The sequence below is a fragment of the Microcaecilia unicolor genome, chromosome 9 (assembly GCF_901765095.1).
Source record: "Microcaecilia unicolor chromosome 9, aMicUni1.1, whole genome shotgun sequence".
In the NCBI taxonomy this organism is placed as follows: Eukaryota; Metazoa; Chordata; class Amphibia; order Gymnophiona; family Siphonopidae; genus Microcaecilia; species Microcaecilia unicolor.
The window spans coordinates 223,252,854-223,368,333 of NC_044039.1; the positions used below are offsets into that span (position 1 = coordinate 223,252,854).

The 115,480-nt window shown below is 45.0% G+C and overlaps 1 protein-coding gene and 1 long non-coding RNA gene across 2 annotated transcripts; one reads left to right on the plus strand and one right to left on the minus strand.

Annotated features, from left to right (window-relative positions):
* Window positions 1-48,231: 48,231 nt before the first annotated feature.
* LOC115477511 (steroid hormone receptor ERR2-like) lies at window positions 48,232-97,006 on the minus strand. Its single transcript, XM_030214434.1, is given in 7 exon segments — window positions 48,232-48,476; window positions 49,473-49,742; window positions 61,439-61,600; window positions 63,737-63,762; window positions 68,007-68,091; window positions 78,127-78,243; window positions 96,889-97,006. Coding segments are annotated over 7 exon segments (1,023 nt in total).
* Window positions 91,903-105,067, plus strand: LOC115477512. Its single transcript, XR_003943342.1, has 3 exons — window positions 91,903-91,984; window positions 104,347-104,350; window positions 105,055-105,067. It is a non-coding gene; the product is annotated as an uncharacterized LOC115477512 (long non-coding RNA).
* Window positions 105,068-115,480: the final 10,413 nt, after the last annotated feature.

The window sequence follows — 115,480 nt, forward strand, 5'->3', positions numbered from 1 at the left end:
TCTGTAGGGATGGAAGCAGTTCCTGCAGGGTTTCCGTGGGGACAGAAGCAGTTCCTGCAGGGTTCCCGTGGGGACAGAAGCAGTTCTATGGGGTTCCTGTGGGAACGGAAGCAGTTCCTGCAGGGTTCCCGTGGGGACAGAAGCAGTTCTATGGGGTACCTGTGGGAACGGAAGCAGTTCTGCGGGGTTCCCATGGGGATGGAAGCAGTTCCTGCAGGGTTTCCGTGGGGACAGAAGCAGTTCCTGCAGGGTTCCCGTGGGGACAGAAGCAGTTCTATGGGGTTCCTGTGGGAACGGAAGCAGTTCTGCGGGGTTCCCATGGGGATGGAAGCAGCTCTGTGGGGTTTCTGTAAGGATGGAAGCAGTTCCTGCAGGGTTTCCGTGGGGACAGAAGCAGTTCCTGCAGGGTTCCCATGGGTACAGAAGCAGTTCTATGGGGTTCCTGTGGGAACGGAAGCAGTTCTGCGGGGTTCCCATGGGGATGGAAGCAGCTCTGTGGGGTTTCTGTAGGGATGGAAGCAGTTCCTGTAGGGTTTCCGTGGGGATGGAAGCAGTTCTGTGGGGTTCCCTTGGGAATGGAAGCAGTTCCTGCAAGGTTCCCATGGAAGCGTATGCTGCACCTACCAAGTATCAAGTTCTTTGAGTTCCGCCTTCTCCTCCTCCTCGATTTAACAGCGCAGATGCGGAAAGTCTTCCATTAATCCTCTGTGCTCTCAGGTTGATGTGCAGGCCTCAACTTTGACAAGGAATGAGCATCAGAGGCCACCTGACCTACTGGCGTGTGCATGTGGCGACCTCTCAGCACACAGGGCCAGTGAATCAGAGACGAGTCTTACATGTGTGCACCAGGGTATGAATTATAATTAGGTTCATGGCTGTTAGGGTTAGGGATTGGGGTTAGATTGAGGATTAGTATCATATCTAGGTTTGGAATTCAGGATAACTTTATGCTTGGGATTGGTCGGTTTTAGGGTTGGGGTTTCCTTCCTTATCACAGTGCCACAAACTGTTAGTCAGGAGTGAGCAGCATACATTGGATTAGAATTACATTGCGTTGCTTCGCATTACGTTTCGTCTGTGTGTGGGATTGTGACTCTCTTTTCTTTCCTGCATCCTTTTGGCGTTCCTTAGTCTTTTAACCTTATAGTAATATAGTAAATGACGGCAGATAAAGACCTGAACAGTCCATGCAGTCTGCCCAACAAGATAAACTCATTTTACACGGTATGTGATACTTTATATGTATACCTGAGTTTGATTTGTCCTTGCCTTTCTTAAGGCACGGACCGAGAAGTCTGCCCAGTACTGTTCTTGTTCTAAGTTCTGAACCTAACATCGAAGACCCTTAAAATTTACACTCCAGCCCATCCCTATCTATTCAGTCATGATCAGGGCATAGACCGTAGAAGTCTGCCTAGCTCCCGTTTTGTTTCCCAATTATTGGCGTCGCCACCCAATCTCCGCTAAGATTCCACGGAACCATTTCTTCTAAGCAGGATTCCTTTGTGTTTATCCCATGCATGTTTGAATTCCATTACTGTTTTCATCTCCACCACCTCCCGCGGGAGGGCATTCCACATATCCACCACCCTCTCCGTGAAAAAATACTTCCTGACATTAGTCCTGAGTCTGCCCCCCTTCAACCTCAATTCATGTCCTCTAGTTCTACCGCCTTCCCGTCTCCGGAAAAGGTTTCTTTTGCAGATTAATACCTTTCAAATATTTGAACGTCTGTATCATATCACCTCTGTTTCTCCTTTCCTCCAAGGTATATGTGTTCAGGTCAGCAAGTCTCTCCTCGTACGGTTTGCAATGCAAATCCCATACCATTTTTGTAGCTTTTCTTTGCACCACTTCCAGTCTTTTTACATCTTTAACAAGATACGGCCTCCAAAACTGAACACAATACTCCAAGTATTGTGTACCTTTTTTGCTGTAAGCCGTTTTGAACTTTTTTGATAAGTCAAGGCGGCACATACAGATCTAATAAACATTAAGATCTGCCAACCTCCTCCATAAATAGAAAGCATTAAGCCAATCAACACCTCTCTTTCTGCGCATGGTGGGCTCAGATTTGGAAAATGCAAGAGGCAATGTCTTGAGAGAGGGACAGAACTGTCTGCCGTACCCCCACCGGCTAAGCTCCAAAACCTAGAAGATTTTAAACATTGATGTCGGAGTGGCCAAAGCAAATGGTGACAGTCAATTTCTCATACACAGAAAAGCAAAGTAGTTGTCCCGCCATAGTGAAGAAACTGTGCAAACACCATTCTCATATCACTATTCGTGCCTTCTGCTTTTAACAGGGCAAGTTCAGGTCCCCTAAGCAGCAGGTAACCTCCATCCTCAAATCCTGCACTGGGCTTCCTTCTTCATGGATGAATCATTTGGTGGGGGGGGGGGGGGGGGGGGGGAGGGAGAGTCCTTCAATTTCCAGGCACCTGGGTGATCCCTTCCTTTGCCCTCCTCCCCTCTCACTTCGGGTAGGTCACTACGTCCACATGGTGTTGTGTGGTTAGAATTAGGATTTAAGATTTCGCGCTTCCTTTCTTAATAAGCAGGTCAGTGGTTTAACCCTTCCTCTGTAACTGGAGGATTTCTGATCCCGACCTGGTCAGGAAGTGCAGGAGATTGTACTCCTGTATCAAGGAAGCCAGGATCCTCCCCCCGCCCCCTCTCACCCAAGTCAATTTACTTCTCCCTTCTGTCCATACAAGATTGATAATGAGACAAATACCTTTTACCGCTGTAATTTTCATATTTAATGAGCGTGACTCCAAAACTGTTACATTAATTAGTCATATTCCCACAAAGCCTTTGTGGTCTACGGGGTAATTAATATTGCTCTTCAATTAAGACAGGGTGCGTTTCAGGGGCTGTTCCTGGCTCTGGCCTGTCCTGGGGTTCTGATCTAGCAGACTCGGGGGCCTGTGTGGAGGGGGGATAGGGGGGACCTAAGCTGGGTTATTTTCAGAGGGCTGGGCTGAGGGACCTGGGTTTTTTTTTCTCTTTCTTTCTCCGTCCTTGTAACATATGTCACACCTTTTTTTTTTTTTTTTTTTACTTTGCAACTATAACCAGCTGCTGGCTATGATTTATGGGTCACCCAGTGCTGGGCTCATGGACTGGAAAATTTCCAGTTTACACAAGAACTCTCTAAAAACTGAGCTCAGCTAATTTATTTCTTTCATTACCCACCTTCCAATTGTAAGCAAGAATTTCGCTATGCCGCTCTGTTCCTTTCGTCTGCCTTTGCAACACGCTGCCTTTAGTGTCCAGCACCACTAACTGGGCCAGTTTGGGGAGGACGGTGTCTGAGGGAGGGGCTCAGGAATCACACGCACAGAAGGATGGAGATGGGGGAGATGTGAGTGGACCCTGACACCCTGGAGAAAGAGGCCGCTCTTTCCCATACTCCACTGAATATTCAGGTCCAGCCTAAAGGACCCACTGAATAGGAAGGGCAGCCATGATATGGGGGCAGTGGGGAGGTGCAATAAGGATGGGCTTTGGGTTTCTGTCAGGTACATGTGACAAGGAATGACCACTGGTGGGAAACAGGATACTGGGCTAGATGGACCATTGGTCTGACCCAGTATAGCTACTCTTATGTTCTTAAGTAGTAAATTTAAAACAAACCATAAAAAGTATTTCTTCACTCATAGAGTAATTAAACTCTGGAATTGGTTGCCAGAGAATGTGGTAACAGCAGTTAGCTTAGCAGGGTTTAAAAAAAGGTTTGTTAACTTCCTAAAACAAAAAGTCTTTACGCCATTATTAAGATGAACTTGGGAAAATCCAAAAATCTATTTTACTGTTTTGGGTTTTTGCCAGGTACTTGTGACCTGGATTGGCCACTGTCGGAAGCAGGATACTGGGCTTGATGGACCATTGGTCTGACCCAGTATGGCTGCTCTTTTATGTTCTTATGATGAGCTGGTAATAGGACACCCTTTTCATAAAGCTCATACTATTACTAATCATTTCTGTAGTGCTACTAGACCCATACAGCGCTGTACACGTTATCGCTTGGATTTTATATAGGACACCTAGCATTCCGCGCTGAAATCGGAATGTATTCCATAACTACACGCATAACTTAATTGGCTTAACAAGCTAATCATCATTGATAAGAGCACCTAACAAGCAATAATGAGCACTAATTGGCAATAATTAGAATTTACGCGCATGACTCAGGTTCAAAAGGGGTGTGAATATGGGCAGGGAAATGGGTGTTCCAAAATTTATAGACTTGGTAGTAGTTTGTCGTGTGCTTCCTACAGTTTAGCCTGTCTTCATCCAGGCGAGATTTACCCCATCTCCTTTCCAGTTTCCGTCCTTCGTGTTTAAGGATCCGAAGTTCTGGAGAAAACCGAGGTGAGCATTTGTGGGTGGGGCATAAGACGTTTTTCAGTGCGTCCGTTTTCTCTAAGGTCTTGGCGAAGTGTGTATTCCAAATGTCAACCTGTTCTGACGCTGTAGTTGTCTTTTCATCCACGTGTGGATAGTCCAAGGCCTCTAGGAAATTCTTAGCGGTCAGCTTTTTTTTTTGTCTTCGATCTCCTTCCAAACTCTGGGAGGTGCCATTTGTTTCAGGTGGTCACGTAGGAAAAACTGAATTAGAAAATGGTCTGACCATGTTGGAGAATTGACTCGTATTGTGTGTAGCTGTGTTTGTCGTAAAATACGTGACCACCCGAACAGCATCTCTAATCTGTCTCCAGTAGACCCCGAGAAATCCTACAAGTAGCCCCCGTTCAGTACTCACTGTTTTGTGAACACGACTATTAATAGACACATATTCCAGCACACAATCCTGTACAAGGCTTTATCTCACGTGAAACAGGCATTACACCTAGGAAAATATTTTAACATTACTGCCATAGCGAATTCCCCTAATAAAGAAGCCTGTGCACTAGAGGTGTCTGCAGGTTACATCTGAGTGAAAGGCGCTCACAGGGAGTTGTTAACTAGTGATTTGGGGATTCAGAAGACAGACAGAAGGACACATGGTAGGATACAGAATCTGCCTTCTCTGTGAGGTAGATCATAGAGTGAAAATGAAGGCTGTCTTGTCTTCTTCCTGGAGTCTAGGTTGTAGAGTTCCCCAGGGTTCTCGTTAGTGATTCCCGGGGGTGGCATTGCCGCACAGAAATCGCTAGCACAGATTAGTAAAAGAGGCCCTTTATTTGATAAAGGTGGAGGAAAATCTTGCAAGTTGTGGTTCTCACTCACTGATACATGCAGACGATATAACTATGTTTATTCCTTTTGATGGTGAGTTAGAGGATGTTCTAGCAAATGTAAAATCTGGTCTAAATATTTTGGAATCATGGCCATCCACTTTTAAATTGAAGCTAGACAAAGACAGGACTAAGTTCCTAGTTTTCACAAGTTTATATAATGAACTCAGTATTAAAAATGGTATGAACTTTCCTCTGGAATCCACACTAAAAATCCTGGGTGTTATATTTGATAAAAAATCTTACATTTAAGCCATAGATAAAGGCAGTTACGTCTAAAGAAACTCATTTAGCTACCAAATCTTAGATTCTTATAAACATAGCATCATTTCAAGAGGCTTCTTTGATTTGATTCTCATAGTCTTAGTCAGATAATGGTCTGGAAAAAATTGCTGTCCCTGGTTTATTCAGCTACCTTTCTGAGTCCTTGAAAGATGTCTGTCTTCTATACTGGGGATTTGAGCTTATATACTTTATATAAGCAGAAGAAAGGAGGTGTTGATGCCCCTGTACAAGTCGTTGGTGAGGCCCCACCTGGAGTATTGTGTTCAGTTCTGGAGGCTGTATCTTGCTAAGGATGTAAAAAGAATTGAAGCGGTGCAAAGAAAAGCTACAAAAATGGTATGGGATTTGCGTTACAAGACGTATGAGGAGAGACTTGATGAACTAAACATGTATACTCTGGAGGAAAGGAGAAACAGGGGTGATATGATACAGACGTTCAAATATTTGAAAGGTATTAATCTGCAAACGAACCTTTTACGTAGATGGGAAGGTGGTAGAACTAGAGGACATGAAATGAGATTGAAGGGGGGCAGACTCAGGAAAGATGTCAGGAAGTATTTTTTCACAGAGAGGGTGGTGGATGCTTGGAATGCCCTCCCCTGCAGGGCCCTTTTCCCCACAGCTTGCTAAAAGGACCCCTTGTTGTATTTATGTTTGGTTATTTACTATTATTTTATTTATTTATTTAGATTTTGCTGCCACCTTTTTCAGTAGTAGCTCAAGGTGAGTTAAATTCAGGTACTCTGGATATTTCTCTGTCCCAGGAGGGCTCACAATCTAAGTTTGTACCTGAGGCATTGGAGGGTTAAGTGATTTGCCCAAGATCACAAGGAGCAGCAGTGGGATTTGAACCGGCCACCTCTGGATGTCAAGACTGGTGCTCTAACCACTAGGCCACTCCTCCACCCCAAAGAATCTTGTTACTCTTTGGGGTTCTACATGGAATGTTGCTACACTTTGAAATTCTGCATGGAATTGTGTTATTCTGTAGAATTCTAGAATCTTTATTTATTTATTTAGATTTTGCTCAAACCTTTTTCAGTGGTAGCTCAAGGTGAGTTACACTCAGGTACTCTGGATATTTCTCTGTCCCAGGAGGGCTCACAATCTAAGTTTGTACCTGAGGCAATGGAGGGTTAAGTGATTTGCCCAAGATCACAAGGAGCAGCAGTGGGATTTGAACCAGCCACCTCTGGATTACAAAACCAGTGTTCTGACCACTAAGCCACTCCTCCACTAGCAACATTGTATCTAGAATCTCAAACAGTAGCAACATTCCAGAATCTCAAAAAGTGGCAACATTCCATGTAGAATCTTCAACAGTAGCAACATTCCATATATTTATTTAGATTTTGCTGCCACCTTTTTCAGTAGTAGCTCAAGGTGAGTTAAATTCAGGTACTCTGGATATTTCTCTGTCCCAGGAGGGCTCATAATCTAAGTTTGTACCTGAGGCGATGGAGGGTTAAGTGACTTGCCCAAGATCACAAGAAGCAGTGGTGGGATATGAACCGGCCACCTCTGGATTGCAAGACCGGTGCTGTAACCACTAGGCCACTCCTCCCTCATATTGTTATGCTGTTAACAAAATGGTAAGTTTTATGTTAAACTTACTGCCTTGGTTTGTGTTGATGTGGAAGAGACTGTTTACTTAGAAATCCATCATAAAGTTCATGCTAAGGCATGAACTAGGAGTACAGCAAGCAGTACTCACACCTATATGCCTAGTGCCCCTCCCCCTCCAAATGTCAAGTTTGGCTATGCCTCTGGTTCACCTCTATTACTGGAGGTCTCAGGGGCTGGGCGGAGGGATACAGAGCCTGTCACTTGTAGTACTGGGACGGACACAGGGACTGGGACTCTGTCTGTCTCCTCTGTTGTGGGAAGTTATGAGACAGGGTCGGAGATGCTATAAATGATCTCTTTACGCAGTGACATCCATTGGATCCTGTTGGAGAGTCTTCGACATAGGCATGGATCAGAGTCTGCGCAGTGTAGAGTCCATTCAGCCAGAGGTAATAATGAATATTTCATATAAATGAGAGGAAGACTGGAGGAGCCTGGAAGCGGTAGAGCAGCTCTTTCAGGGGTCTATTTCTCTTCTCCTGGTGATACTGCCGGACTTGTGCTGGAAGCAGTGAAGTACATAATTGGCAAAGTGAAAAATTATTGGGAAGCTGGGCTGCTCCCTGTCTGGTGACATCCACTTCTCCCCCCCCCCCCCCCTCCTCCTCCTCCTCCTTCTCACTGCCATCTGTCACCATCTAATTTGACAAAGTTTTTATCAGCCACTGATGCAGAGGAAATTAAAAGTAAATAGAGCATTGGGATGGCAGCTGGGGGTAAAGTGCGGCACATTACACAGCAGGCAACAGCCAGGGGAAGAAGGTGGGTGCAGATTGTAAAGAGCGCCAGTGGGGCAGCCCCCTTGTGTCCTGGTGGTGGTGATGGGGGTACCAGACCTTCAGCCTGGGGGGGGGGGGGGGGGTAGGGCGGGAGCTGGAGGTCCACTCAACCTCCAGCCCCTTACGTTGGTCTGTTTGACAGGTCCGGCCTTTTTTTCTCACAGCCCCGGCACAATCCTCCCGCAGAACTGCCCCAATGATTGAAGCTAATTGCGTGCATAAATTTGCATGGTATTAGCTTTGATCATCGGGGCTTAATTTCCCTGCACTATTGGGAACAGCACGGTGAAATTGTCAGGGGCCCACGAGAGAGGCCTGTGAACATGTCAGGGATCTTCAGGCATCCTGGAGACTGTGGACAAATGAAGCTCAGTCAGACACCGTGAAGAAAGGCTTCAGGCTCCTGCTTTCACCCGGGTCACAGGATAAAGATGAGAATGAAAGATTCTGCGCTAAAGGACAAGTAGAAAGTTTAGTGCAGGAGCAATTTCTGATTTGCAAGATTTGTCTGCAGTTTGCGTGCCAACCGCAGCATCCTTCAGCAAGATGTGGGCTCTGTGTGTTTGAGTCCTTTTCCATTTTTATTGGATTTTATATGTTGTAAACCACTGTGACTTTGTATTACAAAACAGTGGTATATCAAATGTTGTAAACTCTTTTTACTGTGGTGTTTTCAAGATTAATACAGGAAAACCAAAAGTAACCATCGTGCTGAAGGATAGCGCAGCATATTGCATGAGACGAGAGCTGCCACCCTCTTCTGCTGATAGGGTCAGGCCTGACCCAGAAGTTCAATAGGGGAGACAAGAGCTAACACTAGGAAGCCTGGCCTGCAGTGCTCCTGCTGTTCACTGCAGCAAAGTGACCCTCCCCCCCCCCCAAGTCACCCTCCTGTAGATCACCAAGTAGTCCCTAGGATAGTAAACTCTGAATAATATATAAAAATGTATTAGTTAATCCAGAGTGGAGGAGTAGCCTAGTGGTTAGTGCAGTGGACTTTGATCCTGGGGAACTGAGTTCGATTCCCACTGCAGCTCCTTGTGACTCTGGGAAAGTCACTTAACCCTCCATTGCCCCAGGTACAAAATAAGTACCTGAATATATGTAAACCGCTTTGAATGTAGTTGCAAAAACCTCAGAAAGGTGGTATGTCAACTCCCAGTTCCCTTTCCCTATTGGAGATTCTACATGGAGTTTTGCTACTATTTGAGATTCTACATGGAATGCTAATGTTGCTATTCCACTATGTTGCTATTCCACTAGCAACATTCCATGTAGAAGCCTGCCCTTGCAGATCAGCAACACAGCCACGCAGGCTTCCGTTTCTGTGAGTCTGACGTCCTGCACGTATCAGGGGCATAGCCATGGACGGACCCAGGCCCAGCCACCTTTGCTCGAGGCCCGCCCTAACTAGCCCCAACCCAATATCCCTCGCTGCATTCTGCAACATTCTTCTTTTTTTTTGGCCCGTCTCTGGGAGCGCTGCGATTCAGGTCCGCTCCTCTCTTCCGCATCCATCTGGCCCTACGTAAACAGGAAGTGCATCAGAGAGGGCCTGATGGACACGGCAAAGGGGAGCGGAGCTGCCAGTGTGAATTGCAGTGCTGACGGCGATGGGCCAAAAAAGAATGCTGCAGGGACCGAGGCAGCAGTGGGGAGGAGCAGAATTTGAGGCAGGCAACGCTCCCAGATGGCCGGACCCAGAGCTGCGGGAGAAAAGGCAGCGAGGGTGTTGGATTGGGGCGGGATGAATTGGAGGAAGGCAGAAGTGCTGGACTTGGGGGGGGGGGGGATAGTGCTGCCGGACTTGTGGGAGGAAGGGGATTGTAGGGAAGGGAGAGAGCTGCTGGATGTGGGAGGAAGAGGAGGAGGGGATCTGGAAGGAAGCTTCTGGCCAGGGGAGGGAAAGGAAGAAGGGGCTGGAGAGAAGGGAGAGAGCTGTTGGACAAGGGAGGAAGAGGAAGAAAGGACTGGGGAAGAGAGATCTGGTGGACTTCAGAAGAAGAGGGGGCTGGAGGGAAGGAAGACAGCTGCTGGACTGGGAGAAAGAGGAGGAGGAGATTGGAAGGAAGGGACAGAGCTGCTGGATGAAGAGGAGGAGGGGTTCTGGATGGAAGGGAGAGAGAGCTGCTGGACGTGGGAGGAAGAGGGGGCAGAGAACTGGAGGGAAGGGAGAGAACTGCTGGTACAGCACAAGGAGGGAGGGAAGGGAAATAGAGATACTAGACCAAGGAGATGAAGGAAAAGGGAACAAATACTAAACCTACAGTGTGAGGGAGGAGGGGAGGGCGGGGTGGGTGGGCAGGCAAGGAATCAAGCAGCCAAACCAGATGCTAGAAAGGGGAGGGAGAGGGAGAGAAGCTGGATGGGGTATGGTCAGCGAGGGTAAAGGTTCCAGAGGAGATCCGGGAAATTATAGACCGGTGAGTCTGACGTTGGTGCCGGGCAAAATGGTAGAGACTATTATCAAGAACAAAATTACAGAGCACATTCAAAAGCATAGATTAATGAGACAAAGTCAACATGGACTTAGTGAAGGGAAGTCTTGCCTCACCAATCTGCTGCATTTCTTTGCAGGGGTAAACAAACATGTGGACAAAGGTGAGCTGGTTGATATTGTATATCTAGATTTTCAGAAGGCATTTGATAAGGTCCCTCATGAAAGACTACAGAGGAAATTAGAGGGACATGGGATTGGAGGTAGTGTCTTACTGTGGATTAAAAACTGGTTGAAAGATAGGAAACAGAGAGTAGGATTAAAAGGTCAATATTCGCAATGGAGAAGGGTAGTTAGCGGGATCCCACAGGGATCGGTGCTGGGACCTCTGCTTTTTAACATATTCATAAATGACCTAGAGATGGGGGTAACTAGTTAGGTAATCAAATTTGCCGATGACACAAAGTTATTCAAAGTAGTCAAATCGTGGGAAGATTGTGAAAAACTACAAGACTGGAAGACTGGGCATCTAAATGGCAGATGACATTTAATGTGAACAAGTGCAAAGTGATGCATGTGGGAAAGAGGAACCCAAACTATAACTACATCATGCAAGGTTCAGCGTTGGGAGTCACGGACCGAGAAAGGGATCTAGGTGTCATCGTTGATGATACGTTGAAACCTTCTGCTCAATGTGCTGCTGCGGCTAAGAAAGCAAATAGAATGTTAGGTATTATTAGGAAGAGAATGGAAAACAAAAATGATGATGTTATAATGCCTTTGTATCGCTCCATGGTACGACCGCACCTCGAATATTGTGTTCAATTCTGATCGTCGCATCTCAAAAAAGATATAGTGGAATTAGAAAAGGTGCAGAGAAGGGCGACAAAGATGATACAGGGATGGGACGACTTCCCTATGAGGAAAGGCTAAAGAGGCTGGGGCTCTTTAGCTTGGAGAAAAGGCGGCTGAGGGGACATATGGTAGAGGTCTATAAGATAATGAGTGGAATGGAACGGGTCAATGTGGAGCTTCTGTTTACACTTTCCAAAAATACTAGGACAAGGAGGCATGTGATGAAGCTGCAGTGTAGTAAATTTAAAACAAATAGGAGGAAATATTTCTTCACTCAACGCCTAGTTAGACTCTGGAATTCATTGCCGGAAAAAGTGGTTAAGGCGGTTGACTTAGTGGACTTTAAAAAAGGGTTGGACGGCTACCTGGAGGAAAAGGCCATAGAATGTTATTGAATGGAAGTGAGAATAATCCACTATTTCTGGGATGGGCGATACAAATTGTTCTTTTGGCCGCTGCCGGAGACAGGGTGCTGGGCTCGATGGACCCTTGGTCTGTCCCGGCATGGTGATGCTTATGTACTGATGTAGATACTAGTAAACAAAGGCCCGTTTCTGAGTGCAATGAAACGGGCCCTAGCAAGGGTTTCATGGCTGCATGGCTCATCGCGGATTTACCTGGTTCATGGCGTGCACTGCTGCTGTTTCCGTTGTAGCTCTGTGTGGGTGGCGGTTTTCGTGCCCCGTCCTCGACGTTATGACGTTTTGACGCGAGGGCGGAGCAGAGCTACAGTGTGGAAATCCGGAGTTTGTGGCCTGAGTAGATCGTTGGAGGTGAGAATCTGCTCCGCCCTCAACGTCATAACGTTTGACGCGAGGGCGGGGCCCAGAGACTGTGATTTTCGTGGCTTCAGAGCTTCGAACATACGAACCTTGGCTTCAGTGACGTCAGCAGACAATAGAACGTTGAGGTTGAGTTTTATATATATAGATATTGGCACTGGGGACGAAGAGAGCGGAGAAGCTGGACAGAGAAATATAGGGACACAGAGAAAGGGAGATACTAAACATGGAGGAAGATAGAGGTACAGAGATGGAAGATGGATAGTGGACATGGAGAGAGAGTAGAAATATCAAATGGACATGAGACCTTGGTGAGTGAGTTAAGAGAAGACAGAAGGATGTAGAAACCAGAGCCTGGGACCAACATGACTTGGAAAAATAAAATGAGCAGACAACAAAAGGTAGAAAAAAAGAATTTTATTTTTCTATTTTGTGACTAGAATATGTCAGATTTGAAATGTACATCCTGTCAGAGCTGGTGTTAGAATATGGCTGGGGCCCAAGGCTGATATTTAGGAGGGGACCCCAAAGCTTATTAACAGGCTGCACCTTCTTCAGTTTCCAGCTGGCCTGGGGTTCTCTCTGGCTAGGGGGCCAAACGCAGTTGCCCTAGTTGTACCTCCCCTAACGCTGTCTGTTGCATGTGCTATCATATTTTGCACAGTATAGGAAAAAATGCATCTCTTTGTATTTCTCTGTGCTGTGCTAGATGCAAGGTCTGTCCTCTTGGGATTTTGATTTAATTTGTTTATGGTTTGTGGTCACTTATTCTGTATTTATGTTCTGTGTGTGTGACCAAAGTATTCTGTTAGCATCAATTTTCTATGTAGTACTGTATAGTACTTTGGCTTGTTCAGTTTTATTGATGTATTGATATTTTAGGGCCCCACTGTAATATTTAGGGCACATTTGGGGGAAGCATATGTGTTTTGGTGGATCGTGGCTCAGTGGAGGTTCAAGAGTGCACCCTCTTATATTTCCCCTAGCTCTCAATGTGGCCTGCAGCCACTGAGGCCAGCACTGCTACTCCCATTGAAGTTATTGGGAGTGGGGTAGGTGTGCGGTAGGAGTAAGGGCGTGGGCAGGGCATATGAGGTGGCAGGTGTTTCTCTATTGCCCATCCACCCAACCTGTTGACCCACCCCAAAATTGCCTTCTGGCTACGCCACTGGTCTGTGTGGCCAGTCTACTAAGAATGGTCCTCCTTTATCCCAATGGCTTGATTCTGTGCATTTTTCACTTGGACATTTTTGGGGGTTTTTCGAAAATGGGCAAAAAAAGATAAATGCACAGAGCACAAAACTATCTAGCAAATTGCCATTTTCGAAACAAAAAATCCCCACTTGGATTTTGGATGTTTCTAGCAAAACTTCCAAAGTTGGAGTTAGATGTCATATCAAAATGCCCTTCCATGTGCGACATACTTGGACTGCATAGAATGCGTGTGCTTGACTGTATAATATACGTGGATTGGACTATATAGAATGCATGTGTCTGACTGAGTAGAATGCATAGGTTGGACTATATAGAATGTGTGCATTGGAGTGTCAGCTCTATGTAGCAGGTACAGGGTGCATCTAAGCACTTCTCAGCACTGGACAGCACTGCATGTCTGCAATAGCACTGCTATTATTCTATGTACTGTGGCCTTCAGGGGCTGAGACCCCTGACGTGCAGTGAGATGAGACACAAATCCAGGATCCCAAGTCCTAGTGCTCTGTCCCATTTTAAGTGATTTAGAAAGGAGCACAGTAAGACCGGGAGCAGCCTCTCACTTCTAATATTCCTTCCTGGCCATTCATATTGTCTTCAGCCGGAGAGCGAGGAGCAGATAAACAGCTCCATGATTGATCTCTTTTTCAAGCTCTCGCAGTTCCTCCTATCTCTGTCTTCCGCCCTGCCCCTTCCAGGCCCAGGTGAGCCAAGATCTCTTCTGAATAATGAACTTGTCATATAGCCCAGCAGAGCACTGTGGTCAAGCAGGGCTCAGCACAGGCGGTACCTGAGCCCACTCACCCAGGAGCATGATGGATGCTCGTGTCAAGCACAGATTCTCCCTTCACTCCAAAAAAGTGTAATATCTCGGCTATTACCCCAGATCATTTATCAAAGTGTAATAGCTTTGTGCGGAGCTAAGATAGGAGGGATCCAAGCCCCGGAGATGAATGAAGGCGAACTCCTGATTCAATATTTCATGCTCGTAGGCAGCTTCCATTAAAGGGCAGGTCTCACCGAGACTCCTGGATTCTAACTTCCTGCAGTCGCACAGTCTCTCTTTCTGTAGATCTCTTTCATGGACCCTCTCTCTCTCTCTCTCGCCCTTCTCCCACTGCTGCTTGCCCTCTTTGTTCCTCCCCTGTCAGGTTTCTTTTTCCTGCTGCCTCACTATTTTCATTTATTGGAATTTAATATACCACTCTAAGTAACTAGCAGACCTGAGCGATGTATATAAAATGATGTAAAATCAAAACAAAAAGTGGGAAAAGAAAAGATGTAACATAGTAAATGACGGCAGATAAAGACCTGTACGGTCCATCCAGTCTGCCCAACAAGATAAACTCATTTTACATGGTATGTGATACTTTATACGTATATCCAAGTTTGATTTCTCCTTGCCTTTCTCAGGGCACAGACCAAGAAGTCTGCCCAGCACTGTTCTTCTACTAAAAGTTCTGAAGATTCTGGAATCCTAAAGAGTTACAAGATTCTGGAATCCCAATTAGTAGCAACATTCCATGTAGAACCCCAGAGAGTAATATAGTAACATAGTAAATGACAGCAGATAAAGACCTGTATGGTCCATCCAGTCTGCCCAACAAGATAAACTCATTTTACATGGTATGTGATACTTTATACCCGAGTTTGATTTGTCCCTGACATTCTCAGGGCACAGACCGAGAAGTCTGCCCAGGACTCTTCTTGTACTAACAGTTCTGAAGATTCTGGAATCCTAAAGAGTTACAAGATTCTGGAATCCCAATTAGTAGCAACATTCCATGTAGAACCCCAGAGAGTAACATAGTAAATGACAGCAGATAAAGACCTGTATGGTCCATCCAGTCTGCCCAACAAGATAAACTCATTTTACATGGTATGTGATACTTTATATGTATATCTGAGTTTGATTTGTCCTTGCCTTTCTCAGGGCACAGACCGTAGAAGTCTGACCAGCACTGTTCTTGTACTAAAAGTTCTGAAGATTCTGGAATCCTAAAGAGTTACAAGATTCTGGAATCCCAATTAGTAGCAACATTCCATGTAGAACCCCAGAGAGTAACATAGTAAATGACAGCAGATAAAGACCTGTATGGTCCATCCAGTCTGCCCAACAAGATAAACTCATTTTACATGGTATGTGATACTTTATATGTATATCTGAGTTTGATTTGTCCTTGCCTCTCTCAGGGCACAGACTGTAGAAGTCTGCCCAGTACTGTTCTTGTACTACGTTCTGAAGCTAACATCCAAGCCCCTTAAAATTTACACTCCAGCCCATCCCTATCTATTCAGTCACGATCAGGGCGTAGACCGTAGAACTCTGCCCAGATCCCGTTTTGTTTCCCAATTACCGGTGTCGCCACCCAATCTCCACTAAGATTCCACGGAACCACTCCTTCTAAACAGGATTCCTTTGTGTTTATCCCACACATGGAGGAGTGGCCTAGTGGTTAGAGTGGTGGACTTTGGTCCTGGGGAACTGGGTTCAATTCCCACTGCAGACACAGGCAGCTCCTTGTGACTCTGAGCAAGTCACTTAACCCTCCATTGCCCCAGGTACAAAATAAGTACCTGTACATAATATGTAAGCTGCATTGAACCTGCTATGAGTGGGAAAGCGCAGGGTACAAATGTAAGAAAAAAAATTACCATTTTCATCTCCACCACCTCCTGCGGGAGGGCATTCCACATATGCACCACCCTCTCCGTGAAAAAATACTTCCTGACATTAGTCCTGAGTCTGCCCCCCTTTAACCTCAATTCATGTCCTCTAGTTCTACCGCCTTCCCGGCTCCAGAATAGGTACGTCTGCAGATTAATACCTTCAAATATTTGAACGTCTGTATCATATCACCCCTGTTTCGCCTTTCCTCCAAGGTATACATGTTCAGGTCAGCAAGTCTCTCCTCGTACGGTTTGCAAAGCAAATCCCATACCAGGGATCACACACTCTCCCTTCCCCCCTTTTCTGCAAACAATGGGCTGCTCTGCATAATTTGTGAAGATACCTGAATATTAGCACTGGTCGACTGTCCAGGGATATTCTATGGCAACTCTTCCTACAAGGCCTGCTGAATGCCTTTACAGACTGTTTCAGCACTGTGGACAGCGCCCGAGCGGCAGGACCATCCTGAACCAGAAATATCCCTGGCCAAACTCCTCCGCCTCTCTTGTGCCCTGATTGGCTGCACTATCCACACAGAACTCGTTTTGGCCCTGCTGGACAGAGCTTCGGTGCAGTTAGGAGTTATCGGTTTAGCAGTAATATTCCAGGCTATTAACTAGGTAACAATCTGGATAAGGTTACCAGAGCAAAAGCAAAATCTGTTTAAACTTTAACTGGTCAGGCATCTGGATACACGTCTCAGTATCACCACCATCCGGACAGCAGCGCCACTCATTGAAGAATCTGAATGTTCAATGCTGGGCCTATCCGGATTCAAGTGATACATATCTGAATTTATTGCAGCTTTATTTCTCCTTTACGGTGAACCTTGAAAGCTGCAAGGCCTGCTCCTGCAGCTGCTTTTTCTCTTACCTCACACATGCGCGGTTTGAAAGGTATTAATCCGCAAACAAATCTTTTCCGGAGATGGGAAGGCGGTAGAACGAGAGGACATGAAATGAGATTGAAGGGGGGCAGACTCAGGAAAGATGTCAGGAAGTATTTTTTCACAGAGAGGGTGGTAGATGCTTGGAATGCCCTCCCGCGGGAGGTGGTGGCGATGAAAACAGTAACGGAATTCAAACATGCATGGAATGTGCATAAAGGAATCCTGTGCAGAAGAAATGGATCCTCAGAAGCTTAGCTACAATTGGGTGGCAGAGCAGGTGGGGGGAAGAGGGGTTGGTGGTTGGGAGGAGAGGATAGGGGAGGGCAGACTTTTATACGGTCTGTGCCAGAGCCGGTGATGGAAGGCGGGACAGGTGGTTGGGAGGCGGGAAATACTGCTGGGCAGACTTATACGGTCTGTGCCCTGAGAAAGACAGGTACAAATCAAGGTAAGGTATACACATGAGTTTATCTTGGGCAGACTGGATGGACCGTGCAGGTCTTTTTCTGCCGTCATCTACTATGTTACTATGTTCAAAACCGTATCCAAATAACCAGAAAAATCTTAGAATGGAATATCACTTGTATAGATAGAACCAAGAACCAAAATGATACTCTTAAAATAAAAATATATAATATTTTATAATACTTTTATAATATTTTTTAAGATAGGAGAGTTCTCAGAGTATGAACTCACCCAAACAAGACTGCACCAAGGTGTCTTATGTCTCTTAAGGGTGGATAAGCTTCTCAATCATAGAACTTCTCCATGTGGAATATTTTTTGTATAAATGCCATCCACTCATTTGTGCTTATCTAATATAATAATTTGCTCCTCCAACGTTCCAATGTGTCTCACTGGGATCGTAACCACCTGCTGACATCACTCCTCCAACGTTCTCTCTCCCCCTCCCTCCCAGTTCCGTGGGACCCTGGAACTAGGAGGGAGGGACGGAGGGACAGAGGGAGGGGGGACCCTGGAAATGGGAGGGAGGGAGGGGGACACTGGAACTCGGAGGGGGGGGGGAGGGGGGCCTGGAACTCAGAGGGAGGTGGAGGGGGCAGGGGAGAGATGCTGCACATGGATGAATGGAGGGGGCAGGGCACAGAGGACGTTGCCTGCATATGGATGAATGCAGGGGAGAGAGCATAATGCAGGGGAGGGAGGGGACCCTGAAACTCGGAGGGAGGCAGGGAGGGGACGACCCTGGAACTCAGAGGCAAGGAGGGAGGGAGGGGATGACCCTGGAACTCGGAGGGAGGGAGGGAGGCAGGGGGGACGACCCTAGAACTCAGAGGGCGGGAGGGAGGGGGGGACCCTGGCACTCACTGTCATGCTCACACACACACACTCTCTCTCTCACAGACACATTTGCACCCAGTCTCATTCTCTCTCTGTGTCATACACACACACTCGCATATTCACTCTCTCTCACACAGTCACTCTCACACACACAGTCTCTCAAACATATACACTCTGAGGAAAACCTTGCTAGCACCCGTTTCATTTGTGTCAGAAACGGGCCTTTTCTTTACTAGTGTTAACCATAAAGTGCAAAATAAATCTAAAAATCTAAAAGATTGTCCAAGAGTATCAGAATTGATCCTTTCTACCCATACCTCCATTCAACCTCATATATACATCTTCAAAAAATTTTTTTATATATATATATATATATTTTTTTTTTTTAATTTATTTCTTTTGCTGCGGGCAAAAGCAGCCCGCTTCGCAGACAATGTGGCAGAATGAAAAGCAGTGCTGGAGAAGGACCTCTTCTGCTGGCGGGGCCTCAGGGGGTACCCTGCCAGCCAATCCAGAGGCCCAAGTCCTGCTGTGTCTTCTCCTCCCCAGCATTCAAGGGAGACCCGGCCCCGGAGTTTTCTCTCTCCTGCTCCTGTCAGGACGCGATCACTCAGGTCCTGTCAGGGAACAGGAGAGAGAGAGAGAGACCCTGGCGCCAGGCCCCCCTTAGAGGCCAGGCCCGGGGAATTCCCGCCCCCCCCCCCATGCCCCCCTCTCTTGGCGGCCCTGGGAACTGCCTGTAGATCTTGGTGGAGACTTTTTTTGTTGGCAAAATATGCAACAAACTCGCTGCAGTTCAGTTTTGAATGGGCAGGATGGTTCTTCTCTGGGGGTTGCAGTAATCTATTTACTATTCTGAGCAGAGAAATATTGTTTTTTGGCTGCTGTTGAGGTTTGGCAATACTTTGTCGTGTGCTTCCTACACTTTAGCCCGTGTTCATCCATCTCCTTTCCAGTTTACATCCTTCACGTTTAAGGATCCAAAGTTTTGGAGAAAAGAAGGTGAGCGTTTGTGAGTGGGGCATAAGACCTTTTTCAGTGGTTGCGTTTTGTCAACCTGTTCTGACACCGTAGTTATCTTTTCATCCATGTGTGGGTAGACCAAGGCCTTGAGGAAATTCTCAGTGGTCAGCTTTTTCTTGTTTCTAATCTCCTTCCAAAATTTGGGAGGTGCCATTTGGATACTTAGGGAAAACTTAATTAGAAAATGGTCTGTCCGTGATAGGTGGGGGGGGGGGGGGGGGGGGGGTCATTTCAATACTGCTATCTTGGTGTTCTGGGATGTCAATCCCTTTGTAGAATACAAGAATACGATGGATATTAACAGTGAAAATAGTCAAAGACTGATTACTTTCCCAGAGTCCATTACATCTCACATGGTGGGGAAGACTTAATACCATTAAGGGATAGGGAAATGGGACTCAATATACCACCTTTCTGAGGCTTTTTTTGCAACTACATTCAAAGTGGGTTACATATATTCAGGTACTTATTTTGTACCAGAGGCAATGGAGGGTTAAGTGACTTGCCCAGAGTCACAAGGAGCTGCAGTGGGAATTGAACCCAGTTCCCCAGAGTTGGAGTCTGCTGCACTAACCACTAGGCTACTCCTCCACTAGCAAGATTCCATGTAGAAGTCGGCCCTTGCAGATCAGCAACGTGGCCACGCAGGCTTCTGTTTCTGTGAGTCTGACTTCCTGCATGTACATGCAGGACGTCAGACTCACAGAAACAGAAGACTGCATGGCCGCATTGGTGATCTGCAAGGGCAGGCTTCTACATGGAATGTTGCTAATGGAATAGCAACATTCCATGTAGAATCTCAAATAGTAGCAACATTCCATGTAGAATCTCAAATAGGGAAAGGGAAATGGGACTTCATATACCGGCTTTCTGAGTTTTTTGCAACTACATTCAAAGTGGTTTACATATATTCAGATACTTATTTTGTACCTGGGGCAATGGAGGGTTAAGTGACTTGCCCAGAGTCACAAGGAGCTGCAGTGGGAATTGAACTCAGTTCCTCAGGATCAAAGTCCACTGCACTAACCACTAGGCTACTCCTCCACTCATTCCACCAATAAGAGCCAACCTCATCAGTGATGTCACAATGGCTTGATTGCCCGATACTTGGCTCACTTCTGATATTGTGATGTCATAAGGGAAAGGGGGAAATGGAAATGGGACTTGATATACCGCCTTTCTGAGGTTTTTGCAACTACATTCAAAGCGGTTTACACATATATTCAGGTACTTATTTGTACCTGGGACAATGGAGGGTTAAGTGACTTGCCCAGAGTCACAAGGAGCTGCAGTGGGAATTGAACTCAGTTCCCCAGGATCAAAGTCCACTGCACTAACCACTAGGCTACTCCTCCACTAGCAACATTCCAACTAGAAGACTGCCCTCGCAGATCACCAATGTGGCCGCGCAGGCTTCTGTTTCTGTGAGTCTGACGTCCTGCACGTACGTGCAGGATGTCAGACTCACAGAAACAGAAGCCTGCGCGACCGTGTTGCTCATCTGCAAGGGCAGGCTTCTACATGGAATGTTGCTAGTGGAATAGCAACATTTCATGTAGAATCTCAATTAGTAGCAATAGAATCTCAATAGTAGCAACATTCCATGTGGGAAATGGGACTTGATATACTGCCTTTCTGAGGTTTTTGCAACTCCATTCAAAGCGGTTTACTTATATTCAGGTACTTATTTTGTACCAGGGGCAATGGAGGGTTAAGTGACTTGCTCAGAGTCACAAGGAGCTGCAGTGGAAATCAAACTCAGTTCCCCAGGATCAAAGTCCGCTGCACCTAACCAATAGGCTACAGATGATAGCACCAAAAGATCCTTTTGTTTTAAGTATGATCCCTCCTTTTTCCGAAAATCATTTTATCAGTAAACAGAACAACTCTTAACCCCCCTTCCCCAGATTGCATGAAAGACCCTCAGATCTGGAGATAGGGGGGAAAGGGAAATGGGACTTGATATACCACCTCAAATAGGAGCAACATTCCACGTAGAACCTCAAATAGTAGCAACAGAATCTCAAATAGTAGCAACGTTCCATGTAGAATCTCAAATAGGGAAAGGGAAATGGGACTTGATATACAGCCTTTCTGAGGTTTTTGCAACTACATTCAAAGCGGTTTACATATATTCAGGTACAGAAGTCATGTTTCCAGATTTGTATTTATATCATATTCATAAAGCTTTTATTTTGCAGCTGGATTATAAGTGGTTATATTTTGATACACAATATTTTCCAATTTGGGCCAAAGTTGAGCAAGAAATACCAAATCCAGTTCCACTGTCCTTATTTTCCACTCTATTTACACCACAAATAAATTTTAATTCTATATTTATGTTTCAACAATTTTATTGATGATTCAACATAGTAAACATCCAACAATCACAATAAACCTCAAATGAGATCATCGTGCTTTAACATTTCTATCCCCCAAACCAACCTCAGCCCTCCCTCTACAGACTATAATCAACAGTAAAGTACCGGGAAGTCAAAAGCACCTTAAAATGAGAAAAAAAAGGGTGCAGCATCCCAGCTAACCTTTTCCAGTATAGTAACACCTCCCAAATTAACTTCCCCCCAATCTTAGAAGATCCTATCTGTCAGCATTCGTTGTCCAGTTATGGTCCTAGGTCCAGTCCGCAGAGGCAGTGGGCTCCCAAGAATACACAATCCACACGGGTTTGTATATATATATATATATATATATATATATATATATATATATATATAAGGTATATAGTATTTACATATATAGGCTCACAGCACTTAGTACAAGTAAATATTACAATGCTCTATTGGTGTGTGTGTGTAGATAGGAATCAAGGAGAGAGAGGTAAGGATAGGGGTGTTCAGAGGAAAAGAGAGAGGGAGAGCCTCGGGGTAGGGCTGAAGGAGAAGGGGGGCCAGAGCCAGGTGCTCTGGTGGCTAGAGATGTGGGTGTGCAGAGAAAGAAGAATGAGCAGAGCCATGTGCTCTGACATATACCTAACAAGAACAGAGAGGGATCAAATAACTTCTTTCCTTCCCAGCCTTTGTTATCAGCTATTTCCTTTGCAAACTCCAGTTTAATTTCTTGATGTAAGGAAGGTGCGCACTTTCACAGGTTTTAATCTTTGAAGTCCCTAGTTTTGGAGCCTATCTGTCTGGCTTTCATTGTTCTCAGAGAGCCCTGGTCCCAGATGCCCAGAGAGGACAAAGGTATGTTAAGTAGGGGTACTTGAGAAACAAAGGGCTAGCAGGCAGCTGGGCAACATTTGGTCCATCTGCCATCCTCAGGGATTCCCGAAGGAGGGGGGAGTTATCAGAAGCTGGTTTCCTATTAATCTAAGTATGCCCAGCAATCCTGACACTATCCACATGCAGTTGAATTCTATATTTAAATCTACATATGATTGCTTAATGATAAGAAGATGGAATTCCATGGACAAAGTCTATGACTACCTTACTCTGGTTTAACCCCAAAGTAAATATTAATAAATCAACAATTTATTGACTGACTGGTCAACAAAAGGAATCTGGACATTGAAACATATCTTATAACTCTCTTCTTCTGCCTCGTGTCCATTTCTTCAGCAACAATTTTCCTTACTCCAAAATCAACTTTTTTGTTGGTTTCAGGTAAAGCACTTCATAGAAAAGCGAGCAGGTGGTCTCTGATATGACACATCACCTTCCCACAGTGATATATTTCACACAATCACTTCTTTCTCAAGGACCTAGTGCATCACACCTTCATCTCCCCCCTCAGAATCACTAGTGAGGGAGATCACAGTAGAGTGAAAAGCTAGGCCTCCATAAAATTTGGGAATCTGCTTTTCACTAGACTTGATCACATGACTAATGGTCTCTCTTTTGGACTGAAATACCTCAACTTCTTTCTTCTGGGAACATAATCTAATCAGTGTACTTCCATCACCTCAACAAATGTAACTAACTGGACTATTACCCAATAACATATGGAAGGGCATTTTCGATATGACGTCTAAATCTGACTTTGGACATTTTGCTGAAAACATCCAAAATCAAGTAGTGAAAATGACCATTTTCAAACTAGAAAAATATCTCTTCTTTCTTTGAAAATGGCCACTTGCTAGATGTTTTTGTGCTCTGTGTGTTTATCTTTTTGGCCAATTAAAATCAAGCCATTGGGACATAGGAGGAGCCAAACAGCATAAACTGTTTTGTACTTTTTTGAGATCTTGCCAGGTATTTGTGACTTGGATTGGTCACTGTTGGAAACAGGATGCTAGGCTTGATGGACCTTCGGTCCGTTCCAGTAAGGCAACACTTATGTACTTATGAGCCAGCTTTCCTAGTAGACTGGCCACACAGACATCCCAGCAGAGCAGTGGGGCACCCTAGAGGGATTCCAGGTACCCATCTCACTGTTACCCCCTTACATTGTATGGAGAAGCCCTTCAAAACCCAAGAAAAACCTACTGTTCCCAACTGTACACTACTACAATAGCCCTTTTGGCTGCAGGTAACATAGTAAGTGATGGTCCATCCAGTCTGCCCAACAGTCATGTTCGTTAGTAGCCTAGTGGTTAGTGCAGTGGACTTTGATCCTGGGGAACTGGGTTCAATTCCCACTGCAGCTCCTTGTGACTCTGGGCAAGTCACTTAACCCTCCATTGCCCCTGGTACAAAATAAGTACCTGAACATATGTAAACCGCTTTGAATGCAGTTGCAAAAACCTCAGAAAGGCAGTATATCAAGTCCCATTTAACTTCCCCCTTTTCCCTTATGACATCACAATATCAGAAGTGAGCCACATATCGGACAATGAAGCCATTGTGACATCACTGATGAGGTTGGCTCTTATTGGTGGAATGAGTGGAGGAGTAGCCTAGTGGTTAGTCCACTGGGCTTTGATCTTGGGAACTGAGTTCAATTCCCACTGCAGCTCCTTGTGACTCTGGGCAAGTCACTTAACCCTCCATTGCCACTGGGACAAAATAAGTATCTGAATATATGTAAACCGCTTTGAATGTAGTTGCAAAACCCCCAGAAAGGTGGTATATCAAGTCCCAGTTCCCTTTCACTATTTGAGATTGTACATGAAATGTTGAAACTATTTGTAGATTCTACATGGAATGTTGCTACTATTGGAGATTCTAGATGAAATGATGCTACTATTGAGATTCTGTTGCTACTATTTGAGATTCTACATGGAATGTTAATGTTGCTATTCCACTAGCAACATTCCATGTAGAATCGGCAGCGCGGCCACGCAGGCTTCTGTTTCCGTGAGTCTGATGTCCTGCACATACGTGCAGGACGTCAGACTCACGGAAACAGAAGCCTGCGCGGCCGCATTGCTGATCTGCAAAGGCAGGCCTCTACATGGAATGTTGCTAGTGGAGGAGTAACCTAGTGGTTAGTGCAGTGGACTTTCAGCCTGGGGAACTGAGTTCGATTCCCACTGCATCTCCTTGTGACTCTGGGCAAGTCACTTAACCGTCCATTGCCCCTGGTACAAAATAAGTACCTGAATATATGTAAACCGCTTTGAATGTAGTTGCAAAAACCTCAGAAAGGCGGTATATCAAGTCCCATTTCCCTTTCCCTATTCGAGATTCTACATGGAATGTTGCTATTATTTGAGATTCTACATGGAATGTTGCTACTATTTGAGATTCTACATGGAATGTTGCTACTATTGGAGATTCTAGATGAAATGATGCTACTATTGAGATTCTGTTGCTACTATTTGAGATTCTACATGGAATGTTGCCATTCCATTAGTAACATTCCATGTAGAAGCCTGCCATTGCAGATTTACAATGCGGCTGCGCAGGCTTCTGTTTCTGTGAGTCTGACGTCCTGTGTCACAGAAACAGAAGCCTGCGTGGCCGAATTGGTGATCTGCAAGGGCAGGCTTCTACATGGAATGTTACTAGTGGAGGAGTAGCCTAGTGGTTAGTGCAGTGGACTCTGATCCTGGGGAACTGGGTTCAATTCCCAGCTCCTTGTGACTCTGGGCAAGTCACTTAACCCTCCATTGCCCCTAGTACAAAATAAGCACCTGAATATATGTAAACCACTTTGAATGTAGTTGCAAAAACCTCAGAAAGGCAGTATATCAAGTCCCATTTCCCTCCCCCATTATAAATTCAAGATTTAACATGTCACCTCTATGTGGGTACAGCAGGGTTTTGGAGGATCACACTTTCCACCACAAGTGTAATAATTAGAGTGGATTATGGACCTGGGTCCCCTTCTCTACAGTGCACTGCACTGACCACTAGCCTATTCCAGGGATCTGCTTTAATAGGACTGGAAATGACATTTGAAGCTGTTGTACAGGCTGCTATGTACCGTTTCATTTATATCTTTGTGGGGTAGGAGAGGGGTCAGTGACCACTGAAGGAGTAAGGGAGTGTCATTCCTTTATTCCTGCAGTGGTCATCTGGTCATTTAGGACACTTTTTTGTGGCTTATTTGTTATTAATACAGGTCTAGACCAAAACGTCCAACTTGTGGCCCATTTTGTTCCAATATGGCAGAAAAATGTCCAAGTGTTAGGAATGCCCTTAACATGCCCCTGTCATGCCCCCTTGTTATTAGATTGCACTTCTGACGAGCTTCATAGAAAAACATCTAAAAATTGGTTTTGAAAATACCAATTTGGATGTTTTTGTGAGAAAAACGTCCGAATGCGGATTTATGCCACTTTTGGGATGTTTTTCTCTTTTGTACAAAAAAATCTCAGGGCACTTTGGTGCATATGATATTTGAATGTGAATTGTGTGTATACTTTTTGGCGAGATGTTCAGTCTGTAATAAAACTTTTTCCAATCACTATAAATCTGGAACTGACATTTAATTTCTTTCATTTATATTCCGCTTTAACCCAAAGCAGATTAGACTAAAACACACAAAATAATCATATTGAAATCCTCTGTTTTTCATGAACATCTTTCTCCTCAGCAACTAAAGTTGTTCCACAAATACTTATCACAATTGTGCGGGAAAGGACTTTACTGAATTGGAAAAACCAGCATCTACTAAATGTCCATTTGTGCTGGAATCAGTTTTGCAACCTTATAAACACTTGCATTTTTCTCTCGGTTTGGTGTATGTCTCATGTTCTGCTGTTCTCTGTAATATTTTCTTAGTTCTATTTTGTTAACTTGTTTTTGAAAGTAACAGTCAATAAAGGTATTTTGGTCAAAAAACAAAACAAGGAGGAGTGGCCTAGTGGTTAGGGTGGTGGACTTTGGTCCTGGGGAACTGAGGAACTGAGTTCAATTCCCACTTTAGGCACAGGCAGCTCCTTGTGACTCTGGGCAAGTCACTTAACCCTCCATTGCCCCATGTACGCTGCATTGAGCCTGCTGTGAGTGGGAAAGCACGGGGTACAAATGTAACAAAAATAAAATAGATACTATTGGAGATTCTACATGGAATGTTGCTACTACTGGAGATTCTACATGGAATGTTGCTACTATTGAGATTCTGTTGCTACTATTGGAGATTCTACATGGAATGTTGCTATTCCACTAGCAACATTCCATGTAGAAGGCTGCGCAGGCTTCTGTTTCTGTGAGTCGTGCAGGACGTCAGACTCACAGAAGCAGAAGCCTGCGCGGCCACATTGGTGATCTGCAAGGTTTGACTTCTATACATGGAATGTTGCTAATAGCAACATTCCATGTAGTATCTGAAATAGTAGCAACAGTGGAGGAGTGGCCTAGTGGTTAGGGTGGTGGAACTGAGGAACTGAGTTCGATTCCCACTTCAGGCACAGGCAGCTCCTTGTGACTCTGGGCAAGTCACTTAACCCTCCATTGCCCCATGTAAGCCGCATTGAGCCTGCCATGAGTGGGAAAGCGCAGGGTACAAATGTAACAAAAATAAAATAGATACTATTGGAGATTCTACATGGAATGTTGCTACTATTGGAGATTCTACATGGAATGTTGCTATTCCACTAGCAACATTCCATGTACAAGGCTGCGCAGGCTTCTGTTTCTGTGAGTCTGACGTCCTGCACGTACGTGCAGCGCGGCCACATTGATGATCTGCAAGGGCCGACTTCTATACATGGAATAGCAACATTCCATGTAGAATCTCAAATAGTAGCAACAGTGGAGGAGTGCCCTAGTGGTTAGGGTGGTGGACTTTGGTCCTGAGGAACTGAGTTCAATTCCCACTTCAGGCACAGGCAGCTCCTTGTGACTCTGGGCAAGTCACTTAACCCTCCATTGCCCCATGTAAGCTGCATTGAGCCTGCCATGAGTGGGAAAGCGCGGGGTACAAATGTAACAGAATAAAAGAATAACCTGAGGAAATACTTCTTCATGGAAAGGGTGAATTCGTGGAACAGTTTCCCTGTGGAGGTGATGGAGACACTTTATTTGAATTGAGGAAAGCTTTGGACTAATCCATAGGATCTCGAAAAGGAGAGGAAGGGAGAGCAGGTAGCCTGGATGGGCAGATTGGATAGGCCGTCTGGTCTTTATCTGCCTTCATTTTTGTTTGTTTCTATGTTACTTGTGAAGGAGATCACCTCATGGCCTTTTAGGGTCACTAGTAAGGGAGATCAATTCGCCCAAGACTGTGGATGGAACGGGATATAAATTTGAAAAATAAATAAATAAAATCCTTCCCTCCCCCTCTCATAATCTCTAGTGAGACACTTCACCTCCTCCTCTCCCCTCTCAGGGTCACTAGTGGAAGAGATCACACCCTCCTCGCCCTCCCCCCCTCAGAGACACTAGTTGGGGAGATTAGACCCTTCTCTCCCTCCTCAGAGTGACTAGTCGAGGAGATCACGCCTTTCTCTGCCCCCTCAGAGTCACTAGTGGAGGAGATTACATCCTCCTCTCCCCCTCAGAGTCACTAGTGGAGGAGAACACACCTTCTCTCCCCCCTCAGAGTCACTAGTGGAGGAGATTACATCCTCCTCTCCCCCTCAGAATCACAAGTGGAGGAGATCACACCTTTCTGTTCCCCCTCAGAGTCACTAGTGGAGGAGAACACACCTTCTCTCCCCCCCTCAGAGTCACTAGTGGAGGAGATTACATCCTCCTCTCCCCCTCAGAGTCACTAGTGGAGGAGAACACACCTTTCTGTTCCCCCTCAGAGTCACTAGTGGAAGATATCACTCCTTTCTCTCCCCCCTCAGAGTCACAAGTGGAGGAGATTACACCTTTCTGTTCCCCCTCAGAGTCACTAGTGGAGGAGAACACACCTTCTCTCCCCCCCTCAGAGTCACTAGTGGAGGAGATTACATCCTCCTCTCCCCCTCAGAGTCACTAGTGGAGGAGAACACACCTTTCTGTCCCCCCTCAGAGTCACTAGTGGAAGATATCACTCCTTTCTCTCCCCCCCCCCCCTCAGAGTCACAAGTGGAGGAGATTACACCTTTCTGTTCCCCCTCAGAGTCACTAGTGGAGGAGAACACACCTTTCTGTCCCCCCTCAGAGTCACTAGTGGAAGATATCACTCCTTTCTCTTCCCCCCCCCCCTCAGAGTCACAAGTGGAGGAGATTACACCTTTCTGTTCCCCCTCAGAGTCACTAGTGGAGGAGATTACATCCTCCTCTCCCCCTCAGAGTCACTAGTGAGGGAGATCTCCCCCTCTCGGTGAGGCACTATTGCATATATAAAGCTATCCGGGGGAAGGAGGGCTTATTTTAATACCAGAAAAAGAGTGTATTGGAATAATGGGAGGTGGGGGGGGGGAGAGAAAGTGAAGGATAATGGGGTTGGGGGTGGAGACTGAAGAAGCATGGCCACACTGCACCAATTTCTGATGTGTAGAGGGGAGCAGAGTTCTGATGCTTTTCTTCTCAAAGTGATTGCTTAACACTTCTCTTCATAGCTTTTTAATTGATTTTTGAGTCTGGCAATTAGAAACTGTCAGTGGCTGAATAAAAGGAAATGGGGAATATATTTGACATGTAGTGACAAGAAATCTGATTGAAAAGTGAATCACTTTACACATGCCTGAGAAGCATAGAGATTAGGGTATGGAGGTGGGGGGGAGGGGAACCCAATGATGGGAAGGTGAAAGACCAAGGATAGAGGAAGAGCAGGGTCCAGGAGGCAGGGAAGACCAGGAAGGGAAGGAAGTGTAAAGGTCAGGATGGTGGAGACACGCAGGACCTCCCCACTACAACCTCCACAATTAACCTTTAGATCTCTGGGTCACCACCAACAATTATAATCACCCCCAACTCTATGCTTCCCTAAATAATCAGGTCAAATGGGCTCTTTGAAAAACCATCTACCCTCCCTGCTGGTAAAGGTTGGGTCTGATGATTTTTTGATTGTAGTTGGTCTTTCTGCCCCCCCCCCCCCCCCCCCAATGTCTAATCCAGTGTAGAGGTTGGGCTGGCCCTGAAGACACTAAAATAGAGAGAAAGGCAGGAGAGATTGAGACTTCGCTGTGTTCCGCCTTCTTCTGACGTCATTTCCTTGACGTCAGAAGAAGGCGGAACACAGCGAAGGGAAGGCTAGAGACGTTGGGAGCGCCGCCTCCTTCACTGACGCTGCGCTGCTGGCCCGCCACAGAGGTAAATTTAAAAAGAAAAAAAAGGAAAGGGATGTTGGGGGGGGGAGAAGAGGGCGGGCAGTAGTTGAACAATGGGAGCGGGAGGGCGAACGAGGTGAGCATGGTGCGGCGGCGCCCCCCAGAGGGTGGCGCCCCCCTGCCATGCTTACCTCGCTTACCGTGTTTGCACGGCCCTGATTACAGCCAGTACGCACACAATGTCTCTCCCTGGAATGAAATATGGGCTGTGTGCAAAGCACAATTAGCATATCTTTTCTAAATTCTTTACAACATTAAACACATGGTTATTGTCTATTAATTTGCTACATTAAACACTGCTAAAGCAGATAAAAATTGTAACCTTTACCACACTCATTACACGTAAAGAGTTTCTCTCTGAAAAGTATTTCATGGTACTATACCATGACTCTGTTTTTGTTTATTTGGTCAATGATTAAGTAAATATTACTGCATAGGATTGATAGGAATAATTATTTTCCTTTTGTGTATTATTATGATAATTGCATACATATGCCTTTCTTATTTCTAATGATAACAGTAGTATAGCAGTTCCATATTACCATTCTTGTTTCTGTATTAGAACTGTCTGTCCTTCTATTATTGCTAATGATGTACTGTTCACAGTAAGTGATTTTAGTAATTACAGACCAATGCTGCAGTATGTTTCCAATGATTTATCCCTACACACCCCTGAACTACTACCTAGTCCCTTAGATGTTATTGCTATTAATACATCAGTTAGCCTCTGAAATAGAGAATATAGGGAAACATTCACAGAGTATTTTTCCTTGGAATGTCAAACGCTGAGAATATGACTGAATAGATTGGTCCATCCCATTGCGGTGGTAAATTGGTCAATTGCGCACTCTCATGCTATTGATTTGGCTAGCATACTGGGTAAGATATCCTGTGGCATCATCCTACGCCTGAGCAGGTGACAAAAGAGGTGGTCTCGGGAAATAGAGCAAGGTGACGCTTGTGTGGCTGAAGTCATATAAAGTGTATTTGCAAGCCTATTTTAAACCAGAGCAAAGCCATACTCTGCCACCTGACTGACTAGAAGTCTAATGAAACTGACCACAGAAAACTTAACCCTAGCTACCTAAATGTAAGGCATGAGTAACAGCAAACAAAGGTAATAATGATGAGTCTTTTGCTTATAACAGTCATATTCCAACTAAGGACATATTCCAAGATTCATAGTAGATGACCGCAGGAGAATACCTGCGCGGTCCATCCAGTCTGTTCAATGTCCACTATTAAAAGAGTCACCTCTCCCAATACACATGCCCATGTAAACAGTTCAGTATCTTTGCTACTGTTCTTTTTGAAATAATGCTACTGTACTAGGTTAAAGTTAGAGTTTTTAATTTTAGCTTTTATAGTTTATTTTATGGTTCCTCATTCCAATATATTAAAAATTTATTGTATCTCGGAACCAAGAGAGGGAATGTTATGGTATAAGCCAGTTGTCAGAATTATCAGAGTTATTGATTTTACCAATATAAAATGCAGCTTTTAAAAGATGTATTGAAACTGCATTTCAATATCTTCTTTCCCCTTTTCCTTGGGAATTTCTGGTAGCAGGGCTAGTCAATTACAAACACTTAACAAAGACAAAAGAGAGATATATAGCTTCCTCTGCCCTCCCACCTAACAAAAGCTTGACTAAGGTGGGTACCTGAATACCCCATTGAAAACAAAGAACTCAGAGGAAAAGCATAAACAGAACATTTGCCTATCATCAGAGGTATACCTGCCCCTCCCATCAACTATCAGACAAATGGACACCAGGACATCTGCAGATCATGTGAACAGACTACAATAACCATAATGCCTTGCAAGTTATCCAGTGCAAACCAGGAAACAGGTGCTGGGACTCTGTGATCATATCCTCCTGCAGCTTGCAAGATATAAAAGCAAAAGCTGTTTCCCCAAGATTCAGATTTTCTCTCTTCAGCTGCAAGCAACTCAGATCCACTCACTGCAGAAGCCCTGTTCCTGTCCTAACCATGTGCTCATCAATCAGCTGGACCACAGCATGCTTGTAACAAGGACTTGTAAGTTAACCTACCTGCTACTTTGTTCTATTTTATGCACAAATTCTCTGTTCTAAGATCCTTTTAAAAACCTACCTCTCATGTGCAATTGTATATTAAATAAACCTTTTTGAAGCTAAAAATACGGTCTCTTTGTGTTCTGAGTATATGGTATCTTTTATATATACTTAATTTATTTAATTTATTGCAATTATCTCCTTTGGTGATTGGTGGAGAAATTGATATCCTAAAACTTATAAATACAGCACCTGCTCTTAAATTACAAACAGTAGCGAGTGCTCTAGAGCTCTTTCCCCCAAGATAAATAATTTCTTGTAACACTAGGACCAGGGGATGTAATATCCTCTCACATCGAGTATGTTTCTCCAGGAGCTACTGCCTAGGAGGGAAGGGTTAGGATGGCTATTGTAGTTGGTGATTCAATTATTAGGCATGTAGATAGCTGGGTGGCTGGTGGATCTCCTGGTCACTTGCTTACCTGGTGTGAAGGTGGTGAACCTCACACGTCACCTAGATAGAATTTTAGATAGTGCTGGAGAGGAGCCGGCTGTCTTGGTTTATGTGTTAAGTGATAATTGATGGTTCGAGAGGTTTATTATCCCCATTTGGTTTGCATCTGTAAGGGTGTGATCAGTATTCCCTGGTTTGTTTGGGCTCTGATTTTCACATGCCTCAGATGTGTATCCAAGTGTCTCCAAGGTGTCTGGGGATGTTGGTTCTGCAGAGCTGTAGCTATTCAAGGATAGGCAGTTTCTCTCTCTTTGATTTTGAAGAAGAGAATATAGCTTTATTTCCTTTTTGCGGATAGCAATGTATTGTTTTTCTCCTTGGATGTTATGTAGGTCCTCTTTAAGTTGGTTCACAAGGTGTGGATGTAATTCCTCCATGTTCCTCATGATTACATCCCTTTGGGTTTGTATTATTCTTTTTTTCTTGTAGAGTTGATGTATAAGTTCATTTCTTAGTTTCTGACTACATGTGTAAAGGGGAAATAGATAGTGATAGCAGTGTACTACTGTCCACCTAGCCAGGATAAACAGGTGTTATCAGAAATTAGGGAAGCAAACAAACTGGGCAACACAATAACAATGGGTGATTTCAATTACCCCGATATTGACTGGGTAAACGTAACATCAGGGCATGCTAGGGAGGTAAAATTCCTTGACGAAATCAAGGACTGACTATCTACCTTGAGATCATCAAAGAAGCTGACCCCCTAGTCTCTTTCCTTCGAACTTGTTGTAAAGCCTATATTTAATTACCTAAATTAGTAGATTTGTGGTACCAGTCTGTCCTGTCTTATAAGTGCCCTTTTCATGTGTTGCTTTGTCTGTGTAATTGCAAGTTGCTTCCAGTTTTTCTGCACAGATTGTCTTAAATGCAAAATGTTGAGTCATTTAGGTAACATCAATCACTATATGTTAATGGTGACCAGAGGGGAGAGAGTTGGACAGTTTACGTTCAAAACAAATTCATGTAAGGTGCACCGAGACATAGATGAACCTCAGGATACAACTGCTGGGAGATCCAAGAGGACTCCTCCAGTACAAAGACCATTTCTTAATCTCTTAAAAGGAAAGATGCGCATTAAAATACACTGATAACATTATATCATTTCAGCGTACTGTGTAAAGGGACACCCACAGATTAAGAAGGGTTCTAACCATCACGCCCAATAACCAAGGTCCAAATTATTCCAACACACACACACGGAAGTGTAAGCACACACACATTTTCAACTTTATGTCACCTCTTGTGTGACTTTTATTCGTCCTCTGATAGGTCAGATGAGGAGTGGGAGAGGGGTGTCCTCTCTTTCACTAGTGACTCAGCAGTTGAGAAATGTATATCTTGCATTGACTTGGCAATGGGAGAGATGAGGGATCTCATTAGTGCTTTAGCAGGGGGAGGGGTGTGGGGATTTTACTCATTAGTGACTCAGCAGGGGGAGGGGACAGGGATTTTTATTCATTAGTGACTCAGCAGGGGAGGGAGTGGGGGGATTTTACTCATTAGTGACTCAGCAGGGGGAGGGGTGTGAGATGTCTCTTATTAGTGACTCAGCAGGGGTATGGGTGTGGGGATTTTACTCATTAGTGGCTCAGCAAAGGAAAGGGGGTGGAGATTTCACTTAGTGACTCAGCAGGTGAAGGACTGTAGGGATTTTACTCATTAGTGACTCAACAGGGGAAAGGGGTAGAGATTTTTATTCATTAGTGATTCAGCAGGGGAAGGAGTGGGGAAATTTTACTCATTAGTGACTCAGTAAGGGAATGGGGGTGGGGATTTCACTTTTTAGTGACTCAGCAAGTGTAGAGATTTTACTAATTAGTAACTCAGCAGGGGAGAGGATTGGGGGAACAGGGGAACAGCCTAGAGCAGCAGACTGAAAACCAGGGAAAGCCCAGTTCAGTTCCCATTGTTGCTCTTTGTGATCTTGTGCAAGTCACTTAACCTCCACTGCCTCGGGTACAAATCTAGATTATAAGCCCTCCAGGAACCAAAAAATACCTCCTGTACATGCATATCACCCACCTTCAACTTCTGAGAAAGGCATTCAAAATATACCCGTGAAAGGAGAAGTACTACTATTAGGTGATTTTAATATGACAGATGCTGATTGGGGAATCCCTATTGTGGGGTCTTTTAGAAGCAGAGAGATCCTGGATTCTCTTCATAGTGGAAGCCACATCGGTTGAGGCCATACTGGACTTAATGCTTACTAATGGGAGTGTTTCTGATGTTATAGTAATCCAATGATCACCAGATGGTGTGGCTTAATATTAAGATAGGTATGGAGAGGGTTAATTCACAAGTGAAGGTTCTAGACTTCAAAAAACTTTTTTCTTTATTTATTTTCTGCATTTGTACCCCACATTTTCAAATCCAGTTGTCGGTTAGCCTTTATAAGCTACAAACAGAAAGTGAAAGTGCCTTGGTGCTGTGTAGCTTTTACTATATGAGACGTGGGGTAAGGAATAATATATTGTAGAGGAATGTATTTGAGTTTTTCCCCGAGTTTTTCACGTCATCACTGTGACCCCTGACACAGGTGCTAGTCTCCGAAACACGGCCCGTGTCGGGTCCTTTTTGTCAAGGCTCATTCATTAAAGAACTGTGTTCCATTTTTAAAGGCCCCTGGTGCTGTGTTTTTTTTGTTTGGACTTTAGTTTGTACTTCGTTCCCTCTCTTTTGTTATATCCAAGTTAGACTATTGTAACATTGTTCTGCTGGGCCTACCTGACTCACAAAGTCACGTTCAGAACGTGTGTAAAATGCCATGGCTAAACTTATTTTGGGGAGCAGATCCTATTGGCCATTTCACCTCACTTTCGATTAACTTACACTGGCTGCCAGTTCAGGCGACAATTCACTTTTAAGTTATTGATGTTTGTTTTCATAATTTTGTATGGATTAGCTCTCGACTATCTCCAACATATGGTCTCTCTTTACTCAGCAACTAGAACACTTTGTTCCACTCGGGAACTCAGGTTGAATTTACCCCCGTTTTGGTGTCCCGAAAGGCTGTTACTAGGCCTAGATCTTTAGTAGGAAGAGATCCAGAACCAAATAGGAGAAATTTTTTCTTTACTCAGCGTGTAGTTAGACTCTGGAACTCGTTGCCGGAGAATGTGGTGACAGCAGTGGCGTAGCCAAGGGTGGGCCTGGGTGGGCCCAGGCCCATCCACTTTGGGCTCAGGCCCACCCAGTAGCAACATACCTATGATGTGGCTGGCAGGAATCCCCAAGCCCCACTAGCCGAAAACTCCCAACAACTGTCCTCCTGCATACCTTTTAAGTAGCAGATCTTAGCCTGCAGTGAGCAGCGACTGATACATACTGCTTGCACCGGCCCCACAGCCTTCCCTCTGATGTCTTCCCACCTATGCGGAAACAGGAGGTTGCATAAGAGGGAAGGTTGTGGGGCCAACATGAGCAGTGTGTATTAGCTGCTGCTCGCTGCCGGTGAAAATCTGCTATTTAAAAGGTATGCAGGGGAGGGGGATATTTGAGAGACCATATGGCATGCAGGCGAGCGAGGGAGAGACCAAATCACTTGTTGGCCAAGGCAGAGTTCTTCTGCCCACCCATCTTAGGCCCAGGCCCACCCAAAATTGGGTGTCTGGCTACGCCCCTGAGTGACAGCAGCTGGCCTTACGGAATTTAAAGGGGGTTTGGACAAATTCCTGAGGGAAAAGTCCATTGAACATTATTTAAAAAAAATTTTTTTTTGGGGGGGGTTGCCGGGTTCTTGAAGCCTGGATTGGCCGCTATCAGAGACAGGATGCTGGGCTTGATGGACCCTTGGTCTTTTCCCAGTATGGCGGTACTTATGTACTTATGTACCAAAAGGTATCCGACATATCACTTGTTATTCTGTATTTAGGAGTGTGATTAAGGCTTATTTGTTTGCGTAACATTTGAAGGACCCTTGAGTATGGAGCAAGGAGTATTTTTGTTATATGGAAGTTAATGGAACTCAATGGGTTCTGTCTCATTTTTATTTTGATTCTGATCCACATACAGCCTGTTTAGGTAAAGCGGAATAGAAATGTCCATATTACATTAGAATGGATTAGATTAGTATTAAGGGGACAGTAGAGGTATAGTGCTACAGGTATAGGGTAAAACTGAGGGTTTATTCTTAGAGATATACAACCCAGCAGGTATTGACTTTTTACGCAGATAGGGAGTAACGGGATTTTTTTTGTTACAGATATAGGGAGAGAGACTGGGGCCTGTAAAGGAATAGTGGGTTGGGGGAACTATAACAGGTACAGGGAGGGGAAGGGGTAAAGGGATAGGTGTTTGGAGTGTGTGTAGGGGGGTAGTTATAGAGAAGGGAGGGGTAAAGGGATAGAGAGGATGGGGTGTGTTGTTACAGGTATATGGGGTCAGGGGTATAAATGGATAGATGGAATGGGGGTTGTTGAAATATAGGAAGGGATGGGACGTATAAATGGATAGATTCGAAGGGAGGTTGTATATAGGACGGGGAGAGGCGAGAGATCTTTAGTTGGAAGAGATCAGGAGCTATGGAATAAATTAGCAAAATATATCCGACATATCACTTGTTATTCTGTATTTAGGAGGGTGATTAAGGCTTGTTTGCCCAACATTTGAAGGACCCTTGAGTATGGAGCAAGGAGTGTTTGTGTTATATGGAAGTTAATGGAACTCAATGGGATCTGTCCCATTTTTGTTTTCATTGTGATCTGACCAGAGCCTATTTCGGTAAAGCAGAATAGAAACGTCCGTATTAGATTAGATATGGGTGGGCAGACTGGATAGGCCATGTGGAGGGGCATTTTCGAAAGGGATGTCCAAGTTTTGATTTGGACGTCCTTGCAAAACGTCCCAATCCAGGGGCGGGGAAACCCTTATTTTCGAAACAAGATGGACGTCTATCTTTTGTTTTGAAAATACCATCAGAGACGTCCAAATCCTTATATTTCACCATCCCTAGATTTGGACGTTTCTAGTTTTCAGCGGTTTTCGAAACCAAAGATGTCCATGTCAGAAATTACCAAATGCAAGCCCTTTGGTCCTGGGAGGAGCCAGCATTTGTAGTGCACTGGTCCCCCTGACATGCCAGGTCACCAACCGGGCACCCTTGGGGGGCACTGCAGTGGACTTCATAAAATGCTCCCAGGAACATAGCTCCCTTACCTTGTGTGCTGAGCCCCCCCCCCCCCCCGAAAACCCACTATCCCCAACTGTACACCACTACCATAGCCCTTATGGGTGAAGGGTGGCACCTAGATGTGGGTACAGTGGGCTTGTGGTGGGTTTTGGAGGGCTCACTGTTTCCTCCACAAACGTACCAGGTGGAGGGATGGGGCTGGGTCTGCCTGTCTGAAGTGCACTCACCCACTAAAACTGCTCCAGGGACCTGCATACTGCTGTCATGGACCTGAGTATGACATCTGAGGCTGGCACGACATATTTTGAAAGATGTTTTTTGAGGGTAGGAAGGGGTTAGTGACCACTGGGGGAGTAACAGGAGGTCATCCCCGATTCTCTCCGGTGGTCATCTGGTCATTTCAAGTACCTTTTTGTGCCTTACTCGTAAGAAAAACAGGTCCAGGTGAAAACGTCCAAGTGCTCATCAGGGACATCTTTGTTTTTTTCGATTATGGGTCAAGGACATCCAAGTGTTAGGCACGCCCAAGTCCCGCCTTCGCTATGCCTCCGACACGCCCCCTTGAACTTTGGCCGTCCCTGCAACGGAGTGCAGTTGGGGACGTCCAAAATCGGCTTTCGATTATACCAATTTACACGTTTCTGGGAGAAGGACGTCCATCTTCCAATTTATGTCGAAAGATGGGCGTCCTTCTCTCTCGAAAATGAGCCCAATTGTGTTTTTCTGCCTTCATTTTTCTCTGTTTTTCTGATTTGGGGGCATGAGAGGTAAGAGGTATCTTTTGCCAATGATTCAGCAGAAAGCAGAGTGTCAGATGAAGGGGAGAAGGGTAGGATTTTCTTCGTTAATGAGTCAGTAGGAGAGAAAAGTGGGACCACCCTCATTGGCAACCCTGCAGGGGTGGGATGTTGGGCTTGGGCTCTTCAGCTTGGAGAAAAGACGACTGAGGGGAGATATGAGAGAGGTCTATAAAATAATGAGTGGAATGGAATAGGTAGACGTGAATCGATTGTTTACTCTTTCCAAAAATACTAGGACTAGGGGGTACATAATGAAGCTACAAAGTAGTAAATTTAAAACAAATCAGAGGAAATATTTCTTCACTCAACGTGTAATTAAACTCTGAAATGTTATGCCAGAGAATGTAGTAAAAGGAGTTAGCGGGGTTTAAAAAAGGTTTGGATAGCTTCCTAAAAGTCCATAAGCTATTATTAAAATGGCTTGGGAAAATCCACTGCTTATTTCTAGGATAAGCAGCATAAAATGTATTGTACTGTTTTGGGATCTTGCCAGGTATTTGTGACCTGGATTGGCCACTGTTGGAAACAGGATACTGGGCTTGATGGACCTTCGGTATGTCCCAGTATGGCAACACTTATGTACTTAAATACTAATGCTGAGTTCAGTACATGTTTGTTGATTGGTTCTTTGTATTGTGACTGTAGGATCTTGCCAGGTATTTTTGACCTGGATTGGCCATTGTTGGAAACAGGATTCTGGTCTGCCCAATATGACAAAGCTCATGCATTTATCTACTTCCCTCTGAGTCAGTACTGTCCTAGAGTCTCAGCGCAGTGTTAGGGGAGACTCACTCCTCTGAGCCAGAATGGACCCAGCATAGTTGCGAGACCCTCTCCCCTCTGAATCAGACATTGTGGGGATGACCAAACAAATGGTGGAAGGAAATCTGGCACAATTGTCCTTTATTGAGATAAGCCACATCAGTCTCAGAGCATCAGGATGATATAAATGAAGTGAACGATAAAAAGAATACGCCAATCAATGATATGCCCATTGATTTCGAAAACAACGGGTGTACCAAGGTATCAAAATAAAAGCGTTCTCATGAGAACCTTCCAAAGCTCTAGTGTAAGCCATCGAGCTACATGAGAAGGTTCTCATGAAAATGCTTTCACTTTGACACCTTGTTAAGCCCGTTGATTTAAAAGATTGTATACTTTTATCATTCAGTTCATTTATATCATCTCAGAACTTGTGGACTGGACTCCTGATGTAGGCAACAATGCCAAAACACAGCCTGTGTCAAGTCTTTCTGTGCTCAATGCTCTGAGATTGATGTGGCTTATCTTCATTTGTTTGGTCATAAGTACATAAGTAATGCCACACTGGGAAAAGACCAAGGGTCCATTGAGCCCAGCATCCTGTCCACGACAGCGGCCAATCCAGGCCAAGGGCACCTGGCAAGCTTCCCAAATGTACAAACATTCTATACGTTATTCCCGGAATTGTGGATTTTTCCCAAGTCCATTTAGTAGCGGTTTATGGACTTGTCCTTTAGGAAACCGTCTAACCCCTTTTTAACCGCCTTCACCACGTTCTCCAACAACGAATTCCAGAGTTTAATTACGCGTTGGGTGAAGAAACATTTTCTCCGATATGTTTTAAATTTACTACCCTGTAGTTTCATCGCATGCCCCCTAGTCCTAGTATTTTTGGAAAGCGTGAACAGACGCTTCACATCCACCTGTTCCACTCCACTCATTATTTTATATACCTCTATCATGTCTCCCCTCAGCCGTCTCTTCTCCAAGCTGAAAAGCCCTACCCTCCTTAATCTTTCTTCATAGGGAAGTCGTCCCATGACCGCTATCATTTTAGTCGCCCTTCGCTACACCTTTGGTCATCCTCATTGTGTTCGATTTGGTTTTGCTACTTGAGGGGCTTTCGTTCTTCTTCTTTGTGTGGACTTTCCCCTCCGAGCCAGCACTGATCCAGTGTCCCAGCATAATATTCGGGGACACTTTTCCCTTTGACTTAGTATTGACCCAGTGTCCCAGCACAGTGTGTTTTTATTCAGTTACATCTGATGCAGTTATAAGTAAAAAGTAAACGTGGAAGCAAGATGTAAATGATGATTCCTTAGTAAATTAAGTGAAGCAGCAAAAACCGGAACAGGATTTTGCTATTGCAAACCTGGTCACGCAAACAAAATGGATCATCTCATTTTACGGCCTATAAGAATATGTTTGTTGAACTGGTTACTGGTCTCCAAACAGAATAGTGATGAGTTGTTGCCGGTGAAGCTGGTTGCAATTCTTGGTGAACAGACGTAGGTTTTCTACCACAACAGATTGCGTTGTACGTTGGGATGACTGTCCACTGGATTGATAAGAGTCCTTGGATGGTCTTAAGAAGATTGAAGGGTTCACACACATTTGACATTCTTACATCAGTCCTCAAAGACATTCATATGGAGTTTGCCATCAGATGAAAACTTGTTAAAACAACAGTCAACAATTCCAACTTTGAGAAAGCCTTCTCTGTGTTAACTGGACAGTCTGACGATGATAAATTAGACAGCACTACTTTTAATACAGATAATAATGACAATGATAACGATAAAGAATCCTTTGCTATAAGGAAGTGAAGAGCTTCAGACAGAGATTCCCCTGATCACTACCTGCAGGACCCAGCCAGAAGCCTTCAGAAGTACTGCAGCCTGGTCTGATTTAAAGGAACTTTTTATCAGACTGAACACTCCGCGTTCTGCCTGTGCAGTGGTTAAACACCTTTTTAGCTATGATGGTTTAATAATGACTCGCAAGTGCACCTGCATGAGTGACAGTCATTTTTAAAATTTAGGGGGGAATTTATCAATGTGGGCTACTGTTAAGACGGGTTATTTTACCACAATCTGATTGCATAAAATGGCACAACCTGTGGTGAAATAACCCATCTTAATGGTGATAACTTTCCCTTTACGCAAAAAATTTATGCTTGTAACTCTGGGGCAGTGGCATAGCAAGGGCAGGGCAGTGGGGGCGGTTCACGCCGGGTGCACGCTGCTGGAGGGTGCAGAGAGCAGCCGCGCGCCTGTCGGCTCCGCTGGTTCCCTGCTCCCTCTGCCCCAGAACAGGTTACTTCCTGTTCCGGGGCACAGGGAGCCAGTGGAGCCGACAGGTGTGCAGCTGCTCTCTGCAACCTCTAGCAGCCAAGAATGCACCCGGGGGGGGGGGGGCCTGATGCACCGGGGAGGGGGGTGTTATTGCGCCGGGGGGGGGGGGGGCTTGATGCACCGGGGAGGGGGTGTCGTGCTGCACCCTGAGGGGACGGGCACGGCTGCACCCGGGGGGGGGGGGGGTGCGCAGTGGCGATCCGCCCCAGGTGGCAGCCGACCTAGGATCACTACTGCTCTGGGGCCCTTTTACTAAAGCTTAGTGTGTGTTAATGGAATTAGTTCATGCTAAATGCTAAGAAGCCCATATTATACCTACGAGTTTCTTAGCATTTAGTGAGTGCTAATTCCGTTAACATGCACTGAGCTTTAGTAAAAGGGACTCTGAGAGTTCTGCTCATAAATTGGCCTCTTTGAAAATTTAATTTACTAGGGCTGTGCGTAAAGTTGTATTCAAAATTTCACTAAACTCTTAACTTTAGGAGCCTAAGAAGGGGGTGGCAACAGGGGAGGATTTAGGGCAGGGAAAAGGAATTAGAAGTTTAGCACTGACTTTCAGTATTTGGCTGATATATTAGGACTAAACCTCTGAGCATAACTTTTCAGCTCCTAAATTAAGGTGAAGTTTCAGTTGAAAACTTATGGTCCTACATTTGGCTGAAAAATAGGGAATGAATTAATGAGCATCACTTGGGACCAAACTTTAGGAGCTCAGCATGTTCGGAATATTGGGGTCTGAGGGACTCTTTTACAAAGGTGAGCTGAAAAATGGCCTGCGGTAGAGTAGACACGTGTTGTGGGCTCGCGTAGAATTATTTTTCAGCGTACCTACAAAAAAATGCCTTTAAAAACTTTTTGCCGAAAATGGACGTGTGACAAAATGAAAACTGCTACGTGTCCATTTTGGATCTTAGACCTTACCACCAGCCATTGACCTAGTGGGTAAGGTTTCATGCAGTAACAGGACGATAATGGTCTACGCGCATAGAATGATGATTACCGCCAATTACCGGCCGCGCGCCAGAAATTAAAAATATTTTCTGGTGCACGTAGTGGACACACGTCAAAAATGAAATTACTGCAAAGGCCACGAGGTAGCCGGGTGGTAACTCAAAATTGACACATGTTGGGCACGCATGGAGGAGCATAATGGAACAGCGCCGGCCATCTAAATGGCCTGCGCCTTAAAGCGGCGGCCAAACCGTATTATCGAAAAAGATAGCCGGCTATCTTTTGTTTCGATAATATAGTTTGAGCCGGCCAAATGTCAGCATTTGGGCCAGCTTTTGAGATGGCCGGCATTGGTTTCCGACGATAATGGAAACTAATGCCGGCGATCTCAAACCCGGCCAAATGCAAGGCATTTGGTCATGGGAGGAGCCAGCATTTGTAGTGCACTGGCCCCCCTGACATGCCAGGACACCAACCGGGCACCCTAGGGGTCACTGCAGTGGACTTCAAAAATAGCTCCCAGGTGCATATCTCCCTTACCTTGGGTGCTGAGCCCCCCAAATCACCCCCAAACCCACTCCCCACAACTCTACACCACTACCATAGCCCATAGGGATGAAGGGGGGCACCTACTTGTGGGTACAGTGGGTTTTGGGGTTTTTTGGAGGGCTCAACATTTACCACCACAAGTGTAACAGGTGGGGGGGATGGGCCTGGGTCCACCTGCCTGAAGTGCACTGCACCCACTAAATACTGCTCCAGGGATCTGCATACTGCTGTCGGGGAGCTGGGTATGACATTTGAGGCTGGCAAAGAGGCTGGCAAAAAAGTGTTTTTTTTGGTGTGGGAGGGGGTTGGTGACCACTGGGGGAGTAAGGGGAGGTGATTCCCGATTCCATCCGGTGGTCATCTGGTCAATTGGGGCACTTTTTTGAGACTTGGTCCTAAAAATAAATGGACCAAGTGAAGCAGGTGAAATGCTCATCATGGCCGGCTTTCTTTTTTCCATTATTAGGCGAAGCTGGCCATCTCATAACCACGCCCCCGTCCCGCCTTCGCTACCCTATCGAAACGCCCCCTTGAAGTTTGGCCAGCTCCGCAATGGAAAGCAGTTGGCACCGGCCAAAATCGGCTTTCCATTATACCGATTTGGCCAGTTCAGGAAATGGCCGGCCATCTCCCGATTTGTGTCGGAAGATGGCCGGCGATCTCCTTCGAAAATAAGCAGGATAGGCACCTAGGGGGCTTAGTAAGAGGGTCCCTGTATTCTTTAGACAGTTGAATGTGAAAAATACACGAGTGTGAAGACTTTTGCAAGGCACTGCATATCTGAAAGGGAAGAAGACACACCCTTCCCTTCTGACTGACAGAAATATCAGCTAGTAACAGCAGCACGTTCTCCTGACTGGTTGAGGTTCATAGCTCTACTCAAAACTCAGTTGGACTTTCAGAATCTAGACCTTGCATCTTCGTTTGTATTTCTTACACATAGTGGAAGGTGCATCAGTCAGATATTTCCATCCTAGCTGTAAACAGAGAGCAGGGACCCCCCCCCCCCCCATCTTCATAGTGGAGTGGTGAGAAAAGAACAGAAGAAGCTCATTCTGAAGGATAAACATCGAACTTCCCTATTACAGAGGAGCTGGAATCCTCACAGTGGGTAGAAACTTGACATTTCAAGTCAAATATTACTGATTACCTGCAACTTGGTTCAGTGTTAACTGATTTTGCAGGAGGAGTAGTCTAGGGGTTAAAGCACCAGGTCTGACTTCCAAGGATGCCTGGTTCAAATCCAAGGGCTGCTCCTCGTGATCTTGGGCAAGTCACTTAATCCTCCATTGCTTTAGGTTGTTAGATTGTTAGACCTCCAGCAAGAGAGAAATACCCAGTGTGCCTGAATGCAACTCATGTTGACCTACTGCTGAAACAGGTGAGAGAGCAAAATCCAAATTAATAAATAAAAAATTAAATAATAAACAGAATGAAAAACGACATGTCCAGAACAGCCAAAGATCTGTATTAGATACAGTGGAGGACATTGTCTCCTGTGCTGTCAGATTCTGTTGAAACTTCCCGAATAATCTAGGTGAGATACAATGGTGAACATTGTTTCCTATACGTTGAGATCTTATAGGAACAGTGAGGAATTTTACATAGATGTTCGGGCAGAAATGCAAGAAATCCTAGATGTGGTCACCACAGCTATTTAAATTAATGACCATTACTCAAGGATTTATAGAAATAGACCTAGAATATATCTCAGTATAAAGTCAAATACACAGTCCAGGCATTTGCAAGACAGAGCAAGCACAGGTGATGGTACTGGCAACCTGGGAGATGAAGTTAATTCAAATGATGGACAGGTATCGTAAGAAATGGTGTCCGGGTATCAAAGACAGGATGGAGCGTCTTCAACAGCAGACTGGATAACCTACTGAAGAGGGCTTTGAATTGGAATCATTGGAGATGGGTGAACAAAGATCCCAGGTAATTCAAAGTCTTCGGCAGGGGCGTAGCCACAGGTGGGCCTGGATGGGCCCAGGCCCAGCCACTTTTGCTCCAGGCCCACCCACGCTAACTAGCCCCAACCCAACCAGTGGTGCAGCTCTCCCAAGCGAGGCTCCAATCTTTTCCTGCCTCTTCTGCCCGCTCTCCCCGTCCGCTTGGTCTGCTCACTTTTACTGCCTTGAAGCACCGTTCTTCCTCCAGCACCAGCGATTCCCATAGCCAAACTTCTGCCAGCGTGCGTTGTCGGGGCCTCTTCTCAGGCACGTCCTGCCTACTCTGCAATTTCCTGTTTTCCGCAAAGGTGGGACGCACGCCTGAGGAGAGGCCCCAACGATGCACGCTGGCAGAAGACTGACTATGGGAATCACCAGTGCTGGAGGGAGAACGGCGCTTCAGGGCAGTAAAAATGACCAGAACTGACCATGTGCAGGGGGCTGTCGGCATCTGGAAGAAGAACACTGCCAAATGCCCTGGGTTTGAAACAGTTTGGGGGGGGGGGGGAAGGAGGGTAGTGGGTGGAGAGGAAATGCGAGGCCCGTGCCCATCCAGTCCACCTCCAGGCCCATCTAAAAATTGAACTCTGGCTACGCTACTGGTCTTCGGGTAAATAAAACATCAAGGGGTCCTTTTACTAAGCTGTGGTACGTGGTAGTGCGTGGTTACTGCCACTTAAAAGAGCTTACGCGGGACACACTGAGGTAAAGCACACGCTAAAATGAAATCCACAATTATTCTCAGAGGGGCAGAGAGTGGGCAGGACAGTGTGAATCAGTGCAGCAGCCAGCGGCGTAGGTACGTGGGGCCACGGGGGCCTGGGCCCCCGTAGATTTGGCCCTGGACCCCCCTGGTGACAACCCTCTCGACCCCCCCTCCCACCGCCAACCCTCCCCTGCCGCCGCCATCGCCGTCACCTACCTTTGCTGGTGAGGGACCCCAACCCCCACCAGCCGAGGTCCTCTTCTTCCGGCACAAGGCTTTGTTCTGTTTCTGTGAGTCTGACGTATGTGCAGGATGTCAGACTCACAGAAACAGAACGAAGCCTTGCGCCGGAAGAAGAGGACCTCAGCTGGCAGGGGTTGGGGTCCCCCGCCAGCAAAGGCGACGGCAGCGGCGGGGGAGGGTTGGCAGGGGGAGGGGGGGTTGAGAGGGTTGTCGGCGGGGGGGGGGGGGGCAAAGTTGTTGGTGGTGGTGGTGGCGGCGGCAGTGGGGTTACATAAGTACATAAGTAATGCCACACTGGGAAAAGAGGGTCCATCGAGCCCAGCATCCTGTCCACGACAGCGGCCAATCCAGGCCAAGGGCACCTGGTGAGCTTCCCAAACGTACAAACATTCTATACATGTTATTCCTGGAATTTTGGTTGGCAATGGCGGGGGGGTCAGCAGCTCTGGAGGGGGGACTAAAATGTGCCCCCTCACCTTGGGCTCTGGACCCCACTCCCGCCGGTCTGGCTACGCCCCTGGCAGCCGCATTACCACACGATAACTGATTAGCATGGGATTAGCACACGATGGGTGACAGTAAGGCCTCACATGCTCATTTTTGTTAATGGCCTCACCCTAATGGGGACGTTAGTACATAACCATTATTTGGGAAAAGGCAAAATCGGCCATTTTCTGGCTGTGGTAAAAACAGCCTTAGGGTGCAGCTAAGGCCACGTTTTACCACAACTCAGTTAAAGGACCCCTAAATACCTCTGGAGAACTGGGAAATAGGGACATCATCTGGAAAAAGCAGTAATGTCTGTGGAATGAGAAGGAAGGTTTTGGATCTAGAATCTGTAATGGAAGAGGCCGATTCGGATTTAGTTGCCGTGACAGAGAACCATGACTGGGCTATAGTTATACTGGGCTGTAGGAAAGACAGGGAAGGAAGAAAGGGAGGGGGGAGGCATTGTATGTTAAAGATTATATTAAAGCCACACAATTGCAAGACCTACAGGGTACGGAAGTGGCACTGTGGGTCAGCGGCATACCAAGGGCGGGGCGGTGGGGGCGGTCCACCCCGGGTGCACGCTGCTGGGGGGGTGGGGTGCAGAGAGCAGCCACGCGCCTGTCGGCTCTGCTGGTTCCCTGCTCCCTCTGCCCCGGAACAGGTTACTTCCTGTTCCGGGGCAGAGGGTGCCAGCGGAGCCAAGAGCCGCACGGCTGCTCCCAGCAGCTAAAAATGCACCCGGGGGGAGGGGTTGATGCGTCGGGGGGGGGGGTGTTGTGCTGCACCCGGGTGGGGGTGGGGGGGTGCGCATCGGCGATGCGGCCCGGGTGGCAGCCGACCTGGGATCGTCACTGCTGTGGGTCAAGCTAGACAGGCCTCCTTCACAGGCAGAAGAAGTGGGTAGTGATTTCATTTTTTGGTCAGATAGTGCCTAATGAAGGAAGGGGCTACTTTCTAAAAGAAAGATACTAAGTTGGGGTCAGTGGGGTGGGGAACAAGTTGGAAACGTTTCCAGGTGAATGACCAGAAAGGTCCTGCTGAGCCTATGTAGGGTAAGAGCCATTTCCCGAATGAGCTGTACAGGAGAGATTCACCTGCGGTGTAAAAATGACTCTTAATGACAGCTGTATTCCCGTCTCCTATCACAGTGTGTAAGTCATGTCTTCTTTGTAGGGCCAAAGCTTGCTTTCTGGATGAGTGTTTGTGTTTTTCAGAGCATGTCATGGAGTGACCGGAGATACTGCAATGGAAACACTGCCAGGACAAGAAACCACTGTGAGCTTGTCAGTCTGGAGTAGGCCTTGAGGTTCGGAGCCACTGGATTTCAGCTCTACAGGCTTTCTGGAGTTACCACCTCACCCCAGGTCAGCCCAACAGGCAGATCCAGTCCTCATTATGCCTTGGGACAGGCCTGTATTTCTACTTCTCAAAAGCAATGGGCAAGAGAACAGCCTGATCAAGTGACTCCGAGTGAGCTGATGACCCTATGGAGCTGAAGAGGTGCTGGGGTGGGCCAGAAACAGAGCCTGTATCTATTAGATTTTTTTTACTGCTAAGTTCATACCTGGGACTTACTCTGTTTTTCTGAGGTGCGAGGGGTAGGGGAAGAGTTCATCTAACATTTTGCTCAGAGTACACATATATTAAAGTATTTTCACACATTAATGAATCTGCAGTACTGATTGTAAGACAGCAAGAGGTCTCTTCGGATTGTCCCATTGCACTTCTTCCCTAGCACAACATCCCAGTCACTGGTTCCCCCGTCAGTGGTTCAGCAAAACACAAAGCCCTCTTCTGAGAGGAGGAAGGGTGAGGGGCACCCCTGCAGCTGGCAGTGCTGGCGGGAAGCCAGGAAAGATATGTTCCTGCAGCTCTCTGTCTGATGCAGGATAGCTGGAGGCCGGGTTTCACACAGGGCTCCCCTTCCCTCCTTTTATTTGGTCCCCCCAGCTCTCGCCTCCTCAGCAAACAAAAGTGAAGCAGCTGTAATTACAAAAGCTCCCTCTGTTCTATGTAGGCTGAATGTTGGATAACCCCTCTCAGCCCTGGGGGGGAGGGAGGGGTGGAAGTTCTTCTCTTGGGATCACACCTTAGCTTCCAGCATCTCCAGGAAGAGTTTATGCATGGGCACTTTTCCTTGCACTTTGATACTGCAGAAGTGCTGCACAGCTTTGGAGGCTGTGTGGCGCAGCAGAGGCAAACTCAGCAGCAGCTTGCCGGCCCGTCGTGGCTCGTCCTGGTGCTGGCTCAGTTCGTAGTCCTGTAGGGCCTCATGGAGCAGGTCCTGCAGCTTCTGCACAGCCTCGGCATCCTCTATGTTCATGGAATCTGTGGAGAGAGTTGAGGGACTGTTCAGTACTGTGTCCTGCAAAATCCTGTTCAAGTCTGAAGCTTTTCAGGGAGCTTGATGCCCTGACTCCTTCCCCTGCCCTTGTTAATACCTGTCCCGAAATGTCTCTCAAAGCACCATATGGAAAAAGACCCTGCCTGGTCCCTCAACAAATGGGTCTCTCATAAAGGCTACGAGGAAAGAATGGAATTTTGATCACTTGACTGTCTGTCCGAGCATGCCGACAGGAAAATGCCAGATGCTCCATCACAGGGGGTGAACTCCTTCCAGGGCATCTGCTACTACCAAAGCTAATATACCTAGAGCCCTAAAAGGACTTTTAGGCAGGTTTTGGACTTCTGCAGTGTGGGGGTGGAATTCCCCCCCCCCCCCCCCCCACCCCGATAATCAACCTGCGGAGCTTTAGCTGTCTGCCACTGGTGTTAAACCCAGAAAATCAATGCCGGGCTGTTTCTGTTGACCAGCATTGAATATCCAGTAACTGCTAAAAAGTTAACTGGTTAACCTTTTAGCGGTTAAAGACGGCACGGCTATTTATGCGGTCCTATTGGCTGCTAAACCTATCCGGTTAGGCACTGAATATTGACGCCTAACTGGAGAAGTTGCGTGATATAGCCGGTTATGCGCTAGGCACTAACCTAAGCCACATTGAGCCTGCCATGAGTGGGAAAGTGCGGGGTACAAATTAAAAAAAAAAAATAACCAGCAATATTCAGTGGAGATAACCGGTTATCTCTCCTTGATTATTAGCAGATAGGTGCCGATATGCTAATTAACTGGTCAGCAGCTCTGTTTGGCCAGTTAAATAGCTTTGAATATTGGGGGTCTCTGTCTCATACTGAGACTCAACGCTATCACCAGAGACTCACCACTAAACAGGAGCTGTCATTTGACAGACTGACACAGTAAAGCTCCACCACTAGGCTTAAGACTCCCCAACCCAGTTTTCTTACAGAAGTCAGAAGATGAATTACCTGAGTTGGTGAGAACAAGGGCCTTGAGTGTGACAAACTCTTCCTTGTCCACTCTGAGTTTCTTGTATCTGCGCACAAGCTGTAGGATGGCAAGATAGAGCTCCAGCAGACCTGTGAGGCGAGAGTGCTCCTCATCCATCACATAATCCTCTGCATACACCAGCTCATCCTCATAGGGCAGAGAGCGGTACGCGATGCCCAGGATAAGAATCTCCATCCAGGAGCTCTGCAGCAGACTCATCTGGTCCCCCAGCGACAGATGGGAAAAACCTGAGGGGAAAGGTCAAAAAGAGACAAGGTGACCATGAGACAGTCTGCTGTGAATGTACGTTAGAGCAGGAGTCTGTGTGGGTGAACTGGTTAAAAGATAGAAAACAGAGTTGGGATAAATGGTCTATTTTCACAGTGGAGAGCCCCAGGCAGTGGTGTGTGGTGATCCCAACAGTATACCTCCAATGCCAACAAAAACAATAAAAGGGACTCAACAACCCCCGAAATATCACCTGTCACTGTAACAAAAACAAGAGGGTCTCGGTGATCCCAACACCATACTTTCCACTCCAACAAAAATAAGAGGGGCTCAACAACCCCCAAAATAACATCTGGGGCTCAACAATCCCAACACCATATCTCCCACTCCAACAAATCCCAACTCAACAATCGCAACACCGTACTTTCCACTCCAACAAAAATAAGAGGGGATCGACAACCCCCAAAATAACATCTGGGGCTCAACAATCCCAACACCATATCTCCCACTCCAACAAATCCCAACTCAACAATCGCAACACCGTACTTTCCACTCCAACAAAAATAAGAGGGGATCGACAACCCCCAAAATAACATCTGGGGCTCAACAATCCCAACACCATATCTCCCACTCCAACAAATCCCAACTCAACAATCGCAACACCGTACTTTCCACTCCAACAAAAATAAGAGGGGATCGACAACCCCCAAAATAACATCTGGGGCTCAACAATCCCAACACCATATCTCCCACTCCAACAAATTCCAACTCAACAATCGCAACACCGTACTTTCCACTCCAACAAAAATAAGAGGGGATCGACAACCCCCAAAATAACACCTGACACTCAATAAAAAGAAACCCAACAATCTCAACCCATCTAAAACCAGAGGAACTCAATAATTCCAACACCATACCTCCCATTCCAACAAAAATAACACAAGAGGCTCAACGATCTCAACAGCATATTTCCCACTCCAACAAAAACAACAGAGACTCAGCAACCCCAATAAAATAGCTCCCACCAACACAGAAACAATAAGGACTCAGTGGCCCCAATACAACAGTTCCCATCTCCACAAAAATACCATCTCTATCACTTCCTAATCTTCTTTGCCCCTGCACGCTATGTCCATCTGCTTCTTCCACTCTCTGCCACTCTTTCTGCTTACTTCCCCCCATGCTTGATTCCCATCCCTTCACCCCACATTCCCCTTTCCCTTATCTTGCAGAAATAGGTAAAGACTTTGAATCTTATTTGATTTATTAAAACACAAGGCAGTGTAAAGATTCAATAAAATAATAAGAAAGCATAAAAGAATGCCAAATTTAAGAGTAAAAGAAAGAGAACAAGAAAGTAGAGGCACAGTTAGGAAGAAGAGACTGCTGAGCTAGTGGATTCCCAGAAAGCCGTCTGGTTCCAGCTCAACAGAGGAGGCCTTTTCAAAGAGATGCGTTTTCAGAAGTACCTTAAACCTGGGAGAGGAACGCTCTAAGCAGATAATGGAAGGTAGGGGATTCCAGAGTGATGGAGCAAGCCAGAAAAAAGGCACGAGCTCGATTAGATTCATAGCGGGCTTCTTTCAGAGAGGGAAATCACAGGTGATTAGCATTGAGGGAGGGGAGAGCTCTAGTTGGAGTATAAGGGATGAGGAGAGACTTGGTCTGCCAGATTCTCTGGCTCTCATGATTCCACCTCCACTAAGATTCACTGGTTCAGCAGGTTTTTATTTTGACTGCACAGGCTGTTGACACTAAGTGTAGGGACAGCTAACTGTTTGCTTGTTTGGACAGTTTTCGTGACAATTATTGTTTGCATTGCACTTTGGCATGCAGAACTTCAGTACTCTGCAGAATCAGGTGTCCCTGCTCTCAGGGATCCCAAATCTCCTTTACTACTACTACTACCATCGAACACAAAATGATTCTAGTGGTGCAAATGGGGAAAAAGACCCACCGCCCCAAGCAGGCGTCTAGTTTCCAATTATTCTGAAAGAGAGGAGCCAGTGGATGCAGAAATCTCCTCAGAATCCATCAGATCCTCCAGATCACGTATGCTGGGGGCTACTCGACCACTGTAAGAGGCTTTTCCTGTAGGAGGTGCATGGCCTCTGTTTGCTTTTGCAAGGATGGTAGACATAGTGAGTGAAAAAATATCAAATGGAAAGAAGACACTGCATAAAACAGAAGACACTTGGGACCAAAGCGAATAGAAAAACTAAATGATCAGACAACAAAGGTAGAAAAAAGTATTTTATTCAGAATTTATTAATTGGGATATGTCAGCTTTTGGAAATGTGCATCTGTGGTATTTTGCATGTAAGTTTCAATTTTTCTGGTATTGCTGCCTGCTGAGTCTGACTTCTTGAGGTAACTTTCCAGTTCAGTATTTTGCCTTCATATCTGTTGTGTCATGTGTTTTTCATGTGTGATCAAGGTGCAGTATTCTGTTAGTGTGTAGTATTTGCAGCTGTGTACTGGTGTTTTAGAGCCCGGTGTAATTACAGTGCTGCCTTTCCACACATAAGGTTGTAGCTCGTCCTGTCCTTGGAATTAGTGCTGTTATGGTTTGGTAAGGTTATGAGTGGGTTTTTCACAAGTTTGTGTATAGTGTTTTTCAGTGGAGAGATTGTGTGTTGGTCTTACTGAGGTGGCACCAAAACATCAGAAAGGGTTTTAGAGCCTAAATCATGACACACTACCTCTTGAAGGATCTACATATAGAGCTTATGCATTTCTAAGGTCAACACTGGTATGGTATGGGAAAGGGGGTGGGGAAATACTACTGGAGAGGAAGAAGGAGTGCTGGGTAAGTAGGAAGGAAGGAAGGAAGGAAGAAAGGAAGAAAGAGCTGGCTTGATATCTCATACATGGCACCCAGTCATAATAGCCCTGACAAAACAGCCTTGTAACAAAATAACCCTTGACATTTCACACCCTAACAAAACAACCCTTTACAAAATAGCCCCTTAACGAAACAGCCCCCTAATAAAAAATAACACATCACAAAAAATATAATTACAACTGAAATCTTCACTGATAAAGACGCCTACCAGCATTCAATTGCATAAAAGCATATATAAATAAACACAATTCTATAGCTACAAACTGGTATTCATGATCTGTTCTGCTATTTATTTATTCGTTACATTTGTATCCCACATTTTCCCACCTATTTGCAGGCTCAATGTGGCTTACAATTTTTCCGACATGACTTGTGTCATTTCAGAATACATGTACAATTGGTAATATAAATGGAACATGAGTATTATATAAGTCGAATAGAAAGGAAGAAAATATACCCAAGGTACAAAAATAAACAAATGGAATCACATATTTACAGAAACTATTCTTCCATCACCATGCTAATTTAAAAAATAAAACCCAATATTATCATCATTTTCATAGTCTTACCAACCTTATCCTGTTTGGCAAGGTAAGATTATTAGGAAAAAATGCAATGCCATATTCTGGGCAGCCTGATTGAGCCCTTTTGTCAGGGGGCTATCTTGTCAAGGGTTATATTGTGGGCCGGCCGTTTGGCTGCTATGCCAGGGGCTATTACGTCGGGAGCTTTTTCTGTTTGGAGATTTTTTCTCAGGGCTATTTTGACCAGCTACCCTCATACATATTCATTATGGTTATTCCCCAAAAAAGCCAGCTCTTTCTCCCTTCCTTCCTCCATATTAGCATATTCATTTGCATATATACCTATGCAAATGATATGCTAATATGCCCCGCCGCATCCTTTGCCCCCCCCCAAATGAAACAGTCAAACTACACCCATGGTCCAACCTCTGTAGTAAGTAAATTAATAGAAACACTGCTAAAACAGAGAATAGTGAGGTTTCTGGAATCCAATGGATTGCAGTTCATCAGGCAGTATGATTTCACTAGAGACAGGTCTTGTCAGACAAATCTGATTAATTTCTTTGACTGGATGATCAAAGAGTTGGCTCAAGGGAGAACACTAGATGTGGTGTACTTAGATTTTAGCAAAGCCTTTGACACACAGTTCCACGTAGACGACATATAAATTCACTGAGTGCCCTCGGTATGATCCCTAAAGTGACTGACTGGGTTAGGAACTGGTTGACTGGAAGATGACAGAGTTGTGATAACTGAAGCTCACTCTGAGGAAAGGGATATTACCAGTGGTGTGCCGCAAAGTTTGGTTCTTGGGCTGGTTCTTTTTAACATTTCTGTAAGCGATATCACTGAAGGGCTGTCTGGTAAGGTTTGCCTCTTGCGGATGATACCAAAAGCTGCAATAGGGTGGACACCCCTGTTGGTGTGGATAAACATGAGGCAGGACTTAGAAAAGCATGAAGAATGGTCCAGAATTTCACAGCTAAGATTTAATGCTAAAAAATATTCAGAGTCATGCATTTGGGTTGCAAACACTTGAGGAAGCAGTACAGTTTAGGGGTGAAAGAAGAGCAAGATTTGGGTAGAAAAGGTGATGGCAAAAGCTAGAAGGATGCTTGGTTGCATAGAGAGAGGAATGGCCAGCAGGAAGAAGGAGGTAATGATGCCACTGTAGAAGCCTCTGGTGAGACCTCATGTACATTACTGCGTACAATTCTGGAGACTGTATCTTTAAAGTGTTGAACTGAAGAGACTACAGACACTACAAAACTCTGCAGCCCATTTCCTTTGCTCCATCAAATGTTTTGATCGTGTTACCCAGCTATTCTTATGCCTTCATTGGTTATAGGGAAAAGGGAACCAGAGAGTTACATATAGAGTCCTTTTCAAGAACCTCTGCTTAGTTTGTAGAGCTTATCGTACGGGTCTCCCTTCTTGCCTCTTTTCATTTACCATTCATATACACCATCCAGATCACTCAGATCCCTTGACTCTCACCGTTTGGTTCTCCCTTCTCCTAAAATGGCTTATTTAGAATCCACATTCTATTTCCTTGGCCCGAAACTGTGCAATGATTTACCTCCTTTCAAAAGATCTAAACCCTCCTTTAAGACATTTAAGTCCTTACTCAAGTCAAAACCTTTTATTTCACGCAACCTTTTGGACACCAGCATGAGAGAGCGAGAGTTTGGATGATATACCTATGATTGATTTTTAATGGAGTATGTTTGTTCTTGGTATGATTATGGCTTTCCTATTGCATATTGGAGTTCCATTCTGTACTTTACCTTTTCTTTATTTATTTATTGGGATTTATTAACCGCCTTTATGAAGAGATTCACCCAAGGCAATTTTTTTATTGTTCTATTTTATTGTAAACTGCCCTGACCTGCCTGTTCAGTAAGGATGGTATATCAAATTTTAATAAACATGAAAAGATATAAACAGGATGGAGTCAGACCAGAGGGCAGCTACTAAAATGGTCAGTGGTCTTTTGTCATAGTGTTTGAGGACTGACTTAAAGATCTCCATATGTATACTGTGGAAGAAAGGTGGGAGAGGGGAAATATGATACACATGTGTCTGAGGATCTCAAGGCGGCAAAACAATGTGAGAAGGTGGCGGCTGTTGCCCGAAGAATGCAGCAGAAGGAAGAATGTGTTGATGTCCCTGTACAAGTCATTGGTGAGGCCCTACTTGGAGTATTGTGTCCAGTTTTGGAGGCCATGTCTCTTCAAGGACATAAAAAGACTTGAGGAGGTTCAGAGGAAGGTGACAAAAATCATACAGGGTTTGTTCCATATGACATTTGAGAAGAGACTAGAGGATTTGAATATGTATATACTAGAGATAAGGAGAGAGAGAGGTAATATGATACAGATATTTAAGTACTTGAAAGGTATTAATAGACAAACAAACCTCTTCCAGAGACGTAGGGGGTGGTAGATCTAGAGGACATAAATCAAGGTTGCAGGAAGGTAGACAGGACTAACATCAAGAAATACTTTTTCTTTTTTTTTTTTTTTAATATTTATTTATTCGTTTTAAATCAAATTAAACATCTGTTACATTTGAACAGGAAATACAGACATGTAACATTTATTTAGAGAGAAACTCTCCTTAAGGGAAAAAAAAAAAATCAAGGAAACATTTTTTAACTCTTCTTTAGACCACCATAACAGGGGGCTAGTCTAAATTAGGAAGACTACTAATAGAAAAAAGAAGAAAAAAAAAAAAACAAGAGTGGTAATATGCTTAGCATGCAACCTATCCTATCGATTCATATGTCTCATCTAGATCGGCGGTTGACCAATTTTCTTCATATTTATAAATGCTTTCAGCTGTTCAGGCTGGTAAAAGATGTATTTTAAACTCATATACTTAATAACACATTTACATGGGTAATTAAGGTAGAAGGAGGCTCCTAAGGATATTACATCTGTGCGCATATCTAGAAACAGTTTTCTCCTTTCCTGAGTCTGTTTAGTAATATCAGGATAAATCCAGACTTTTTTACCTCTGAACAGAGCTTGCATTTTTTTAAAGTACATTCGCATTACCGCATCAATATCTTGTTGGAAAATAAAAGATGCAATTAGAGTAGTTCTTTCAGAGTTCACGTTCAAAGTTAATTCTAAAAGTTCAGATACATTTAAAGATTCCTCTTGATTTCCATCTGGAACAGCTTCAATAGACATTTCAGGTAATTTTTTTGTTGGAATATAGTAAACCTTATTCAATGGTGGTATAGTTTCCGGGGAAAAATTTAGAACTTCCAACAAATATGCTTTAAAGGCATCCTGGGGATTAATTCCCAATTCCTTCGGAAAATTCAAGAGTCTCAAATTCAGCCTACGATTAAAGTTCTCTATTTGTTCTAATCTGCGCTGTGTAGACAGATTGTCTTTCACAATTGAGGCTGAAATATCGTTCAATTTAGTGACATCTTTCTTGAGAGCTCCCATTTGCTCTGATGTTTCTTGTTTTGCGGCATTAAGAGATACGGAAAGGTTTTCAACAGTACTTACTAAATCTTTTATTTCTTTCGCCGAATCGGCAACCGTCGCTTCTACCCTCTGAAGAGCATTCCAAATGCTCTCCAGTGACACAGCCGCTGTTTTTCTTGTCAGAGCTAAACGCTCAGCCCCTGACTCGCACAGAATCGGGCCTCTCTCATGCACTGCTTCTCCCATTCCTCGAACCGCCATCATACCTTCAACCACTTCCGGGTCAGGTCGATCGCGTCGGGAGAGACATGCTTCGGGGAGCGGCGGGGGATTGAGATCCGGAGGGGAGAGTGAAACTTCCAGCCCCAAGTCTCCCAGGGAGTCTTCACCCACCGAGACAGCGGGGCCCCTCTCGTTATTAAGGGTAGGTGGTTTAGTAGCGTATCTCTCTATAGTTTGCTGTACCGGAGAGGATGTCTTAGCAGTCGAGGCAGCTGCTTTAACAATCCCCTTACGTTTGGTATGGGGCATCTTGTCACAAAGAAAATAGAAGTTCAGCAAACCGTAGCAGAGACTCGCTCACACAACTCAGCATGCCGCCATCTTAAGACACGCCCCCACTCAAGAAGAGAGAAATACTTTTTCACAGAGAGGATAGTGGACACCTAGAACACCCTTCCAGGACAGGTGGTAGAGTCAAAAAATATGAGCAAATTCAAAAATGTGTGGGATAGAGACATGGGATGCCTAAATAGAAAAAAGATGGAAATACAACAGGGCTGTTGAGGTGTTATGTTGGACCAGAGTGGTGGGAACTAAGGCTGAAGCCGGACAGACTTCTACAATATGTGTCTTGCAAATGGCAAAAGACTGAAGATGATTTGCCAAATCCAGCATGGAGGAACTAAGATCGATGCCAGACAGACTTCTACAGTCTGTGAGCAGCAAATGCCAAAAGACTGATGACGCTTCGCCACCTCCAGCATTGGGGGAACCAAAGCTGATGCTGGACAGACTTCTACGGTCTGTGTCCTGCAAATGGCAATAGACAGGTGAAGCTTTGGCAACTCCAGTGTTGTAGATCACTTTATTGTCATGTGCTCTGAGTGAGGGTGCTATGAGTTCAGGGGGAGAGGAAGAGGAAGGCATCTTGACTGGTAAGTTGAATACTGTCAGGAACTATTTTGGGTAAGGGGATGATATATAATTATAACCAAGACTCCATCGTGTTTGGCTGCCTATCTGGTTGGCATGATGGAGACCTGCCAACCAGTGATTAAGCATGGGTGGCAGTGGCCTGCACAGAGTGGCAGGTACAGCTCTGTCCACCTTGTTGGGCAGACTGGATGGACCGTGTTACTATGTAATTGAAAGGAAGCTCTGGAATGAGGGGGCATAAGATGAAAGTGAAAAGGGGCAGACTTAAGAGTATCCTTAGGATATGTGTGGCACATGTCATTCAGGCTTTAAGTTCTGCCAATAGTCCGTTGAACCTGTCTTCCATGGGGGTGTTGAGGTCTTAAACTTGGATATATCTATAGCTTGTCTTGATAATGGTATGTTGAGCAAGGCATGGTGCTTGCACTATTGAACAGGGCAACTGTTCACCCCTTTCTGAAGAAACCTTCCTTGAGCATGGATAAGGTTGAAACATTTCAACCAATTTCTAACGAGGTTTGTTGCTAAAGTGTTGGCAAAGTTGGTGTTGTTTCAGTTGAATGATTTTGTTGAGCAGTTTTCTCTTTTGCACCCTTAGTTTGGTTTTTGATCTAAACATAATACTCTTGTTGACAATATTGGATGAGATTCAATGCAGTTTTGGACAGGGTAAGAGTTACTTATTGGGAAGGTGGTAGAACGAGAGGACATGAAATGAGATTGAAGGGGGGCAGACTCAAGAAAAATGTCAGGAAGTATTTTTTCACGGAGAGAGTAGTGAATGCTTGGAATGCCCTCCCGCGGGAGGTGGTGGAAATGAAAACGGTAATGGAATTCAAACATGCGTGGGATAAGCATAAAGGAATCCTGTGCCGAAGGAATGGATCCTCAGGAGCTTAGTCAGGATCGGGAGGCGGGGCTGGTGGTTGGGAGGCGGGGATAGTGCTGGACAGACTTGTACGGTCTGTGCCAGAGCCGGTGGTGGGCAGCGGGACTGGTGGTTGGGAGGCGGGGATAGTGCTGGACAGACTTGTACGGTCTGTGCCGGAGCCGGGGTTGGGAGGCGGGGCTGGTGGTTGGGAGGTGGGGATGGTGCTGGGCAGACTTGTGCGGTCTGTGCCGGAGCCGGTGGTTGGGAGGAGGGGCGGGTGGTTGGGAGGCGGGGATAGTGCTGGGCAGACTTATACGGTCTGTGCCCTGAAGAGCACAGGTACAAATCAAAGTAGGGTATACACAAAAAGCAGCAAATATGAGTTATCTTGTTGGGCAGACTGGATGGACCGTGCAGATCTTTTCCTGCCGTCATCTACTATGTTACTATGTTACTATGTTTTGCTGTTGTGGCTGCGTTTGATACAGTTAATCATGGGTTGTTGCTTCATCATCTTTGATCAGTATTTCAGTTAGGTCTTTGGTTGGTTTCGGTCTTTCTTGGAAGGTCGCACTTTTCAGGCAGTTCAGCGGGCTCCTATATCTTGTTGATTGGAGGTAACTTCGGGTATCCCACAAGGTTCCTGGTCAGTTATCGGTTTTATGCCGATGATTTGCAATTTTATTTTTCCATTCCTCCTATTGTGGAAGATGGCGTAAAATTGGTGGAGACTTATTTTAAGACAGTACAGGCTTGGATGGGAGCTAATGGTTTGGCTTTAAATGTGAGCAAAACACTGGTGAGCAGTGCCCTTATGCTGGGTTTCAGTTTGGTTCTGTTTTTGTTCCTGTTCTGCCCTCTATTCATATTTTGATGGTGATTTTGGATGTACTTTGACTTTCGATAGTAGGTAGCTGCGGTGATTAAGGCTGTGTTTTTAAAGTTGCGGCTGGTATTCTCTTTCTTGTGAGAATTTCCGGACCATGCTTCAGAGTTATGTGGTGCCACATTTTGATTACTGTAACGCCCTTTTTCAGGTCTTCCATGTACAACTTTGTAGGTATTACAGGTTGCACAGAACTCTGCAGCCTGGTTGCTTACAGGTGTTAGTAAGGTAGAGCACATTACACCTCAGTCGCAGGGTTTGCATTTTTTGCCCATTGTGTGGCACATTGAATTTAAGATCCTTATGTTGGCTTTTACTACTACTACTACTACTACTTAACATTTCTAAAGCACTACTAGGGTTATGCAGCACTGTACAATTTAACATAGAGGGACGGTCCCTGCTCAAAGAGCTTACAATCTAAGAGACAAGTGAACGGTCAGTCCGATAGGGGCAGTCAAATTGGGGCAGTCTGGATTTACTGAATGGTAAGAGTTAGGTGCCGAACGCAGCACTGAAGAGGTGGGCTTTAAGCAAAGACTTGAAGATGGGCAGGGAGGGGGCTTGGCGTAAGGGCTCAGGAAGGTTGTTCCAAGCATAGGGTGAGGCGAGGCAGAATGAACGGAGCCTGGAGTTGGCGGTGATGGAGAAGGGTACAGAGAGGAGGGATTTGTCCTGTGAACAGAGGTTATGGGCGGGAACGTAAGGGGAGATGAGGGTAGAAAGGTAGTGAGGGGCAGCAGACTGAGTGCCTTTGTAGGTAAGAAGGAGAAGCTTGAATTGAATGCGGTATCTGATTGGAAGCCAGTGGAGTGACCTGAGGAGAGGGGTGATATGAGTATATCGGTTTTAAGGCACGATGATGCTCCCCTGGCCTTGGCACACAGTTTGCAGGCATATTGTCCTGGACATGCTTTGAGATCCCAGAGACAGGGTCTATTGATTGTTCCTTCATTTCACCAGGTTCATCTTCATGAAATTCATTCGCGTGTGTTCCTTGTTGTGGGCCCTAGTCTGTGGAATGCTCTTCCCCTTGCCCAGCACAAGCACCTTCACTTTCTGTGTTTAAAAAACAGTTGAAGACTTTGTTGTTCTGTAAGGAGTTTTCTTGAAGACTTAGGAATTTGATTGGGTTATCAGTTGGGTTATGGGGGTATGTGTTGGTATATTTTTATTGTACTCCGCCAAGACGTTTGAATGGGTGGATAATAAATCCATTTAAATAAATATAGTTCTTCATGGAAAGGGTTGTGAATTCGTGGAATGGTCTTCCTGGTGGAAGTGGTGGAGACAAAGCCTGCGTCTGAAGACTGTATGTGACAATTACATAGGATCTGAAAGGGAAAGTAGATAGTCAGCCTAGGTAAGCCATTCGGTTTTTATCTGCCTTCATTTCTTTTGTATGACATTTTCTTCTTTCTTTCTGTTGCTCCTCCAGGACCTGTTCAGTCCCATCTCTCTGACCTGTGCCTGCAAGACTCGCATGTTCTCATAGACCCCTGCATTACCTATTCTCTGCAGCTTCTGGGTTACAAGCTTCCTGCATTCCTGTAATTGGGATTGCACACCACCCTCTGAAGATGGGCTTCTGAGGGTGGTGCGCAGGGGGGACATATTCCACTATATATTTCAGATCTGTACCTTCACCACAAACACCTCCCCTAATGCCTTCAAAGAACTGAGCTGTCTGGATTTCCCTGCTCTGAAGGCTGCACATGCTGGGTGGGGTCCGACCACTCTGAAGTTCAGGACAGAGGAAAATATGCAGCGAACTTAACCATGGAGCTGACTCAGGAGGCAGCTAGTGAAGTCTAGAGCCTGCAGTAAACTAATCAGGAGAGGGGAGAGCAACGAGAAAGAGAGAGATGGAGGGGAGGGGAGGGATTGTTGAAGAGTAAAGAGATCAAAAGAGAAAGGAAGGTGTTTGGGGGAGGGGGGAGTTTGATGGCCAGGAAGCTATGAGGGCTCTGAGTTCTTCTCCCTTACCTGGGATGTGTTTTGCCCATCCTATGATCACCACCAGCTCACGGTCTGCCAGGTCACACAGGGTCGTCAGTGCTTTGATGTCGCTCTCCGGCATGCTTGGGTCAGCCATGGCGTAAATCTTTTCCGGCTCGGCCACCAGCAGGTGGGAGACGATCTTGGTTACTGCAAAGTGGAAGGAAGAGTTTTATAGATGCTGGAAAGCTGAGCTCTGAAATGCAGGTATTAGTGAGTTGAGTTTATATGTTTATGTAGCCCTCGGACTCTCAGCATTCAGCTTCCTCTCTTCTCTAACCCTTTCCTCTGTTCCTTCTCACCGCTTTACATTCTTGAAAGAATATGTACTGATTGTAAACTGCTCAGAAGCTCTCGATGGGTGGTATATTAAATAATTAATACATTGGGAAGCTTGGATGTGCCACAATTTGGGTTTCTGACAGGTACTTGTGACCTGGCTTGGCCACTGTTTGGAAAACAGGATACTGGGCTAGCTGGACCATTGGTCTGACCCAGTATGGCTACTCATATGTTCTTATGGTTAGGCGGGATAAAAATCCAAAGAAACTAAGAGGGCAGATGATCCGCAAGAACCAAAGTGGTGGAAGAAAACAGCAGATCAGGCAGGAAATCTTTATCCTAGTGTTTATTCACTATAGTAGATAAAATGCAAACAGAAAAGCCTAACACAAGTGTGTTTCACCCAAATGTGTCAGAAGCTCAAAACAACTAATAATAAAATAAAGATAAAAACATGTTAGTATAAATCATACAAATAGAGACTGAATCATAAAACCAAAATAACTTAAAAATACACCAAAACATGGACATGGAATTCAATTGTTATATTCAAATAATAAATAAATAAACAAAAATTGTAACATAGGTGTGTGTTTTGGCGCCTGCCGGGCCAGTTTTTACCGCGTCTGCAAAAAAAGGCTTTTTTTTTACGGGACAGGAAAAGAGTCTGCAGTAAAACTGAAACCAGCGCGCACCTAAAACTGGCCTGAGCCCTTAACGCCACCCATTGATCTAGCGGTAAGGGCTCACGCGTAGTGACCAGTCGGCATGCGCCGATTACCACCAGAAAGGCCGTGGGTGGGAGGAAATAAATAAATAAATCATCCAGGCATTATGGGCGCATGCCAAATCTGAAATTACCACTAGGGGAGTGCAGTAGCCTGGCGGTAGTCTCATTCTGGCAAGCGCTGTACGCACATAGAGTCTAAACGGCTTTGTAATGAATAAAGCATCAAAAATAGAGCTTTAACTGAGACCACAGGATACAGACGGGTAACAAGTAAACCCGGTCGAGGGGAGACATGATAGAGGTATATAAAATAATGAGTGGAGTGGAACAGGTGGATGTGAAGCATCTGTTCACGCTTTCCAAAAATACTAGGACTAGGGGGCATGCGATGAAACTACAGTGTAGTAAATTTAAAACAAATCGGAGAAAATGTTTCTTCACCCAACGCGTAATTAAACTCTGGAATTCGTTGCCGGAGAACGTGGTGAAGGCGGTTAGCTTGGCAGAGTTTAAAAAGGGGTTGGACGGTTTCCTAAAGGACAAGTCCATAAACCGCTACTAAATGAACTTGGGAAAAATCCACAATTCCAGCAATAGCATGTATAGAATGTTTGTACGTTTGGGAAGCTTGCCAGGTACCCTTGGCCTGGATTGGCCGCTGTCGTGGACAGGATGCTGGGCTCGATGGACCCTTGGTCTTTTCCCAGTGTGGCATTACTTATGTACTTATCTGAGCCGCTCTCTCCAAAGAATGGCAGCAGCAGTGCCGTAGCGAGGGCTAATGGCATCCGGGGCAGGTTGCCACTGCGCACCCCCCCCCCCCCCGGTTGCAGCACGGTGCACCCCCCCTGCGGCGCCCCCCCCCCCCCCCCGGACCGCATTCTTACCTGCGGGAGGGCCGATCCGCCCCGAGTGCACGTCACTCGGAGCTGCGTCGGCCCCGCTGGATCCCTGCTCTCTGTGCCCCGGAACAGGAAGTAACCTGTTCCGGGGCAGAGGGAGCAGGGAACCAGCGGGGCCGGCACCCCCCGAGCGCGTGCACCCGGGGCGGACCGCCCCTCCCGCCCCCCCTTCCTACACCACTGGGCAGCAGCACAGCATTGTCGAGCAGATCACTCTGGCAGCAGCTCTAACAGTTCTCTCAGGGCTGCTGATTTAAACAGCTCCAACGGGGTTCAAAGGTCACTCTCAAAAACATTTTAACTTCTAAAATATATTAAGGGAGATCCTAAAAATAATTGCCACTCAAGAGTTAAAATACTAGCTAAAATCACGTGAGCCCTTACCACTAAGTCAATGGCTGGTGGAAAAGGCTCAAGCCATAAATAGGCCTGCGCTAGTTTTAATCTTTGCGCACTCCCATTTCCCAGCCCCTTAAAAAATGGCTTTTTTCCCAGTTGCAGTAAAAACTGGCCCAGTGCACACTGAAAAGATGCACCTACACTAACGCAGGCTACTTTTACCATGGCTTTGTAAATGGACCTCATGGGTAGATAAGATAGAGTAATTGGGGTAAGAAAATAAGGGATTTTTTATGCCATTGAAGTGATTACCTGTGAAATCCTAATCACTAACAATAAAGTGACGCTGGGGTTCTGAGGCTTTTACACTCTATATTCTAGTGTTAAGAATGTTCGTTTAAACAGTTATTGTCTTCTACTTTTGCTTTTCTGGCTGCTCGTACATGGAATTTGTTACCAGTCCAAATAAGGACTTTGACTGGTTATCAATTATTCAGAAAACTTCTTAAAACTTTTCTGTTTAAGAATTTTTTTTGTATGACTATGACTTTAGGTACTATTTATATGTTATTGTAATTCTCCATGATATCTATTGGATTTCTTAAACTTGTAATCCGCATGAAACTTACTGGTAGTTGCGGCAAGGCCGCCAAGAGACACAACCAGGCCTGGGACAGAACTGAACCGCCACATGCTGCCCCCCTCCCCCACACTCATGCCGCCACTCTTTCCCACCCGTCCCCTTACCTTTCTGTCTCTGCCTCCAAGCAGGGACTCAGCACTGGCAAAACTCTGTCTGCCTGTCTGCTCCCATGGTCTGTCCTCTCCTGCTTCTGTCCGTGCTGGGAGCTAATGCAATCATCCGGGTCCTTGGCGGCATGCAGGAGCAGAAGAGGACAGACCCAGCAGGCAGGCAGGAAGAAGCTTGCCAAGGCCGGGCCCGGGGAATTTTCCCCCCTGCCCCTCCCCCCCCCCCCCCCCCCCCCCCCCCCGTGGCCTTGAGTTGCAAACTATAAGAATAAATGTAATGTAATGTAAATTTTTATCAGCAGATAAAAGGAACAGCCGTGGGGGTGACTATGGCCCCCTCAGTGGCAAATTTATATGTGGATAATTTTGAGAAACAATTTCATATCATTGGGGCGAAGTGAGGAAGGAGTATCGTTAAGCCCAGAATTGAAGATGGCTCCACTGCGATCTGTTGTTGCTGCTGTAAGTACTGTGGCTATGCTAGCAAGGGAGGAAACCCCAGAAATGGCTCAGGGCGCTGAAGGAGCTCCAGCAGCAAGCTGAACCCCATGACTGATGTCTGCAGGAAGAACAGGGGCTGAGCTTGGAAGCACTATTGTTCCATTGAAACGGTCAGCGAACTCAGCCGTTGTGACCCTGGAGTCTCTATGGGAAGCCATTAAAGGTTTGGAGTCTTCCATTAAATCTTTTTTGCTTAAAATTGCTGAAGGTGTCGTAACCCAGGTCTCACTCCCACACCAACATCCTTGGGCACCGACTACCTCTCAGGGTTGGGCACGCTTGACCTGGGCCACAAACTATCAATTTTACTTTCTCTTGAGCTGGGCACAGGCCAGGGCCAGATAAAATCCGGTAAGCCGTAGGGTGGTAAACCAGGATTTACTTTACTTTGCTCTCTGTGTTAATCTGGGAATAAATAAACTTCACTCTGATGCAAGGAAACACTCCAGTCCAGGTTTTATAAACCAAATACAAACTTTACTTAAACTCTGCAACAAGCAGTTCATCCAGACTTCAGGTACATTCTGGAGACTAACAGTTCTTTAGGTATCCATCAAGTCAATTTGTACCCAACCAGATAAGACTTCGGTGTAAATTCAATAGTCCATTTGTAATTTCTATGGTATGTACATATTTACAACTCCACCAGTCCAATAACTATCCCGTAGGGTGAAAATAATCCAAAGCTGCCCCAGCTGAGCTTTCCCTCAGCTGCTGAACAAACTCCAAACCAGAGCTTCCTATCTGTCCTCGTCTCCAGAGAGTCACTTCCCTGGGCAGCTGTCTCTGGCATTGAACAGGTCTTCCCTGTTCCACTCCCGGGCTGGGTTGACCCTCTCTCCCCATGAACACTCCCCTTGAAGCTGGGTTTCTCACCACACATAGAAATCTGCCAGGAATTGCGTTACTGTATGCCAATATTTGACAGGGAGGAGTATAGCAGTGGGGGTTTACTACACTGTACCTGACCAAGATGATGAAACAGATTGTGAAATGCTAACAGAAATTAGGCAGCCTACCAAACATGGGAAATTTCAATTAGTCCAGTATTGACTGAGGCCCTGATGCAAAAAGCTTACCGTGCTTGCAATGTTTGCTTTAGACTAGTTGTAGATGGTCTAAAGCAAACATTAATTAGCATCTAATGTACAAAGGGATTCTGCATCCCTTTTACTGTTCGCCATAGCAGCTACCGATAACTCTATGCAAATGTATTACAAAAAGCTCATTAGTATTAAAATGAGCATTCCAAACAATGCACAGACGTTTCCGTGCACCGTTCAGAAAGGAGCATCTACCTTTAATGTCTCAAATTTACAGTAGGTCTGGAGCTGTCATTATGGGGAGCAGTGTGTTTGCACTATACAGTGCAAGCAGACTGGACCTCCCAACCCCCGTCCCCAAATCTTTAAGGTATCCCCGGTGGTCCAGTGGACCCCTTCCGGACCCTCACAACCTTGCTAAATTCCCTGGTGGTCCAGTGGACCCTTTCCTGACCTCCCTCTTCCACAAATCCCGACCCTCCCCAAAGAATTTTCCATGGTGGTCCAGCAGGCCCACCAACCCAACCAGATGGGCTAGACCCACCTAGTCACCACTAAGCCCCTCCACCCCTGTCCCCTACATACACCTTGATGTTGGAGGCAGGAGGACTGCCTCCTCCCTCCTGCCTCTGAGCCGGCCCACTTCAAAATGGCAGCACCCAGCTCCTGCCTGGTGCATCCTAGGATGCATGGTGCTTAGGCTCCTCCCAGTGCATCCCAGGATGCACCAATTAGGGGCTGGGTACTGCCATTTTGAAGTGGGCAAGCACAGAGGAAGAGGGGGAGAAGGCAGTCCTCCTGCCATCAATGTGAAGGTATATGTAGGGTTCTGGGGGGGGGTCTGAGGGGAATTCCACTACACCACCAGGGCCAAGCAGTGACTAGGGGGGGGGGGGGTCTGGCCCGGCCAGCCCGCCACGTAGGGTTTGTGGGCCTACTGGACCAATTTTTTTGGGGGGGAAGGGGGGTTGAAAGGGGTCCGCCAGACCACCGGGGATATTTTTACATGTTGGGAAGGGGTCCACCGGGGATTCTTTGGGATTGGGGGGGGGGGTTGGGAGGGGTGTAGGTACTGGCCATATGCACAAGATCTGTGGCACAGCTCTTGTGGGCATGTACCAGGAACACCCAGACCCCTTTAGTGACTGATGCACAACACTAACAGCAGGCATATCATTTGTATGCTGTTAGTGTTGAGCATTGGTCGGTAATTCCAACTCGTTAGTGAGCCAGTGTTTTTCCAGCACTGTTCCTCTCAGAGGGCCCAGGTGAATATCTCATCAGGGCATCTCAAAAGGGTTAAGTTTCTAGGTGCCAGAAATAGCTGCTTCATGGAGTAAATGATCTAGAGCTGACAAACGTGGGGTGGGGGGAGGAGAGGAGGAGGTACTGTATATCTAATTCTAATTGGGATGCTTGATCTGATGCAAAGAGTAACAGCGGTGGAGCCATTTGGGAAGAGTCAGCATAATGCCATTAAATTTGAGATACTCAGAGAAGAAAGTATAATAGATACTTTGAGGAAAGAAGGGGAGGGCAGGGAGCGTGACAGAGATATTTAAATATCTTCAGAATATGAACAAGGAATTTCTAGACCAAGAGGTCAATGGTGATAGACTCAGGAGTAACATTAGAAAATATTTCTTTACTGAAGGTGTAGTGGAAGATGAGAACGGTCTCCTAGAGAAGGTGGTGGAAACACAGAACAGCCTACCAACTAGGGGGATGGATACAAAATAAGCAATAGAATTTTTTAAAAATCCAAGATATCAAAGTGACCTTAGGTGTGAGGAACTGAGCTGGCTTGCAAGACATTGTAACAGGAAGGTTACAATGGGCAGATTAGATGGATCTTACATTGCTTCTGGGCTTCTGTGAGCTTGATGGGGGAGGGAAAAGATGGGAGCCATAGACAGGTGCAGTGGAACTGTGGGCTGATATCTCAAAGTGTGGGAGAGCCATGAAGACAGAGCTGGGACTCACAAGGCTTTTTGGAGGGAGGTGGGAGCTGTAAGCTCAAGTATGTGCTGTTCTCGGAATCCAACCTTCTCTTGTACTTCTGACGTCCACCACGAACCCGATCCAGACGCACCCCTGCAGAGGAAGAGAAATACAAGTACTGAGGACGGACAACACCATCTCACCCATCCCGAAGCAAAACCCTCACCTCCTCTGGCCTTTCTTTAGATCGTGCCCCACTTACTATCTTTTGCTGGAACATTCCCTGTAGACCTGGGGCACAGAACAGGTGAAGGAGCAGAAAGTGATTCGTGATGAAAAGGGGGCTGGATACCTTCCTGTTATGATTCTATGGACTGGGGTGCAGGCAGAGAGATTGTTTCCCTGTGAGCCATGACCTAGAGAGCCTTTTCCGAGTGTGTATTGGCCCAGAGAACATTTTGCACTAAATTCTATAAATGGTGGCAAAAAAAATAACACGTACCGCTATTCTATAAACATCTCTTAAAATTAGGCTCCATCTATACAATAGCGACTACATTTAGGTTAGACCATTCACATCAACGAAACTTTAGTGTAAATCCCCACGCCTAAATTAAACGCAGATCCCCTTTATTCTATAACATTGCATGTAAATTCAAGGACCGCCCCTGATCTGTCCATGACCCTCCCATGGTCATGCCCCCTTTTTGGACTCATGCATAAATTTTATGTGCAAGTCCAGGTGTGTAAAAATACACACGTACATTTTAATTAATGCCAATTAGCACCAATACTTGATTTAGAACCCAATTATCAGCACTAATTGGCTCATTATACAACTAAACTGGGCACGTAAATTTGGGCAACACAACTCATAGCGCCATGTATAGAACTGGGGGGGGGAGGGGATAGTGGTTTACAATAGACATGGATGGTTGGATACACACATTCCTGAATCCTTCTCTCCTTTAACTTTGAACAAGGCATTCCTTTCCCTCTTCTCCTTTCCATTTCTTGTTCTGCATTGCAAGAACGGTGGTCCATACTGTTAATAAACCATAAAAGGTCAGGTGGTTGGCCATCTTTGGCAGGCTGCCCAGCCTCTGATGCCATGGAGCACAACTTTGCTCTTGGCTTTTCGATCTTGGCTTTTGCTGTTCTTGGTGTTTCTGCTTCCAATGTCTACTGCCTTCACTCCAGACTAGCGTTACTGTTTCCAGTCACATCTGTATTGCCCTTGTGCCCCCTTCATGACCTTCTTTTTTTAGCTATTCTGAGACTGTGACCTTACTTTTTTTGAGATAAACTGCAGCTGCTGGAAAAGACTTAGGAAAGGCACTGCCTATCGCCAGTGGTGAGCAAAAATGAGGGCAGGGAAGTCTAGAACTTTACACAGTGGAGCAAGTGTGAGCTGCCCTTCTACAGGACTTCTTCTGCTTACAACGGTTCCTCCAGATGCATCTCCTTCCCCCTCAGGCCCTCTGCTTACTTCTCTATTCTGTGATGAACTTCTAAGGAGACGGAGAGAGGGTTTGGTTTCTTTCCTGGCTCCCTATTCTCTTCTGTTTCTTACTGGGCCTTGTGGGTTACGGACTATGATAGCCAGAAAACAAAATGTCAACTTTTTCATAGGGGTCAACCACCTTCAATACTGCAGTCTGTTAGCTTAGGTGATACGACACTCCAGGCATGGGATGCAATTGCAAACGTTCTTTTAGAGATCATCTTTGGTCTGTTGTCAGCAATTGTCTTTTTCAAATTGCGCCTGATAAGATCTGTCCAGCATCTATTCCATCAGAAAGCCCTTTGTATCATTATTCACACCTGGACTACCGTAACGTGCTCTTTATGATCAGTTGGCTACTGTTACTACAGAATGTTGTAGTTAAATTGATATTTCAATCTAAGAAGTACGATCATGTGACCCCCTTTTGGTTGCCAGTAAAGTCTCGTATTTTGTACAAAATTTTATTGTTGGTTTACAAAGTTTTTCACACAGGCTCTCCTCACTTTTTCTCTTTATACCTGTTACCATACACCCCTGTGAGAGCTCTGTGTTCGGGTCAACAGCATCTATTAGCTCTTTCCTCTTTCCAACGTGTTTCATTGACTCCATTTTGGAACTCTGTGTTTAATATTATTTGGCCCGCTTTGTGGAACGCAGTCCCTCTGCCATTAAGATCAGAACCTTCCCCCTCACTGTTTAAAATTTCTCTGAAAAGCATTTAATGTATGAAACTGCCCTTCCGACTAGGGCTGCTGGAGAGCTGTCGGTTATCAACAGACTGAAGTTCAGACTCCGATTGCTTTTCTATCACAATTTTTTTCTATGGCGTCCTTTTACTAAGGTGTGCTGAAAAAGGCTTGCGGTAGTGCAGGCGCGGGTTTTGGGCATGCGCCTGTAAAAAAGGCCTCTTTTTTGCCGAAAATGGACGTCCGGCAAAATCAAAATTGCTGCGCGTCCATTTTGGCTCTGAGACCTTACCGCCAACCATTGACCTAGGGGTAAAGAATCAAGGCAGTAATGACCTGCGTGCGTCCGTTATGTGTGCCCGAAAATAAACAAATATTTTTCAAACATGCATATCGGACGTGCGCCAAAAATGAAATTACCACAAGATCCATGCGGTAGACGGGTGGTAACTCCATTCTACCATGTGTTGGGCGTACGTAGACGCTTAAGTGGCTTAGTAAAAGGGCCCCTATCTAGCTTATTTTCAAAAGAGAAGGACGCCCATCTTCTGACACAAATCGGGAGATGGGCGTCCTTCTCCTGAGGTCGCCCAAATCAGCATAATCGAAAGCCGATTTTTTTGCGTCCTCAACTGCTTTCTGTTGTGGGGACGACCAAAGTTCACAGGGGCGTGTCGGCAGTGTACCGAAGGCGGGACGGGGGCGTAGTTAAGAGATGGGCGTCCTTGGCCGATAATGGAAAAAGGAAGGGCGTCCCTCATGAGCATTTGGTCGACTGTACTTGGTCCCTTTTTCTTCACGGCCAAGCCTCGAAAAGGTGCCCGAACTGACCAGATGACCACCGGAGGGAATTGGGGATGACCTCCCCTTACTCCCCCAGTGGTCACCAACCCCCTTCCACCCTAAAAAAAAAAAAAAACATTTTTTCCAGCCTCTCTGCCAGCCTCAAATGTCATACCCAGCTCCATCACAGCAGTATGCAGGTCCCTGGAGCAGTTTTTAGTGGGTGCAGTGCACTTCAGGCAGGCAGACCCAGGCCCATCCCCCCCCCCCACCTGTTACACTTGTGGTGGTAAATGTGAGCCCTCCAAAACCCACCCGAAACCCACTGTACCCACATGTAGGTGCCCCCCATCATCCCTAAGGGCTATGGTAGTGGTGCACAGTTGTGGGGAGTGGGTTTTAGGCGGGGGGGGGGGGGGTTGGGGGGCTCAGCACCCAAAGTAAGGGAGCTATGCACCTGGGAGCAATTTGTGAAGTCCACTGCAGTGCCCCCTAGGGTGCCCGGTTGGTGTCCTCGCATGTGAGGATGACCAGTGCACTACGAATGCTGGCTCCTCCCACAACCAAAGGGCTTGGATTTGGTCGTTTTTGAGATGGGTGTCCTCAGTTTCCATTATGGCCGAAAACCGGGGAAGACCATCTCTAAGGTCGACCTAAATATTGAGATTTGGGCGTCCCCGACCGTATTATCAAAACAAAAGATGGACGTCAATCTTGTTTCGATAATACGGGTTTCCCCGCCCCTTTGCCGGAACGCCCTTAGAGATGGTCATCCCCGTTTGATTATGCCCCTCTATGTGATCTTATTGATGATTTTGCCTTAAGCAGTTAATCAAATAAACAGAACCTTGAACCTGTACTGGTTGAGCTGCACCTACAGTCCAGGTCTGAGTCTGTCCCTGGTCAACAGGGTGTCTGTATCTGAGTACAGTATAGACAGAACCATTACAGATACCATCATTAAGAGCTAGAACTAGGGATTGTACTTCGTCCATTGCAGGATCTTTTCTTTGGAATTGTTTTCTTTTGGGGGCAATGTCTCCAAATGCGTTAGTTTTGTGCATACCCTGACGGTAACGACCCTCTCTCCTAAGTTAGGGTATGTGAAGTATGATCTCGGTCTTTCAAAGTACTCGCTGTAGTACTTCTGGAGTTCACGAGATGTAACATGAATAGGGAACCTATCCAGGTGTGCTTGAAAATTCAGTTTAATCAAGCCTGTGGCTCCCAAAATGATGGGACATATTTCTGAATCTTCCTGCCACATATTCTTGGTCTCGGACTGCATTTCTTGGTGCTTGAGGGTCTTCTCTCTCTCCACGCAATTCACCAAGCAACTGCTTGGAACCGACACCTCTACAATCAATGTCGTTCTGGTGGTTCTTCTATTTTACCATTGTCTGGTTTCCTCAAATCTAACTTCTTATTATGATCATAACCTCTTCAATGGCATTCTTTTCTTCTTAATTTTTGACAGCTTTGATTTATGCTGTCAAAAAAGCGATTAAGCAAATTTTAATAAACATTCACTATAATTCTTTTTGGGTCATGATCCCAGTGTTCTTCCAGTACAATGATGTTGTCATGTTTACAAAGTTTCCAACAGATGAGATACGGTACCTTTGTACTGCCAAAACTTCACAGCCAGCAGCAAGATCAGTGACTGTTTCCAGATATTTCTTACAGAATCCACAGATGTGTATTGCACCAGTTTTTTTTCAATGCTTGCAGCAAACCATCTTGTCCGTAACCCGTTGTCCTGGACTGTAACCACCTGAGGCAGGGGGTGGTCTCCTGTCCCCATCCCCGGCTTGGCTCGGATCCTTCCTCCCCCTCCCCCACTCTGACATCTCCCCCCTTCCTTCCTTCCCCGAATTTCCCTTCTTTTCTGAATTTCTAAAAGTCGGGGTGGCAGCGGTTCCCATATGCTGTCCTGCCGTCGTCCCAGCCCCTTCACTCTACTGTGACCTACCACACCTCTGAGGAAACAGGAACTATGTCAGAGATGCGGGCTGTACATAAGAACAAGAGTAGCCATACTGGGTCACACCAATGGTCCATCTAGCCCGGTATCCTGTTTTCCAAACAGTGGCCAAGCCAGGTCACAAGTACCTGGCAGAAACCCAAATTGTGGCAACATTCCATGTAGAACCCCAAAGAATAGCAAGATTCCGGAATCCCAAAGAGTGACAAAATTCCATGCAGAATCTCAAAGAGTAGCAACATTCCATGTAGAACCCCAAAGAACAGCAAGATTCTGGAATCCTAAAGAGTGACAAGATTCCATGCAGAATCTCTAATCGTAGCAACATTCCGGAATCCTAAACAGTAACAAGATTCCAGGCAGAACCCCACATAGTAGCAGCATTCCATACTACAAATCCCAGGGAAAGCAGTTGCTTCCCATGCCTGCCTCTATAGCAGGGTATTAGCTGCCCCAAACAAATCTTCAGTCTTGTGCCCCCCATCAATTAACTTGAAGGTCCCTATGCACCTCCCTTTTGATAGTCATAATTGCCTTACCAACATGTGTCCTAGAACAATCCAATCAAAATACATAATTGGACGTCATACATTTAAATGTTAAACTTTATTTACCTAATGAGGACAATTTGCAAAATCCACTTTCCTCGGTAAATGGGCCATTTGGTTGTTCCCACTCTGGTTGATGTTCTTCTGCATTTGTCTGGATGCCAGGACTATTGTTTTGCTTTCACTGTAGCTGCTCTTTACTGCCCTCCTCCTGCCCCAGAAGTTGCTGCCCTAAGCAACAGTTTAGTTTTAAGAGGTGGGTTGGACCAGCCCTGGGTCTTTAAGAGAGAAGGGGCCGGCGGTAGATCAGCGTATGGAAACCACTGCCACCCTGACTTTTGGAAAGGAAGAAAAGAAGGTAAATTTGGGGAAGGAAGGGCGGGGAGAGGCGATGCCAGAGCATGGCGGGTGTGGGGGTAGATGCCGCTTCAAATGAGTGCCGCCTAAGGCCTCTGCCTCAGGTGGTCTAATGGTTGAGCCGCCACTGGCTGTAACTATCAATCTCTCATCCTTAAGTTTCAATTGGCCTTTTCTTAACTGTTCATGTGTCTCATGTTGATCCACGAATGGCTCCGGGAGTAAAACTTGCCACTTGTTTTTCCTTATTTTCTGATCTAGTTCCTCTTTCGTGAATTCTGTTGCTTCTTTTCCCTTTTGGTATTGGTGGTTTCTCATTCCTTCTACCTGTAAATTTCTACTTCTTTTGTGCATTTGGCTCTGACATTCTTAAGTAAAGCCTGAAGGCCTATGATAGTAATTTGAGAGGTTTAGAGGGCCATTTTCGGTATGACGTCTAAGTCTGACTTTGGATCCTTTCCTCAAAATGGCCAGAATCCAAGTGGTGAATATAGTGCTTTTCAAAACAGCAAAACGAAAATGGCCACTTGCTAGATGTTTTTGTGCTGTGTGCATTTATCTTTTTGGTCCATTTTCATAAAAAAAAAAACCCAACCAAGTGCATAAATCAAGCCATTGGGATGTATATGGGGGCCAGTATCATAGTAGACTAGCCAGACAGACATCCCTGCAGAGCAATGGGACATCCTTAAGGGGTACTGCAGTGAATTTCACCTAAAAGCTCCCAGGTACACACCTCACCGTTATCCACTTATATTGTATAGTGAGCCTTCCAAAAACCACCAAAATCTACTATAACCAACTATACACCACCAGAATAACCCTTATGGCTGCAGGTGTCACCTATATGTGAGTACAGTAGGTTCTTGGTGGGTTTTGCAGGGCTCATTCTTTTTGCTATAAGTGTAACAGTTGGAGTGGATTATGGGTCCTGTTTTCCCTTCTCTACAGTGCAGGGCCGCCAAGAGACTGGGCGGGCCCGGGGCCCCGCCCCTCCTGCCCTTGCTGCCCTGCCCCCAAGATCGCCGCCACCACTGCTCCCCCTCTACTCCCCAAGGTCGCCGCCGCCGCTCCCCCCCCCCCCCCCCCCCCCGAGGTCCCCCCTCCACCCCAAGATCGCCGCAGCCACTGCTCCCCCTCCACCCCCCCTGAGGTCACCACCACCACTCCCCCTTCACCCCCCCCCAAGGTCGCTGCTGCCACCACTCCCCCTCCCCCTCTCCATCCGCCACCGAGCCGGGCCCCCTGCATTGAAATCACAGTCTCACCTCCATGAAAGCAGCGCTGCAGACAGCAGAACACCTCCCTTCGGCCCTCCTTCCTTCCTTGTATCCCGCCCTCGTGGAAGTTACGTCAGATGAGGGCGGGACACAGGGAGGGAAGGAGGGCCGAAGGGAGGTGTTCTGCTGCCTGCATCACTGCTTTCACGGAGGTGAGACTGCGATTTCAATGCAGGGGGCAAACGGTCGACGAAGGGCGGGTGGGACTGCGGCGCCAGGCCCCCCTTGGAAGCCCAAGGAATTTTGTCCCCCCTGCACCCCCTCTCAGCGGCTATGCTACAGTGCACTGCACTGACGACTATTCAACTCCAGGGACCTGCTTGCTGCTCTAACAGGACTGGTCATGACATCTGAAGCTGTCATAGAGGCTGGTATCTACTGAGAGGGGGTCAGTGACCACTGGGGGAGTAAGAGGGGTCACGCCTTAATCCTTGCATTGGTCATTTAGGGCATCATTTTCTGACTTAGTCAAGATTAAAAAAAAAAAGGCCTAAACCACAACATTAAAATTGTAGCCCTGGACATTTTGGTTTTGTTCCATTATGGAAGAAAAATGTCCAGATGTTAGGAACGCCCTAATCCCAGCTCCAACACACCCCTAAGACCTCCTCATGATTTGGTCGCACTGCAGATGAACTGCATAGACAAATGTCTGCAAAACAGGTTTTGAAAATAGCAAGCAAAATGTGCAAATGCTGCTTTTTAAACATTTTTCTCTTTCAAAAATGAGCCCCGTAATCTATTTTAATGAGTTCCATTCTTCCTCTGGCTCATGGACAGACACTGATTCTTATATATGACCTTGAGGGCATGGAGGAATTTTCTAGTTTTTTAAGGTCTTTAATAGGCCAGTCTACAATTCCAAGTTTTCCATTCTGCTTACAGTTGGAACCTGGTTACTCAGAGGCAAATATTCAGGGAGAGATAACCGGCTAGGAGCCTTCTCCATCTCCCACTGACCAAGAGATCCCCGGATTTTCAGCATCAAATAACAGATACTGCCATTAAACATCCAGGAAGACCACCACGGCTCTATCTGGTTAGTGCTGGGATGGTTTGGGAGTGGAGTCATGGCGGGAACCAGGAGTTGCCCAGGCACCACTGATACTCAGCAGCAGTAGCCAGATAACTAAACAGTTAAATTAGGACAGTATAAAAGCTATTTTGGGACCGCCATTGAATATGGTGGTATTCAGGTTATTCCTAGCAGGCTATCGACTGCCCAGATTTCAATGCTGGTACCAGATGGTTGGCATCAATGACTAATCAGTCACAAATCAGCTGGTGACAGCCAGTGTTAAAAAAAATAAAACAAAAACACTGACTGACACCAGCTGAATATTCCTCCCCCCCCCCCCTAAAGATCTGCAGAAATACAAAACTTAGATTTTGAGTCCACTAGGGACAGAGAAAGTACCTGCATATAATGTGTATGTTAATCGCTTTGATGTGTACCACAGAAAGGTGGTATATCAAATCCACAACCCCCCTTACCCTTACTTCCTTTTTTCCTAAGATTGTGTTTTACATTTTTATATTCTGCTGTTTTTGTTTTTATACTTTTCAAAAATTTAATTTATGATTTTGTGGTGGTGTTTTTTTTAATCAGCGCCAATGTCTGATTTTTGTTTATTACTCACAAATTCAATGATAAGCGGGTTAGAAATCTGTATAAATAAATACTTTAAAACTATATCCCTTGAATCTACCCCTGCATCCCATCCTCCACCAGGTCCTAGGAGATCCACTGTGAAGAGGACTAAAGCCTGTGCTTGATGTGATCTGGAAAACTCAATCCCAGCCTCCTTCATCTATCTGGCCGTCTCACTCAACCCTACATGTGTGCTGTCCTCACATCCATTTTTTCAACCAATTTCTTAACCGATTCTTTGCTTCCCCAGTACCAGGAAGAACGTAGGAGATGGATTTTCCCGGTGACCCACACCAACTTGTTTAATAGTCATTGGATTCTACTTGAAAGATAAAACAATTCGGTATAGGATGAGGAAGAGCCATCTGCTCAGTTGGAGTTAGCTCTGGTGAATGTCTGAGGGTCAATGTTGTTCCCCAGTTTGGGGTTATGGTGTCCATGACTGAGACTGACCATGGTTGTATCATCTCTTGCTAGGCTGACTCTAGAGGAGTGTCATGGGAAGTTTGGTGACACTGGCAGGGGTTGGTTCTGATGAGTGTTTTGGGGGCTGGGCTAGGTCTGGTGAGTATTCTGGGGGTTTGTTGTCCATGACTGAGACTGACCCAGGTAAGTGTCTCAGAGGTTGTTGTGGGTTCTGTTTCTGGGGTGGGCTCTGAGGAGTGTCTTGAGGGAACTGGTGTTCCTAGCTGGGCTGATTCTGGTGAATGACCCAGAGGCTATGGTGTCCCTGGCTGGGTCCAGTTCTGGGAAGTGTTTGGGAGGATTTGAAGTCCCTGGCTGGGGCTGACTCTGAGAAGTGTTTTTTTTTTGGGGGGGGGGGGGATGTGAGGTCCCTGGTTGGGTTGGTTCTGGGAAATGTTTCAGGATTGGGGAGTGTTTGGGGAAGGGGGGAGTGAGGTCCCTGGTTGAGCTGATTCTAGTGAATATTTTATGATTAACTCTGGGGGGTGTTTTGGGGGATGTGAAGTCCCTGGTTGGGTCGGTTCTGGGAAATGTTTCAGGACTGGGGAGTGTTTGGGGAAGGGGGGGAGTGAGGTCCCTGGTTGAGCTCATTCTAGTGAATATTTTATGACTGACTCAGGGGGGTGTTTTGGGGGATGTGAAGTCCCTGGTTGGGTCGGTTCTGGGAAATGTTTCAGGACTGGGGAGTGTTTGGGGAAGGGGGGGAGTGAGGTCCCTGGTTGAGCTCATTCTAGTGAATATTTTATGACTGACTCAGGGGGGTGTTTTGGGGGATGTGAAGTCCCTGGTTGGGCTGGATCTGTTTCAGGAGCTGTGATATACTTGACTGGATGTTTTGTGATGTCCCTGGCAGGGACTGTTTCTTGTGAGGGTCTGCATGCTGACACGGTGGCAGGAGGGTGCTGTGATTTCACTGAATATTCTCACCTTCTTTTAGCATGCCAACTTTCAGACATTTTGTGAAGCGACAGGCCTGGCAGGACTTGCGTCTGCGTTTTGTGATCTCACACTCATTGGTGGCAGGACAGCTGTACTCAATGTTCCCTGTAGTGGGTAAAGAGCACAGACAGGACACAGGTTAAGAGCAAAAGGCAGAATCCAGTACCACAGCGCCATCTTCCCCTGTCCTTCAGTACCAAGGTGGGAAAAGGGGGGGGGGGGATGTTCTGGTTCCACGTAATCTGAGATTTGGATATATAGACTGAGGAATAATCAGCTCCCTTGACAAAGGGCAGGAAAATGAGAGATGAGATTAAAGGGCTTTTTACTGAAGTGCATGAAGCAATTAGCATGTAAATGAACACATAACCACTGGCAGGACAGCACATTAATTGAGGAGAGGAATGGTGTGGATTGCGCCTTGCAGTCAGTGCGCAGTATTTTCCTGCGTGCCCTCACTGTTGTAGCTAGTCACAAGGACACTGAGGGAGTAGTGGTCTAGCAGTCTGTGGAAGGTGATAAATGCATCGCATCCACCTCCTGTACTTAACGCTCAGGGTTTGCACTTACTGTGCGTTAATTTCTGCAAAACGTTCGTGCACTTTCCTAAACTGGGAGAGGGTGGAGCACAAGAAGTAGCCGCAGTATTTTGTTAATACATAGTAACATAATAAATGACGGCCAGTAAAGATCAGTATGACCCGTCCATCTGCCCAGCAAGGCGGCCAGAGTTGTACCCGCTGCTCCGTGCGGGTTACAGCGCTCTATGCCCAGTTTAAACTGTGAAGGGATCCTTTGTGTTTATCTGTCAACATGCTTCACTCTTATTTAAGCTTTAAACTATATATACATGTTCAACATTAATGCGAGAAAAGCAAATGGAAGGAAACCTTCCAAGCCCATAAAAATCTCCAAGTGTTTCAGTTTTATTGTTCTGAGATCCACTGAGCTAGTTGGTGTTATCACTAAAAATGGAAAAATGTATTTCCTTAGATGACCCCCCTGATGCAGGTGCTATGGGCCGAAACATGGCCCTTGTTGGGTTCATGAATTAAAGACGAATCCCTATTTTGAAGGCTCTTTGTTCTGGTTTTTTCACTTGTGTGGTGTGTACTTTGACCCTCTCCGTGTTGCCAAACTAATGTTAATTCTGAAGATGAACCTGAAACCTTAATTCATGTCCTCTAGTTCTACTGTTCCCTCGTCTCTGAAAAAGATTTGTTTGTGTTGGGGATTGCTGGAGTCATCAGAGAGAATGTTCCAGAGTCTCTGAGGAGAGCGTTCTGGAGTTGTGGAAAGTCATCTGAGGCTGTGGGAGGTAAAGGATCCAGCCTAAGAAGGTGGGTTCCCGGGATAAGCTGCAGAGGGAAATTAGAGATCGACAGTAGAGTTTGAAGGTAATAAAAGTTCCTGTTTAAGCACATGGTCTTTGGTTGCCTTCAACACCCCCCCCCCCCCCCCCCCCCCCGCCAGGACCCCAGGAGGAGAAGGGTATCCTGGAAAGGTCAGATAACCTAAGGCTGAATCAGGGGTGATTTATTGTCAACCAAAAGCAGTAACTGTTGGAGAGGAGTGCTCTAGGTAGGAGTAGGAGTGGCCTAGTGGTTAGGGTGGTGGACTTTGGTCCTGGGGAACTGAGGAACTGAGTTCGATTCCCACTTCAGGCACAGGCAGCTCCTTGTGACTCTGGGCAAGTCACTTAACCCTCCATTGCCCCATGTAAGCCGCATTGAGCCTGCCATGAGTGGGAAAGCGCGGGGTACAAATGTAACAAAAATTAAAAAAAATAAAGGGGAGCCCGGCTCACAAGCAGGAGCAGGGAGGAGCCTGTTTAAGGCCAGAGGGTGCAGCTCAGTGAAGTGCAACTCTGGAGGACAGGACAGACATGGAGGTCTGATCCTGGATGAGTTTGCTGGTGACAACCAACGCTACCAGCCCAGCCTTGGATTATACATCCCAAAGGGATGGGTGATGGACTGGAAGAGTTGTATACATGTACATATTTTTGAGATTGCTATAAAAAAACATTTAATTAGTGGATAAGACTGTACACAATAGTCTTGTATGGACAGAACACCTGTTAAACCAAATGTGAACTGTACATAAGGAATTGTTGAGTTTGGATAGGATTACTATACGTCCGGGTTTCCCTAGACATATCCTTTTCAGGGGAGTGTCTGGGATCTGGGTGGTTTTTTCCAGCCTGTCCGTTTGTCTGGATTTCTGGGTGGGTAGGTAGGCCTTCTGTGGAAATCTTGTGAAGCCATTGTTTGAAGTCTCAGTAGCCATTTTGAAGAAGTGGCTGCAGTTAGCAGGTTAGTGGCAGCGTGCAGGAAAGAGTGGGGTTCTTTCCTGCCCAGAAGAGACCACCAGACCACCAGGGCACATTAAGATACGTTTGGGGAGGGCAACCTGACTCAGAGTGGGAGGGGAGGTGGATGGATGGATGGAGTCATGTGGGTGCAAGAAGGGGGTGTAAAAAAGGTGGATGGTGTGTGGGTGCTGGAAAAAGATTGGTGAGGGGGATGTACATGAGGAGGAAGGGAAGGGGGAAATGCTGCTCATGGATATTTGCATTTTTGGAAATGTACATTTTTTTCTAATTTTGTATTTTGCAGAGTACTTTTACCAGTATTTTCTCTGCTTATAGAATCTGACTTTTTTTGGAGGGGGGGGGGTCAAGAAGGTGCATGGCATGGTGAGGGCGAAGCTGGGGGCAGGATGGCATTTTATTTTTGTGTCTTCTGTTTTTTGTCTCTGCAAATATGGTAACCCTAAGTTTGGAATCACTGCCTGCTGCAGAGTGCAGTAAAGTTTAGCAGAAAAGGTCACTCCCTGGCATGGTGACTATTCTTTGAGAGAGAGAGAGTGAAGAGCTTTACTCCTGGACTGTTAAAGGATACTCCAGATAAAACCCAACTTAACATCCTATGGCCTTCTGGATCTTTATCCGGCCCTGCACCCAAGCTCGAGTGAGAGATACTAAACTGTATGGAGATATGAGTGGAAAAGGAAAAAGAAGATGGTTTTGGTTTTTGTGGCTCAAGTCGGTCAGAGAGAACTGAACTGGGCTACGTTTGCATATTAATACCTTTCAAATATTTAAATATCTGTATTATTTTACCCCATCCCTCCTCTCCTCTAGGGTATGTTCAGGTGCTCCTCATACGTCTATTGATGCAAGCCCCTAACCATTCTTGTCACCTTCCTCTGAACCACTTCCAATCTTCTTATGTCCCTTAGCAAAATACGGTCTCCAAAACCGATCACAACACACCAAGTGGGGCTTCACCAATGACTTGTACAAAAGAGTATCAACACTTCCTGTCTTCTGCTAACTGTTCTAGTCACCTTGAAATCCTCAGATACGACTTGTACAAGAGTATCAACACTTCCTGTCTTCTGCTAGCTGTTCTAGTCACCTTGAAATCCTCAGATACGACTTGTACAAGAGTATCAACACTTCCTGTCTTCTGCTAGCTGTTCTAGTCACCTTGAGATCCTCAGACACTTTCACTCCAAGGTCCCTCTCATTTACAACTCCTTTGGATTTCTACACCCCAAGCTCATCAGTCCGCATTTCTTTGCATTCATTTTTTTGTTTTTTTACATTTGTTATTTATGTATTTATTTACAATAAGAAATCAGATATATACAAACAGAAAAAGAAAATACATTTCACTTTTAGATTCCAATAAAGTAAGAGGGGTCACAACAGTCAGACATTAATCCCGTCCAAAGAAAACTTGAATCTAAGGCAGCAGAGTAAGATGTAAAGTCATTGTAGCTGCAACATCTCAAACTGCGGAGGGGTTTATCAGAATCCCAACCCCTTCCCTAACTGCTAACAAAATCCAGCAATTGCTTAGACTCAAAGAAAATGTAACTTTACCAACTATAACCACAAAACACAGATATGTAGCATTTAGCACCAGCACTGGTCCGGGCTGAAAGAGGCTATAAAAATGTCAGGAAATCTTTGTTAGGAAAGTAACTAAAAGCAAGAGGAAAAGGAAACCAATATGGCTCATCAAACAAGTGTCTGATGGTCACCGCATCTCAAAAATGATATAGTGGAATTAGAAAAGATACAAAGAAGGGCGACGAAAATGATAAAGGGGATGGGACGACTTCCCTATGAGGAAAGGCTAAAACAGCTAGGGCTCTTCAGCTTGGAGAAAAGGCGGCTGAGGGGAGAAATGATAGAGGTCCATAAAATACTGAGTGGAGTGGAACGGGTAGACATGAATCGCTTGTTTATTCCTTCCAAAAATACTAGGACTAGGGGGCATGCAATGAAGTTACAAAGTAATACATTTATTATGAATCAGAGAAAATATTTCTTCACTCAACGTATAATTAAACTCTGGAATTTGTTGCCAAAGAATGTACTAAAAGCAGTTAGCTTAGCGGAGTTTTAAAAAGGTTTGGCTAGCTTCCTAAGAGAAAAGTCCATAAGCCATTTTTAAAATGGACTTGAGGAAAATCCACTGCTTATTTTAAGCAGCATAGAATGTATTGTACTGTTTTGGGATCTTGCCAGGTACTTGTGACCTGGATTGGCCACTGTTGGAAACAGGATGCTGGGCTTGATGGAACTTCCCAGTATGGCAATACTTATTTACTTATGTACTTATCAAGGTCTGCTTGAGACTGCTCAATGTTATCTCTACAGCCATAGATCAGCAGGTCATCCACAATACAGGCTCACCCTCTCTCAGGCCAGACAGTGCATCGTGAAGGCACCTCTGAAATTTTTCTGGTGCCACGGATATTACAAAGGGAAGTTGTTGTATTTGCTGATCTACTCTGATCATCTAGGACCACATGCCAGAACCAACTCTTAAAGTGAAAGCAGGAAATAACCTTAACGTTGTGCAAATCCAGGAGAACAGCCTCCATGGTTGGCATGGTGTAATGATTTCAACAGAGAGGGGGGCAGACTCAAGAAAATTGTCAGGAAGTATTTTTTCATGGAGAGAGTGATGGATGCTTGGCATGCCCTCCCGCGGGAGGTGGTGGAGATGAAAACGGTAATGGAATTCAAACATGCATGGGATAAACATAAAGGAATCTTGTTTGGAAATAAGGGATCCTCAGGAGCTTAGCAGAGATTGGATGGCAGAGGCGGGGCTGGTGGTTGGGAGGCAGGGTTAGTGCTGGGCAGACTTATACAGTCTGTGCCCTGAAAAAGACAGATACAAATCAAGGAGCTGGTGGTTGGGAGGCGGGGCTAGTGCTGGGAGGCGGGGCTGGTGGTTGGGAGGCGGGGCTAGTGCTGGGCAGACTTATACGGTCTGTGCCCTGAAAATGACAGATACAAATCAAGGTAAGGTATACATAAAAAGTAGCACACGTGAAATTATCTTGTTGGGCAGACTGGATGGACCGTGCAGGTCTTTTTCTGCCATCATCTACTATGTTACTATGTTTCAGGTCTATACATATTCTGATCTTCCCATTAGGTTTTCTGACCACTGGTACAGCTGAATTCCAGAGACTGGGCCTCAGTTAGGATAAAGCCCTTCTCTGAGTTTCTACCAACTTAATATCAGAAAGCAAAGTCTCCTGTGGAGAGCAGAGTAACATGTGAGATCCCCCAAGCTGCTTTGATGTATTTGTATGGTATTATTAGGTTACTTCTTAAATGTTTTGTTTCTAAGATAACCTCATTTTGGACATTCAGCTAGTGAAAATCATTGTCTCCTTTATCAGCCGAGAGGCTCTTCTTTGTACTTTTACTAACATTTGGAAGATGGGTATCTCAAACTGACCAAGCAAAAGACAGTAGAGCAAAAAACCTCTCACAGATGGTGTCCACAGTGAAGTCTTTATTCAAATGAGTAAAATGGGAGACCTGACAGTGGACAGCGTTTGACAGAGTGTGCTTTGAGAGATCCGTGTGCGGAGATTTGGCTGTAATACGACTGTTCTAGGAATATATATTGTTTCACAAATTCCTAGACCCCTGATACAGGCCTGGTAGGGCCAAAACACAACTCATGTCGGGTCTCCCATTTTACTTATTTGAATAAAGACTTCATTGTGGACACCATCTGAGAGAGGTTTCTTTGCTCTACTATCCTTTGCTTGACATTTAATCTTCAGTAGAGTGGTTACCTTCTGTTGTTGTTTATCTCAAACTGACCACCATACTCCAGATGTGATTTGACAGAACTTATGCAGTGGCAGGAGGAGATCCATATTTCTTGCAAAAGCCATTCCTCCCCTTCCATGCTCCCCCATCAAAACTCTGCCTGGCTTTATGCACACACTCTCAGTTTATCAATTATCCGTGAAGATGTTATTACCCACAGATGAAATGACGAGACTCAAAGATAATAATGGTCAATTTGTAGATAGTGATGAGGGACAAACCACATTACTCAATGATTATTTCTGTTGGTATTCACTGAAGAAATTTATGGTGAAGGTCTGTGGATGTTTGACAAAGATACATATGGGAATGACATAGATACCGCACTGTTAATGGAAACAAGTGTTTATGAACAACCTGCAGAACTTAACATGGACAAAGCCATGGGACCAAATGAGATACATTTCAGAACACTGAGAGAGCTGAGAGGTTCTGGCAGATCCTTCAAAACTGGAGAAGTACCAGAGGATTGGAGAAAGGCTGATATGGTCCCTCTTCACAAAGGTGGTAACAGAGAAGAGGTGGGAAACTAAAGACCAGTGAGCCTGACCTCAGTGGTGGGAAAGGTAATGGAGATGCTGTTGAAGAAAGGATACTCAAATATCTACAATCCAAGGCAACATGGTTATGCCAAAGGCAAATCATGTCAAATGAATCTGATTGACTTTGACTGGATCGAGAGCAAGTGCTGGATGTGGTCTACTTTGATTTCAGGAAAGCCTTTGATATATGTTGATAATTACATGTTGATTGAGGAAATATTTTCTCTGATTCATTTTAAGTTTACTCCCTTGTCCTAGTATTTTTGGAAAGCATAAACAGACACTTCACATCTACCCCGTTCAACTCCACTCATTATTTTATAGACCTCTGTCATATCTCCCCTCAGCCATCTTTTCTCCAAGCTGAAGAGCCCTAGCCGCATTAGCCTTTCCTTGTAGGGAATTCGTCCCATCTCCTTTATCATTTTCGTTGCCCTTCTCTGTACCTCAAAGCCATCTCAGTCAGATGCAGACAAAACTGTATATGTATAAACCAACAGAAGTTGTAGCTCAATTCTGTGTGTGGAATTTATGGGACAGATGCTGTCAATGGAAAGACTGCAGCCAGATTCCATGAAAGTCAAAGCGATAGACAATATGCCTGTGCCCATAGATTTACATGGGGTGATGACCTATCTAGCATAATTTTTACCTGGATTTCCTGAAATATGTTCACCAATTAGAAAACTGCTAAAAGCAGGAAAACTAGTTCATTTACCAACCTATGAGGCGTGGCAGAGCACTAGATGGGCGAAAACGCTTATTGAGGGAGGTCCCAGTGGTGGGATTCTATGACACCAGAACTGATCTTGTGCAGTGTGATGCTAGCCAGCATGGTCTACAGAGACCTGCCTTTTAAAAAATGGAAAACCTCTTGCATACGCATCCTGAGCAATGACAAAGGTGGAGCAAAACTATGTCCAAATTGAGAAAGAGTTTCTAGCCATAGTTTATGCACTGGAGTGTTTTCATACTGAGGTCAATGCTAGACAAATGATTATTCAAACCAATCACAAGCCACTGGTCTCCATCTTCAAGAAATGCCTAGACACTACGTTTAAATGACTACAGACATTGATACTTGGCCCTCAGACATATACCTTTGAACTACAGTACATACTGAGAAACAAAGTGGTCACTTCTGACATACTAAACTGGGTTTTTCCACTGACAGCCCAACACAGATCACAGTTAGAGATTTTTACAGAAGAGTTGGCCTTACTGGTTGACGAGGCATCTCACCTGGAGATAGCACTGGTTGTGGCACCTGAAATGATAGATACTATTCAGCGAGTTGGAGAAAGTGATGAGATCTACCAGGCTGTGAAACAGCAGATCTGGACAGGATGGCCCACTAATGATAAGATGTTGCCACCAGAAATTAGACATTTTCGCAATTTCTGTGATGAACTGACATCAAACTGGGCCTGATTTATAATGATCGTATGTTCTGGCCGGAACCAGGCAAAAGATGCGTGAAAGAATTCACACAAGTAATATTGGCATCAGTGCATGCATTCAATGTGCTAGAGAGGTTCTTTTCTGGCCACCTACGAATCATGACATTGAGAAGTGTGTCCAGAGGTGCTATATATGTGCTAAGATCCAGTTGGCCACTGCCCAAGAACCCCTATGCCCTCACCTTGCACTTACTAAGCCATGGCAAAAGATGAGAGTCAATATATTTCAATTCAAGGAAGTTGAGTATCTCCTAGTAGTGGATTACTTGAGCAATTACTTTGAACTTGATTGCCTGGATAGGAAGAAATACAAAGACATTCCATATTGCCTAAAAAAGCATTTTGCATGACATATTATCCCTGAAGAGCTGTTTAGTGACAATTTTCCATTCATCTCCAGGGAGTTTGCAGAATTTGCATCACTCTATGAGTTTCAACAAACAACGTCCTCCCCCTGATACTTTCAATCAAATGGGAAGGCAGAAAATGCTGTCCGAATGACAAAGCAAATTTACAGAAAGCCTCAGAGACCCAAGTTGGTCCATGTCTTGTGTCTACTGGATTGAAGAAATACCCCATCCAAGGCACTAGGAGAATCTCCAGCTCAAATCATGTTTGAACAACAAACCCAGACTCTTCCACCTACTATGAATGCTCTGCTGGAGAACCCTTCTGCCCAGACAATTCGTCATTGCCTAGATGCCTACTACTGCAATAGGAGGGCTGAGGAAAGACTGGTCCCAAAAAAGGGTCAGATCATCTGGGTCAAAATGAATAACAACAAGGCAGAGTATACCAAACAACTCCCACATCGCTTGATTGTGGTCAAAACAGAGAATGGATCAGAGAGAAGAAGAATGTCCAGACATATTTGACTGAGTTATGAGTTCCCTATTACAGTGAAAAATCTGGATTGTGCTGCCAGGGTAGGGGTACCTTCGATTACCACCAAAGAGGTATGACACAACCCAGACACCCTACAAAAGAATACTCCATTCAAAAGTCCAAGACAACCGGAAGTGCTGCCCTCTCCAATACCTGGGCCACAGTCAGCCATGAAACTACTGCAGATCACCATACCCTCCAGGACACATTTTGACTGAACCAGCTCGATATATAGAAAACTGGCTGTTAAGTAGGTCTCTATGGTTCCTCTAGGAAGTAGACGGGGCATCTGGGTAGAATCCGTCACTTCCTGTTGTTGCTGTGAGTTATAATAAAGCAAGTAGTTGAGACTGTTTATCTGACCTGAGAGTGTCTAAATATTTTACGCCATCTCTACAGGAAGGGGATTTAACCTTACTGGTTATCAATAGAAATCAAACAAAACATGGAAAAGAAAATAAGATATCTTTTTTATTGGACATAACTTAATACATTTCTTGATTAGCTTTCGAAGGTTGCCCTTCTTCCTCAGATCGGAAATAAGCAAATGTGCTAGCTGACAGTGTATATAAGTGAAAACATTCAAGCATTACTATGACAGTAAAATAGATACCATTGGAGATTCTACATGGAATGTTGCTACTATTGGAGATTCTACATGGAATGTTGCTATTCCACTAGCAACATTCCATTTAGAAGGCTGCGCAGGCTTCTGTTTCTGTGAGTCTGACGTCCTGCACGTACGTGCAGGACGTCAGACTCACAGAAGCAGAAGCCTGCGCGGCCACATTGGTGATCTACAAGGGCCGACTTCTACATGGAATGTTGCTAGTGGAATAGCAACATTCCATGTAGAATCTATAGAAATCAAACAAAATAAAACATGGAAAAGAAAATAAGATGATATCTTTTTTATTGGACATAACTTAATACATTTCTTGATTAGCTTTCGAAGGTTGCCCTTCTTCGTCAGATCGGAAAACCTTACTGGTGAAATTCAGGAACATTTTGCCCCTGAAACAGTTAAATCCCTAACACTAAATTAATCCAGAGTATACTGGATAAGACTTTAGAGGAAAGGGCTACTAGGGTCTGCTGATACAGTTATACACCAGGGCTGTAATTTCCAAATCTGCCCTAGAAAACCCAGCCAATCAGGTTTTCAGGATATCTGTGATAAATATGCATCAGACAGATTTGAAGGCACCACATCCACTGCATGCAAATCCATCAGATGAATATTCAAGAGGGAAGTTACTAATATCACAGGTTAATGACTCTCGTGGTAAAGAAATAACGAAATTTGCAATCAGTCTCGCGAGCTACATTATTCTGCTCCCACAGAACACTGGGCCACTAACAAGTGGCTCGAAGATCCTGGTACATGATTTGAGGGTCCCTCTCCCAAAGATATGTTACACCCCCATTCTAAGACTCATAACCCAAACCTGCCACCATAGGCCTCTACAGACCTACCTCAACCATTCCCTAGTGGTCTAGAAATATCATGCAGGAGCAATCCTCAATTGCTCCTTTTCCTGCCAGTGCTGGGTTCATATAAGGGCAGTTTCATCCCTGATAGTAGTACCAAAAGGTACCATTTCGAACACTGAACCAGCAAGAGCAGGAGTGATTGAGGATCACTCCTGGCCTAGTACCCCTAGACGACCTAGGAATAGTTGAGGTAGGCTGGAGGAAGGAGGGGGGGTCTACTACTACTTATCATTTCTAAAGCGCTACTAGACGTACAGAGCTTACAATCTAACCAGGACAGACAAACAGGACAAATAAGGGATAAGGACAAAGAGTAGCAAGATTCCGTATAGAATCCCAAAGAGAAGCAAGATTCCAGAATCCCAAAGACAACTACTACTTTGGGTTTTAATACTAAAAACAATTTCCTATGCTCTTGAGTGACATGAGTCACATCTGGAAAACTTTGTATGGAAAACATATCCATAACTTTAAAGTACAATTTCAATATCAACAACTTCTCCCTTTCAGTTGCAACTGTCACCAGTAGTGTGGCTCAAAAACTGATTATATCCTGCCTGACCTCTAAGAAGGCAGTCAGCTTAGAGCTAAAAGAAAATCCTGCAGAAAATGGAAGAAGGATCTGACTGAAAATAATAAGAAACAGCATAAGGAATGGCAAGTTAAATGCAAAGCGCTGATAAGGAAGGCTAAGAGGGACTTCGAATAAAAGATTGCGTTGGAGGCAAAAACACATAGTAAAAACTTTTTTAGGTATATTAGAAACAAGAAGCCAGCAAAAGAATTGGTTGGACCGCTAGATGACCGATGAGTAAAAGGGGCGATCAGGGAAGACCAAGCCATAGTGGAGAGATTAAATGAATTCTTTGCTTCACCAAGGAAGATTTGAGAGAGATACTGGTTCCAGAAATGGTATTCAAAGCAGACAAGTCAGAGAAACTGAATGTGCTGGTTTGCGCCAAATGAAGGAATAAATATCGGATGATCAAGGAGCTACAGGAGCAGATTAAATTGAAAATAGATGAATTTTTTGCATTGAATGACAAAGGTAAACTCTCCCCAGTAGTAAAGCTTAAAAGCAATGCTTCAAGGGAAGCTTAAGACTGTTAGCTTCTTAAAGGAAAAAAAGAGAGGGAAAAGAAAAAAGATAATATTACATGAGAAGGGTACTGGGTCAAGGGCAATATTACAACGGAGAAAAAGCGTCAAGAGCTTAAAGAGGAAGAACTAGAAGAGAGATTTTCAGACGACTTGTTTAAAAGAATGCTTTTTTTGAACAAGGAAATAAAGCTAGTTATTGGATGGCTTGAAACTGGAAAATTTTGAAGGGATGCAATATTTTATGAGTTAAGGATGACACTGGGAAAACCCTTCTGAAGGCAGCAGATCTCAGAGAACGGTTCTGGGAATATTATGCCAAGCTATACACTCCAGGACATGATCCCTCAAGTAGGGCAGATAGAACACTATTTTGAGGATCTTCAGCTCCCCAGATTAGAAAATGAAAGGTTCAAACCCCCAATCTTCCAAATAGAACTGACAGAGGCTGTTGGAGGCCTCAAAGTCCCTGGGTTAGATGAGTTTTCTAATACATTTTACAAGCTCTTCCAGAATAAGCTTGTAGGATGGTTAACTGAGGTCTACAATGCCCTAGAACACGAGGATATACTGCCCAGATCTTGGAGATTGGCAGGGGTAGCATTTGATATGTTTTTGTATTTATTAAATTCTTGATATACCGCCTTTCTGTGATATAACCAAAGTGGTTTACATATTACATGCAGGTACTTTCTCCTCTTTCAATACAGGTATTGTAGGAGGGGAAAGACCTTGAACAATGTAGGTTGTATTGCCCCATTTCATTGATAAATGAGAAAGTGAAATTACTAAGTAAAATTTTAGCCAATAGACTAATGCATTAAATGCTACACTTAATCCACCTAGACTAATCATGCTGTATCATAGGGCGGTAGGTAAGATTCTTAACTTGATCTGGGAAGCCCGGTGCATAGGGGAGCCTATGGTTTTAATAGCAGTTGATGCGAAGAAGGCACTGAACTGAATTCAATTGCTCTATGTTTCCTGTCTTAAAGAGGGCACGATCAGCAGAGAAATGGCTGAAGTGGGTACATTTATTATATAAGGATCCACTCTCATGCATAAAGATTCATGGGAGTTACATCAGTCCTTTTGAGTAAAACGGGGACATGGCAGGGTCTAGTAATGGAGTCTTTGGTGGCTTGGATTAGAGCTAATACTCAAGTTAGAGGTCTGGATGTAGGAGAAGGTTCATATAAAATGTTAATGTTTGCTGATGATATACAATAGCAAATCCAGAGAAATCTTTGTCTTCCCTTTTTTGGGAATTGGAACTCTATGGCCCTTTTCAGGATTTAAGATTAGTATGAGTAAAACTGAGCTCTTAAATGCATCTATGGGGGGATTTGGGTAGGGAAAGAGATTTCTCATGAGCTAGAGAGATGGCTGGGCTTAATAAGGTCCTATAGCCATACTGGCTCACTTCTTTAGGACTCTTGCATGTAAGGGTTTTTATCTATATTTGGAAAAAGAACCTTCCCCTCCCCCGAGTAAAATGGCCTGTAAATATCAAAGTACAAACCAGGGAGGTATGGGGGTATCCCGCATTAAGAACTATTATTTGGCAGCTAGTTAAGAGCGCTACGTGAATGGAATAAATCCGGGGAGAAAGAGTGGGTGGCTATCGAACAAAGAGCGGTGTATCCAACCTTCTTTATTGCCCCCATGGCTGTGGCAGGTTAAAAGGATGTGGGAATATCTGGCCCCACACTCGCTGCCTCTTTCCTGCTGGGATGTGAGGCGGGGGTTCCTTGGTCTCGGTGGTTGTGCCTCAGCCTTTTTTTTTATCATGCAGAATGCTCTCTATAACTTCTACTAAAGACATCTTTCTTCTGTTCGTCTCATTTTCTTGAACACATCTTTAAAAAATTTATGTTTCTCACAGGATAGATCACAAGCAAACCAGCTTGTTCTAGAAAGAAATGAACAGAAAAACAGGAAAGTAACCTCTACACACATACCCAACATCAGAAGAGCAAAGTTGGCTGAAAAGAAGGGACAACCAAAGGATATCACCAAAGATCAAGTTGACCCAACTTGACTGGGTTTCAGCAAAATGCCTAAGACAGAGGTCACAAGATTTTCTGAAGATGTGTAGAAGCACAAGCTACACAACCGTGTCCTTGGTCTTTGCTTGAGCAGCGGCATGATGCTTCCCAAAGTGAAATTACGACCACTGCACATGTGCTCTTGGGTATAAAAAGTCCATTGTGTCATCACAATTTAAAACCAAATCAGCCCTTGTTGCAATGTTAAATCTATGCATTCTTTTTTTTCCTCCAAGGAATCCTTTGCATCGCAAGTCTAGGGGCTTAATTCTGTTTGGCAGTGTGGGGTCAACTTCATAATAAAGATCTTTGCTTACAGAAAGAAGTTAACCAAAGAAATCTGAACCTTGAAAATTGTACAATAAAGCAAGGAAAGGAATAAAAAAATAATAACCTTGACAAGTTCACAATTTAAGGGCGGTTCCAATACACTAACCAAAAGAAAACAGTGCAGGAAGTGCTGGAACTTGAAGCGATGTTGTTCTGCCCCCCCCCCCCCCCCCCCCCCCCCCCATTTTCATGGAGGCAGGTGATAGGATAAGATTACAAAGCCACATAATCCTGTAGTTCCCTGTAATAGGCTCTTTCAGAGCACATGTCCCAGATCCCTGAGTCTTATGGGACTTTCTCTATCAGTTTGCCTTGTTCTCTACGCTTGATGGGCAACTTGCCCCACTCTTCTCTCTCCATCGGATCTAGAGAGTTAGTCTGCGGCACATCTCCTCTGAATTGAAACAGCCTGTGCTGTATTCTGTTGTATGATCTTTTCAAGCTACTGTGACTCTTGTATGGAGAAAGAGCTGATTGAGAACAGACTCATAAGTACATAAGTATTGCATACTGGGACAGACCAAAGGTCCATCAAGCCCAGCATCCTGTTTCCAACAGTGGCCAATCCAGGTCACAAGTACCTGGCAAGATCCCAAAACAGTAAAATACATTTTATGCAGTGGAGTTTCCCCCAAGTCCATTTTAATAATGGTCTATGGATTTTTCCTTTAGGAAAACATCCAAACCTTTTTTAAACCCTGCTAAACTAACCGCTTTTACTACATCCTCTGGCAACCCAATTCCAGAGTTTAATTACATGTTGAGTGAAGAAATATTTTCTCTGATTCATTTTAAATTTACTACTTTGTAGCTTCATTGCGTGCCCCCCTAGTCCTAATATTTTTGGAAACAGTAAACAAGTGATTCCCGTTTCATTCCACTCAATATTTATAGACCTCTGTCATATCTCCCCAAGCTGAAGAGCCTTTCCTCATAGAGAAGTCGTCCCATCCCCTTTATCATTTTCGACACCCTTCTCTGTACCTTTTCTAATTCCACTATATCTTTTTTGAGATGCGGTGTCCAGAATTGCATAAAATCTCTCTCCTACGCCAGGGGACTTACTCTACACTCTCCCACAGCCATTTCATCTATATTACAAGGTTTCTCCTGTGACTTTGCCAGCAACTTCTTCACCTTCCTCTGTCTGGTCAGCTTTCTCCCGACCAATTCCAGATTCTCTTACCATTATTCTTGCTTCTATACCCATGACCTCTTTTTCTTCTCCCTTCTTCCTGTTTGCATGTCTCTCACCAAAGACTACTTCCTGTCATTCTCTCAATAGTGAACATCGGTCTTTTCTAAGGTGCCGTTCCTCCATCACAGGAAGAACTGTTCCATGTTTCCATTTTAAAGAAACCTTCTCTTGATCCTACCCAACCATCTATCAACTAGTCTCCAACTTATGTTACCTCTCTAAATTAGTGGTGAAAATAATTTCTCCCAAGTTGAACTCTCTCTTACATTTTACCCCTGCCAAGCGGGGTTCTGGCAATTTCACAGCACTGAATTAGTCATCACTTCTCTTATTGGTGAACTCCACGCTACCCTGTATTGAGGTAACATCACACTAATTGTTTCATTAGATCTTTCAGTGACCTTTGAACTCATTGATCATTCAACACCTGTGACCTGACTGAAATCAGGATGCTGGATCTGTACTTAGTTGGTTCAGTTCTTTTTTTGCATAAACACAATCTTGCTGCAACTTATGCTACTAAATTCTCCTCATGTTCCTCTCTTAAATCAGACGTACCTCAAGGATCTATATTATTGCCGTTACTTCTCAATATTTTCTTAAGCTCCTTAGCCACCCTTCTTCAGTCTTCAATGTTAATTATTACCGTTATGCTGATGACATTCTACTCATTTATCCTGCTTCCCCAGTCAATACTGACCTCTGCCCACTGCAATCGTTCTAGGCGCTCTGGCTAGTTGGCTTTCACAACATAAACTGGTGCTTAATCCTCAAAACATTGTCACAAGTTGGATTACTGGTCATCTACTGAAGCCCTCCTTGACCCCAGTTTTGTTTAATATTTCAATTAGTCCTGTCCTGTACTTTCACTACTTTGGAATTCTCCTGGTGGAATCCTTGTCTTTGCAACAGCAATTTCAGCCATTGTCAAAACTGGGTTAGCTGTTCTCCGTTAATTAGGTTACCTTAGCAGTTATCTTGATCCTACAAACCTCCCGACACTTATACATGGCCTTTTGATATCACGACTCGATTACTGCAATGCAGCCTATGCTGGCATTGCTGGGCAACTACTTTCATGCCCCCAGAGAATTTACATAATACATCCACTAAATGTAATCCTTTGTGAATCTAAAAAATTTGGCCATATTACCCTCCTGTTTATTCGTCTACATTGGTTCCCCATACCATTCCGAATTCAGTTTGAGATTTTATGTTTGATACACCCTATTCAAGTATGTTGTGACCTTACCTTATTCGACTCTCTTTGTAACTCTCAACAACGAACATGTAAACCACACTGAATCTCCTGAGGGCTTAACCTGGTTCAATACTTCCGCAAGAAACCTCTACAGACTCTCGCTGTCTCTATCAAACTGTTAACCCCACTTGATACCTTGTAACTGTCCCCATTGTTCCATGTAAGCCACATTGAACCTACCAACAGGTGGGAAAATGCGAGATACAAATGCAATAAATAAATACACAAGGCTTACTATTTAAGTACATGCAATTCCTTATACGGCCTCTAGGATCTCTCGACTCGCACCGCCTTGTACTACCAGGTCCTAAACAAGCCCACTATGAAACTACAAGACAATCTGCCTTTTATTTTTTAGCCATGACGCTTTGGAATAGTTTACCCCACCCCTGGGTGCTGAGGCATCTTTTCATAAATTTAAGAGCGTATTAAAGACCTATTTTTTTTTCCAGCAAGCTTCTGGGTCTCATCTCCCCCTATGTTCCCGCCCGTAACCTCCGCTCACAGGACAAAGCCCTTCTCTCAGTATCCTTCTCCACCACTGCCAACTCCAGGCTCCGCTCATTCTGCCTTGCCTCACCCTATGCCTGGAACAATCTTCCTCAACCCCTACGCCAAGCCCCCTCCCTACCCATCTTCAAATCTCTGCTTAAAACTCACCAATGCTGCCTTCGGCGCCTAACCGCTCAAGATATATAGAATGCCCCAAATCTATCCACCCTATCAGACTAACTGTTCACTCGTCCTCTAGATTGTACACTTGTCTTTAGATTGTTCTCTTGTCTTTTAGATTGTTCGCTCTTTGAGCAGGGACTGTCCTTCTGTGTTTAAATTGTACAGCGCTGCGTAACCCTAGTAGCGCTTTAGAAATGTTAGTTAGTAGTAGTAGTAGTAGCTACCGAGCTAGATGCAAGACCAGCTACTGTGGCTTTAATTATGCATGACTGTGCTTACTTCTTTGTGTTCTTTTCCTTTTGAATTGGAGTTCCTTTCCTTTTATTTATATTTTATTGTTCACCACTCTGACCTAATCATATAGAGCGGTAGATCAGATACAATAAGTATCTTTTCACAGTACATTTCTTCCATTATGCCCATTACTCTACCTCTACTTTTTGTGTCAAATTTCATACTATATCAGGGGGGTACCAACCAAGAGAAATTCTAAGTCTCACACTATACCAGGTATCTGATGGGGCCCCCACCCAGAGAAATAGAAGTCTTACACTACATTGTAAACCACTCTGATATGAATTTGAAGGACTGGCCTAATGGTCAATGCAGCGGGCTTTAATCCTGGTGAACTGGGTTCAATTCCCACTGCAGCTCCTTGTGACTCTGGGCAAGTCACTTAACCCTCCATTGCCCCTGGTAGAAAATAAGTACCTGAATATATGTAAACTGCTTTGAATGTAGTTGCAAAAACCTCAGAAAGGTGGTATATCAAGTCCCAGTTCCCTTTCCCTATTGGAGATTCTACATGGAATGTTGAAACTATTTTTTAGATTCTACATGGAATGTTGCTACTATTTGAGATTCTGTTGCTACTATTTAAGGTTCTACATGGAATGTTGCTACTATTGGAGATTCTAGATGGAATGTTGAAACTATTTGTAGATTCTACATGGAATGATGCTATTGCACTAGCAACATTTCATGTAGAAGCCTGCCCTTGCAGATCAGCAACGCGGCTGCGCAGGCTTCTGTTTCTGTGAGTCTGACGTCCTGCACGTACGTGCAGGACGTCAGACTCACAGAAACAGAAGCCTGCGCGGCCGCATTGCTGATCTGCAAGGGCAGGCTTCTACATGGATTGTTGCTAGTGGAGGAGTAGCCTAGTGGTTAGTGCAGCAGACTCTGATCCTGGTGAATTGGTTTCAATTCCCACTGCAGCTCCTTGTGACTCTGGGCAAGTCACTTAACTCTCCATTGCCCCAGGTACAAAAACTTAGATTGTGAGCCCTCTAGGAACAGAAAGAGTACCTGCATGTAATGTGGTGCATACGTCTAATAGCGCTATAGAAATGAGTAGTAGCAACAGTAGAACAAAGAAACCTAAATAAACGAGAGGGACCCACCCTCGACATATGTCACCTCGCACTACATTTGCTACCAGAAAAGCTCTACACCAGACAAATGGTAGATCTCACACTATACCCAGGTATCGGATGTGATTCCCACCCCCAGGAAAATGGCAAATCTGATAGAACACCAGGTTGTGGAGGGTTTGCTGACCCCAGGAATCTGAGAAATGGTAACACTCACGCTGGACTCTACCTTGGATGGTTCTCTTGAAGAATGCTTTGCAAGCCTCACAGGAGGCAACACCGTAGTGGTATCCGGACGCAATATCCCCACATACTAAGCAGAGTCGCTTAGGAATGGCATTTAGCATATAGTCACACTTTGTTGGGGAATCTTCCATGATAGCGCTACCACAGTCCCCATAGCGCTTGTGACAGGAGCCCACACCAAGCCCCATACTTGTGAACATGGGAGGTGAATCCAAGCCTCCTAGGGCAAGTCCATAGCCCCCACTGGCATCTGAGGAACCACTGGGGCTGTGGTGGCTGGCTGTCTCGATAACTGAGGAAGGACTCGATGGCTCTGTCTTGATGAAGGATCCACAGCGGGAGGACAAGCGCCGGTCATCTGTAGACACTCTGCTTAATAGCCTAGAGAGGGGAAGAAGAGACCAGATGAGGCTTCATTACATCAACATGACGGAAAAGATACATAGCTTGTAGATTTTATAATTACTCACTTACAACTTCATGCTTCACAACCCAAACCAGCACCTCCTACCTCAGAATTCCAGCCATGCCAATCCTCATGAGACTTTGTGGACAGCAGAGAGATCTGTGTCCTGGGTATTGAATCTTAGGGGGGGAGCAAAGAGGTCTGTGTCCTGGGTATTGAATCTTAGTGGGGGGGAGCAAAGAGATCTGTGTCCTGGGTATTGAATCTTAGTGGGGGGGGGAGCAAAGAGATCTGTGTCCTGGGTATTGAATCTTAGTGGGGGGGGGGGGGGAGCAAAGAGATCTGTGTTCTGGGTATTGAATCTTAGGGGGGGAACAAAGAGATCTGTGTCCTGGGTATTGAATCTTAGTGGGGGGGGGGGCCCAAAGAGATCTGTGTCCTGGGTATTGAATCTTAGTGGGGGGGAAGCAAAGAGATCTGTGTCCTGAGTATTGAATCTGTGCATGTGTGTGTCTGTGTGTCTGTGTGGGGGGGGGGGGGGGGGGAATCAGAGAGATCTGTGTCCTGGGTATTGAATGTGGGGGGGGGGGGCAGCAAAGCAGAGATCTCTCTGTTCCAGAAAGGACAGGGTATCTATCATGTTCTTGCGTTCAGTGTCTGTCTTTTCTCTATATGTCCTTGGACAGTTCACACTAATTATCACAGGCCTATTAATCTGATGCATAAACAGCTGGTCACACAATCAAAAGCATATTCTGAATTCCATTTACTGCTCATTAATGCAAACTCTGAGCACAGAGGGATTCTCAGAGTGGCACAGGGAAGTGGGAGACCCCAAGCAATCATTTCCCATCCTTCCCTCTAAGACACCCCTTCCTCTGCCCTCACTAAACCACTCCCTTAACCCTCCTAAGTACCTGTATATAATATACAAACCGCTTTGATTGTAACCAAGGAAAGACAGGGTATCAAATCCCATCCCCTCCCCTTCCTCTGCCCTCATTTAACCTGTGTAGAGTGGCAGTAAAAACATAAGAAAAGCTATATTGGGACAGACCGAAGGTCCATCAATCCCAGCTTCCTGTTTCCAACAGTGGCCAATCCAGGTCACAAGGACCTGGCAGAAACCCAAATTTAGTTAGAATCCAAAGCTCCTTACTGGGCAGACTAGATGGGTCATTTTGCACTTTAACCTCCAATACCTACTAGAGGGGAGAGGGGGTGGGGGGACCAGGGAAGAGCCCTGGAGCACATACAAAGAGACTAGGAGAGGGGAATCCTATGAAACACTGACTGGGAGAGGAAAAGGAAGATAGACATAAAGCATTCACAAAGAGGGTAAGTACAAGCACACTCACAGGTAGAGAAAGGACAGTCCTAATATATTGACAGGGACAAAGAGAGAGAAAACCTGTAACACCTGATGTCCCATCATGGCCGAGACACAGCTCCTTATCTTTCCTCCAAAATCCACTTCCCCTCTTCTCTGTTTCTCTCCTCCTTACAGTTCCTTTGCCCCATAACCTCAGGATCATCCTTGATACCTGTCTGCTTCTCTACATACATCCAAAATATACACTGCTAAAGTGTGTCAGTTCTTCCTTTTTAAATGACTCTGTTCCTCTCTGAATATGCTACCAAAATTCTCATCCACTCATTACATCCCCCTTAAACTACTGCAACTCTCTCCTTCAGGGTTTCCTGCAAAACCATCTATTCATCCTGCAACTGCACAATGTATCTGCCTTTCGTGTCACTATAATAAGAAATGATCATCACTAATCAAATTTTTAAGCAATCAATTATACAGGTGATAGCTTAACCCGACCTCAGTGGTAACTTGTATCATATGAGCTTCTTCTACTCATGGATCACCCCATCTTCATACTTTACAAACTTTTATGTCTTCCAATATGTTCACAACCTTTTAACAAGGTACCTGCACTTATCTTAATAAAAGCAGTTCCAACACCGCAAGCAGAACCCTCGGCCGACATGGACCACGTTTCGCTAACGCTGCTTCATAAGCTGGTCCTTCATTGCTGCAACAAAATAAAACTTGTGAGAATCAAACATTCCTCCACATACTTTCCATCACAAGCTATCGACCTCTTATCTGTAAACTCAGTAAGAGCGGTACCTGTATGGACGATGTGTTCTCCTCTTCTAAATGCATTCAATATGGCACCCCAAACTACACCCATGCCTGTATCCTATCACATGACTTGACAGACCAATCAGCTGTATCTTCAAATTAAAGAGGACCAATCCAACTCGTTGTTTAGTCCCCCTGGGGATAACGTATTTAGCACAAAAGTCCAACGTTGTTCTTTGTAATTAAGATGTGCTTCCAAACACCACCCTCCGCACCCATATCCACCGTATGTATCACCCGCCAACGTAAGTTCTCCTCTGCATGCTGTTCAATGCAGTGGGTGACCAGTTGGAGCTGACATAACGCCATTCTGAATTCTAGATTTGTGCTGTTAATCTAACTTTAATAACTCGAGTCAAATGACCCACATATATTAAATTACATGGGCATCTGATTGTATAAATTGCGTTCTTAGTATCGCATGACGTATTAGCTCAAGCTATTGTCAAATGTCTATTCTGACCTGCCTCCCACTGACTACCTTCAACGGTGGAAGTAGACCATTGACAATGACCACAGCCTTTGTGTTCCAAAAGTGGCTCATTCTGTTGTCTATAATCCAACCGCTTCTAAGTTAACATTCCTCTCACTGTCTTGCCCATTGGTAAGCTATGACTGGGCATTCAAGAAAACATTCACGTATGTTACTATCTCCCAATAGTAATGGTATATGGGATCACTGCTGTTATATATGACTAGTATATTGTAGCAAGAGATCTCTCTGGGCAAACATAGCCCTCAAATACGCCTTTCAGATCACCTTATGGGGATAACCACGATCTAAAAATCTATACTATAATGCATACACCTGTCTCTCAAACTCCCCTTGTTCCAAACAAATATGCTGAACGCGCAAAAATTGACTCACTGGTAGACTTATTTTTAGATTATAGGTATGAAAACTGAAAAAATGTAAACCAAACGTATTGTGGGACATGGGTTTCCTGTACAATGTGGTTTGAATCATACTGCCTTCTCGATATCAATATTATAGATTATAGACAACAGAATGAGCCACTTTTGGAACACAAAGGTTGTGGTCATTGTCAATGGTCTTCTTCCACCGTTGAAGGTAGTCAGTGGGAGGCAGGTCAGAATAGACGTTTGATAATAGCTTGAGCTAATACGTCATGCGATACTAAGAACGCAATTTATACAATCAGATGCCCATGTAATTTAATATATGTGGGTCGTTTGACTCGAGTTATTAAAGTTAGACTAAACAGCACAAATCTAGAATTCAGAATGGCGTTATGTCAGCCCCACTGGTCACCCACTACATTGAACAGCATGCGGCAAAGGACTTACATTGGCGGGTGATATATACGGTGGATATGGGTTTGGAGGGCGGTGATTTGAAAGCACATCTTAGTTACAAAGAACAACGTTGGACTTTTGTGCTAAATACGTTATCCCCAGGGGGACTAAACAACGAGTTGGATTGGTCCTCTTTAATTTGAAGATACAGCTGATTGGTCCGTCGAGTCATGTGATAGGATACAGGCATGGGTGTAGTTTGGGGTGCCATATTGGATGCATTTAGAAGAGGAGAACACATCGTCCATACAGGTACCACTCATACTGAGTTTACAGATAAGAGGTTGATAGCTTGTGATGGAAAGTATGTGGAGGAATATTTGATTCTCACAAGTTTTATTTTGTTGCAGCAATGAAGGACCAGCTTATGAAGCAGCGTTAGCGAAACGTGGTCCATGTTGGCCAAGGATTCTACTTGACGTGTTAGAACTGCTTTTATTAAGATAAGTGCAGGTACCTTTTTAGAAAGTAATGAATATAATGAAAGATATAAAAGTTTGTAAAGTATTTAAAATTTAGTTAAATTCTGACCTATGAAGATGCGGGTGAGCCATGATTAGAAGAAGCTCATATGAAACAGTTAACCCGACCTCAGTGGTAATTCATCACCTTTATATTAGGTTGTTTAAAAATTTTGATCAGCGCTGAGCAATTGTTGTTATACTTTATGAGAGCTCCCGCTGTAGAAGTGACCTTTTTAAATTTTGATTCTGTGTCACTATGACTTAAGAACATAAGAGTAGCCATACTGGGTCAGACCAATGGTCCATCTAGGCCAGTATCCTGATTCCAACGTGGCCAATCCAGGTCACAAGTATCTGGAGAAACCCAAATAGTAGCAACATTCCATGCTACCAATCCCGGAGCAAGCAGTGGCTTCCCCATGTCCATCGCAATAACAAACTATGAACTTTTCCTCCAAGAACATATCCAAACATTTTTTAATCACAAAATGAGGATAGATCCACCATAATAGTATGAACCCATCAATTGTTTGGTTCAGTTCAAATGTTTTTAAACCAGATACGCTAACTGCTTTTACAACATCCTCTGGCATGACGTTCTAGAGCTTAACTATTCTTTGAGTGAAAAAATATTCCTCCTATTTGTTTAAAAGTAACATAGTAAATGACGGCAGATAAGACCTGCACAGTCCATCCAGTCTGTCCAACAGGATAAACTCATACTTTTATACTGATTTGCTCCCGCCACTTTCAGGACACAGACCGTACAAGTCTGCCCTTCACTTGCCTTGTCGTCCAATCATTGAAGTTGTCATTGAAGACCTACTCCAGCCCATCCAAATCTGCCCAGCCAGGATAAGGGCACAGACCGTAGAAGTCTGCCCAGCACTGGCTTTGCTTCTCAATACTGGTGTTGACATCTAATTACTGCTAAGCTTGCTTGGTTCATTTGTGAAAGGTCTCCAGGATTGGGACGTGAGGGTCCCTAATCCTATGATGAAAGGAGATTCAAGGGATGTGAAGTGACAGATCCCAGGGCTGTGAAGAAATAGTACAGGGGCTGTTCTAAGTGCACAAGGCTGAGAGATAGTCTGTAGGTTTACCGCAGATCTGTCCATTCCATCAACACAATTCAGGCTTGGAAATGTATTTAGTGGAATATTAGACGAGAGGAAGTGCCATGCTGAGCAAACCATGCTCCACAAGCCCAGCATCGGGTCTCCCACACCGATTAATCTGGGTCGCTTGGAAGTATCTGGTACTTCCACATTCCAACTTTAAGACCTCTAAGGTCCTCTCAAGGAGATCACTGTCTCCTCATCAAACGATGTGATACCCGCCAGCGAGCCTTCTCAGGAGTAGACCCATGCTCTAGAATTTACTCCCAGAGGGGCTACGTATAACTTGAGACAACCTCTACTTCAGCAAGCAGGTGAAAGCCTAGCTCTTCTCCCAAACCTTTAATAGGGTGACTGTACACTCATTCTGCACATGGACTAGCTTGCTACACACACTGTAACTTGGATCAATTTCTTATCTCTTGCTTAACTTGCCTTGAATTTAACTAACCATCAAATTATCCCAACTGACTCTGTACCACACATCTTGGTCCCTCAGCTATATGGTAAGCTGTATTGTATTGTAGAAATTCTTTAGTATCATATCTGTGTTAGTTGAATGTTCTAATGCTGCTTATTAGGTGTATCATTAGTATTATGCTAACATTGTATTATATCTCTGGTATTTGAATTCCAGTGCAGTAAATGTCTATATTTTTTATATTGTTTCACGGTAGTTCTATTATTAGGTTTCAATTTACTGTTTTCAAGTTTACCTCATTTATTGTATTTATGTTTATTCTTGGTTATTTTACTATTGTTTTGCTGTTAACAAAATTATAAGTTTATGTTAAACTGTACCAGCTGTACACCGCCTCGGGTGAATGTCTTCATAAAGGCGGTTAATAAATAAATAAAATATTATGAAGATCCAGTGCATGTTACTTATTCTAGAAATAAAATGTAGAGAATTCCCAAGTCTTCCTGACTTATAATTGTTAATAGTCTTCTCCAGAAATAACCCAAACTATTTTAACACTAGTTATAACAATAATAGACTTCAATACAGAAATGAGCCACGAATATCTTCACTCAGATGAAAACATACACAACAAATTAGGGATCCAAAATAATTTATAATAATAATAATAATAATAAAAATAAATCAATTGATTAAATAAACAACAACCCATATTGTCAACTATAAATTAACAGATCCCTTAGTACTAACAAATCAGATCGATCATTTCTGAAGTAGTGCAAAGTCCTACCTACATGCCAAAGGTTGTTCTTAAACTAACTGTTTAAGTTTCCTATGAAATTTCAACCGTTTACGTAATGTATTCAGAATCATCAGAGTCCTGCCTCTGAAAACACTTCCGGAATCCAAAAGGATTCAAGGTCATCATTCCTTATCGGATCGTAATCATCAATCTAGCCATTCAAATTAAAAAGGGCTCATCCCCCTATATCAGAAGATCAATAACAAATCGAATCCTGAGGTGGACTGGCTGCCACTGCACTTCTATCACAATTGAAGCCATTACTGCTGACAATTAAGTTAGCCACATTGTTACGGATTCCTTGCAACTTATAAAATAATTTCCGAGACCCTCAATTAAAATCCAGATGCCAGAGCATCACCAGCTGCTTCATGGGAACAATTCTATAAAACTGTGCCTGACTGGTGCAGATTCCATAAAGGCAAAGAGGCCCCTAATTTCCTTTATAACAGGCCGTGACCCCATTATCATGACCACAGAAAACATGTGACCCCCCAGAGGCATGGATCAATGATGTTTCTATTCGCAGCCCACCAAGGTTGCGACTCCAATGGGGTTTTGCAACCCCACTGGGGTCATGACCTACATTTGGGCAATACCAGCTTAACAGGATATGTACACATTGATGTGCTTAGTTTTGCCAGCTATAGAGCTGGTCTCTTAGTCCCTGGCAGTATGTTATGAATATAATCATGTGCCCTGCCCGTGCTCTGTAAACCCACCTGAAGGTGGACACACAGTGGACACAAACGGAGCAGATCAGTACAATCAATCTTTATTCTAGGGTAAAAACCCAATAATACGCCCAACACAGACCGTGTTTCGCCCAAAGGGGCTGCGTCAGGAGCTCAGCATAGCTGGACAGTGTGATATGCTAGTCATTTCAGGAGAAAAAGGAGTTTAAAACAAACCTACGTAGCCTTTCTGTTCTTGTTTTTTTTAATGTTGCCAGTGAAAGACCCTGTTGCAAGCAGGAAGGGTAGGCAGCTACGGAGAGTTGGCGTCACTGTATAACAAACCCAGGCTGCAACCTGGAATAAGAAGATTAGTTCCACATTGGATTTTGCGGATTGTCTGCCTTGTTGTTTCTTGGTATATACGCAGTGACCCTGAACAGTGCTTAAGTGGTGTATTGGTAATTACGCAGTTTCCCCCCAGATTCTGTATATGGCGCCCAGATTTACATGCAGAAATTTAAACTGTCAATCATGGTGTGTTAACAACCAATACTGACATTAATTGGCATGTATTAATAATTGCGCACCCTTCTGGCTGCATGTTATTCTTTAAGGCTTTGCATCTAAGTGTAATAGTGTGTAACTCAAAAGGGGAGTGGCCACAGGCGTGTCAGGGGCGTTCCAAACATTTGCATGTGTAGTTTCTAGAATATGGTCTCGGTTTCAGCAGGTGTAAGTCTGGCATCTTAGGTTAGGGCAGGAATTGGCGCTAATTGCATTTCTATAAAGGGCTTATTTCCAATTTCTTCCTGGCACCAAATTTTGAGCATCATCATTTACTGAATCCAATATTCTATAAACATTAGAAATCCAAATCCGAAAAATCTGTGACTTCACCAGCAGTGACACCACAATTGAACTTGGGAGGAAAAGACCTCAGTGGAAAACACAAAATACAGCATACCTTACATCGAATCAATCATTGGTCATAAAAACCTCCCTGCAGAGCAGCAGGAAGTGACAGCCAGGAACACTGGGCCATGGCTTAGCAGCCTGATGATCCTGGGTTGCAAAATAAACCAGATTTTGCTGTCATTTTATGTCCATAACGTAACGTGCAGAGTACACCTGGTGCAGAGCGCAACATTTTTACATAGTAATGAGCTGCTTTCTATGCATTTGCATGGTTTTGCATCTCATTACTATGTAACTTGCAATGACTTAAATATCACCTCAGTATGATACAGGACATTTAAATACTTGAAAGGTATCTAATATAGAAAGAAATCTCTTCAGAGAAGGGAAAGTGGTATAACTAGAGGACATGAATTCAGGTTGTGGGGTGGTAGACTCAGGAGTAATGTCAGGAAATTCTTTTTCACGGAGAGGTTGGTGGATGCCTGGAATGAGCTCCTGAGGGTGGTCCTGGAGAAAAACATTGTGGTGGAATTCAAAATGATGTGGGATGAACAAAGAGGATCTCTAATTAGACAATGAACGGTGTAAAAAAACAAAACTTAAAGGGTTGCATATGTGTTTGCATGTCAAGTGATGCTTAGGTGGCGGGCTTTATCAAGTAAGGCCGGAGCTGGGCTGGTTTGTATGGCCCAAGTCCAGCTTAGGATGGGCTGGAGAGAGCTTCGACGGAACTCCAGTAGTTGGAAGATAAAGACAGAGCCGGGCGGACTTCTATGGTCTATGTCCCAGATCAATATATAATATCACGTTCTTTGTGATTTAATCTTGAATTGAGATTGAATGTGACTGTTGGGCAGACTGGATGGACCGTTCAGGTCTTTATCTGCCATCACTATGTTACATGGAGGGGCATAATTGAACAAAAACGTCTATCTCCATGGGCGTTTATCTCCAAGAACGGGTCCGTGAAGGGGCGGACCGAACCGTATTTTCGAAAAAAATAGACGTCCATGTTTTATTCGACAATTTGTGAGCTGGGCGTTTTTGTTTTTCAGTGATAATGGAAAATGAAAGCGCCCAGCTCAAAAACGAATAAATCCAAGGCATTTGTTCGTGGGAGGGGCCAGGAGTCGTAGTGCACTGGTCCCCCTCACATGCCAGGACACCAGCCGGGCACCCTAGGGGGCACTTTTACAAAAACAAAAAAAAGGTAAAAGAGCTCCCAGGTGCATAGCACCCTTCCCTTGGGTGTTGAGCCCCCCAAATCCCCCTCAAAACCCACCGCCCACAAGTCTACACCATTACTATAGCCCTAAGGGGTGAAGGGGGGCACCTACATGTGGGTACAGTGGGTTTGGGGGGGCGGTTTGGAGGGCTCCCATTTACCAGCACAAGTGGAACAGGTGGAGGGGGGGATGGGCCTGGGTCCACCTGCCTGAAGTCCACTGCACCCCCTAATAACTGCTCCAGTGACCTGCATACTGCTGCCAGGGAGGGGGGTATGACATTTGAGGGTGAAAATAAAAAGTTGTGAAACGGCATATTTTGTGGTGGGAGGGGGTTTGTGACCACTGGGGAGTCAGGGGAGGTCATCCCCGATTCCCTCCAGTGGTCATTCTGGTCATTTAGGGCACTTTTGGGGCCCTTAGTTCGTGGAAAAACAGGGTCAGGAAAAGTGCCCTAAATTCTCGCTAAAAAGCATATTTTTCTTCCATATCGGCGAAAGACGCCCATCTCTGATCGCCCGATAACCACGCCCCAGTTCGCCTTCACCACACCTTCAACACGCCCCCATAACCTTTGTCCGCATCGCGACGGAGTGCAGTTGAAAACGTCCAAATTTCGGCTTTCGATTATACCGCTTTATTCGTTTTTGTGAGATAAACGTCTATCTCCCGATTTGGGTCGCAATATAGGCGTTTTTCTTTTTCAATTATAAGCTGGATAGTAACATAGTAGATGACGGCAGAAAAAGACCTGCATGATCCAGCTAGTCTGCCCAACAAGATAAAGTCATATGTGCTACTTTTTTGTGTATACCTTACCTTGATTTGTATCAGGGTTTGTAGGGCTCATGCTGGCTGTCACCATCTCTCTCTGTTCCACCCTCGCGTCAAAACGTGATGACATCGAGGGCGGAACATTAAGAGGGAAGGGCACGTCACATGCATGAGGGAGTCATCGTCCCTCCCTTCCCTCCGATTTTTAAAAGTCATCTTCACTCACCAAGTCAGGGCCACAGTGGCCAGCAGCAGCGGCAAAACGCGTGCAGGCTCGGCCCCTCTCTCTCCCAGCTGCGGTCCCGTCCTCACTTCCTGTTTCCGCAAGGGCGGGACCACAGCTGAGAGAGAGAACTGCATTAATGGGATTTGATAAACCGCCTTTCTGTGATTCAATCAAAGAGTTTTGAATTTATTATATGCGGGTAATTTCTCTGTCTCCAGTGGGCTCACAAGCTAAAAACCCTGTAAGTCATATCAAGGGGCAAATAATGTGACTTAAGACTCTTTCACCCTTTCTCTTTTTCCTTCTTACCCTGTTCCTTCTATCCTCTCTAATTTAATTGTAACTTTTAACCACTGATCTGACGATAGCCTTGTCAGTACATTGTAAGCCACTTTGAGCCTGCAAATCTGTGGGAAAAGGTGGGGTATAAATGTGCTAAATAAAAAACAATGCAGCTTGATAACTTTCCCTGTAAATATCTGTATCAAAACCCCATATGTGTTTTATCTGCATAGAAAAATTAGAATTAGTATTACAGTCACTGGCAACATTCACAGAACACTCTAATGACATGTGCTAACACTTGATCAGTGTCCCAATGCGCTATAAAGAGGACCTGATATCCAGCAGGGCTCAGCGTTTCCCCGACTGCTGCCAGTTATGCCCGGAAATTCAATGCTAGGGCCATGTCTAAGATCTGACACTGAATTTCCGGGTTTACAGAGCCAGTTAGTCAGAATTTAACCGACTATGGGGAACTGCATAAAGATAAGACTGACTCTTATGCTTGCCCTGGGATTGGTAGCATGAAATGTTCCTACTAACTGAATTTGGCTACTGTTGGAAGCAGGATCCTGGGCTGGATGGACCACACACCCCACCACATCAACCCCAAGCGCATCACTTTTACCTCCTGGGGGTGCAGGGAGCACTTGCGTGGCTGTTGGCTCCGCCGGTTCCCTGCCCCAGATCAGGAAGTAACAGAGGGAGCAGGAAACCAGCAGAGCCGACAGCTGTGTGGCTGCTCCCTGTATCCCCTTGCAGTGTGCATCCAGGGCAAACCACCCCCACAGCCCCACCCTTGGTACGCCACTGCCAGGAGTCCTTTTGGGCCACTTAAATCCCTTTGAATATCATGTCACCTGTTTTTTGTTTGTCTATGTGTTCAGTACCCTGGGGTGTATACCATCCAGTCCAGGTGATTTACTACTCTTTAACTTGTCAATTTATTTGTTGCATTTGTATCTCACATTTTCCCACCTATTTGCAGACTCAATGTGGCTTACATCGTACCGGAGGTGCGTTTGAAGTCTCCGGTGCTTACAAATACAGAGTGATTTGGCTTGGTACGTCTTGATGTAGGAACACTCCGTGAAATGAGCTGAAAAGTTAAAGAACTGCTTTGTTCTTAACTTTCAGTCCACTCAGGATCTTATACAGCTCTATCGTGTCTCTGCTCAGCCGTCCAAGCTGAAGAGCACAACCCCTTTCACGTTTCCTCATAAGCAATTCTGGCTGCCTTTCTCTGGTTTTATTTTCCTGTAATTCACTTCAAGCGATGGGTGAAGCGTGTCCTCAAATGTAATTAGTAAATAATAAATAAACCTTTTCCAGTTCCACTTTGAGGCCAATTATGAAAAGCTGTTTATGCATGTCAATGGCTATTCAGTGCCGTAGATGAAGTGTTTGAAAAGTGACCAGGCTCCCTGGGAGTAAAGGGGTGTGTGGACTTTTACCCGCACCGAGCTAATGATATTTACGTCTGTCCAACCTGACCTGGTGATGAATTACGGGTGCTACCCCACAGCTCTCTGCCTCCTTTGATTCTTGGTGTATGTGAAGGCAGATGTAGGCGAAAAGACAAGGAGTGGAAACAGAGTCAGGCTCTTCGAAAAAGACCACAGACGATGGATGTAGGTTGTAAACTTTAATAAAGGATGATTCAACAAGGTACCATGTTTCGGCATATGGAGTATGGCAGGAAAACAGAAGAACAGTAGCCCTTGTAGATACACAAACCAAACAGTCACGACAAGGGTGACAAAAGAAAGAGCAGCAGACGATGTCCGAATGAACGTCTTTATTGTATCATCCAAGACTCGACACCAATCCTCCTGAGGAAGGCCTTTGTGGACCGAAACACAATTCGTGTCGAGTCTTGGATGATATAATAAAGACATTCGTTTGGACATCGGCTGCTGCTCCTTCTTTTGTCACCCTTGTCATGACTGTTTGGTTGGCACACAGGGAGCCTCCATCAGGAGTCTTGTTATCTATGTCAAAAAATCTGAATCCTCAATTTGTGAACTCTAAAAAGTAGTGGTCTTTAAAAGAGCTTTTGGGGTTGTGATGAATGCTGACGATTCTGTACGCTGCTATGGAGTTCACAAATTGAGCATTCAGATTTCTTGACATAGATAACAAGACTCCTGATGAAGAGAAATGGGACTTGATATACCTGAGGTTTTTACAACTACATTCAAAGCGGTTTACATATATTCAGGTACTTATTTTGTACCAGGGGCAATGGAGGGTTAAGTAACTTGCCCAGAGTCACAAGAAGCTGCAGTGGGAATCAAACCCAGTTCCCCACGATCAAAGTCCGCTGCACTAACCACTAGGCTACTCCTCCACTCATTCCACCAATAAGAGCCCAACCTCATCAGTGATGTCACAATGGCTTGATTGCCTGATATTGTGATGTCATAAGGGAAAGGGAAATGGGACTTGATATACTGCCTTTCTGAGGTTTTTGCAACTACATTCAAAGTGGTTTACATATATTCAGGTACTTATTTTGTACCAGGGGCAATGGAGGGTTAAGTGACTTGCCCAGAGTCACAAGGAGCTGCAGTGGGAATCGGACTCAGTTCCCCAGGATCAGAGTCCGCTGCACTAACCACTAGGCTACTCCTCCATCCTGTGTGCTGAAACACTGTACTTTGTTGAATCATCCTTTCTTAAAGTTTACTATCTGCATCCAGCATCTCTGGTGTTTTTTGAAGAGCCTGACTCTGTTCCCACTCCTTGTCTTGTCGTGTGATCCTCCGTGGGATATCGGTGTTCTATCCACTCCTGTGGTTTCTGTTGCGAAGGCAGATTTAGATACACTGTGGAGTGGGGAATTCACATGGTCCATGTCAGAGCGTGTGGAATTTCCATACTGTTTACGGTTATCAATAGAAATCAAACAAAATAAAACATGGAAAAGAAAATAAGATGATACCTTTTTTATTGGACATAACTTAATACATTTCTTGATTAGCTTCTGAGGAAGAAGGGCAACCTTCAAAAGCTAATCAAGAAATGTATTAAGTTATGTCCAATAAAAAAGGTATCATCTTATTTTCTTTTCCATGTTTTATTTTGTTTGATTTCTATTGATAACCTTTAAGAGTGGACTAACACGGCTACCACACCTCTCTACTTAAGATGGAACATACTGTTTACAAAAGGCTCTGCAGATGTGAAATAAGAGCAACCCCCTCCACATCCAGATAGAGCAGTGATTTTATACATTTGCACATGCTTAAAAAAAAAAATGCCCCCCCTTCCCCCCAAAGACGAGTCCAAACGTCTGTACTGCCTGGCTCTGTTTTCTGTGAGCTGAAATGCAGCGGGAAAGTTGGAAACGTGCTGTTAATTATGCTGCTAATTATCCTGAGTGGTGTACAACGAGTAGAAGTAAATCGATTTTTTACTCATTCCAAAAGTACAAAGACTGGGGGACACTCGAGAAAGTTACATGGAAATACTTTTAAAACAAATAGGAGGAAATATTTTTTCACTCAGCAAACAGTTAAGCTCTGGAACTCTTTGCCGGAGGATGTGGTAACAGCGATTAGTGTATCTGGGTTTAAAAAAGGTTTGGACAAATTCCTGGAGGAAAAGTCCATAGTCTGCTGTTGAGACAGACATGGGAAGCAACTGCTTGCCCTGGGAATTGTAGTAGGGAGTGTTGCTACTCTGAGATTCTGCATGGAATCTTCACTCTTCAGGATTATGCAATCTCGTTACTCTTTAGGATTCCAGAATCTTGCTGTTCTTTGGGGATTTACATGGAATGTTGTTACTCTGAGATTTTGCATGGAATCTTGTCCCTCTTAGGATTCCAGAATCTTGCTATTCTTTGGGGTTCTACATGGAATCTTGTCACTCTTAGGATTCAGAATCTTGCTATTCTTCAGGGTTCTACATGGAATGTTGCCACGATTTGGGTTTCTGCCAAGTACTTGTGACCTGGCTTGGCCACTGTTTGGAAAACAGGAAACTGGGCTAGATGGACCACTGGTCTGACCCAATATGGCTACTCTTATGTTCTTACGTTCTTATAAGGTGAGAGAAAATAGGTCAAAAAGAGTGGGGAAGAGTGGGCTATGAGTGGCAATGGAGGAAGGGCTGGGGTATTGTGATCATGGAGTAGCAGGAGCTGCCTGAGATTATTACCAGCCTCTGGGGTGAGTAAAGGACAGGTGGTGTTTGTAAATGTGTAAATCCTGAAAGTTGCAAAGAAGTTCAAGTTTTTTAAAAGGGGTGAGACTGTAATGCACAGTCTTGAATGAACAGGAGGAGTTCTACTGTGTGGATGGCGTTATAAAGAAATCAATTTGCCTGCCGGTTGCAGAAAGTTCAGTAACGTTGAGTTTGCATCACTTAAGAAAATCCTTGGAGTGCTGTGTGTTGGGTTTTTTTTTAAGCGGGGGTGAGGACACTTGCTCCCCGGGCTGATGATACCTTATAGAGAAGACCCACTTAACTTCCCGAATCTCTGTTCCAGACCATTAACCCACTCCCAAGCTCAGCTGGTGCATGTGGAGGAGAGCTGAGTGGAGGAACGAAGGCTGGAGAGAGAGCTCGTATTTAGCTATGTGGCTCCAGGTCATGGGATTGTGAGGGTCGGAGAAGTCGTCTGAACCCAGTGGAACTGAGCTAGTGTGGGGTTTACAATCAGTTTCTAGAGGAGCCGTTCTGATCTTGGAGATTTCCCTCCCTTTCACTCACAAGCCCTGCCCTGTTCCACTCTAAAAATAGCACTGGGACAGCACAGGGCTATAGCCCCATGATCAGAACTAATGGCATGCAAATTTAGGCAGGGTATTAGTTCTGATCATAGGGTGAAGTGCGGGAGGATTGTGACTGAGCGTGCGCTGAGGGCAAAATCATCCTGCACTTGTTTGACAGGTCCGGGCTGTCGAAAGCCCAGACCTGTCAAACAGCAGAAGACGTTTCACTGATCTGGGATTTTCTCCCTCACCCCCAAAACACAAAAACACTGGTGGTCCAGTGGGACTGCAAGCTTTCCCCCCTCCCACCCCCCCCCCTATATTGACCAAAAATACCCTGGTGGTCCAGAATAACTTTTCATAGGTAGAGTAGTAATCAAACATATAAACGGCAAGTGACCGACTCACCTGCAAATGCGCAGTAGAGATTTCCCTCTCTGTCCCGCCCTCGCGTCAAGACGTGATGATGTCAGAGGGCGGAACAGAGAGGGAAACGGAGTCGGAGTCACTGTCGGACGCTGCCTCCTGGAAACAAACATCGCGCGTACCAACCTCCACCCTCCCCCCCCATCCCCGCCGCCGCTCCCACCCTCCTCCGCATCGGGCCCCCTGTACTGACCTGACAGCGCCTCTCACCTCCGTGTGGAAGCACTGCAGGCAGCAGCAGAGCGATCTGCTGCCTGCAGCGCTTTCACACGGAGGTGAGAGGCGCTGTCAGGTCAGTGCAGGGGGCCCGGCACGGAGGGGGAGGGAGCGGCGGCGAGGAGGGTAGAAATCTCGCCCATTTTTACAGGCTTAATGGCTAGTGTGTCGTTTGGATGTTATTAAATTCTATTATTCTGTATCACTGTATTTCCAGTTTTGGCACAGTATAAGTCATCACAAGGACAAAATATAAGAACTGGACTGCATCGGGGGCTTATAGTCCATTTAGTTATGTTTAATCAAATGAGAGATCTGCCTGAAAGAAAATATTTATTTTTATTATTTTGATTTATGAAATCACTTGTCCCTTAAACATGCTCAAAACAGAATAATCCATTTGTACAAAAGAGATGAGGTAAAGATGTGACTCTATCCTGCTTATAATCGTAATAGAAAAACGCCTATATTGTGACTCAAATCGGGAGATAGACGTTTATCTCACAAAAACGAATAAAGCGGTATAATCGAAAGCCGAATTTGGACGTTTTCAAGTGCACTCCGTCATGGATGCGGACAAAGTTGATGGGGGCGTGTCAAAGGCGTGGTGAAGCCGGAACTGGGGCGTGGTTATTGGCCGATCAGAGATGGGCGCCTTTCACCGATAATGGAAAAAAAATATGCGTTTGTAGCGAGAATTTAGGGCACTTTTCCTGGACCCTGTTTTTCCACGAATAAGGCCCCAAAAAGTGCCCTAAATGACCAAATGACCACTGGAGGGAATCGGGGATGACCTCCCCTGACTCCCCCAGTGGTCACAAACCCCCTCCCACCAAAATATGCCGTTTCACAACTTTTTTTTTTCACCCTCAAATGTCATACCCACCTCCCTGGCAGCAGTATGCAGGTCACTGGAGCAGTTATTAGGGGGTGCAGTGGACTTCAGGCAGGTGGACCCAGGCCCATCCCCCCCACCCACCTGTTACACTTGTGCTGGTAAATGGGAGCCCTCCAAACCGCCCCCCCCAAACCCACTGTACCCACATGTAGGTGCCCCCCTTCACCCCTTAGGGCTATAGTAATGGTGTAGACTTGTGGGCAGTGGGTTTTGAGGGGGATTTGGGGGGCTCAACACACAAGGGAAGGGTGCTATGCACCTGGGAGCTCTTTTACCTTTTTTTTTTTTTTGTAGAAGTGCCCCCTAGGGTGCCCGGTTGGTGTCCTGGCATGTGAGGGGGACCAGTGCACTACGAATCCTGGCCCCTCCCACGAATAAATGTCTTGGAGTTATTCGTTTTTGAGCTGGGCGCTTTCATTTTCCGTTATCGCTGAAAAACAAAAATGCCCAGCTCACAAATTGTCGAATAAAACATGGACGTCTATTTTTTTCGAAAATACAGTTCGGTCCGCCCCTTCACGGACCCGTTCTCGGAGATAAACACCCATGGATATAGACGTTTTCGTTAAATTATGCCCCTCCACGTGCCCCAATGAAAGGAGAGTTTAATTTTATTTCCAGTCTTTATAACACCAGGCTTCCCAAGGCAGATTATTTCATGATATTTATAATACATATGGGAAGCTTTCAAATAAATTAAAAAGTTGTCGAATAAGTAAAAAAAAACTTTTGTCCTCCACCTTTTAAGGCATTGCCTATCCTGGACCACGCAGATAGTTCGGGGGGAAGTGAGGTGGCATCCTAAAACATTTTGTGTCCAACCTGTGTTTCTGTGGCTGTTTTTTTTTTTTAAGTCCGATCCAAATTTTGGTAAAGCAAACTGTGTGAAGTGGAACATAAGGAAAACATCAGTACCTGCTTTACTGTGAAAATACCTTTGTTGAGTTTTCTTCAGAAATCTCTTCTTCAGGATCTTGGGTTGATAATATCCGAGGATCTGAAGGCGATGAAACAGTGTGACAAGGTGGTGGCTGTAGCGAGAAGGTTGCTAGGCTGTATAGAGAGAGGTGTGATCAGCAGAAGAAAGGAAGTGTTGATGCCCTGTACAAGGCCCCACCTGGAGTATTGTGTTCAGTTTTGGAGGCCGTACCTTGCGAAGGATGTTAAAAAAATGGAAGCGGTGCAAAGAAAAGCTACGAGAATGGTATGGGAATTGCGTTACAAGACGTATGAGCAGAGACTTGCTGACCTGAACATGTATACCCTGGAGGAAAGGAGGAACAGGGGTGATATGATACAGACGTTCAAATACTTGAAAGGTTTTAATCCGCAAACAAATCTTTTCGGAGATGGGAAGGCGGTAGAACGAGAGGACATGAAATGAGATTGAAGGGGGGCAGACTCAGGAAAGATCTCAGGAAGTATTTTTTCACGGAGAGGGTGGTGGATGCTTGGAATGCCCTCCCGCGGGAGGTGGTGGAGATGAAAACGGTAACGGAATTCAAACATGCGTGGGATATGCATAAAG